The sequence below is a fragment of the Mastigoproctus giganteus genome, chromosome 2, assembly GCF_048544385.1.
Source record: "Mastigoproctus giganteus isolate SK-2022 chromosome 2, ASM4854438v1, whole genome shotgun sequence".
Classification (NCBI taxonomy): Eukaryota; Metazoa; Arthropoda; class Arachnida; order Uropygi; family Thelyphonidae; genus Mastigoproctus; species Mastigoproctus giganteus.
The window spans coordinates 223,837,710-223,950,236 of NC_143576.1; the positions used below are offsets into that span (position 1 = coordinate 223,837,710).

Sequence of the window (112,527 nt, forward strand, 5' to 3'; positions counted from 1 at the left end):
AGTTACAATTTAGCATTAGCATTAGCATTAGCATTAGTAGAGGCTTATGATGCAAGAAAGCAAGCTTATTCAGCATCAGCCAAAAAAAAAAAAAACACACACACCACTCCCATTTCACCCCTCCGTTCGTTCGAAATACCTGTCCAGTTCAGCCTTAAATTTGTTTAGGCTATCAACTTCAACAACAAGTGATGGAAGTCGGTTCCACCAACCAACCACCCTCTGGCCAAAGGCAAATTTCCGCACATCTATCCAACATCCGTCCTTCCTCAATTTGAATTTATGCCCTCAAGGCACGTTATTAATCATGATATTGCAAAGGCTAGAACTAATAAGTGATCGTATCGTATAATTTTCACATTTCAATTTTTTTTTTTCAATTTTTTGTATTTCTAATAAACTCCTAAAAATATATAAGTAATTCTTCATTTCTTTGGAAATATAAGTGGAATTAACTAATCCTAATAAAAGATTAAATAACACTGGATTCCACGTAAATTTTAAAAGCAAAAAAAGCTCTTGCATATCGAAACAATTACAAGAAATAAAACTTGACAGAAAACATTCCAATAACTATTAGCGGTCAGTTTGAGAACGTTTCAAAATTCTTGTGGACATCAAAGCTAAATATCAAGTACGGAGTCGACCATTCGTTATCAGCGTCCACGTTGTACTTGGAACTGGCTGCTACAAATTGAAACAGTGTGGAATTAGGGGAAAGTTACTGCTTTGGATAAAGGATGGTTGAATGGTAAGAAACAGAGAAACGTTATTAATGGCCGCTGCTCTTCATGGACTACTATTATTAGTGGAGTTTCAGTGCTGTAATCCAATCCCAGTTCCGTAATCGCAGAATAATACACCAACTGAGTGGTACAAAAGCCACCTAAGAGTAATTTTACAGTCCGATATGAAGTTTTTTGACATTGATGCTATTATTCTGGTTGACTCTGACTGTCACATGCAATGAGCCAATTAAAATCTTTGTAGCACCAAAAGCCCATCGCTGTGACTTATTCTGCATGTTTATGATGTCTCTGGTATTAGCCGTTACACATTTTTAAACCTATTCTTGTAGTTAGTTTTATAGTTTTTCATTATAACACATGAATGGTATGTGCAACATTTCCCCCAGAACGTTTCTCCCACTTCGGTGATATTTATTTCCTAGAAAAGTCCTCCTGATTTGACACTGCTTTATTTGCTGTGGAACCAACTGAAAAGCAAAGATTATGCAAATCTTCCAAGGATATTGACAGCCAAACGCGACTCAGGCCGCCTTTTCCCCTCGGATGCCTCTTTTCTATAACTTACGACACTGACCAGCTTCCTACACAATGCCCAGGCCTAGGCACTGATCTATCTTCTCCTTTCCCTCTTAACATCCATTTTCACATATCACATATGATACCCTTCTGAATTCTTCTTTTGGAGGACCTAATTTAATAACAGTTCAATAGCGGTAAATTGGATCCAAAACATAGAATCCATAGAACTTGAAATTTGAGAATATTTAGGACTTCTTAAAATCGATAGCTTCCAAGTGAAATTTTGCTAGTAGTGACAAAGGAGGTTGTCATCCCATTGTACAAAGCAATGGTTAGGCTACATCTCGAGTACATACAGGCCTTGAAACTTCATTTTAAGAATGATGTGGATCTCTTGGAACTGATGCAGAAAAGAGCAACGAGTTTAGTTACAAACAGGAAGGGTTACTCTTAATAGGGCCGCATTTACACTTTTGGAGGCCCTAGACGCAACACAATTATGAGGCCCCAAAAGGTCAGGTCAAGTCAGTACAAAGTAAAAAAAAAAAATTGCTTCAAACGTTTATTTCAGTTAATCAAATTCATAAATATTTTTTTAATTGATTAAAAATAAAAATCGACATTTCTATAAAAACTCATTTTAATAAAATAAAAATAACGCAGCATTAGTATATATGTATTAAAAATAAAGTATTATACATACATATTATACATACATTATATATGTATTAAATTTTAAAAAATGTAACTAACAGTTTTTTTTTTTTTTTTTTTTTCTGGCTTTGGTCTTAGCAAATATATCTATATCATCATCATAAGTAATTGAGTCCATTGCATCTGATTCAATGAATAATAACGATAGGTCACTTGTTTTATTTTGGTGAAAGTTGCTTCTTAAATAATTTTTAATTCCTTTCAACACTGAAAATAAGCGTTCAGTACTTGTGTTTAAAATATGCATAGTCAAAAATATATTTTTAAATAGTTTCTACGTTAGGGACCTTAACCTGTCGTTTATAAATTGGTACATATTTTTAATTGAAAAATATTCTTTCATCATTATTAAAAATTGCTTAACTTCGTCAATAAAAACGAATCAATATCAGTCCTATAAGTTTGTAAAATTTTGTTAATAAATTTATTATAGTTGCACACAGAGCGTACAAATAAAGAAGAAATATATAAGCTTTCGGCTATATATTTCTATATATAGCCAAAATATATAGCCGAAAGCTTATATATTTCTTCTTTATTTGTACGCTCTGTGTGCAACTATAATAAATTTCTTAATGAATCCAGAGCGCGTAGGCCTGTTTCATTAAATTTTGTTAATACTAGTCATGTACTTGTCTTGATCTATATCTTTCTTTAAAAATATGTCAAACATATCTAATATGTCTAAATAGCTTTTCGTCCTTTCGTTAATTTCCAAAATTAGCTTATCGCAAATTACATTAAAAGTATTAACGATGAAATTTTCTTTTCGGATTGTGAAACTTCATCACACATTTTTTTTTAGTTTTTTGATTCTTTTCTTCCCATCTTTAAATTGTGTCTCATCTGTTAAAAAATTCGCTTCTTCATTTAAAGCAGAAAAACTATTTCTTATATCTAAAATAAAAACAACTAAAGACTGTAATAAATTATTAGCTAATAGCAAATCCATATCGGGATCTTGTAGAGATTTATTAGTCACATTTATTCATTGTAAAATTTGGTCCCATATAATTGTTAAAATAGCTGTTTCTAAATTGTAAAAATTTTCAGCCAGTGATGAGCTCTCTAACTTAGAAATAGGTTTTTCATAAAGAGAAATTGATAGTTTAAGTAATGCCTCCTTAATTTGTTTATATCCACGTTTCAATGCCAATATAGCGTCAGCTCTTGAAGACCACCTCGCTTCACTTAGTCTTTTAACTGTTAAAGATTTTTTTTGTAAATTTTTAAGGAGTATGTCCCATCTTCTTGTTGAAGATGAAAAGTAATTATATACATTTTGAACAAAACAAAAATATTGCACTGCTTTCGGACAAGATTCCGCGGCATAATTGCCAATTAAATTTAAGGAATGACTAGAGAATGGTATGTAATGGGCAGAGGGACTGTGTTTTTTCAGCCTAGCTTGTAAACCTGTATAGATATCTTTCATATTGGCAGCGTTATCATAGCTTTGCCCTCTGAACATTTTTATATCCAAAGATAATTCTTCTAATTTTTTTAATACTACCTCTTCTAAATATAATGAATTATGTTGTGTAATACTGATGAACCCAATAAATATTTCTCTAATGTCAGAATTTGCTGTAACGTATCTAATTATAATAGCTATTTGGTCAATATGGGAAATTTCTGGTGTTGAGTCGAATATTATTGCAAAATAAGCAGCTTCTTTAATTTCTGATATTAATATTTCTCTTGTTTTATTAGCTATTAACTCTATGAATTCATCACAAGTGTGGTAAGATAATTTGATCTGCCAGAACCACAGTTGGCAGATCAAAACATCACATTACATTTTAATGTGATGTATTAAAAAATCATCAAATTCACATAAATAATGTAGACACGATAAATAATTTCCGCAAAATCAGAAAAAATATCATTTGTATTGCCTCTAAAAAATAGTCCCAATTTACTCAGTAACTTAACTGTAGTTATTATTATTTTTAAAACCTCTCTCCAATAATTTTCTTCAGGTTGTATTTGTTTCATCAATTCAGAATCAATACGACTATTTGAAGAACTTCACTTTCTTTTGCGATATGTGCACATCTCTCGTATGTGCTCAGTAGAACTCTCGTGATCACATAAGGTTTGCATTATATTTCTCTGGTCATTATAATTCATTAAGTTATTATTTATTAAGTTCCTAAGTTATTATTTGAGTTATTATTTGACTTAAAAAACAATTTGCAAACAAAGCAGTAAATTGATTTTCTAGTTTCTGAAAAAATTAGCCACTTTCGTTTCTCCTTTGTACCATTCGTCTTTTTACAGTAAAAATGTGATTCATTTACATTTCTGATATATATTCCATTGCGTTTTGTGTATTTTTTTTTTAATTTCCGATTTTACATTCTGAGTCGTATTTATTAAAATATGCTCGATAAATTTTTCATCAATACTAATTGGCCACACAGCTATATCAGTAGGATAAGAGATAACTTGCTTTCTATATTGTGCACATTATTTTGATGTTCTTCATTTTCATCTCCTGATACTGATAACAATGTTTCACTTTCATTTCGAGTAATTTGAGGTACATCTTCAGTTCTATGAAATTCTTCATTTTCTTCATTTTCAGAAGGACGTAAGAAAGACAAAATTGCCCCTTTTGACTATTTAGCTGTTTTGCCTTTTCTCTGAGTCGTTTTCTTTTATTATCCCCGGATTCAAACTTTCTTGGCATCGTTACGTGTGTTATACTATTAAGAGCGAAATAAATATTTATTAAATCCAAAATATTAAAAATAATTTTTATAATGAGTACTAAATTCTTGAGTTTTAGATCTATATTTATTTCTTTATATGATACATATAATTACTTTTATATACTATAGTACTGTTACATGCAATTATAAAGAAATAAGTATAGATCTAAAAACTCAAGTATTTAGTACTCACTATAAAAATTACACGAAAAGATCAAGAAACCAATACAAATTCAAAAAAGCCGTGAATTAGGGTTGAAATTGAAAGTGTCTGCAATTCTGCCCAGACACGATAGGAGGGAGTATATGATGAGAGCCCTGTCAATCAATTCGGCCCTGGAAAGATTGTGCAGGGCTCAAGGGGTAGAATTTTTTTCAGCCTGGTCTGTACTTGTTAACAGGAGAGACTGCTTCTACAGGGATGGGATACACTTAAATAGAAAGGGTGCAAGAATGTTTGCTGATGCTATCGAGGCAATGTTAGGTGGGTCGGAAAACTGCTAGATTGGGGGGGATACGAGGACTAATAGATTAACAGTAGCCACTGGCAGAGGTGAAAGTGATTCTTGCACTGCTTCTATTGGAATGAGCCGCAGCCTGGAAAATAAGATGCAGGATATTTCAGAGACTGCTGGGAATCATTGGGGTACAAGTAAACACATGGGTTGTGTTAGGGTAGCTAAGAAAAAGAACAGGTGCATGTATACTTGTGTGTACACCAATGCTAGGAGTTTAGTAAATAAATTTGATGAATTTGAGGTATTGCTCAAAACATCAAAGGCAGATATTGTGGGGATTTCAGAGACGTGGTGTCACACAGATATAAGAAATGCAGAACTGGAATTTGGGGAGTACAATGTCTACAGAAAGGATAGACAGGATAGGAAGGGAGGAGGGGTTATGCTATTAGTTAAAAAACACATAAAATCCAAGGAAGTGAAGCCAGTCGACATCGCTGGACAGTGCAGTGTCGAGTCAGTTTGGTGTGACATAAGCATTGGGAGATCAAAATTGAGAGTAGGAGTGTGCTACAGGCCTAATGACTCTGATGAGTATAATAAGAAACTGTTCGGAGAAATAGAGTGGGCCAGTAAATCAGAGAGTCTTATAATGGGGGATTTTAATTTCCCAGATATTGACTGGAATTTGGGGGCTCGTCACTCACACAGTAGCAAGGCTTTTGTGGATTTATTGGATGATTGTTTTCTACATCAGCATGTTCGGGAGGCAACTAGAGGGAGTAATACTCTTGATTTGATTATCAGTAGTGATTCTTCATGCATTAAGAATCTGCAGATAAATGAACCACTTGGTGGCAGTGATCACAGTGTGCTGAAGTGGGAGTTACTCAAAGAGGTAACTACCATTAGGGGTAAAGGGAAGGGGTATTGCTTTCGTAAAGGCGACTACAATGGACTGAGACAGTATCTAAATTCTATACAGTGGGACCAACTGATGATGTTACCAACAGCAAATTCAAAATGGGAAGCATTCAAAGAACTTATCTTGGAAGCTACTAGGCTTTACATACCAACTAAGAAATATTGTTCAAGGTTTAGGCCTAAATGGTTGTCAGATGAACTAATGAGGCATATGGCAGAGAAGAAAAATGCATGGGATACATACAAATTAACACGTGACACGGACGCCTATGATAGATACAAGTTGATCTGTAACCAAGTTACAAAGGAGGTTAGGCAGGCGAAGGCAGATTACGAGAGATCCTTGGCAAGGGATGCGAAGAAAAACAGCAAAGAGTTCTTTACTTATGTAAACTCTAGAAGGAAGGGGATGAATCAGATTGGTCCACTTGAGATCGATGGGTCAACTGTTGATGACCCTGCTCGGGTAGCTAACAAACTAAATGAATATTTTGCATCGACATTCACACATGAGGAGTTATTCAGCGAGGGGAATGCCAGAGGTGTATTCAACTCTAGCAGTAAGCTAGAGAATCTTGTAATAACTGAGAGCAAAGTGGAGGAGAAATTGTTGAAGATAAACACAAGAAAGGCACCTGGGGTGGATGGGATCTATCCAGTTATATTAAAGGAGGCAGCAAAGGAGGTAAGCAAACCCTTAGCCATAATTATGAGAGCTTCCTTGGACTCAGGGGAGGTACCCATTGACTGGAGATGTGCAAATGTGACCCCAATTCACAAAGGGGGATCAAAGGCTGACACAAGTAATTATAGACCTGTGAGTTTAACTTCTGTTCCCGGAAAATTAATGGAGGCACTGGTGAAAGAAGCACTGCAGGATCATCTAGACAAGACTTCAGTTATAGCTAGGACACAGCATGGTTTTGTTAAGGGGAAGTCTTGCCTGACCAATTTGATTGGATACTATGATGCAGTCACAAAAGAACTGGATGCAGGGAATAACTTTGATATTATATACTTGGATCTTAGAAAGGCTTTTGATACTGTTGCACATGGAAGACTGCTGCACAAATTGGAGCAGTGTGGCATTGGAGGCAAATTGCTGCTATGGATAAAGGGGTGATTGAGGGGGAGAAGACAGAGAGTGGTAATCAATGGACACTGCTCATCGTGGACTAATGTTATTAGTGGAGTCCCTCAGGGTTCAGTATTGGGGCCTTTATTGTTTTCTGTATTTATAAATGATATTGATGATGGTATATCAGGCTTAATGTCCAAGTTTGCAGACGATACGAAGGTTGGCAGGGTTGTCAAGGACACTACTGACACTATGCTGCTGCAACAGGATTTGGAAAGGTTGAGCAGATGGGCTTCGAGGTGGCAAATGAAGTTTAACATTGACAAATGTAAAGTACTACATATGGGAAACAGCAACCCCAGAGCAACGTATCAACTCTGTGGTACTACACTGACAGTGGTAGAGAATGAAAGGGACCTGGGGGTGGTGGTGCAGGAAGATATGAAGTTCTCTGAGCAGTGCAGACGAGCTGCAAGAGTAGCTCATGGCGTATTGTCAATGATATATAGGAATTTTTCTAGCAGGGATAAGGAGGTGATTATTCCCTTGTATAAGGCAATGGTCAGGCCACACCTAGATTACTGTATACAGGCCTGGAGGCCTCATTTCAGGAAGGATGTAGAGCTGCTGGAACGAGTACAGAGAAGGGCAACTAGATTGGTGAATGGGACAAAGGGGTTCTCTTACGAAGAAAGGCTTAAGTTTTGCAAATTACAGTGTCTGGAAACTAGGCACCAGCGGGGTGATCTGATAGAGGTGTACAAAGCCTTGAATGGTTTGAGCATGCTCAATGCTGATGGGATTCTTCCTCTAGCTCAGAAAAATCACCTGAGAGGGCATAAATTCAAATTGAGGAAAGACAGATGTAGGATAGATGTGCGGAAGTTTGCCTTTAGCCAGCGGGTGGTTGGTGGGTGGAACAGACTTCCATCCCTTGTCGTGGAAGTTGATAGCCTAAATAAGTTTAAGGCTCAGCTGGACAGGTATTTCGAACGAACAGAGGGGTGAAGTGGAAGTGGTTATTTTTATTTATTTATTTTTTTTTTTTGGCTGATGCTGCATAAGCTTGCTTTCTTGCATCAAATGCCTCTACTAATGCTAATGCTAATGCTAAATTAAAAATAATTACGGTAAAAGCATAACACTACACACACTTCTGGCCTTTTACAGAATTCTGTATCCATAACAGTGTACCAAAGTGGAGATGGAATGACGTTCAGGTGCCGTCCTACACAAGAAAATATACATGTCTACATGCCTGTATTTATAAACACTGTATTTATATACTCTTCGAAATGTCACAAAAAATTTGATTTAAACTTTTGTTTAAAAACATTCCAATAGATGGCGCTGATTTAACTTCGAAAATTAGTAAAAAAAAATTATAAATCATTAGGTGTTTAGCCAGTAAAATAATATCTTTAATACACATAGATACTGAATATCTTTAATTACAAATAGATACTGTAGCTTTCGAGACAAATCGTTGGTAATGCTTGCTTCTACTCCCACAGCGAGTTGTGTCATCGGTGGCTTCGACGGCACGACGGCGAACTTCATACAGGCGGTCAAGACGTTGAGCTGTTCGATGGTTAGTTGTTATGGGAGTAGAAGCAAGCATTACCAACCTCCCTGAAGAACTGCTAATGAAATCCGTTTCAAAACTGCCTCCATCCTCCGAAGCACACGGCCCACCTGCTCAAACCTTAATCACCGTCAACACGGCGCTCTTTCCTCTATAAGAAAGGACAGTACCATCGTCGTGCTTTGCGCTGGCAAGGGACGTCGCACTGTCGTATTAGACCGATCAGCCTACCGAGAGAAAGCCCTGGTCCTCCTACAAGACCCCAGCGTATATGAACCTGTGACAGATCCGCCCATCAAAGTCTTAGGACGTCTGGAGTCATGCGTTAATAAACTTGCCTATGCATGGTTTAAAGCAAAGAAAATTTCTGCTCCGACTCGGCGGCTTCTTCATGCCACAGGCTGCCAACTACCACAGTTTTATGGGTACCAAAAATCTATATCCCAGGTGTTCCTCTCCGGCCCATAGTGTCCTGCTGCAATGCACCTACATATGAAATGTCTAAAAATATTGCACGACTCCTCACACCTCTTGTAGGAAATACTACCCACACTATCACTAACAGCGGCGAATTCATTCGCCTTATTAAAGAGCTCTCAATTTCTGACAACGCTGTTATGGCATCATTTGATGTAGTGTCGCTATTTACATCAATCCCTGTCCAACAGGCCGTACACTGCACCAAGAGGCTCCTTGAGAATGACTCAAACCTTCCAAACAGAACATCACTGTCTACTACGGACATGTGTACCGCCCTCAACCTGTGGTTGTCAAGCAGCATCTTTACCTTTGAGGATTCCATATACCAGCAGGTACATGGCACTGCCAAGGGCGCCCCCTGTTAGTTCCGTAGTGGCCAACATCGCCATGGAAGAATTGGAAGAATAGATATTCCTGAACCCACCAGTACCCATTACAACATGGTGCAGATACATTGATGACATCTTCACCGTCATCCCACGTGGCTCTGAAACAACATTGCTAGAATATCTCAGTTCCCTGTCTGTGTTCATCCAGATCACTCTAGAGTTAGAAATAGACGGATCTTTCCCATTACTGGACGTCCTAGTAAAATGCGTGGGCCCACATCAAGAAACCTCAGTATATCGTAAGCCTATGTGGTGCGGACAGTTCACAAACTACAGATCCGGCCATGCTCCTAGTCATCTCAACAGCACTGCCCGCACTCTATTCTCCAGGGCTTGGAGCCATTCCAGCACAGATGAAGCTAGGCACAACGAGATTTCTAGAGTGAGGACAGACTTGATCAATTGTGGCTACCCAACACACATATTAGACAAGTGCTTATTGCAAGCACAGGAGCTCACAGTCCACCTGAGACCACCATCAACTCAGGACAATGTACCTACCACCTACATTTCATACTATCCAGGCATGTCGGGCCGGATCTCAAAAATCCTCAGAGAATACCGCAATGCAGTTGCCTGGTAGAAACTTGCGTTCTCTAGTTTCCAATGTAAAGACTCCGGTCATCCCTCTCTTATGCAGCAGTGTAATATACCGCATAGTGAAAAGTGTGTTTAGGGTAAAACGGCACCAGGGGTTTCCCCCATCTCCGCGTAGTTTACATTGTGGTGTGATACAGTTCACTGTAAAGGCCAGAGATTTAAAAGTATATGGATCTTGAGGTGTGTGATGTCGTGTATCGATGTTCTTCTGACCATTTAGCCGCCAGACCCCTGCTGAGGCCCGACGTTGCCCACACTTCACCCCGTGGTGGCAGACCAGGTATCCAGTAGTTGTAGTTTACTCTGGCAGGTCCTGCCACCTAGTTTCCTGAGATTTCAGTGGCTAGGACCTTAAAAAAAATTACGTTTGCGTGGGTTGATCGCTAGATTGAAAGACCGAAATGTGAGCGAACTTAATTTGGAACTATTAAATTTCGACCTGTGGGGTATACGCTGGCGAGCAGATAGAGAGGGAGAGGAGACTGAAGACTGGGAGAAGCAAGACAGAAGAAATGGGGTCAATAGAGAAGACGACCCCATTATAAGTCAGTGGGGCATACCCATGCCCCACCAGGAGGAAATCTGGGTTGGCGAGTAGGGGAGGAGGCAGGAGGGACAGCCTCCTGCCTCCTCCCCTACCGCCGAGGGAGGGGAAAAGAAAGATGGGAAAGAAATATACCGCATAGCCTGCAAAGACTGTGACAGCTGCTACATAGGAGAGACTTCGAAACGTCTTCAAGACCGCCTTGCAGAACACGACAGAGCGATTCACTTTGCTGAGACCGACCAGTCCGCAATCGCGGAACACTTCTGGTCCACCCACCACGACCTCAATCCCAAGCGGGACTATGAAATAATTGACCACTCCCGACACTTTCGCCACCGCCTGTGGTTAGATTCACTCAATATATTGTGTAATTCGAGAGCCATGAACCGCTGCAAAGGCATGAGACTACACCCTATCTTAGAGCCAACCGTTTTACTACGCACGTCCATGCAGCAACAATAAACACCAGTTTAATGATTGAATGACCTCGTGCCCTCGCACGCCTCACTGCACGCACAACTGTGTCCGTTAGAATAATTTTATCTCTAAAGTTCCATTTTCTGTTGAAGAAGAGACACGATTTGTCTCGAAAGCTACAGTATCTATTTGTAATTAAAGATATTCAGTATCTATTTGTATTAAAGATATTATTTTACTGGCTAAACACCTAATCATTTATCATCCTATGGATTTCAGTACAACAGGTCCATTTATCCTCAAAAAAATTTTTCGAAACAAACTTGAGCATGAATGTTATAAAAAAAAAATTAGTTGCCGTGAGCCGTTGCAATTGCATCTTGTATGAGACTGTCCAAAACGTTTTTAAGCTATCGAAATTTTAATTTTTATGGGATAAAATTTTAAACAAGAATTTACAAGATGAGCAATAAAAAAAAAGCTATCTGGATGGGACAGAATATAGTTAAATGAACAGGAAAAAATTGAAAAATAAGCGGCTAAATGTCAGCGCTTAGACACCTTCTTTCGTCCTATTAAAGTCACGGAAGAAGATATCAATAGGCATGAAGAGGAGAAAGATATACAAATTGCAGATGACGCCAATCGCATTGATGAAAGTATTTCAACAGATTCTATTGGTAAAAATGACAGTAACAGTGTCGACACTCAGGATTATACTCGTAAGAAGTGATGAAAAAATTAAACATATCTACCGCTATCAATAGCCGACATTGATATTTCTCATGCTGAGCATCAAGCAAAAACTTCAGTCTTTTCTGAACTTATTAATATTGAAGTAGATTATCCGACAGACCCTCAATTGTTTTTTGATAAACCAATCACACCATCTCTTGTGCGAGTATTTTAAATGCAGGTCCTTGCCAGCCAGGTCTCAAGGACAATTTTCAAAATTTTCCAAAGGATGCAGCTGGTCGCCATTTCGTACCGCGGTGGTATCAAAAAAAGCATGAGAAAAGTGGTCGTGAAAGTGCCAGGCAGTGGCTTATCTATTCATCAAGAGCCAATGCTGTTTTGCTTTTATTGCTGGTTGTTTACAAACTCCTCAAATAAGTTGGATCCTTGGGGTAACCCAAAAGTTGGTTGTAAAAATTTTTCCAAGGATGTACGCAAAATTGAAAAACATGAACGAAGTGATACACAGAGAAAAGCAGAAAACGATTTCTTTCTAACAAAATTTCGCTTATTCCGTGACAGCAAAGAAGAAAGAAATAAAAAAGAATAGACTGATTTGAACAAGTATCATTGATGCAGTTCTGTTTTTGGCAAAACAAGGCTTAGAATTTCGGGGTCATCGCGAATATTATTATTATTATTATTATTAGAATACAGAGGCTTAGGTTGCCCAAGTGCAAACGAAGGGAATTTCTTACAGCTCATCAAGCTACTAGCTAAACATGGCATGGGTATATATGTGTCAGTATATGTTACAAAGTGAACGAAACGCAATATATTTGAGCCCAGGTATTCAAAATGATTTGATACGCAACATATCATATTTGAGCCCAAATATTCAAAATGATTTGATACTCGCTCTGGCAACTGAGCTCACAAAACTGATAGTGAATGAATTCCAAGTTGCCAAATACTACTATGTTATAGTTGACTCAACCATTCATGTAAGCTGGACTGATCACTTTTCCTTATCATTTCGATATGTGACAGAAACAGGTGATATTGTGGAGCGCTTTGTTCGATTTCTTGAACTGCCTGGGGCAAGTGCTCAAGATTCATTTAATGTTCTTCTTGCTGCTTTAAATCAGCTAGGGCTATCAATCACAATGTGTTATGGCCAGGCGTATGATGAAGCCAGCACTATTGCTGGTCAAATATTAGGTCTTCAAATAAGAGTAAAAGAAATTGCCCCTCATGCACTTTATACGCATTACTGCGCTCATAATTTAAATCTCATCTTAGGTGACTCAGTAAATTGCAATGTTCACAGTCGATTGTACTTTGGAACTCTAGAAAGCTTGTACACTTATTTTTCTGGAAGTTTGCCTCGTCGATCTGTGCTTCGGGAGGAGCAACGTAGCCAGTTAGAGTCTTTTGCATTAACGTTAAAGAAACTATTTGATACTAGATAGGCATCCAAGAAATCTGCGGCAGAGGCAGTTATGCAAAGCTGACCAGCTATTGTTGTTGTTGCCCTGCAACTAATATTAGATGGGGATATTAACAGTACCCCAAAGCAGCTTTGTGAGGCAAAGGGCATTCTTACAACAATTAAAGCATACGAATTTGCGATTTTTCTTATGGTATGGAAAGAACTCTTAAACAAAGAGCTTACTTTATCCAACTATTTGCAGAAAGCAAACATACACATCCTGACAGCCTCTCACCTAATTAAGGTGTTTTACATTTGACAATGATTTAAAAGCCATGCGAAATAATGACGAAAGTCATTTTAAGGAAATTGAGCAGGAAGCCAGTGAACTCATTTGAAAGTGTGAGTGGCTTCCACATACAAATTCCAAAGACGACGAAAGAGAAAGAGATTCCATTATGAAATTGCAGATGAAAACAGAATATCTGATAGTAGAAAACTTTTTATAGTAGAATTTTACTTGATGTCTTTGGATACGATAATCAGCAGTACACAGGAGAGTGTTCAAAAATTTCCTTGATGTGGCTTCAAACTTTAGTGTACTGGATCCCAAGCATTTTGATGATGAGGGTAATGTCAGCAGGTTAGAATTTCTAGCAAAGGAATATGCCAATGTCCTTGATGACCAAAGTGAAATTATTCAGGAATACTTTTCCTTTAGAACCCTGATGAAAGAGATGATGAGTAGTGAAACAAATTTTGGAGAACTTACCATCACAACAATAAATTTTCTGTTAATACTCCGGGACGACCAAACGGTCAGAGGAGTTCACAAGATAGACAGAATAGAAGAAACAGCACCATATTCAGCAGTCACGGGCTTGAACACCGGTCACTCAAGGCACATGTACTTATGCACCAGCGCGCCTATCCACTAGGCTACGGCGGCCCTATGATGTTAAAATTTATGACTATCAGTGATTTGCTCTCAAGTCATCCAAATGTAACCACACTATATCAAATATTTTACTCCATACCTGTAAGCACCGCTCCTGCAGAAAGATCTTTTAGCTGTCTAAAACTGATTAAGCTCTACTATGACAGAAGACAGACTCTCAGGACTAGCGATCCATTCCATTGAAAAGGAATTAGCAAGCAAGGTTGACTACAGTGATAGATCATTTCGCGACAATGAAAAACCAAGACGCAAGAAATTTCTCTAAGACTCAAGACTGTAACTTTTAACTGTCGATTTGTTCAACTGTATAACATATGTATATGGGCCATACTAAGGCCACCCCGCGGAATATCAATTCAAATGCCGCAAGTTTATGTTCGTGAATTTCGTGTATTCTCTGGTCGATTTGCCTATTTGGCTGGACGGAAAACCTGAGCTTTTGAGAGAAAAAAAACCATGCTATCTACGCCTGACGATGCCACTGTGCTACTGCGCAGACTCTCTGCACTTGGATATAAAAATTCCAAATTTAGATTCATCCGTCCACAGTCCATTTTTCCACTCTTCAACTGTCCAATGTTGATAGCTCTTAGCCTAAGCCAACTGTTTCTTTAGATTTTCCGGTTTTAACAAGGTTTTCGGAACACTGCACGACTATGAAGTCCTGCTTGCTTAAGACGAAGTTTTACAGTGGATGCAGACACCGGAGTTTCTCTGCTCCAGTTGAACTCAGCTCTGATTTCAGATGCAGTAAGTCGTCCACTGCGTTTAGAAATCAGCGTTATGAACTTATGGTCTTCTCTTGTAATTCCGTTGTTACGCGCGGTCGTCTTGATCGTGGTTTGTCGTTTAAACTGTCAGTCTCCTTGAATTAGTAATAGTGCTCTCCATATATACAAGTATAGTGCAAGGAAGCCACAAGCTTTTGCTTTACTGGTCAGAAAAAAAAAATAAGTCAAATGGTAGTTTACTCCTTTAAATGAAACACCTAGTTTTTTTTTCCAATACTTCTCACGGAATAACTTTTTTTTATACAGAGTTATAACAGCACTTCTTTTTCGAACTCATTTCCTTATTTCATGTAATGCTCCATGTTTACCACAAAACACTCTTTCTGAATGACTGGTATTCGATATTATAAGTTACAGCTCAATTCATATTATCACAAATTCATATTTGCGATAATATGTCTTCTACAATATTGTAGAAGACTGTAGACTGTGACTCTCACTTTCTAGATTATTCTAGAATTATCTACAACGTTCAGCAATCTTTTACAATGTTCTACCACATTCCGGAGTCTTCTACACCTTTCTGGCATACTCTCGAATAGTCTAGAAATTTCTTAAATATTAGTTAAGTTTATTGATTTTTATACATAATAGAAAATATTTTAATAAAAATTGGTAAACAAGTTAGTCCTACTTTTATAAAACTTTGAAAATTAAGAAAAATGAAACGTGATTCCAAACGTTTAGGCGGGAGTGTATCATTATCATTTGTTCCATTTCCCGTTAAACATCGTACTAAAATTTCATGCATTCAAAAAGTAATATTAGGCTTATATATTCTTCATTTATTTTATTTTGAAAGTAATATTAGGCTTATATATTCTTCATTTATTTTATTTTGACATTTCTTTCTCAATTATCTTCTTGTCTTCAACTAATCTTGAATTATTCTATTTTGTCGCCATGATTCCCATCATAACAAAAAGTGATATGATTCATATTGTATGGTAGAAGTGAGAGAAGCTATGCTTTTCTGTGGAGGAAAAATACGATTTTGGCCACTTCAAACCTCGATTTAGAAGAGTGGTGATATTTCATTGGATGATGAAAGTCATCAACTACTTGCTATTGTCAGCGTCACAGTAGCTTGGCTCTTTCTTTTTGCTATGTGGATCCTTCACCTCTACCTGCTTTTGTAGGTAGAGGTGAAGGATGCCTTGGAGTTGTTGAATTTTAGGCGAATCAGCAAGTATGCGGTATACATTATGTCTGTAAATTGTGTGTTTGTAGTTGATTTTCCAGCAGAAAAAACCATGCAGCTCTCGCTCAAGGACTGACCAACTCAGCCAAGCTGTAAATAAATCTCACAAAAATTCTTCGTGTCGTTGATATTATTCGAACGTAGGTCTTTTCCAGCTGGTGTGAGGACGGTGGTGCTTATATCAACTATACTACCACGAGGATCTCGGAATTACCTCAAGTATTCTAAATATTCAATAGTAATATATTAAATCATGTTATTAAATTAACAGAGTCATCGATTAAAGAGGTAAACAGAGGATATTGGCCAAAATCCACTCCACTTGGCGAGACCCAAAACACATGAATGTTTTCATCAGAACCGACAGCTCGAAGAATTTTAACAACAAACAAGACTAGTATTAATCAATTCTGTTTCAATAGACGCATGAATGGTATATGTACATTGCTTCAAGTTCAACCCTGTCAGGACATTTAAATTATTTTCGCTTAATGGACGCTAAAAATGTAATATCCTAGGCAAAATTACGACTTTTAGCAACCATTTCTCTTATTTTATTCATTTGCATAGGAAACAAATGCTTCGATTACGTCACCTCTCAGGAACGCATCCTCAACATAAATCAGATTACGCTTGTAGTCGCTCTGTTATTTGTAAAAATTCAGTATACTGTATTTAATTTCGACCTATTCTTCCGTTGGAAGGCCTTTGTTTCTCTAAAGAAGTAAAAGTAAAAAAAGGATATCTTACAGTGAGTACGTTACATCGTGCGACCTTCGCTGTTTCCGTACCCTCTAGTCAAAAGTGACTTGATTTTAGTGGGAGGGTGGGATGACCTACAAACACAAGCGTGATAACGGACATCCTTTATCATTTTTTTACCTTTCTTAAGAGAAGATACGTTAGAATTTCTCACGATTATTTTTCCATCTCCTACTCTAGATCACGAAATAATGCTCAAACCGGTATTTACAAAAAAAAAAAAACCAAAAAAAGCATCATTAAATCCATAAGGAAAGTAATAATATGATGATGCCCGTGAATACTCACGGGCATCATCATTACTCACACAACTTGTTCAACAAATGTGTTATTATTGCTATGTAACTCAACTATCATGCGTACACGTTTAGGCAATACAACAAGTGAAAGTATTAGAAATAAATAACAACCAAAAAGCCCTATATAAAACCATGTTATTATTGCGCGGTCTTAATTTTTAGGCTCTTAGGTCATTGAATATTTCCGTATTACAAACTTTTATTCCATATTATTGACGTTATAAACGTTTTTACTGGAGTTATTCCAAAAATTTTGGAGCGACAAAATTTTTGAAAAAGCTTCATGTGAAAAGCGTTACGAAAATTTATTCCAGTTAAATCTATCTTCTACTGGACCAAATTTAATGAAATTTTGCACGGAGTTTCATCTTAGCTCTATACTAGAGGAAAACCTTTCAAATCTCTTAAAACTGCAGTAGTTTTTCTAGGATAGTGGAAAATATGAACATGTGATCAAGGAAATTTTCTCACGTAATAAACGGGATAATGTGGATGTATAGCATATCGAAGCTAAGGAATGTAGAAACAGAAATATTAAGGTTTTGAGATACAAAAAACTTTCGGAAACTGGGAAATGCGTTAATTCGAAACGCATCTGGTTTCAATGGCGTTTTCAGATTGAATGTAATTTTTTTCTTTACAATTAAACTCTGAGGCTGGAAAAGAGTTCTGCACATTTATGAAAACATTCGTCAACTTGGACATGTCATCAGATCTTTCGATGAATACTACACGTAATGGAACAACTATAGATGGTGTATTTAGTCGTGAACCAAAATCCCTTCAATTTAAAAATTATATATCCTACTTTAATCATCACAGACCAATAATTTCAGTAACCGATATGTAATTATTATTAATAAAATAAAAACATTGTTATATTATTATCCATGAATTAAAACATTAAAACATCTGAAAATTAAAACATTTTTAACGCCTTCCGAAGACTCTTAAATGTAAAACACGTTAAATATCCTAGCGGCAGGACACATTATGTACCAGGTACAGAATATATATTTTTTTTCCTTTTAAATGCATTCTAGGTTTTGGAAAGCATCGCAAAAATCACCGTAGTATGAAATTGTACGATTTCATTTTGGATGAAGAAGAATCTAATTTTCATTCAAAATATATTTCTAAAAAGTTTTGCTGACCAAAAATAAGTTATGCGAGTTTGAAATTCTAAACCACTAACTAAGCATTCTTTAGTTTACTGCCCTTCCACTTAATTCACCTCAAGAACCTTATTAAAGCCGAGCCATGGCCCCGAGTGCCAAGCGATAGTGACCAAGCGATTTTTCCCAAACGATATATAGTGATTTTCATAGTGATTTTGTTCTGTTTAATTTCTAGTGCCTTTATTATTATCAGTTCATTGTACTTAACATATTTTGAGTGAGAACCAAGAAAGGAAATCCACCTTTCTTTTCGTTGTATATTTATTAGCTTTATCACTAATCAACTAACTTCTCTAGCCGCTTGGTCACTAGGTGCCACGGCTCCTGCTTCCACGTGGCGAGGCTGGTAACCTGGGGAAAAAGTTATCCTCCAGGGCAAAAAGGAGCAACCATGGATATAAATGAGTATCCACCTCTAGAGGCTTTAAACTCAAGGCCAGACACATCAACTGATAAAGACTTGAACCAACCGAAAAGACTTCGGAGGGAAGAACAGTGCCATGACTTGCCAAACTTTTTGGTAATACACTCCTTATCCACCCAGCCTGTAGGCAAGTTATCACCATTTCTAATTCAAAGATATTTGGAATCCATTGCCGGATTACCAAAAATGGTGAAACGACTGCAATCGGGAGACCTCCTGATCGATACAGCTTCCTCTAAACATTCTGAATGGCTGCTAAAAACAAAGACGTTTGGCGGGCTGCCAATATCTGTCACTCCCCACAACACCTTAAATTCATCTAAAGGTGTTATCACAGAGTGGGACCTACTTACAGTCTCTGAGAAAGAATTAGTTCAAGAACTTAGCAGTCAAAAAGTGATCAGTGCCAAACGAATAATGAAAAAAAGATGGAAAGCTTATTCCTACTAGATCCATCATCTTAACATTTAGCACTCCAGAATTGCCATCCACAGTAAAAACTGGCTATTTAAATTGCCGAATTCGCTCTTACATCCCAAACCCGATTCGTTGCTTTAAATTCCAGACTTTTTAATATGGGCACTCTCAGCAGGCAATGCAGAGCGGACACCATCTGTCCAATTTGTGGATCAAAAGACCATACACAAACAGATTGTTCAGCCCCAACTGCAAAGAAAACCACCCTGCTTTTTCCAAATCATGTGAAACGTGGAAAACTTAAAAAAATCTCAAAATACAAAATTTAACATAAAATCACATATTCTGAGGCACGCAAACAGATTATTTTGACCGTGCCTAGTCGATCATATGCGTATCACACCCGGAGCTATTCGTCAACTGCAGTTCAAACAGATGTGTCAATTCCGCCCAGCACTTTTCTTGTTAACTGGGTTAAAGCAACCCTATCAACATCTGGAAAAGACACTCCTAAAACTAAAACCAGTGAAGCCACTAACACTCCAATCAGTATTATAACTGATACTCTAACGAACTCGAGTGACATAGAAAAATTGAAAACTGCTAAAGACTAAGGAAACCGAAGCACCCACTAACAGTATGGAAGTGGATGAACACCAAGATTATGAGGAATCCGTCTTGGAACTTCATGCCAAGTTCCAAGAACTGGAAGCCCCATACCCCCAAAAATAGATCGTAAGAAATGCTCCGTACTAAAAAAAAACAGTCAGATGAATCTTCCTCAACTAAACCGAAATAATGCAAAATATCATACAATGGAAAACTGCAGAGGACTAAAAAGCCATTCAGATGACTTGAAGGATTTACTCACCCAATTTAATCCCATAGGCGTATAGACGGGAATGTTTCCTACAGGAAACATTCCCGTCACCGTAGATCGCCAAAATTTTCAAATTATATCATGTACAGACGAGATAGATCAGAATCTCCTCCAAGTAGCTATTCTTATTAATTCAAATATTCCTTCGAGGCTCATCCAGTTACGAACCTCCCTAGAAGCTGTGGCAGCCCGTATTGAAGTTGGTAATTCAGTTGCCCTTGTTTCTATTTACATTCCACCATCTCTACCGTTTCCTCATTCAGAACTGGACAATCTCCTTACACAATTCCCAACATCAATTTGCCTTTTCGGTGATTTTAATGGCCACCATTCATTGTGAGGATCCACTACAATGGACGCAAGAGAAAATTGATTGAAGAGTTTTTGAATAACAATGATCTAAATTTACTAAACTCTGGATCTCCCACATACATCCACCTACCTACGGGATCTGCTTCTGTAACTGACTTGTCAATTTGCTCACCGTCCATTTTTCCAATCATGATATGGTCGGTGTCAACCAATCCCTTTAATAGCGATCATTTTCCGATTATATTTGCACATTACAAACAGGGGTAACTGTAAATCCCGATCAACTTGGAAGTTTAGAAAGGCGAACTGGATGGCTATTCTGCCCAAAAATATCTAGACAAACTTTATGTTCAAAAACAACCCATTAATGATGTAACTGCATACATAACCAATCAGATTCTGACAGCATCCGATGGATCTATTCCAAAATCCAAGGCATATCGTATTCACCGGAATCACTGGTGTAATATAGACTGTCTTCATGCCAAACAGGACAAAAACGGTGGATGGAATAATTTCCGAAAGTATCCTACCACAACTAACTTAATCACTTATAAGAGACTTAAAGCTAAAGCAAGGCAAATTAGACGGAAAGCAAAACGTAATTCGTGGATTGCCATTGCCTCAACCATCACCAATGACACCGACACCCGGCTCTTCTGGAGAAAGATACAGGCAATAAATGGAAAATTTGCCCGGCTGCCCTCTCCAATACTTCACTGGAAAGGGAAAGTTGTTGTTTTGGATTTTAGGAGCATTAGCAACTAAGGCCATATTGTTCCGAGCATATGCGGCGGGCATTTCCTGACCGGAAAGGGAAAGACTTGTCTACTCCTGAAGAAGTTGCTAAAGCATATGAACACACTTCGATCAGTCCCGTCCATGTCTTGGAGAGCGGATCGATATACTTTATTTCACCTTTACAGAAGTTTAATCCGTTCACACTTAGATTATGGTTGTCTAGTATATGACTTTGCCAGAAGCACTACTTTATAACGTCTAAATATCACCCAGCCTAGTGCTCTGAGGACTGCGTTGGGCGCTTTCAGGACTTCTCCAATCCAAAGTCTTTATATCGAAGCGCATGATCCTCCATTACATCTTCGTAGGAAAACATTACTGCTCCAATACGCTGCTAAACTCCAGAGTCTTCCATCGCACCCCAGTTGGGAGTATCTTTATAATACTCGGTGGGGTTTTTTTCTATGAGAGCAAAACAAATGAAAATAGACCTGCTTTACTCAGGATTAACGAGCTTGTTCAGAATTGGAATATTGATTTAAATGGTATTTTTCAGGACACAACTGCTCCTGTTCCACCTTGGACATACGTTTCTGCCTCTTACGATGTACATTTTCTTCAGTGGGGGAAAAATGTCATACCTCCTTGCAATCAGGCAGTTGCACTCAGCTCACACTACTCTGAACTCCTGTTTCTTGTAAAATCTATACTGATGGATCAAAAACTGCCAGTACGGTAGATGCTGCTGCAGTTTTTTCTTCATTTACTGCTACAGCCTCACTACCATTAGCCTGCAGTGTTTTCGCTGCTGAATTATATGCTATCAAGTTAGCACTTAATAAAATTGAGCTGTCCATCTCACCTGCCATAATTTACACAGACTCCCTCAGTGCTGTCTGCCATTAGGAAGAGTTTCTCATCTTCCCATCCTATCTCGAAATACATTAATTCCCAGTCAATCTCCTGCAGCGTGTCCAATTAGTCAATCAGTTTTTGCTGGATCCCTGGTCATTCTGGCATTCCAGGAAATGAAAGTGCTGACATTGCCGCTTAACATCCTCAAACCGCTCTCTCACAACAACCTCAGGTTCCTTACAGCGACTATAAGTCTATCATTCACAAAGCATGCTACGACAACCAGTCACAGATCTGGAAAAGTAACACCAACAATAAACTTTACCAGATAAAGCAAGAACCAAAGCTATGGCTCTCTGGCTTCCGACGAAACAGACGAGAGGAAGTGGTATTGGCAAGACAGAATTGGACACACTCATCATACACATCTCTTCTTACTATTGGGAGAAAACCAACCTCAGTGTTCATCCTGTCTGAAGCAACTTACGGTCCGTCATTTTCTGGTTGATTGTCCCTTACATTCAACCATCTGCTCTAATACTTTTCACTCTCTCTCTCCACATTGAACATCTTTCATTATTTATCTCACTTCATAGGAAATGAAGCAAACAGAGAAGAATTTTTGATGTACATAAAATGTATTGACCTGTAAAGGAGCATATAATTTAAAATCTACAGCTATATGTTGCCTGTAAATAAACAATGAACAGACATAATTTGGCCTCAATAGCCCTTGTGTCGTTAAGCCCAATACCAACCACAACAACTAAGCTACACCAGGTGATATTATTATTATTTTTTTTTCCAGAAGAAAAAAGAGAAAAATATATGAATTCACGGGTCTTGATGTTTTGTTGAAGAGTTTTAGCAAACAGGCCAATCAACTTGTTTGCTGGACGAAAATTTCGAGTTTCTGGGAGAAAAAAACCCGTGAAACTCTTGCCTGAGATCGACTAACTCAGCCGTTTTTGTTATAAAATACCATAAAAATTCCTAGCGTCATTGACAGGATTCGAACCCCGGACTTTTCCACCCGATGTGGGGAATAAAACGGTGATTACATCCACTGTGCACAAGTCTTGACTAAGGAACTACTGAAACACTATTCTGTGGGTGTATATTTAATGGTGTCTTTATATAGCTATTTATATATTTATTCTATTAATCTTTGCCTTTGTATTATTATGCTCTTCTTTAGTTTGTTCTATACCCTCTATTTGTATTAGCATCTCTCCATACATCCGTTACCTAGTATTTTTCGTTGAAAGACGTTCTCTGACTGAGATAGCAGCCTTACCCCACATCTCAAAGCACCAAGGCCCACAATTGAAGGCAGGTACAAGGACGTATTCGCGCTCTCCTTCCGTCGACCGTGGTAATTAATACTGTATAGTGTTTTATAGATAATTTAGCATTTATAAGAGAGAGAGAGAATCATTTATTGCTAGTTAAAATATGTACGAAATATATTATAAATATTAAATAAAGATATGTCAATTTTTTTGGTTTTCTGAAGCATTTTGGAGACATTTTGGTTTTCTGAAGCATTAAAAAATTTGTCAATTATTCCAGCTAAAAATATGATGTATTCAACATTTAAACAAGGAAGATATCAATTATTGCGTTTAAGATTATATAGAAACTTTGCTCTTTCATGTACATTATTTTGTACTGAAGGTGTGTGAACTCCTGTCCCTGCAGGACTTACCAGTAAACGCAACAACTAATGGATCGTTATCAAGTTATTTCCGGAAGGATCTATCAGACCATAACAGTGTCACGACTGAGATAACAACTGCACAATGCAAGAGGCGAACCGACTTCAATATAAATAGTGAGAAAACATTTTCACGTTGCATGCTTCTGTGCTAGGAAGTCGTTTACGTATAGAAATTGGCTGCACGTCCTAAACATCAAAGACCACAGGTTTCAATACCATACTAGCAATACTGGGGATGACCAAAAGAAAAAAATGAAATAAAGCAAAACATTGCTCTTGTGTGAGTATTTGTTGTTACACATCTATATAAAAACGAGTTGATGAAATGTTATAGGCCTACGTATGTTTGTAATCAATAGCTCTACTTATCTGTCTTTACTACCCGAAATGCAACAGTGCAGGGAAGAGTCATAGATAGTTGCAAGGTAAAAAGGAAGCAACTACAGCATCCTCAGCTGTTCTCCCCATCATCTGGAGCGTTTAATGCGTTTAAGTAGTCAGAAAAAGGTCTGTTTAAATTTATATATCAAATGAGATAATATTTTCTTGGAGTAAATTTTTTGACTCTAATATTTTACAAGAAACTTACAGAATCCAAATTGCTCACCACTTCACTTAACGCTTCTGAAATGAATAATTACGAGGGGTGGTCAATAAGTATTTATCTTCAACTAGAAATATTTCAGTAAGGGATTTGAAACTTGTCTGGCAATTTCATCCCTCGCTTGAATGTATTTATCTTCAAGAGTTACAATTTTTCTTATCTGCAGATAAGTTCTTTCAGGCCTCTTGAATAGAACTTCTCACTTTGAGCAGAAAGCTAGGCTTCTACTTCATTAATTACTTCCTCCTCAGTCTGTAATCTGCGGCACAGTAATGGTTTCTTTATTTTAGGGAAGAAGGAGTTTCAAGGTGGGTGCTGAAGAATAAGGTGGATGCTGCAGAATTTCAAAGCAACACCTGATTCTACAGTGGACTTTGCAATCAGGTGTTTCAAAGCAAACACCAGATTGCAAAGTCCACTGTAGAGAGCAGATTATTAGCTTGGAGGTGGACATCTTTGGATAGCTTCCCGCATCTATTCAACTTGATAGCCTCTCTTAGTTTCCCAGGAGGTTTCTGTAGCACTTCCCAGATTAATGTTTAATATCTCGAGAAATAAAGAATTTTGAGAATATGTTTATAGGAACTTTTTTTTTCTTATGGAATATGCTCCTATATTCATTCCGTACCATTTTGAAACACCCTCTATATAGCTAACTAAACTATTTAATATTTCTCTCATGGATCACAAGCTGTTTAAAACCATAGGCCAGCAGTCTTTTCTACTACAAGGTCACGAGTTCGACCTGTCACAATTTTTTTACAAGTGTACCTCCATTTTAAATAAAATGCGCTATTTACAGAATTATTATTATAATATTTGAATATTATAATAATTAAGCAAGTAAGTACATAAAAATGTGAAGTAAACTTACTAAACTAACTTCAAAGCTAACGGTTATTTCCAACTTGGACATTAACAAAGCAGGTCTAACACACACAGGTGAACGACTTCAAAAATGCCATTACTTCAGACAGTGTATCGTAATTTCATATACGATATGCACTATGTTATTAGGTCACCAAGAAATATTCATATAAATGACTAAAAAACACTTTTAATGTCGTTATATGCCCACCTTCAATACAGCAGATAACGTACAACGAAAACTTTCACCGATACTTGGCAAGTTTTCAGTAGAAATATTTTGTCATTCCTTGCGAAGAAAAATCTTTGAACGTAGCTTGTGAAGTTAGCCTTACCCTAGTCGATTTTGTACGCGGCTCCCTAATTTATCCCATACGTGATCAATACATTGCGATACAGCATGGTGGCTAGAACGGTGAACAGTATACTGTATTTACAATAACCGTCTTATTTATTAGCATATGATTATGATAATGTCATAAAGTACAAATATAAGAAATACGGTAATGACAATTTGATTTATATTTTACATATCAAACAAAATAAAAATCTACAATATGTATTTTAGTGAGCCCATGGAATAATATAAATACTGAGAATTGGAAAAACATACTCAAGATTAGCAACTGAAGGATTCGAACCAGATGTTTCCACACGGTGTGGGGAGAACAGTGAATAATCACTGTGATACCCGCGAGGACTGCATTTGGAGTTTGGCAACATATGTGATCATGGGTTTATAAACCACAGATCTTCAATGAAATCCATCCCCATGCAATGCCATGATTGCGGAAATTACGCTGACAAATCAAATTACTATATTAGGGTTACCCGTAAATGATTACATTAACCCGTATTCGTGTCTGTAAATTGCGTGTGTTCTCTGGTCGATTTGCCTGTTTTGCTGGACGAAAAAACCCCAGTTTCTGAGGGGAAAAAACCTTGCTATCTACGCCTGAGACCGACTAACTCAGCCACGGAGTGAAAAAAGCCCACTAAAGTTCCTCGCGTCATCGACGGGAAAATTACGCTGACAATCTCTCCAGGATGCTTCTGGACCTCTTGAAAGATGTTACTGCATCCGTAGAAATGCTCTTTGCTAAGGATGCAGTAAACCCCTCTGATAATATTAAACTATAAAATAGGTGTATGTGGCTTTAATAACAGAATAAAATAAAATAAAACTGTAACAAGTTCAACTAAACTGGAGATAGTCTGAAGAAGTTAAATGTTTGATATGAGTGAATCTTTACGAGAAATCCTTGGCAAGGGATGCAAAGAAAAACAGCAAAGAGTTCTTTACTTATGTAAACTCTAGAAGGAAGGGGATGAATCAGATTGGTCCACTTGATATTGATGGGTCAACTGTTGATGATCCTGCTCAGGTAGCTAACAAACTAAATGAATATTTTGCATCGACATTCACACATGAGGAGTTATTCAGCGAGGGGAATGCCAGAGGTGTATTCAACTCTAGCAGTAAGCTACAGAATCTTGAAATAACTGGGAGTAAAGTGGAGGAGAAACTGTTGAAGATAAACACAAGAAAGGCACCCGGGGTGGATGGGATCTATCCAGTTATATTAAAGGAGGCAGCAAAGGAAGTAAGCAAACCCTTAGCCATAATTATGAGAGCTTCCTTGGACTCAGGGGAGGTACCCATAGACTGGAAATGTGCAAATGTGACCCCAATTCACAAAGGAGGATCAAAGGCTGACACAAGTAATCATAGACCTGTGAGCTTAACTTCTGTTCCAGGAAAATTAATGGAGGCACTGGTTAAAGAAGCACTGCAGGATCATTTAGACAAGACTTCAGTTATAGCTGAGACACAGCATGGTTTTGTTAAGGGGAAGTCTTGCCTGACCAACCTGATTGGATACTGTGATGCAGTCACAAAAGAACTGGATGCAGGGAATAGCTTTGATATTATATACTTGGATCTTAGAAAGGCTTTTGATACTGTTGCACATGGAAGACTGCTACACAAATTGGAGCAGTGTGACATTGGAGGCAAATTGCTGCTATGGATAAAGGGGTGGTTCAGGGGGAGAAGACAGAGAGTGGTAATCAATGGACACTGCTCATCGTGGACTAATGTTATTAGTGGAGTCCCTCAGGGCTCGGTATTGGGTCCATTATTGTTTTCTGTATTTATAAATGATATTGATGATGGTATATCAAGCTTAATGTCCAAGTTCGCAGACTATACAAAGGTTGGCAGGGTTGGCAGGGTTGTCAAGGACACTACTGACACTATGCTGCTGCAACAGGATCTGGAAAGGTTGAGCAGATGGGCTGAGAGGTGGCAAATGAAGTTTAACATTGACAAATGTAAAGTACTACACATGGGAAACAGCAACCCCAGAGCAACGTATCAACTCTGTGGTACTACACTGACAGTGGTAGAGAATGAAAGGGACTTGGGGGTGGTTGTGCAGGCAGATATGAAGTTCTCTGAGCAGTGCAGACGGGCTGCAAGAGTAGCTCATGGAGTATTGTCAATGATATACAGGAATTTTTCCAGCAGGGATAAGGAAGTGATTATTCCCTTGTATAAGGCAATGGTCAGGCCACACCTAGAGTACTGTATACAGATCTGGAGGCCTCATTTCAAGAAGGATGTAGAGCTGCTGGAACGAGTACAGAGAAGGGCAACAAGATTAGTGAATGGAACAAAGGGGTGCTCTTACGAAGAAAGGCTTAAGTTTTGCAAATTACAGTGTCTGGAGACTAGGCACCAGCGAGTTGATCTGATAGAGGTGTATAAAACCTTGAATGGTTTAAGCATGCTCAATGCTGATGGAATTCTTCCTCTAGCTCAGAAAAATCACCTGAGAGGGCATAAATTCAAATTGAGGAAAGACAGATGTAGGATAGACGTGCGAAAATTTGCCTTTAGCCAGCGGGTGATTGGTTGGTGGAACAGACTTCCATCCCTTGTAGTGGAGGTTGATAGCCTAAATAAGTTTAAGGCTCAGCTGGACAGGTATTTTGAACGAACAGAGGGGTGAAGTGGAAGTGGGTTTTTTTTTTTTTTTGGCTGATGCTGCATAAGCTTGCTTTCTTGCATCAAATGCCTCTACTAATGCTAATGTTAATGCTAATCTAAAATAGTTTTTCTGTACACCTGGTCATGAATCCAGATATCAGGGTCAAATTTGAAGGAAGTGGCTACCTTGACGGAATTGTTGATGAATGAAGAACCAAATGTGTTTAATTTGGAGAGTTTACACTCAAGAAACTAAGTGGTTCTGGCAGTCGTGGGTCGAATTCTCCAGTGAAGATAATCCCAGATGTTAAGGAAATACCAGATAAGAGTTTTCTATGCAATCTCCTCTCACCAACTTAGGGCTCATTAGCCACTGATCAGAGTTACAAAACACTGAATCACTTTGTATTGTCAGCGAACAGTAACAGGCACTATTTCAATTTTTTGGCACAATTCATGTTGAGATGACATAATAGGATGTCCAAGTTTGGCAATTAACCATATGATGAGAAAATATTCGATCAACATGATATGCTGAAGAAATTTAGGGATGAAAGACCAGTTTACTGATGCATACAGGAAGTGAGGTAGGATGTACTATAGATAGTAAAATATTTCCGAATAGTATTCGAATTGTGAATGAGAGCAGGGTCACCTTTGTGCAGTGGATGAGAAGAGACGTGTAGAATCCAGATGTTCTCTTAAGAATTTAATCAAGTTTATAGGAGGAATTAATTTAGGCTGGTATCTAACTTGTCGGAAACGAGAGACTGTCTAAAGCGCAAACGGCTGATGCTTGGTCCTCAAGGGATTGATATGCAAACCAAAAATTTCAATATAATCCAGGAGGTCGTCGAGCCAGCCCTACACGATGAATTACAAAGGCGGCATTGCCGGAAGGGACTGAAAAGGTGAGGAATATATCATCAGCATAAGAGCTGAAGTGCGGGTAACTTGAAAGAAAAGGATAGGGTATGGCTGAGGGAGTTCCTCCTTGGAGCAGACCTAAGCTAATGTTCCGAATACAGTTTGCGGATTTGTTAGAGAAGATAAGAGTGCGATCGTAAAGTAACTGTTCAACCACTTTCAGTAGGGGGATCCTAAACTGCAGTAATAGTTCTAGAGCAGAGATATCAGAGAACCAACAGCAACTGAGTCAAAGGCAGAGGTGATATCAAGTAAAAAGCAGTTCAAAACATGGTGTCGGCCACCTCGCGATTCTACTTTCGCATCTCCTTTTGTCTTCCAAACTGTTCCACATACGTGAGAGCTTCATAGCCTTTGAAATCGATCTACCACGGATTTCGAAAGTTGTAACAGTGGCACTTCAGTCCTACAATGTAGCACCCAATACTTGTCCTCCGAATATGCTGAATTCTGTTCCACGACATTTCGCTTGAAACTGAACGAGATGCAGTTGAATTTACAAGTTTTTTTACTAAATCGTTCTGTACATCATTATCATAGTCCCTCTTTTACATGACATGATTATCCTATTATGTCCCAAAAGTTTTGCTAACATATTGTATTAAAGATAAGTGAGAGACTTGCAAACCACATAAGGAAATACCAGATAAGAGTTTTCTATGCAATCTCCTCTCACCAACTTAAGGCTCATTTTTCCAATCAGGACACAGATTCCCTCCAAAACAAGAGACGCCATTTGCCAATTGAACTGACAGCGTAGTCAGTTTAATCGAGCAAACAGGGTGACCTCATTTTCACAGAATAAGAAATTATAAAGGGGACATTAAGCCAAGAAAATTAGAAAAGAAGTAGCAACATTGGTGGGCCAAAGACTAAGAAATAGACTCGTGCTCTAAAAATTATAAAAGAAATAATAAAAACGTAGAAGAAAGTAAGGACCTCATTCTAGTAAGCAGTTAACTTGAAAGGGAAATCAAGGATAAATTTATTCAGAAACCAGTTTAAGAAACGTACACTACAGTTTTACTCCTTTCCAACCCACAGCAGGTCTTGACATAGAACCTCCACCACATCTAGCAGAAGGCAATCATTGTTACAAGACACCCACAACTTCCAATAGACCACCTCCTACAAGTTGACGTCAGAGTTCATCAGAAAAGCCTTTAGCACTTGCTCCAAAAGCCTTTCTGAGTTGTATTTGTACGACATTTATTCCAAGCTTACTGGGTTGTACTTCTGCGACGTTTACTCCAAGCTTTCTTAGTTACACTTTTTAGAAATTTACTCCGATGGAGAATTAAAAAGATAGTTCGAAAAGTCAATAGGAGGTATGTAGTTTATCGATTTAGTTTCTTTGCTGTGCTTCTTATATAAAATGCTAAACAATTTACTTTAATATTAAAGTTGTTCATATTTTAAACCAACTGTTTGCCATTTCATCTGTTCTACCCTTAAATTAAGATTTATTAATTCAATAGTGTCATTCGAGACAAGGTTATGGTGTCTCAAAAAAGTTAGAAACCATTCGTATCAACACATATATACTTTTGTATTTAGATTAAATTTAGTTGAAGACTGTGCTGTCTCTTTTTTCTTGTATTATCGTATTGGAGAAAACCTTTCTTTTCATTTGAAAATTTAATCTTCAGTATACAACGATTTTATGGAAGAATTACCATTAGAGGGCAAGTTTAAACGACTTTGCTGAAAAAAGGAAACGGAAATGCACTGTTGTAATTAGCAGTTTGGCTAGTATGTAAATAGAAGCTGTGATATTCAGTGAGCAGAAATATATCCGTGAGGCAAGGGTAATTGCCTTCTTATCTTAATTTTCTTATGCGAACAAGGGCTTACCTTGAAGCGTTTTTTTTTTTTTTAATTGCATTGAGATCAGCATTATTATGTAGCTCGTGCCACAATGCTCCTTTTTATTGACCTCAGTGATCATTTTAAATCAGTATGCTAGTAAATGGCTTCATTACTGGGAAAAATATCTATCATGGATGTTTCGAGTTGCTCTAAGGAACCAAACGTTTTGGTGACCTGAAAAGAGGCTTTTTAGTAGGCTGGTAAAGCAATGTTTATGATTAGCGGGTTCTTTATGGTAAGCAGCAATACCCAATTTCATTATGAATAAATGTAATGATGTTATACAGCACGATAATGATTACGTGAAATCATTTCTTCATAATTGCATTTTCTTTTAAATTCAGCGATTCTTCGAGAGGAACTGCAAATAACTTAAGCAGTCGTTTCCCAAGAATAACTTTGTTAAATGGTTTTTTAATTATACTTTAAGGGATCAGGCTAATTTTGCAAGATTTTACAAAAAGTTGTTTCCATCTCTATACTTTTTTCCCCTTTCCGAAAATTTCATCTAAAAAAAAATGTTCAGTATGTAAGTCGAGCATTTAAAACAGTTTTAACTTTATTTACTTTTTTTAGATCACGTTACTTAAGTCCATCTCACCTAAACAAAATCATGGAAATTAAGAGAGATATTTGACGGACAGTTTATTAGGGTGGATAGCCCGTATCTCGGAGAGGAAAAAATAGTAAAATGGCAGTTTAAAAACTTTGTGAAGATTCGATAACACAAGAAGGTTGGATTCCCCCCCCCCCTGACAAAAAGAAGATCGGATTGCGTCCTCCAATCTCATACGGAATTTTTTTTTTAAATATGAGGCTTCCAGACCTATATACAGGTCTGGAGGGCTCGTTTTAGGAAGAATGCAGACCTGCTGGAACGGGTTCAGAGAAGAGCAACAACAACAACATTGGTGATGTGAAAAAAAGGTTGCTGTTACCAAGAAAGGCTTCATTTCTGCAAAACGCAGCGTTTGAAGACTAGGTACCTGCGAGGAGATCTGTTAAAGGCTTGAATGGATTGAGTAAGCTCAATGTTGATGGCATTCTTCCTCTTGCTGAAACTACACACATGAAGGGGCATAAATGCCAACTGAGAAAGGATGTTTGCAGGATAGATGTGCTGAAGTTCGCTTTTAGCCAACGGGTGGTTGATTGCGAACAAACTTTCGTCCATTGTTGTAGAAGTAAGTAGTCTGAGTATTTTTTATTTTTTTATTTTTTTTAATTCAAGGAAAAACTAGACGAATCCTTGGTGGGGATAGACGGGTGAGGTGGGTAGAATTTTTATTTATTAATTTATTTATTTTATTTATTATTATTTTTTGGCTGATGCTCTATAAGCTGGCTTTCTTGCATCATTTGACACTACTAATACTAATGTGTTGTTGTGGCGGACCCCACTAATACTACTAATAATTTTCCAAATGAGAGTATTGTATTTAGTATGTTTATTAATATCAACCATACAGTGCAAGAAAGCCTAAGGTTTTTGCTGTGCCAAGCCGTCTCCCTCCCAAAAAATAAAATTAAAAAAAAAGACATTATTTAAATTACATTTAAAAATTTCCAGGCCGTTAGCCCCCAAATGCCCATGAAGACAACCTATCGCAATGATTAATAGCTAAAGGCAAACTTCCTACAACTACAACTCGGTCAATAATTCTTCCTCTTTGTTTGAACTTATGCCCCTCGAACGTCATTAAATACTCTGAAAATATCACCTTCACTCATTTTTTTTATCCTCTCCCAGAATCTCTTAGATGTCAATAAGATCTCCCTCATATTTCCAAGCTCTGCAGCCGTCGTATTTAAAGATTTGGTAGTATGTGCGCCCTTTTGTCAAACTTACTTGGTGCATTTTCCATCTTTGGACCTTTTTAAGAAACTCAATGTCCTTTTTTCAGGAGTGGCCGCAATACTTCGATACCTTTATATACCTATATGGATACCTTTATAAACAGCTCGGCACGGCCCTGACTTTATAAGACCTCTTGATAGACAATATTTTCGGTGTAGACTTTCCTTGATGGAAGCCTGAATCATGCCATGCCTTATCAGCGATGTTTACGTTGTGGATCGGAAAATGTCGTGGAAGTTGGTTATGAAGGTCAAAAATAAGGTTCGAGTTTAACGTTCAGTGATTAGTTTATTTAGCCAGCAAATTTTTCTTCCCGGCAGCACGCTTTTTATTTATATCTCTCGTTTATGTTATTTCGTTCAAACTTTCTGCCAAAAGAATCGTGGAATAGTTAGGAAGGAGGGGGAAAAAAAAAAACCTTCATCTGGATTTGATCCCTTACATCCAACGTAATGAAAACATGCACGAAATTCTTTTATTTATTACACTACTAGTTCAACTGGAATCGTCGTGTTTATAATATATGATAATTACAATGTCAGTCATTTTCTTAATTAGTGTAGTCAATTATTTAATTTCGTATTTAAAAAATGACTCATTAAACTCTGGTTAATATCATAAACTTGATTCCTGGTTGAGCCTTTTCGAATTATGATTTATTTTTTCAAATGCAAAACTCGAGGCCAGCATAGTGAATAAACATTTATTAAAAGATGGCTTTGATAATACATAATACATTGCACACTAATTAAATTTTTATCACCAAAATTACCAAGAAACTCGCCCATTTAATGCAATAGTACTCCGAAAACTGGTTTTTATGTTAAGTCACCTTGAATTTAAAAGAGTTAAAAAAAAAAAAAAAACGCAACTGCATCCTCCAGAATTTTATTTATCCATTTTTGATGCTGTAAGTTACTAAATATTGAATAGGATAATCACTCTATCTAATCACTTACGAGTAGTTTAGAAGCATGTAATGTTTATGTTATGGTAATACGAATCCCTTCGTTTAGTTCATTTTGTTCAAAGAGTGCACTTTAAAAACAAAGTAGAATCGAATTTTTGCAACATCCTCCGAAAATGCTATGCCGTTCAAGGCACTGGGTCACAATTCTCAAGGGTGTCACTCCGTACAATGAGTAAACCACTTCGGTAAAAGATTGAAAGGGAACTCAACATCGGAAAACGCCCTCCAAAAATGAAAGCCAAGAATAATAAGTACAACGTTTGGGAATAAACCTCTAGAAGAAAAAGAAAAGGAATAAAATAAGACGCTACAGGAGATAGGGAGAATATGACAAAATGTGTGACATGTAATATATGTGTAATGTGCGATGGTTATGTTCCTCAAAGCTCTTAAGTTTGTTTGGTCGTTACTAAGACTTTTCTGAAGTTTGGCCATCTGCATATCGAACGTAGAACAACCAGCATATAAGCAAATAAAATCTTTTAGCCTTCAAGGAAAGGCTCGTGTTTCATATAATGACAAAGAGATTTTGTCTACCTGCAAATGGCTAATCTTTGAAAAGTTGAAGCAACAAGGAAGTAACGATACTTTATCAATAGTATTATCAATAGTTCTTGGGAGTTCAACCATTACCAAAGCTTTACCATTAAATTGTTCCGAATGAAGAGATAATGAATGAGCAGAATGAATAGGTGGTGAAATTTTTGGAAATCCAGCTCACAATTTCACCCTCCTAAAGACTGATTATAGGGGTTGTGGGGGGTGGGAGATATACTGTATATTCAGAGAGTGAGAAAGAAAGATAGAATAGGAAAGACAACTATATTCATACCTTTGTGATGAAGAATGTTTCATATGTGGAAAGTCTACATATGCAGAAAACAGAGCAAGGAGTAGCGTAAAGCTAATGGTAATAGTAATTATATGACCGGTGTCATGGTGACGCCGGTAGAACCATCAGTATTCTGGAGTTCGGAGGCGGGTTTGACCTACATATTCTAGTTTATAAGCCTACGACTGCTCTAGTTTCTTTGTCCTTAAAACTTTCATTGTGCGTCCCCATCGCCACAGTGTTTCCTGGTATCAGTTCGGAACAGGTTTTTGAACGTTAAGAATGTAAGTGTTTTTTCCCCTGTTAAGACGTCAATATTGTGTGTGTATTACCGATACTTTCGGGCGGGTGCGTACTTTCGCTGTCAGCAGAGGCGCAAGTGGAATATGGAAAAATAAAATTATACTATGGATCCCTCCAGCGATATACCTCATTAGAGATGATTTGTTACCGTAAATCATTTATCATTTTGATTTTTTTTTTTTAATTAGGAATTAAATCGTTCAATGAACGTGCAAGAATAAATATTTAAAAACTCCTATGGCCTTTTTTCTGAGAGGTTTAATGCTTATGTCAAAGTTTCTCTCATTTCTTCTCCCAGTATTCTCAATTATGACTAGCAATAAACATATAATCATCCGAATGAAATGCGTTTTTATCTAAAACAGACTTGAATAAAAATAGAAGAGTAATTAAAAGTACTCACATAAATGTTATATATTTCCACTAAGCTTTCCTATTTTTCATTCGATTGTTATCAGAAAAGTATCGTTACTACCATGCCAATTTGATTAGTTTTATTTCAAACCTGAAACTTCTTTTAGTCTCAAAATACCTACGAATTAAAAATATATTTGTCATATATGAAAATTTAGACAATCATATTGCAACAAATGAAAAATTTGAATTTATTATATTTCATTGTTTTATTTAAACTGATAAATTCACAATACTATTTCCTACTTCAGGTGATGTAAGGATTTCGATTTCATACTGTAAGAAATGGTTTAGTGATCTTCCCTGAATAAAAAAGAAATAATATCTCCACACTGCATTCCAACCCGTTTCAGCACTATGTAGTTTCTCGTGAGAACGAAGGGTTAATGAATTGGAGTTAGGTTTCCTAAATTTTTCACCTAGTATCGAGTTATTCAGTCTCAGACGGAGATGTCCTCGTGGGTAGCATAATTAGTATAAACACTGTCCTTCCTACACTAGGTGGAAAACACCTGAGTTCGAATTCCATCAAGGATGCGAGATACCTTTATGGGTCTTGTTCACAACCTGCTTGAGTTAGTCTGTCTCGGGCGAGAGTAGCATGGTTTTTTCTCGCGGGAAATTCGGGTTTTTCTTCCAGCAAACAGCAAATCGACCACAAAAGACGTAATTTATAGACATATTATATACGGCGCAATATGGAGTAAGTTGCTGATGCGCTTAAAACCTTACAACAACCAACCAGCTGAGACGGAGATAACATGGTTTATCCAAATACAGACTCAATCGACAAACCTTTACAACACAAGGAGTTCTGCTCACACAAAGTATTAAAACACTAACATACACAAAACACATGAATACGGGAAAAAAAAAAAGTATTAAAAATAAGGGCGAACAGGATATTTCATGCAAGGCCTATCATGAAATTATTTTTCTTTGACGAAAACAGCTATTCCTTAACCTTTACAGTTAAATAGAGAAAATGTACAGATATGCATTTATCAGTCGAAAACAATTCAAAGATTTTGTTGCTCTAAATAATAACAAAGTTATGATTCTCTCGTATTTAATTTTATGCGCTCATATTTAAATTCATTAAGGAGGTTCCCGACATTTGGCAACATCATTTAGGAAGATTCTGAGAAAGATATTTCTGATGACGTTGTTACCAAACCACTTTGTCAATACGGGAAATCAATTTTGTTTATGCTTCGAAGATATCTGGAACTACGCAGTGGTACATTTGGATTCGAAAACAGGAGTCTGAAAGCTAAAGTTTAAAACACTTTTTAGATTGCAGTGCGGTTATTAATGTGAGTACATCATACATACTGATTTGTATTCCTTCTGATGTCTGCTTAACGCTCAAAGCTTACAATATTAAGAAAATATACTTAAGGTTGTAAGCTATATTTCTCTAAGCTTTTGTTTCTTTTTCTTTTATCAATGCATAACTTTTGTCTAGTTCATTTTACCATTTTGTTTTATAAATAATTATCAACCGGCGTTAGAATATAACTATTCCATCATATAGGTATATGTATATCTTATGCCTTAAGTTCTTCAGAAACTTAAATTTTTTGAGCTTTATATATATAAATAACAGAGGATCGAAAAGTAGATGATCATAAAAAAGTCAGTTTGGTTTTCTAAGTGGTGACTAATAGAATTACGGTTGTTGCGTTGAAAGATGTGATTTGTGGGTAGATTTAAAAAACTGTTATCTCTTTCCGGGTGCTCAGAAAACTTTTTTTACTGTAGCTTGTACAAGTTACAGCGCAATTAGTTGCGCTAAAATGAAATGTCATGATTTGGGTTGATCTTTAAGCTGGTGAGTATACACTTTGAGAGTTGTCTTTAGGGACAGCAACTAGCGGGTAACTATGCTCAATGTGTATTAGGCCTATAATTTGCAATGTAGAAGCCTTAAGTATAGACTCCAAAATACTGCGTAATTACTGTTTCGACTCCCTTTAAAATTGCAGTTCTTTTCAATACTAATTGTAAAAACAGTACTATTATCATTATTACTCTGCTATTCAGTTGGTTGGTTTTTGATCTAAATAATAACTAACCAATTCAAATTCAGCATCTAAAAGATTTAGGGATATGTAGTTACCGATGATGTCATTCAGTGATACAGTTTAATTTAGAATTAATTTCTGAAATTTTTAAATATATTAGTTGCTAGTGACGTATTTTAGCAATGTTTGATTTCAAATACTTTACTGCAATTACGTACCAATAAATTTCCTTTAGAGAGGACAAAAAATTATAATGCCAATTGATTTCACCCTCAAGTATTTGAAGTCTGATTTTTAATTCATTTTAAAAACATCACCTCATGAAAATAAATTATTTTTTAAAAATAACGTCTGCATTTTATTTATTTATTTTGGCACTTCGTACTAATAAACTTATATTGATAAAGAAATGCTTTAAAGTACTATGATTAAAAGAATCGAATACAAGTACTGTATTCTTTTAGTAGCATTGCTGAATGTTGTTAAGGGCCTACAAATTTCATGCTAAAAGAAGAGCATAAAAAGATATATTTTTAAATCTAAATGCGTATTACGTATAACAAATGCCAAGTAAATACAGTATGTCTGTCCATGCGCGCAAGAGATTTACAATGACTGCAAATATTCTATTCTACTAAGTAAAAATAAGAAACGTGTTTTTGTTAGGTCAGCTGTCAAATGAATCATTCACATGATAAATGATACAGACAAGTACCTTTTTTTCTCCCTTTTTCACTGAAACACTTATTGTAATAAATAATGCCCATTATAGATGTTTTTAACAATGGTATAAGTACAAATTCGCTGTTTATGATAATTCATATAAGAGCTTTCTGGTGCTGATAATCAGAAAAATTAATTTTTTTTTCTCTTTTAAACTATGATGGATAGGTCTTGAATATATTGTATTTCTTTGGGTTTATTGTAAAGGATATTATTAAATCTAATTTTAGAGAGAAACATCATTAATCTGTTATTAATAAAAATTATAATTTGACTCATTATGTATTTGATGCTTTAGCCAATAAATGGGTATACACTGTTTTATTTACGATTAGAATGTTAGTCGTAGTGGATACTAAACTTGCTCTGACACGACCCTAGTAGAACCAAGCTCCCACTTTTCAGAGTCTTACAACGATTGAACAACGTCTAAAATATGCTCCTAAAATATTATGGATCGACACTGTGATTATCTTTACTAACAATAACAAATGGAATATTAGTGAGAGAGGAGCTGATAGCTCCTCTCAATTGACCAGGAAGTGACCACATTGATTTAACTGATTGTGCCATGCACATTATATCAATACCTAAAAGGAACCCACTAAGAACGCAAGCCCAGGGTCCCAAGAACCCAGATCCGCCTTGGTCGCAATGTCTCCCCCCCCCACTTTTCATTTCCCAAGTTGATTTTTATGTCCTTCACTTGGAGGACATAAAAATAAGTAATCATAATACATTTATATTGACATACATAAGCTAATAGTTATCATTCTCCATATCCCCTGCCTTGATCTCGAAATTCATTTTGGCCCTCAGGCTTTGAAACTTCAGTACGACCATAGACCTTCACATTGTCACAATGTGAATAAACGTAAAGTGGGCAATTGAAATCGTTATTTGAATATCAAGTTTACTGGAGCGTTACAGCATAATAGAGAATTATTATCTACATTAACAGCAGCAGAAGTTCGCTATGTTAAAAAATTGGCGTACAGAGCTAGTTTTTCGGATGGAAAACTTTTGCCTGTCTTTAGGATATTATCGACGAAGCGTGTTGTAGGGCAAAGAAAATGTTGTTCTCGATGTCCATGACGTAACAGTGAGCGTTGGTACAGTGGCAATAATTGCAACATATCTGACATTTAAGTGCAGTTTTAAGAAACCTAAACCATACTTCAAATTCATAATTCTGAGTATGCTCTATTTTAAATTCATAAGCTACAAAGGATAAACAAAGAGATTAGTTATGGAAGTACCAGCTTTTTGAAACAACATAAACTTTTTCTTAATTTTTATAATAATTGTTTTCATAATGATACTATCTTTCCCTGAAACAGAATAGAACTGGGCCAAGAGTTCAGAAGCTAATCATTCAAGCCGGCACATGCGTAGCTATAATTTTTGGAAGCAGAGGTCTTTGCTGTTGGAAGGAATGCAGAAAGGGCTTAAATTTATTTCAGATATTTCCATTCTCCAAGCTGTGACGCATATAATGCGACAGGAGAACAGGTTTCTCGCAATTGTGATGCCATCCAACGTCCAACAGTTGGTTGCCGAGTTCATAAAATATATCGCTTACGCACACCTTATCCTAAACCTGACGTTCGCTAATCTGTGATAACTCCCTCCCTCACCTCCAACAGCATGCGAATCTTCACATATTTCTGCATTGCTGATTCTTCACTTAGCACGGTCTCACTCACTGAACTATACCTCAAGGGGATCTGTCGCTCGATAAAAAAGCTTATTATGATACGAGGGTAACCATATCCTTAGAAAACTTGCTTTAAAATGGTGTCGGCCTTGAATATGGCTAGCCGTCATGTTCATCATGTTTAAACGATAGAAACTATGTAAACCTTTGACGACAAGTTTCCTGTACATCATCCTAGTTAAGACACTGGTTTTACATATTTAAATCGGTGAGCTTTATAGCGCCAGTTTTTATGTCACAGATGATATACATTTCCATTGTCTTTAATCCTTGTTACTCATAATGTAAATACAGTAAGTTAATTTTCCCAAACGTTGAAAGCAGATTACTTGTTCTTGATATCTACAAAAATAAAACAAATTTAATTTTTTTTTTAAATTAAAAAATAGTTTTTAAAATTGTCTATAAATTTATTTCTTCGTGTATTTAAAACTTGCAAAGAGAACATATTACGAATGGCAGAGCTCAAAAGATATAGTTTTTATTGTTTTATTTTTATAGCGACTTAAAACAGGAAAGGTCCTTTTTTAAAGTGTAATACAGTATTTGATTTTGTAATTGTGTAGTTTTATGAAAACAAAGCTAGAAATTTCTGAAAAACTGTGGGTGGTAATGGAAAATTTTCTCCCATATTTGATGTCAGCACGAAACAAGTTTTATATTTCATTTTCATGAACTAAGGCCGCCGTAGCCTAGTGGTCAGGCGCGCGGGTGCATAAGTACACGTGCCTTGAGTGGCCGGGGTTCAAGCCCGTGACTACTGAATACGGTGCTGTTTCTTGTATTCTGTCTATCTTGTGAACTCCTCTGACCGTTTGGTCGTCCCGGAGTATAAACAGAAAATTTATTATTATTTTTTTTATTAAATATAAATTTTTCATAAAAATCTGTCCACTGGGGACCCAGTTGCTACATGCAGATGTGGAGACAGATTGACAGATATCATGAAGACAATGAACACATCATACATTTTGTTTTATTTATTTATTTTGTTTTATTATTATTATTATTTATTTATTTTTTTTTTTTTTGGCTGATGCTCTATAAGCTTGCTTTTCTTGCATCATATGCCTCAACTAATGCTAATGCATATGCTATTTCTCAAAGGAGAGTAACAATAACTCGGAATGTTTGTGATGAGAGAATACTTTACTCGTAATTTAATATTAATTTAATATTCCCCGTGCTACAAACATAGGTCTGCACGTGTAGCACAGTGGTATCGTCACCGTCCTCCCCACACCGGGTGGAAAAGGCCCGGTTTCGAATCCCATCGATGACGCGAGGAACTTTTATGGGCTTTTTTCACTGCTTGGTTGAGTTAGTCAGTCTCAAGCGTAGATAGCAGGGTTTTTCCCAGAAACTGGGGGGGTTTTCCCAGAAAAACAGGCAAATCGACCAGAGAACACCCGCAATTTACAGACACAATACATATGGGTATATGAATGACTTACCCTTGCCAGGTGGCCCTAATAAAGTTTGCCGTGAAAATGGTAGGTGACCCTACCATTTTCACGGCAAATTTTCCACGGCATTTCACGGCAGTTTCACGGCATTTTCACGTGAAAATGGTAGGTGACCCTACCATTTTCACGGCAAACACACACTGATCATAGTTGTTTTTTTTATGAAAACCCCAAACACGAGGTTTTTTTTTTTATTAGTTGTTGGCGCATCGGCTTCTGTGGCCATAATGCACCTCCAAAATGTTTCGCATTTTTACTCTGATCCAAGCCTGAGGCGGGATTCGAACCCCCGACCTTTGGGTTACCAGTCAGGCACTTTACCCACCCGCTAGCCCGGTCGGCCAAACACGAGAGGTATTACAATCTATAGCACTTAGTACCGTGCTTGGGTTGGAGGTTGAGAAGACGAAAGAAGATATTTGTTGACATTGGACTTTTACTTCTGTAGACTGTAATTTTCATGAAATACGTATGAAGGAAGGTTGTTCCAGAAAACAGCAGTTGAATGAATAAATGAGGAAGATGAAAAGTTGGTTCTGTGAGTTTGAAGTTGGACAGTAAATATATGTTGGCTGGTAGCGGCACGTGTTCGTACTGTTTTGAAAGAGAGAGTGGGAATTCAGAAGAACAGTGCCCCATGGAAGTATCTGTAGAAAACGCATGCAGCAGAAACAGAACGTCTATGAGACAGAGAGTGGAGAGACTCTGTTAGAGAGGAGTCATTAATTAATTAACCTAACTGCCCTCTTCTGAATGGAATCTAGAAGCCTTAGAGAGGTTTTGGGGGCACCACCCCAGATGTGGAAACAATATTCCATGGTAGGGTGGATTTGCTATTTGTACAGAGTGAACAGCTGTTTGGAAGAAAAGTAACGCCGAGAGCTAAAGAGAAAATATATAAAAGAGAAAATGAAGTGCCTAAAGACCTCTCACTTCGACTATGTACTTAGAAGGGTTTGTGAGAAAAAGTTCAAGCGTGTTGGCTGTATGGTTAGGATTGTCCGGTATTCTTGTAGGTAAATGAACAATCTGTGTAAGGTCATTTTAGTAATTGCAAAAGCCTTGGCATCTCGACCAGCTAGGTCGGGGTGACTAGAAAACGGAAGCCAGCTGGAGTTGTGAACATTAAAATCACAAGGAAAATTACCTCACTGTTAGGAAAGTTGGATTGGAGAAAGTCATGTTGCAAAGAGAGGATGTTTTTTTTTTTTTTTTTTTGATTTGGTAGTTGTTGGCGCATCGGCTTCTGTGGCCATATTGCACCTCCCAAGGTTTTTGCAGTACTTTGATCCAAGCCCGAGGCGGGAATCGAACCCGCGACCTTTGGGTTGCCGGGCAGGTACTTTACCCACTCGGCTAACCCGGTCGGCGAGAGAGAGAGAGGATGTCATAGAGCTCCAAGTGATTAGTGGAGTTGGGAGAACGGTAGAGACAACCGATGAATTTGACACAATGAGGTAGAGAGATTTTATGCCAGAGAAGATCAAAGAGAAGAGATTCCAAATTGCCAAGTCTCTGACAGGGAATATGGATCGGACATATGCACAAGTACCATCTTTGAGTCGAAACGAATCATACCGCCAATAGTTTGGGCAACTGAGATGAACACTAGTTGAATCAACCGATAACTGAGATTCTGTCAGAAAAAGTACATGGGGTTTGGCAGACTGCAAGTGGAAATGGAAATCGTTGAGATTAGAATTGAGACCACATATATTTGTGAAATGAATTAGGAAGTGTTTGGGAGGTTTAGATCTTTTCGCAGATAAGCTTACTCTATTAGTTTGACTATTCATGGTGTAGTCAATAGTAAGAAAAAGTGGTGGGGGACAATGTATGAAGTAATGAAATTTTTGGATATAGCGTACATATGGTAAGAATATACCCAGATCCTTGACATAACGTGGCCTCGACAATGCCCCCAACATACCTACTAGGACTCCCTCCAGTCACTATCTGGCAGAGTAGAGATAGCAAGATTATACACTAGCTGATACGGAAGCCTCCTAAAGAGTTACCAATAGGTTCGGTCTGGTGTACTAACTAACGGCCAGCCTGCAAACACCGTTTTAGAGCTGTATCCTCGAAATATAAGGAAGATTGGATCTCGCCATGATGTTCATCATAACCTAAAAATTATCAGTTATACTGCATGATGGAAGAAATGGGGAAGGGTTGACCGGAACTTAGCTCTGGAGACTAAACAAGGGTTCCACCACTTCAAGCCTCCAATAAGCAAAGAGGTGGTACTGCACCGGTTGATGAGAGTCATCTACCACCTAGTATTGCCTGGTAACACAGAGGGGTTGCATTCCTCCACGTGGTGTGGGCGCCACACCTCGACCCCTGCTTACGTTGGTTCACACCTTGGTGGTCACCCACAGTGTACTTGTGCATGGAGGTTATATACCCAGGATTACTAATAGTCCCACCATCGTGAAGGTGCAAGCAGAGGATTTGGCTGTCACAGACCGTTCGGATGTCGCCGAAATTGAGTCCGCTTGACTTGAATGTCACCCGAATATCAGTTCCATCAGCGTTTTAGACTCTTAGCAAGTACAGCTTATCTGGCATATCTGAGAGAATGGCTGTGAAACCTCAAGGACCTAACCTGTTTTTTCTAGTGACAGATATGGACACCAACTGTGAGATGCTGAACACGAATGAAAATTAATCCAACAAGGTCCTAAACGAGTACCAATTTTATGTCTGAAAAGGCTTATATGTAAAATAAATTTTAAATATTAACTTTATAATACTCCACAATTCTAGCGCTTAAAACAGTTTCAAATGTAAATTAATGACGTAAAAAATTTTCTGTAAATATATTACCTTCTAGTTTCCTGCGATGATCGAGAAAAAACTGATTGAAATAATAATAATTTCAAATCATTGCTATGTTGTGCAATTTACAGTTTTGGCATTTGATGTTGATTTGTGGTTTTTTTTTTTTTTTTGTGTTAGTTGTTAGCGCATTAGCTTCTATGGCCATATTGCACCTTCCAAAGTTTTTGCATTTTACTGTGATCCAAGCCCGAGGCGGGAATCGAACCCGCGACCTTTGGGTTGCCCGGCAGGCACTTTACCTACCTGGCTAGCCCGGTCGGGGATTTGTGGTTTATTTTTTTATTTATTTATTTTTTTTTTATGAAACCCCCAAACACGAAAGGTATCAAAACCTATAGTATTTAGTACCGTGCATGGGTTGAAGGAGAAGTATGGGGAAAGGGGGATACCGGAAACTTTGCTCTAGAGCAGGGGTGGGCAACAGCCGGCCCGCGGGCCACATCCAGCCCGCGACGATGCTGAATCCGGCCCCCTCGGTAAATGCATAAATATAGAAAATCCATACCTGACTACACTCGCCGTAAACGTTCGGCTTAATTCGGTTCAATCGGGAATCGCGGCCAGTACAACAGTAACCAAGTGATTCCACGCAGCGTCAAAGAGTTATTTCCTAATTATTATTGTAGCATCGATCGAACGAAGTTCCTTTGGGTTTGACTTCTTATTGAAAAAAATAATATTGGTGCGAGATATTTTGTTTTATGCCTTTTCTAATTATTACAATTTTTAATTTAATATAATTTATAGCCCATAAAATGAGCCAATTAAAAAAAAAGAAAAATTGATGCCGAATGCCGCATTTTCAATGATAATTGGACATTCAGATATTTTTTTTAAAAATACATTAATAATTTGGTAATTCAAGTAATATAACATTTTTTAGGTTCTGATTTTTTTTATTAAATCGTTCAATCTATTCCGGCCCGCATCATGATGCGAAAATTTCATTCGGCCCGCATCATGATGCGAAAATTTCATTCGGCCCGCATCATGATACGAAAATTTCATTCAGCCCGCTGACGAAAAAAAGTTGCCCACCCCTGCTCTAGAGGCTAAACATGGGTTTCACCACTTCAAGCCTCCAATAAGCAAGGTGGTGGTATTTCACCGGTTGATGAAAGTCATCTACCACCTGACATTTTTGAGACCCATTGCCAGTAGGTCTAACGCTTAATATGTTTAAGAGGTCAATTAACCCACTTTTATTTTTATTATGATCAAAATCTTTCTAACCCTCGCAATTAGTGGAATGAATGATATCAAACGAATGTTTTTTCCAGAGGCCTTTGCCTCTGGAAAAAACATTCTTGAACTCTCGCCCAGTCTTGAACTCTTGTAAAATAAATATCTATTAGGTTGGTTCCCATCCCTACAGTATGTACTGTGTCTGTATACTGTCCTTCACGGTCTGTATGTCAGTGTGTAAATGCAGAAATAAAATTTTAAAAAAAATCGGAAGTTTGCACTTTCACTGTTATTTGGTTTTTAGGAGCATTAGCAACTAAGGCCATATCGCTTCGGGAATATGCGGTGGTTATTCCTTGGACCTTTTCCTATTGGGTGGTCACGGGCTGGAACCCCGCTCTAATCAAGAAGCGTATGCCACGCACCGCTGCTCCTGCCCACCTGGCTATGGAAGCACCACGCTTTCACTGAATATAATATCTAGTATTGTGGCGATTGGACCCTGATCTTTCGTTTTACATACTATCGTGAGAATCCTAATAACAAAAAATTGGTTATGTCGATCTTCTGCCCATTATGTTAAATGTGCATCAGATATTGGAATATGAAATAAGCTGTTTAGTCACGGTAAATTCCATAATTTTAGCAAAAGTAGCCGTAAATTGTAGCCGTAAGATGAAAAATTTGAATGTTCTTTTTAGCTATCATTCCAAGTCGAAATAAGTGAATGGTAACTAAATGGTGTAGTGCAATCAGCGATAGCATACATCGCTACTAAAATAATAGCAGTATACCATCTGTACACGATCCATATTTATTCTCCAAACAGTAACTGGCTAATACGAAGCTCCAAGGCAATAAAAATAAAGCAAATTGGTCACCCTTCATAAAAATACAATCCTGGTTTTTGTTATTGTTGACTTTTGTATTTTTATCCAAAATGCAAAGTTAATTTTGGGTTGGCGTTTTTCAATAAGTTGCCCGATATCAGTGATCGTCTTTAAGGCTTAATATTCTTCCAGAAGAGAATAACCGACATGTTAATAGATTCAACCTGTATTAAATATAAATAGGAACAATTTTTGATGGTTCTTCATAATCAAAATTTTAATCTTAGCAGACATCTAAATTTCTCATTAAGTTAGGATTCTATCTTCTTTTTCCGTATTCAACATGGAAAATCTATTACTTTTTTTTTTTTTTCTAAAATTAGTTTAAGATGTGTTGACCTTATAGATTAAAACTTACGTTTCTTATATTGTCTGTTTTCCCAATTTCTACATACTAATCTCAATCGTGAAACGAAATAAGATGAAATTCAGGTTGCTTCTTTTTTTGAATGATAAAACTAAAATCACAAACGTGGAAAGCCAATCGTAACCACTATACTACCCACGAGGATGGGGCATAATTCATCCACATAATTACTTCCCATATTCAGTATATTACATCTTTGGGTCACGTGAAAAACTGAACTCATACAATACAAAGGATGCGCTGTATTTTTTTTTTTTTATCCTTTCAATGAGCGTTAAGCATCGAACAAATCCCCAGCTGTTGAAAATTTCAAAGTAAATTTACAAATTTGGCTTTAATGATAGCCACTGACCTGTGGCTATCATTACCATTATCATATGTCAAGTGGTTATCATTATAATGATAAACACTGAGCCACAGCAACTGACCTGTAACGGCGAGAGTGCAGATTAGACTTTTTCTCTTGTGTATTTTTTTAGTTCTTGTAAGGGAACTAAAGGTAAGGGACAACTTAGTTTTTTTCCTCCTTTTTTTTTTGTTTCTTGCCTACCGTGCTCACTTCTCGTGGTTTAAATTCCAATAATCACAGTTTTTATTCCTTGCCTACTATGCTCACTTCTCGTGGTTTAAATTCCAATAATTAGTTTTTATTCCTTTTTTGTGAAGAACTCCTGTGCCAGATACAATACTTGCTTGTTTAATCTATTTCCAGTAACTGGGATAAGTGTCTTAACTTTTAGTGAAGAGTAAATTATTCGTTAAAAAAAATTATTATAATTCTCATTTGATTTACCCTCTTAATAACCCGGCACTTCTTCAATTATCTGTACGTGACCCTAAGATGTGATATCGTGTCCTATTTTTGCTGTAAATTTTGCTAAGTGAATTTACGAAATGCCTTATACGCACGGCTATTAGAATTAACCAACGTTACCTTTCGTTCTAGTGTCTGCAGGAAGATTACCAGGAGAACCAGCATGTGGCTGACGGTACTACTTTTGGGTGAGTATGAAAAAATAAGACTAAATCTCTGTTTGAGTCCTATAAATGCCAAACTAAGTTTTTTTTTTTTCCCCCTTTTTATTAAGAAGAGAAACTTACGCTTACGAACACCCTAACTGAAACCACATATCAAGGTATGACCTTGACATAGCATAATCATTTACCCTTGTTGGGTGTGCGCTGTTATCCTGTCCTTAATCCAAGAGAAAAAAAAAAAAAAAAAAAAAAAAATGGAAGTCAGCTGCAATTAACTTAACCCAATTGACTAATTAATTAGCCCCAACAGATTTAACTTAACTACATATAACGAAGCGTGAAGTTCACAAGGCGTGACAAATGACCGCCAGATAAAAGGTACATTGGCCATTTTATTTCTCCACTTTTTATAGTATAAAATTAATGAGGGCAAAGTGAAGCAATCGGTTCAAATTATGCTCCAGTTATGTTGAAATAGTGTGTTTCCCCGCCATGGTGTACCTATTTATTTATCTTGAGTATTTAATTATTCGCTGCTTCCAGAATAGTTCTGTTGTCTTTTCTAGTTATATTAATAACTTAAATCTAACCAATACTGCTTATACATACTCAATTATTTTAGTCCTAAATTTTGTTTTACAAACTGAGATTATACAGATCCAGCTACCTCTTATTCGATTTGAATAAAAGTGGCTAGATACATTTTATGATTCCCAAGGTGTCCTCTTGAATAACTGATGAAAGTTATATATATATATCCATTATTTTAAATTAAATAAAACATAAGCCAGTAGTATGGCAAAAACTGTAGAGCGAAAATTAACATAAAAATAACCCAAATAAACAATCGAACGAAAAGAAAGAATAGATATAAATAGTACCCTAATATAATTTCGATCTTTAAATCCAATTAACAAAAACTATACAAATTTTAGGATAATGCCAATTAGTTATTAATTTAGCGGTACCCCCCACCCCCGAGAGGTACCAGTTCCGAAAGACGTGAAATATCACCCAAAGAGGGTTAAAGGAACTACCAAACGATAACAAAATCAAAATAAACTAAAATAAAATAGAATAGACTGACCATCATGCCCCATATCGACAGAGGACCACGAGGCCAATAATGGTCATGGAATCGCTGCATTTCAATCGTCATACAAAACATCGCAAAGGCGGAAATATCGAAGAACCAAACCACCCTTCCATTCTCCGATAGATCAACCAATGCAGAGGATTTGCATGGCGGTGGTCCTTATGCAGCGAAAATAAACTATAGAACAGACAGCACTCTAAAGCAGAGCCACACTACTGACATACTGTAAGCTGAATCAGCTTATATTGAAGAAAAAAAGAAAATAGATGGCGGCACAGGCGTTGCTAAATTAGCATATCGACCCATTACTATTGAATTATATTAAATGTTGACGAAAATTAAATTATAATAAAAAATTAAAATAATTAAGATAATTAAGCATTCATTAGAGGCAGCAACTTGCAATTCCTCCATATGAAGCCGAAATATATACTATCATTGAATTATATTAAATAAAGTTAAATTATAATAAAATGAATAAATTTCCGCCTTTGCGATGTTTTGTATGACGATTGAAATGCAGCGATTCCATGACCATTATTGGCCTCGTGGTCCTCTGTCGATATGGGGCATGATGGTCAGTCTATTCTATTTTATTTTAGTTTATTTTGATTTTGTTATCGTTTGGTAGTTCCTTTAACCCTCTTTGGGTGATATTTCACGTCTTTCGGAACTGGTACCTCTCGGGGGGGGTACCGCTAAATTAATAACTAATTGGCATTATCCTAAAATTTGTATAGTTTTTGTTAATTGGATTTAAAGATCGAAATTATATTAGGGTACTATTTATATCTATTCTTTCTTTTCGTTCGATTGTTTATTTGGGTTATTTTTATGTTAATTTTCGCTCTACAGTTTTTGCCATACTACTGGCTTATGTTTTATTTAATTTAAAATAATGGATGTATTTCAGCTTCATATGGAGGAATTGCATGTCGCTGCCTCTAATGAATGCTTAATTATTTATTCATTTTATTATAATTTAACTTTATTTAATATAATTCAATGATAGTATATATATATATATATATATATATATATAGAGAGAGAGAGAGAGAGAGAGAGAGAGAGAACAGAGTTAAAATGAAAACCTACGTTTTCATTTTAACTCTGCCATGTGCAGATTTAATTGTATGCTGAGGAAATTAGAAGAGTCAGCACAACTCAACTTCGCTTTCTGATTACTGCCTCCATCCCCAAAAAACAATCACCATAATTTACGAATAAACTATCTCTAATTCAATGTTAGCTAATTTTGAAAAGTCCGGAATTTATAATTTCCTTAGCCACGAAGAGGTTTGCCTTTATTTTCATGTGCCACAATAACCATATTTATTTATTTAATAGATTTTATTTAATTTTTTGTATGCTGTAAACTAAATTTTAAATAATAACCAAAATTTTACACGTTGAAGCCAACAATTTATGGCTGATCTGACAGAATAAAGAGTATGTAGCAAATTTTAACCTTAGTGTCTAACAATTTTCATTCTTGAAGCCAATATTTCCCCATGATTTTGAATTTAATTCAAAAGATGTACAAAGAAAAATAATTTATCTCGTGACGTTCTCATGTTCAAGCTCACCGACTTAGCATTCCCTTGTGACCTTCATTCCTTCTGTTTCTATTCTTATAAAATAAGAATTTTATAAGAATAGAAATAGAAAATAGAAACTCCGCCTTAAGGCCGTCTTGGCAGGGTCTGGCGCCTTAATCACCCCGGCCTTAAGGCGGTTAAAAGTTGATATAATCATACGGATGTTATATGATATAAAGTTTACTACTCATGTTATTTTATAATTTTGCTATTCTTATAAAGTATAAAATTTTGAAATGCGCGAATAAATCGCTGAAATAGAGTTCCCTTATACAAGTCGCTTAATTATTGTGTCGCCAGGTGAGCCACTGCAGAGGGGCCCCCTGTGGTTAAAACTATGATTATGATTGCTAGGGGCGGCTCGTTGATTGGCACTGCAGCACCCCCAGCTTTTTAAGTCTAAATATATAGTCAACAGAGTTATATAAAATTTTGTGAAGAACAATGCAACGCAATGAATATTTTTATTAACAGGTCCCGCATATAGTATACTCATCCTCTATTTCCAATAATCATTTTAATAATAAACGAATAAAAACACGAAATCGTTTTCAACATTGAAATTTAATAGGGAACAAAATGGGGAACTGTGCGCTACACAGTTCCACATTTTGGCCACAGTGGTTGAGTTAATGCTGGTTGGCAGGTTGCCAATACGCATTTTTTAGGTGATAAAACGAGTCAAAAGAACTGCAGAGCGAGCGGTGCCGATTTAAACAGTGCACCAAACTTGAATGAAAAAGTTAATATATTTTCAACAAATAAAAAACGAAGAATGGATTTTATTTTTAAATAAAATTTCAAGATTACCCAAGTCTGTTAGTGGTAAGTGTCCAGTTAATATATTGTAGTATTTTTAACGTGCTTATTATTACCATCTACACTGTGCTGCCAATTTATTAGGTACACCTACCTAGTAGTGTATTGAGCCTCCTTTAGCCTTCAAAACAGCCTGAATTCGTCTAGGCATGGATTGAACAAGATGCTGAAAACGTTGTGCAGGAATGGAGTACCATGCAGACATGAATGTCTGCATGGTACTCCACGCATGGTACTCACGCAGTTTCCTGAGATTCGACGGAGGTGTAGGCCTGCAGCGAACAGCCCTTTTTTTCCAGCTCATTCCAAAGATGTTCAATAGGATTGAAATCCGCGGACTGAGTGGACCACTGCAGCAAAAAAAAGGAAAAGTCACTGTCACCTTCCTGGAACCATTCTATAGTGATTCGGGCTTTGTGCACCGGCGCATTATCCTGCTGGAAGTAACCATCTGACTGAGGATAAACTGTCAACATGAAAGGATTCACTTGGTCAGCAACGATGTTTAGGTACGATGTGGCATTCAGACGTGAATCTATGGGTATCAATGGACCCAACGTGTGCCAAGAAAACATTCCCCACACCATAACACTGCCCCCACCACCTTGCACATTAGTCGTCAGACATGACGTGTCCATGGATTCATGTTGTTTTCGCCAAATTCTGAGCCTTCCATCAACATGATGCACCAGGAACTTCGACTCGTCAGACCAAGCAACTGTTTTCCAATCCTCGATAGTGCAGTGCTGGTGTTGCTGTGCCCACAGGAGGCGTGCTCTCTTGTTCTTCATTGAAAACAAATGTACGCGATGTGGCCGTCGGCTGTTGTAGCCCATTAGCGACAAAGTGCGACTAGTGGTCCGTTGCGATATTTTGTTCTGCGCACAAAGGTTGTATTCTGACGTGATGTGCAATATTGTGGCCCGTCTGTTTGCTTGCACAATTCTAGCCATCCTCCTCAGCGTCTTGGGCAGGCTCAGAATGGCACAGGTCCCAAGCAACCTATATAATAATATCAAAAGCTACCTCTCACACCGAAAACTAGAAGTGAAAGTACCATACCAACAGATCAGCAGGAACATCCACAGGGGATGCCCCCAGGGTTCCGTGCTCGGACCACTGCTGTGTAATATAGTATTTGATGATTTTCTGAACACCGGCCTTGGGGAGGTGGTAACCCAAGCATTTGCGGATGATTTAATTCTCACTGTGACGGCAGATAATAGGGCACAACTTGAGACTAGAGCAAATCAAGCTCTGTATATTCTACAGCGGTGGGCTACGGAGAACTTTCTACAGATCTCGCCTGCCAAAACGACTTCCATCTTGCTTAAGGGAACATTGGACATAAGGAGGCCACCGCAAATTAAAATAAATCGCGCTACAATCAAATTCGCCCAACAAATGAAATACCTCGGGATCATTTTTGACAGAAAGCTCACATTCCAACTACACCTCAGGCAACTCAGGACCAAGATTAGGAACTACTCGGGCCTGATTGCGCGAGTCTCACGCAGGGACTGGGGACTGAGTAAACAAACCATGTTGCTATACTACAAGACTATTTTTCTCCCGGCGATCACATACGGTGCACCAATATGGTACCATAGAACCAGACTGACCACCAACAAAAGAATACTGGACTCGACACAACGAACAATATTGCTCAAAACCACCCGAGCCTGCAATACTGTGAACACGGAGGCACTCCAGGTTCTTACTGGATCCTTACCACTGGATCTCGAAGTGGCCAGATGCGGACTAGCATATCAAAAAGAATCTCTGTGACCTAGTCGGGCTTTACGATTGAACCCACAAACAATATAAAAATGGAAAAGGCTCGGCTCTTGGCACACTTAAAACAGGAATGGCAAAACAGGTGGACAGACTCAACCAAAGGGGAGGTGACACGACGCTTCATACTTGATGTAGACAGGTTTTTCCCTAAACTACCTGTATGGTTCCACCTAGGCCTATATGCCACCTACTTATTGACGGGTCACGGCCTCTTCAACGAGAAACTAACATCTCTGGGCCTCCTTCAAGACCCCAATTGTTCATGTGGCAAACCGGAAAGCTGGACCCACCTCATGCACGAATGTACAAACTACGAGAACCTATGTGGAAATCTAATAACAAGATTGACCTACGTGCCGCGAGGCCAGGAGCATCATCTCTTGGACACAAGCGAAGAATATAAGAACCTCACCAGATTTGCACAGGAACGCTTTGCCAGAAGAAGAACCTGTTCTGCGATCAGGAACTAAGGGCACATATATGGCACATGTATGCCTTGTAGCAGACATTAAACTTCGACAAAACCGGACTATGAGCAAATACACCAGCACTGAAACCTAAATTGTCTGACCCTACAAACCTACTTGAATAGGACGCACACCACACAAACGATGGGCTCACTGGATGGAAAAGGCACTGGACCGCCCTCCCTGATGATGGAAACAGGATCAACGGACCAGACCCATCCAGGATGAAAAAGAGACACTCCACGAGACACTACCCTGGTCGGGTATATAACCCATAAACGTGACTGACCTCAACCTACCTGGATGGCCACATAACCCATGAATGACATCAGGGAACTGGTTCCCACTGCTTCGTTGGACCCATATCTTTTTCCCCACCTTGAACAGCAGAGTTGCTGCCAGTGCGCCAATTGGCAACCGAGCTGGGCACTCTTTCCTGGCTTTCTTTCCACTCCACTTCCCTGGTGGGGGGGGGGAGGTGCCTGCCCTCTTGTCTCTTCCCTTCCTCGCCACCCCCATTTTTCCTCCTGGTGGGGCATGGGCATGCCCCACTGACACCTATTGGGGTCGCCTTCCCTATTGACTCCATATTTCTGTCTCTCCCCCCCAGTCTTTAGTCTCCCTCCCCTACTCTATCTACACAAGCGATTGCCCTACACGTCCAAATTACTGTTTGCCAATAGTTTCGACCTTTCAAATCCTAGCGCTCTTACCCCTTCCCCCCCCCACGCGAAAGATCAAAATTTTTTTTTTTTAATTTATTTATTATTATTTTTTTTTTTTTGTTAGGTCCTAGCCACTGAAATCTCAGGAAATTAGGTGACAGGACCTGCCAGAGTAAATAATTATAATGCTGGTATACCTGGCCTGCCTCCACGGGGCTGAGTGTGGCCAACGTTGGGCCTCAGCAGGGGTCCAGCGGCTAAACGGCCAAATGAACAACAGAGCACAACACTACACATGTACAATATCCACACACTTTTAAATCTCTGGCCTTTCCAGTGAACTGGCACACTTACAATGAAAGCAACGCGGAGATGGGGGAAACCCCTGGTGCTGCCTGATACTAAATACACTCTATACTCTCATCAACAAGCGATTTTCTTCCACAGGAGTGCCGTTAACATGATGTTTTCTGTTCGTTGCACCATTCTAAATACACTCTTGAAACTGTGGTGCGTGAAAAGTTCAGGAGACCTGCCATTTCAGAGATGCTTTGTCCAGCACGTCTTGCACCTACTACCGCCGACAGGGCTAGCCGGGTGGGTAACGTACGTGCCTGGCAAACCAAAGGTCGCGGGTTCGAATCCCGCCTCGGGCTTGGATCAGAGTAGTGCAAAAACTTTGGAAGGTGCATTATGGCCACAGAATGCCGATGCGCCAACTAACAAAAAAAAGCACCTACTACCATGCCACGTTCGAAGTCCATCAGATCACTCCTTTTCCCCATTCTTGCTACGGTTTGTTAGCTTAACTTATACTAGAAAGGTTGTTCTGCTGCATTTATGTCCACAACTGTGGTCATGTGACTTGCAACATTGTGAGACAAACTATTTGTGTGCACAGCAGGGGTGTATCTAATAAAGTGGCAGCACAGTGTATGTCTACATGTATTATAACAACGGCAATTTAATGTAACTTTAAGAAGCAGCACCCCCATACATCAGAGTCACAAGCCGCCACTAATGATTGCTATTCTATCATATAGCGTTGGAGAGGGGGTGACAGGGGACTAAAATCCCGTTGGGATGTGAAGAATTTTTATGGGTATTTGCACATCGTGGCAATCTACGCGGAGGGTTTCACGTTTTGTTCCCGGAAACTGAAGTCTTTCATCCAGCAAAAAAACAAATAAACTGGCCCCAGGATACATACTACACTGTCTGGTTTCTGACACTTCACCTCTGGAAGTGTCAAAAGCCAGACGGTGAACAGCAATTTATGACAGATTTATGGAAATTAAACCTCGCGGTAGGCTCAGAATAACTCAGAATTTTGGGTTATATGGCATTATGCAAAAGATGTACTCTGTTACATCAGTTGAATGATTTAACAAGCACGTGAGAGCTTTAGTTATGACTATATTAGCCAATATGTTTTACATGTTGTCTAACATGTAAAATGTTTAATTTAAAATTTGCGAAACAATTCCTTTTTTTTTTTTTTTTTTTTTGTATTAATAATTTCAAATAGATATTTACAGTATACCCAGTTATAAAATATAAGTACAAATTCAGTAGCTTTCGGAACACGTGTCCCTTTATCAACTGACAAATTTGAAATTATTAAACTATGGACCCCAGTACTCCAGGCCCATTTGTCACTATTTTTTGTATTAATGATGATTTTTTTTAACCCATCAGTGGTTTTACCATCAGTTTTTAAACTTAAATCAGTGGTTTCAAAACTGGTAATTGTAAATGAAATTACCGTTTATAAAAAGTATTTTACAGTCGAGTACAGAGGGGGAGGTGAGAAACGCAGTTTTTCATACAATGAAGTAGTTGTTTGGATGTTTCTTGACGCATCAATTATTTTGGTTATGACTCTCCATTAGGTGTGGTACAAGATATAATCTTTATCGTGTATTATGTCTGTCCATAATAACCATGAGGCAATTACCAAAGAACTACTTCAAGAAAAAAACATACAAAATTAAAAACCAAATTAAACTGCTAAGTGTTAAAAGATGAATAAGTTCAACATGTTATAATGTAATGGTAACGCTATGGATGATTATCTACAGTACAACAAAAAAAAAGGTCCAAGAAAATAAAATTTTACTTTGTTGTTGGAAAAAAAAAACTTTACAACCTGTACCACAGTACTCGCAAGGGAAAGTAAATTCCACCCGTTTCACAGTTTACGTTGAACTAATGAACTAGACTCGTGGCAGAGAAGAAAAATGCATGGGATGCATTTAAATTATCAGGCGACACAGAAGCCTGTGGCAGAGAAAAAAAATGCATGGGATGCATTTAAATTATCAGGCGACACAGAAGCCTATGGCAGACATAAGCTAGTCTCTAATCAAGTCACAAAGGAAATTAGGCAAGCGAAGACAGATTACGAGAAATCTTTGAAAAGGATGCTAAGAAAAACAGCAAGGATTTCTTTACTTATATAAATTCTAAAAGAAAGGGATTTGAATCAGATTGGTCCACTTGATATCGATGGTTCGACCGTTGATGATCCTGCTCAGAGAGCAAACAAACTAATGAGTATTTTACATCTACATTCACACATGAGGAGTTATTAAGGAAGGAAAATGGCAGAAGGCAGAAGGTTATCAAATTGTAGCAGGGTGCTTAATGATTTTGTAATAACTGAGAGCAAAGTGGAGGAGGAATTGTTGAAGTTAAACATAAGAATGGCACCTGGAGCAGAAGGAATCTATCCAGTTATATTGAAAGAGGCAGCGAGGGAAGTAAGCAAACCCTTAGCCATAATTATGAGAGCATCCTTGGACTCAGGGGAGGTCCCCACAGACTGCAGATGTGCAAATGTATCCCCAATTCACAAAGGGGGGATCGAAGGGTGACACGAGTAATTACAGACTAGTTAGTTTAACTTCTGTTCCGGGTAAAATAATGGAGTCACTGGTTAAAGATGCATTGCAGGATCATCTAGACAAGCCTGCAGCAATAATTCAGACACAGCATGGGTTTGTTAAGGGGAAGTCTTTTGTGACAAATTTGATTGGATATTATGATGTGGTTACAAAGGAACGGGATGCAAAAAATAATTCTGATATCATATATTTGGATTTCAGGAAAGCTTTTGACACTGTTGCACATGGAAAACTACTGTACAAATTGGAGCAGAATGGTATTAAGGGTACGTTGCTACAATGGATAAAAGGGTGGTTCAGTGGAAGAAGACAGAGTGGTAATCAATGGACGCTGCTTGTCGTGAACTAATGTTATTAGTGGAGTTCCACAAGGTTCGGTGTTGGGCCCGCTGTTGTTTTGTATATTTATCAATGATATTGATGAAGGTATATCAAGCTTAGTGTCGAAGTTTGCAGATGATACAAAGGTTGGCAGGGTTGTTAATGGCAGTGTGGTAATGCAACAGGATCTAGAAAATTTGGGCTGAGAAGTGGCAACTGAAGTTTAACATTGACAAATGCAAAGTACTGCATATGGGTAGAAGTAACCCGAGAGGAACGTACCAACTGTGTGGTACTACACTTAGGGTGGTAGAAAATGAAAATGATCTCGGAGTAATTGTGCAGTCAGATATGAAGTTTTCTGAGCAATGCAGACCGGCTGCAAGAGCAGTTCATGGGGTTTTGTCAATGATATATACAGGAATTTTTCTAGCAGAGAAAAGGAGGTAATTATCCCTTTGTATAAAGCAATGGTCAGGCCACGCCTTGAGTACTGCGTACAGGTCTGGAGGCCTCATTTTAGGAAGGATGTAGATTTGCTTGAGCATGTACAGAGAAAGGCAACAAGATTGATGAGGGGAATGAAGGGATCCTCTTACCAAGAGAGGCTTAAGTACTACAAATTGCAGCGGCTGAAGACTACGCACCTGCGAGGTGATCTGATTGAGGTGTATAAGGCCTTGAATGGGTTGAGCACGCTGAATTCTGATGGGATTCTTCCCCTTGCTCAGATTACGAACCTAAGGGGTCATAAATTCAAATTGAGGAAAGACAGATGTAGAATAGATGTGCGGAAATTTGCCTTTAGCCAGCGGGTGGTTAATTGGTTGAACAAACTTCCATCTGTCGTTGTGGAAGTTGATAGGTTAAATAAATTCAAGGAAGAACTGGACAAACATTTAGAGGGAATCGTTGTGTGAATTTTTTTTTTTTGGCTGATGCTACATAAGCTCATACTCTTGCTTTCTTACAGCACATGCCTCTATTACTATTACTATTGTAAACTATGAAACGGATGTAATTTATTTTCACAGATCTTTGAGCAATGCATGCACCATTGCTCGACCATATCTCTGATATAAAAACTAAGACAAACGATAAATTTGAAGAATTACAATTAATCCACGTTGAAACTGATTTGGTCTGCCCTTCGATGAATTTCCGCCACCCTTACAGATTATTTGGCAATACTTGTCTCTTCAGCCCATTCACCCATCCTACCGTCTGAAGATACTAATCGCAAGGAATTGATTTGTCAATATGTTGCTCAACTGAACGTCTAAGTTTATGGATGATACAAAGGTTGGAAGGGGCAACAAATGGCAGTAATCAGAGAATGCTACTGCAAATACAGAAAAATTAGGCACATGGGTTGGGAAGTAGCAACTGAGGTTTAAGATCGAAAAATGCAAAGTACTGAACGTGGGTAGCAGCAATCCCAGAATAACATACCAACTGTGTGGTATCACCCTCAGGGTAGAGAATAAAAAAGACCTGAGGGTAATTGTGGAGCCAGATATGAAAGTTCTCTGAACAGTGCAGACAGACTGCTGGGACAGTTCATGGGGTTTTGTCAATGAAATACAGGAATTTTGGCAGCAGGGATAAGGAGGTGATTATCCCGTTGGCAGTGGTTGGGCCACATCTTGAGTAATAAACAGAGGCCTAGGGGCCTCATTTTAGGAAAGATGTGGATCTGTTGGAACGGTGCATAGAGGAAAAAAGGTCTCTCCAACCAGGAAGATTTCAGTTCTGGAAATTGCAGCGTCCGGAACCTAGGCACCTGCGAAAAGATCTGATTGAGATGTTTAAGACTAAGAATGAGGTGAGTGAGTGAGTAAACTGAACGTTGATGGCATCCTGCCTCTGAGCAAGAGGCAGGATGCCATCAATAAACATTTAAAGGCATTACTAGCGACACTCAAGAATGCAATTGTCCATCTCTTTCCTTTATGTTAATCAAATCTTAGTAATATTCCTAACACTTTAGAGTCATATAAACTGTTTTTCTGTTTGTAGAGTTAATCTCGTTTATCAGCTACAACAGTTGTAGCAGCAAACGCACAGAATTAACTATCATATCGAGGAAAGTATCAAAGTAATCATTTCATTTACTAATTGCTTTGATACTTTTCTAAAACCTGTTCCCTCTGACAAATTACAAAACAAATAATAAACAGAAGCATAACAAAGACTTATGGAACGATGGAATGATCTTATGGAACGATCTTAATTACTGTTAGTGATATTAACCTAAATAATTTTAATGACCTGTTTCGAAATATCCAAGATTATTGTCACATTTTAATGTTTTCAAGGATTTTCACACCGAATTTTGAAATAGAAGTTGAGTCTATTCGATACTGTGAAGAAGCTAGGCCTTTCACAATTTTTCTTGTACGTGCCCGAAGAGGGAATGACATGATTATTATTTAGACAATTATGGCAGGCAATTGAGAGAGACAGAAAGTATGGTAACATTAATTACGTCTTCGCTGTGATCACGCTTTTAAGTGAACACTCTGAACAAATCTGTAATTAGTGCAGATTTTTTAAAATCTGACTGGATGGAAGTGAAAGTTTTGATTTATTAATATTTACAATATTATAATTAATATATTCATTCTAATGCATAATTTTTCCCTTCCCAGGGGCGATACTGCAACATTTCCCGTTGTCTGAAGCTGTCCATTCTGAGTGGAAGGCAGGAGTTCAAGTAAGTCAAGAAACGTGACTGTGTGCACATTAAAATTCCACTTATGTAGTCTGTCTTATTGTGCTCTGCGTTCTACATTTCTCCGTGCTGCTTTCTAAAGGCAAATAATCTATGGATTAAAAAATACCGAAATAAATTATTTAAGTCTCTTAGTTGCTTAGAGAATACTGTATTTTTTAATATGCTCCAGTTTTCAAAATTTAACTATTATTTTTCCTTTGAAGTAAAGTAATCGCTAATTAATACAATACTGTACTCTGTTTTAAAATTATACAAAATTAAACCGGTAAGTTACGAAATTATACTTTCGAAGTACCACGACTATAGCCAACCCAGTCTCGAAGATGCAACTCATTTACATCTCTTTTTATAATTCCATCAGTGTATATATATCCTGTGTATTCTTGCTTCCTTGCATAGTTTGGTCACTACTAAATACTAATGCTTTTTATCATGTTTAACTCAAAACAGTAGTCATTTATTTTATCATTTCTGCTCAAGGACTATTGGTGTGGCGAAAAGGATAATTTCCCAAGTGCACAGGTAGAAAAAATTAATTTCCTCTTTGAAATAAAACTTGACAATAACCAACCTTCAAACGGGGTGGAGGGGTGGGGTGGAAGAACAGTTTCCAAACGTGGGCGTGCATATGGGCCCATAAATTCACAGTTGCACCAAGTTTCACAGTCCAACCAAGTTTGACAAGCTTGAATGTATCCAAAAGATATGATCAAATATCCACCAATGACATTATTTTTTGAAGTAATGAGAATAACTTTTCCGGTTAATATGATAAAAATAATAATAGCAAGGGCTGTGCTAACAGATAGATAATAACAGATAAAGACGTAATGGCCTTGCACTGATTATTAAGGACTGTGGTGTGGGGAAAGTGTCTTGCTTACCCTGGTATGAGCTAGTGATATCAAACCTTCGTTAGGCGGTCAAGCTTCTCAATTTTTACAAGTTAGCGGTGCTATACTTATACGAAAATATTAGTGGGTGATGGAACCAAAGGGAGATACCCCATTTTATAAAATTATATAAATTTTTGTTTCTTACTAGCGAGGTGAAGACTGCGTACTCTTATGCGAAAGTCATTTCCATAAAAAATAATTAATAGAACGGCCTGCATTTCTATCAAGGGACTTCGGGCTCTTCTGGTCTAACCTTTGTATTAAGTGCCTAGAAGTATAAACACGTATCTCTACCCGCGGTTTAATTTTCTTAGGTCATTTGACTCATAAAGTACAACTCCAATTTTCTTGGAGAAAATATCAAATGCCTACATTGCAGTTGTTGTTAATATAACTTTCAAAATTTATCTAATTGCCTAAAACGGTTTCTAATGGCACTCTCTGTTACTGTTAATCCTGATACAAAACTCGATATACATAGGTTACCCCCTAAACGATTGTCATCAAGAACAGGTAAATGCTTCCAAAACAAAGTGCACTTGTGCACTAAATACCGTTGCACAGTCTTGAACTGTGCAAGGCTTACTCTAAAAGATTTAGTTCAAATTACTGACAATGAAAATATATAATATCATAGACCGAATGGTAAGAAGAGCAATGAAAAGCGATCACGTTATCGTTACGTAAAATGAATGTATTATTAACCTTTTTTTTGTAGAAAGACTGATATTGGCAGGGAATCTTTAATAAACTTCGTGTCACCACTCGGAATAACTCACATGGAGAAACACTGAGATTTATAAACTGCAATGGTACTTCTGCATGTAACAGGCATGTAATAAAGGATTTAATAATAATAATAATATGGACAACACCGAATCAGAGGAGAAAGAGCAAGAAGAAATACAATACAGAGTAGAGGTAGTGGAAAGAGACGAGGCCGGGAAAGAAGCTTTCAGCAAAAGATAGAAGAATTACGAGTCAAGATAGGCCAATATCTACGGGGTAATAGGAGTAAGAAATTAATTGGAAAAGTGAAGAGTATCCTCAAGAGAGACAGCGTCCACAGCAAACACAAGGCCAAAATTCCGAGAATATGATAATATTTAGACACACTGAAGCACTCCTGGTACTCAGCAAGAGACTAAGCCGATACGAAGAGAACCCCCAGAGGAAAAAACAAACGAATCTTCGCTGAAACCAAAGGTGTATCGGACAAGACTGGAAAGACGGAAATGGACCATCCGAGCAGAAGGCGATCGAGGAGTTCTGGGCAACATATGTAGCAGTGAAGAAAGACATAACAGCCGAGCTCCCCTGAATAGTACTAGAACGGAAGAAAATCAAGGACGTACAAGAGATGAGAGAATGGGAGATTCGGAAGGAAGAAGTACAACAGTCGATCAGAAAGTTCCACAACTGGCGAACTCCAGGAATACATAACGTCGACAACTACAGGTAGAAGAAGCTCACTTAGCATTAGCATTAGTAGAGGCATATGATGCAAGAAAGCAAGCTTATTCAGCATCAGCCAAGAAAAAAAAAAAAAAAAGCACAACCACTACTCCCATTTCACCCCTCCGTTCGTTCGAAATACCTGTCCAGCTGAGCCTTAAATTTGTTTAGGCTATCAACTTCAACAACAAGTGATGGAAGTCTATTCCACAAACCAACTGCCCGCTGGCTAAAGACAAATTTCCGCACATCTATCCGACACCCGTCCTTCCTCAATTTGAATTTATGCCCTCTCAGGTGATTATTCTGAGCAAGAGGAAGAATCCCATCGGCATTGAGCATGCTCAAGCCATTCAAAGCCTTATACACCTCTATCAGATCACCTCGCCGATGCCTAGTCTCCAGACTCTGTAATTTGCAAAACTTAAGCCTTTCTTCGTAAGAGCAACCCTTTGTTCCATTCACTAATCTTGTTGCCCTTCTCTGTACTCGTTCCAGCAGCTCTACATCCTTCTTGAAATGAGGCCTCCAGACCTGTATACAGTACTCAAGGTGTGGCCTGACCAATGCCTTATACAAGGGAATAATCACATCCCTATCCCTGCTAGAAAAATTCCTGTATATCATTGACAAGACACCATGAGCTACTCTTGCAGCTCGTCTGAACTGCTCAGAGAACTTCATATCTGCCTGCACAATTACCCCCAGGTCCTTTTCATTCTCTACCACTGTCAGCGTAGTACCACAGAGTTGATACGTTGATCTGGGGTTACTGTTTCCCATATGTAGTACTTTACATTTGTCAATGTTAAACTTCATTTCCTACCTCTTAGCTTTGTGGATTCCAGTTCAAAATGGACATGTGAAGCAAAGTGTGAAAGAAGTACAATCTTCAAGAAGTATCTGAAATATATATATATATATATTTTTTTTTTTTTTTACTAAAATACAGTTTTTTTGGTGAGTCGGTTGGTTAGTTATTGTAGTATTAATATTAGTATTAGTATTAGCAATGGCCACATGGTGCAAGGAAGCCTATGGCTTATGCTGCACCAGCCAAAAAAAAAAATAATAATAAATAAATAGAATAAAATAAAAAAAATAAAAAAATAATAATAAAAAGAAGAACATTTTTAAAAAATAATAATAATAATTAATAAGAGAAAAGGAAATAGACAACCTATACGTTTCCCTCCTCCTGTAGGTAATTATCCGGCTGACCTTTGAATTTCCCCAAACTGTCAGCCTCTACCATCCAAGTAGGTAGTTACGTACTGTATTTTGTAATTTATAACTCGTTGGCTACAATAAAACTTCCTGTAATCCAGTCTAAACATCTCCCCCACCCCCCAAAAGTAACCACCTCATGTGCCTGCCAGGTATCGAACCTGGGACCTTCCGCGTGTTAGGCGGATGTGATAACCACTACACCACAGGCACACATATAATAGGTTTTAAAGCGCATCAGCAACTTAGCCATATTGCGCCACCCTATATAATATGCCTGTAAATTGTGTGTCCTGAGGTCGTTTTACTGTTTGATGGATGAAAAAGTCAAGTTTGAATCTATCCAAAAGATATTGATCAAACCAAAATGTATAATTTATCCAACAACGATATTATTTTTCGAAGTAATAAAGAATAGCTTTTCCAGTTAATATGATAAAAGTAATAATAGCAAAGGTTGTTATTAACAGATAGATAACAGATTGAGATATAATGGCCTTGGACTGATTATTATTAAAAGCTGAGTTTCCGGGAGAAAAATCCATGCTACCGTCGCCTGAAAACAACTGAGCCGGTTGAAAACGACCCATAAAAATTCTTCGCGTTATTGACGGGATTCGAACTCAGGTCTTTTCCACCAGATGTAGGGAGACGGTGATTATATCAATATGCTACCCACGAGGGAAGGTGCAATTCTTTTAGTATTGCATTTCGTATTTTATTTATTATTGCGTATATTTTTATTTATTTATTTATTTTTTTTTTATGAAATCCCAAACACGAAAGGTATTTAAACCTATAGTACTTGGTACCGTGCATGGGTTGAAGGAGAAGTATGGGGGGAGGGGGGCGCCGGAAACTTTGCTCTAGAGACTAAACACGGGTTTCACCACTTCAAACCTACAATAAGCAAAGTAGTGGTATTGCACCGGTTGATGAGAGTCATCTACCACCTCTAAATGTATACTATATAGGGAGGTGTGTTCATTTGTAAACAAAAGATCAGTTACAATTAAATCGAACTCTATTCTAAATGTTATTTTGGATTGTTCAAAAACATACAGCATTCTAAATGACAAAATAAAAAGACATATTTTGGTAAACGACCATCTTCTGAAGGTCGTTTATTGTGATCTTTTACACGCATGGATGGATGAGCAATCCATTTACAATGCTTCTATGTCTCTAACAACTAGGTTCTTCAACCCAAAAACAGTAAAAAGCGACCATAGAATTCATTAAATTACAGACAGGATGTATTGATTCCTCAAAGCCTTAGTTTGCCTCTGAGTATATTCTAAAACAATAACAACGGTAATTTTCACAACGATTAATTTTTATTTTCGTGTTGTGTTTATTTTATAGCATTATTTAAATGTAATTTCCATCTCTTTGTTTTTTTAATTTGTAATGTATTAAAAAACCTCTGGCGGTTGTCGTATGGGACTGATTCCCCAGGGAGTAATTGTAATTCATCTTGGTTTGAAAATTTCCTTGGCCATTTCCCTAATTTTCTTGGAATAGCGCCCTTATCAGAAATGGCCATATGTTCTATTGTCTATAGCAAATGACAATAGCCCTAAATAACCTTGGCTAAAATTATTCCTACTCTCTGAAACTAATAAATCTTTTCGGCAAGGTGTGTAGAACTTTCTCACTTGAACTTCTAATGGCTTGCTGGCAGTAGCTGGTTTCGCCCTTTAACAATACCTGAAGTAGAATTGCACGCTTTGGGAGAGTTGAAAAAAGATTGAACCACGCGATTAAATGACGCACTATTACACAGCCGTTGGTGTGGCCTTCCCCTTTCTTAGCCTATCAGTGCGTGCAAGAACGTGAAGGTTAATCACACTACACGTTGCTCTGCCGTGACCTGCCCTTCGAATTGTAGTAACCATTTCAGTAACGGAACCGGAAGTAACAACATACACACAAACTGGTGACCTTGAGGTACAGTAAGCAGACTCTACGTTATATTCTTTCGTAATATGCCGCTCGATTTCGTCTTGTTCTCCGGAATGTCGGGAGTGGTCACCTGTACTTGTTCGGTTCCTTCTTTTATAGCGAAACAGCTTCGAGACAGGGCGGAGTAAGGTAAAGACATGCTAAACGTGAAGTGCAGCCAAGTAGGACAAGTACTTGGGCTGTCCTGGCCGTATAGGCTTTTCGTCCACTACTGTTTCATTCACTGGCACTTGTTCCTTATCTGAACCATGTAAATATGAAAGTGGCATAATAACCTATATTCGGCGTATAAACAGGCAGGGCGGTTGCTGACAAAAAAAGAAAGTTTCACCTCCCTAATATCCCTTTCGTGTGACCCCTCTACAGCTTATGACGTCACCAATGTATGACTCGTTTTCAGCATAAAAATACACCACACCTTGGGTTTAAGCGAAAACGAAATCTTTTACAGTCGTTTGGCCTTGTGGTCAGTTCTTTTTTCCCACGGCACACCTTGGGATTCCATCAGCTAATTCTCCTTTGTATAATTTCTTACAACTTTTCTCCTTTTTTCCAGTCATCTAAATTTTTTTCCGAACATGGGATTATTGCTAATATTAAGCAAGGTCTCCTGTATTGCCTTTACCTTGAATATGTGTAACCGTGTTTACAAAATAGGTTTTTACAAATGTTAAACCACTAAGCTCCTTCCTGTACTTTCGAAAGCTGTGAATTTCCTCGGACATGATTTTCTTCGAATGGTGCATCGCTTCCTCTCTGGTTCAAAGTGTCTGCATTATGTCATTCCGACAAGCTTGCGGCACAACCCATTAGCAAACGTTTCTGCTTCATCATTGAGATACTTGGGAAATGACATCGCTCAGACTCTTCTGTCTTCTGTCTTCCTATGACACTTGGAACCACCTCGCACATAGCAAGGTCTTCTTGTGCAATTTATACGTCCCCTATGGCAGCTTAATCGACACGATACGGCAACGTCTGCCACTCCTTTGGAATGGTCTAGGTTTGATTCCCATGGTTGACTGGGGGAATTTCGATGTCCTCTTCAATCGACGGTGTAGTTGTAGTTAGCCGATCTCAGGCGGAAAGAGAAGGGTTCCTCCCTTCACGTTATTTACGAAGAAACACCTTTCTGACCGCCAATATGCAAAACGGCAAGCAAACATATACATCTACAAGCAAAATACACAAATACAGATGTACGTGATAAGCTCCAATGCTGTTAAAATAATATGTAATGTACTGCAATCTGTCTTAGATAACAGTGTAAGTAGACCCATGGCTGTTACCGAACGTACTAGGCACACAACTGTCATTCACCGACCTGCCCTGATGACGTTGCCTGCATTACGTTTTCTTCTGAGATAACTGTGGGCGATTGTCTGGGAAAAGTCATCCTTCAGAGTTTTTCTTCCTTCCCAGTTACGATTTATCCATTCGTACACTAGTAGGAGTAACGGTTTTCGACGAACACCCTTTCTAAACGCCGGTGAATTTCTTTAAAACTGGTCTTATATGAGTGCAAATGTGATGGGTTTCGTGCTATGTTTTAAGTACATTAACTTAAAAGAGTGGTATTCAATCTCTTGGGGGGGGGGGGCTGAGAGATTCAGTTCTGGGACTTGAGGTACTATTTCTTTTTCTATTGCGAAACAAATAATTGTAGGAAATATATGAAGTTTGAATGGGTGGTAAGAAAAAAAATTGCACTACCCAGGGTCATGGAGTTGGGAGTTAGACGTAATGATTGTGCTGTACTGGCAGTTTTATATGATAATCGAGCTGACTTGAGAAGTACGTGGGTGGGATAAAAAGTAATGCCTCTTATTGCATAACTGTTGAAAGAATACAGATAAATCGAAAAGATAAAAACATTCTTATAGATAAAAAAAGTTTTCATTCATTCGATACTCCATTTTTCTACATGCCCCTCGCCTATTCCGTCCAGCGCTTAACAAGGTTCTTTACGCCATTCAAGTAAAATTCTTTCGGCTGACAGGCGACTACCTCCTCACGGCTGCTTTAATTTCTTCATCGGAGTCATATCTGTTAGCTGGGAAATGTTCTTTTAAGCTTTGGAAACAAAAAAAGGTGTTGTTTTTAGTTCAAATCTGAACTATACAGAAAATGCAAAACAACTTCAAATCCCAGCAAAGAAATTCTTTTTAATGTTTCACAATTGTAGTGATTTCGCTCATTTTCACGATAAACAATATTGCTGTACTGCCAGGACTTCGTTTATTCTTTTTATTTTATTTATTTTTTTAAAAATTTGTTCTAGGGACCACACAGTTCAAGGGTTCAAGGATAAATTCGAACTAGAAACTATTAGCTACGTAGCGAACATAGTTGTAATCTTATGTTCCATCTAGCGTTATAAATTAAGAAATATCACTTCTCGGTCCGCCCTCTTAATATATTTTTAAGCTCCCAAACCAGGAGCTAGTAACCTATGACAATATAACAAAGGCGGCACTGAACGTATCTTAAATTACGTCACGAGATTAATTCATTAATCATCTCAACAAAGAATTGCCACGACAGTATCCATAAAGACACAGGAGTGCCCATGTTCCAATTAATTTTAGGGAGCAGCGGGTGAAGCCTCTCCCAAATGAATTTTAACGATACAATTTCGCCCTTTTTTTGTAAAACAACAGAAGGTGGTATATTGAAGCATAGTCTCTCTCTCTCTCTCTTAACGATACAATGCTTTCATTTGCTTTCAATGCTTTCAAATATTTTCATTTTCTCAGTAAAATTTCCTATAAAGCCCTCCCAGGCCTTTGTCCACCTTACCCCACTTCTTTACAATGAAGCAGGTGCACTGGTGTCACTGAAACTGTAACTACAATTCATCCTCCTGAATCCATAAATTCTAAAAAGTTCTTATAATTATTACAGCAGCTAGAGCGCAGAGAAAGATCGATGGAGGTACTGTAAAGAAGGCCAGCTGATATGGGATTGTACACAGATTAGACAGAGATATTGGTAAAAGAAGAGAAGAAAAGAAGAAGATATAAACGGAAGTCGTGGCAGAAGCTGAAGAAGGAGAGGAGTACAGGATAATTACGATAAAAGTGGCAGATAACACTGCTAACAACATGAAAAACTTGGATAACCGGAAAATAGCTAATGATAACTATGATTTATCTGATTTCAAAGATCATCTTCTCTGTTTGTATAACGATTAAGGCTCCAAGGCTTTTGAATCCTATTTAAAATGTTATGTGCTAGTTTTTAGTATAAAATTACTGTTAAAAAATTTCAGATTCTCTTCAGGTCATGGATGCTGCTTTGTTAATTAGGAGAAATAATTCCGCTTATTGTGTCCGTTTTGATTATTAATCTTTCAACGTCTTTCGTATCCCGGACGCTATCAATCACTAAAGGATAATTGGAGGTTAGGAATACTTATTACAGACCATTATAATTATGACTAAATATATAAATACAGAATGTTCTGTTTAGGATCTAAATGTTAATGTTAAATAGAGAAATGAGATCAGGCACCTTCATTATCGGAAGAAATGGTTCGCAGAATAATGCGACTGACACGAACATCTATGGTAGTAGGTGAAAATGTTCTTGCACTTTGCACTTGCATTCATACATAAGCATCAGTCAATTCGCTTTATCTCGTTTAGTACGTGCCAATTAGAAATGGTACGAATGACACTGCTTATTTGTTTCCGCTTTCTGAGCAATATCGCGGCACTACATATTGATAGCTTCAAGGAATGAACCACAAACAAGTTGACATCTCGTGACCTTGCACATTCAATGGGCTACTCAAAAATCTTTTAAATTATTCGTTAATAATTAATTCTATGAATCGCTAATCGTTTTTTGGAAATGGAGTTTTAATATTTCTTTTACCACAAGGGGAAAAAAAGGATGATGTGCAAAGTATTGTTCTTGATATTGTCATGGACATCCCAGGCAGAGGAGCCTCGAAGCTATAGATACGCGTCATATGGGGAGCGTGTGTGAAGTTCCAGAAGTTCCATCTGAAGTATGGCTCGTGCAGAATTTTGTGGATTGCAGTTACAGACGCTGTGATTACGTTCTGTTCCTTGATGAATAAGTTACTTTGAGAACATCGGTTCGAATCTGCAGATACTATTAACATGGCCATCATAGGATCATTATGTCAATGACTGATCGTCTGACTGATAGGAGAAAGTGTGCCGATTTTGGTGGTGTTTACTTTGAGTACGTGATCACATGCAGGTTGCCACAGCAACCCGCTCTGCAAACGTAAGCTATCTTAAGAAATTTCTGAAATGACCCTCGTACCCTGATGTTCTTAAAATGAACATAACATTTTCCAGTGAGAAACTACCGCCAGGTTGGCCACCGCGGAGAACTCCGAAGGTTCATGAAGATGCAGATGGTTGGTTTTCCATGATTGTTAAAGAACACTGGGGACAAATTTGTGAATTTTACGTGGAGGGAGCAGAATTTTTTGTTTCGCTACTGACATTGTCCATATTCTTTAAGAAACAGAACATCTAACCCATAAAATGATCAACCATAACTTAATGTTAACAGCGATACTAAAAAACCAATGGTTCGCCACGAATTACAATTCACAGGCGTTTTTTAGAAATAGTACTTTCTCTAAAATTGGGTGCTTCTTTGTTATCCTTTAGAATTGAGATTCGTCATTTGAGCTTTATAGTAGAGCTTCCAAGTTCTGCGGTCACCACTTCAAACGGGTTTGAGAAAAAGCCTGAATTTCTTTTTATTCTTTTTTTTTTAATCTCCAGTATTATTTGAGCACCTTTGTTTGTGTACTGAAAACAGGAAGAGAAGGCGAAATTTTATTGCTTAGCATGCAAAAAAAAAAAAAAAAAAACATTTAAAAAAATATTTAACAAAAAGATAATTTCCATCAGACTGCAATAGAAAGAATTTTGTAGTGTCTAAAGTGGGTTTCATGCTACCGGAAATTTGAACGAAGAAAAACCGGAAATTCGGTAGAAGAAAACTGGTATTTCCGGTTTTCCATCCAGCAGAACAGGCTTCCATTTGACTGGAAATTATATCAGGAATCCTAAAACCAATTTCTGTTTTCATTCAAAAAAAGATGTGAAAATCGGATGCTCCTATGTTTATAATACTCAGACTGAATGGAGATAACACATTTCACTAACATTCAGATCTCAGATTTTTAGCAAAATCTCTCTCTCTCTCTCTCTCTCTCTCTCTCTCTCTCTCTCTCTCTCTCTCTCTTCTTTTGGTCTTCCAACCTTCAACCCATTGAAGCATACTATAGGGGTCACCATAAAAAAAATGAATGTAATGTCTAATACACTGTATTACAATATCCCTTAAGATAGAGCTAAGGAATTCAATTTCGCTACGCAAGTGGAATAATTTCGTTAACATAATAGAAAAATTCAATTAGAAAATAATTTTAAAATATTAAGAAAATAAAATTTTAATAGAATTATAAAATAAAAAAAAATTAGATGTCAAAATTATGCATAAGCGTTAAACACGCGTATTTTGGACATCTAGAATTTGAGCGATGTCTAAGTTATAAAATTACTCAAATATCTTACAATAAAAAGAGGATTAGTTCTGGTAATTAAGACAGAACGACAAACAATTACTTATTTTATATATTAGAACGAATTTGAACATCCAGTTGCTGATTTTAACTTTGACGTTGTACTTAAAAAAATTTTGTTTTTGACATTCAATTAAGGTTCATTAAATCTTTAAAATGATGTTAAGATTTCAGCCCTCATTAGAAAATCGTGACCTATTCCTATTTATGCATGCCGATAACTTAAAAACAGGATCACTAATACAGCAACACAACGAATGTACAAACAAAAATGCAATAAGTAATTTCCATACATTAGTAATAATTCCTCTTATAGTCTTCGTTCACAGAACCCAACTAGATTTTAATTAGGAAGATATTTATTTATATATAACCAATATACGTTATATGTATATAATAACGAAGCTGCCATTCAATGATGATTAGGTATTTCAATTAATTTTTTCTTAATAATTAAAATTTTTTGTCTGTTGCGTTTCAGCATAATACTTTTATTTTAAAAAATAAGTCATTAAATTCTCTATCATTTTAGTCGGCTGAAGAAACAAAAATAAAACTTAATGATTGAAATTGCTAATCAGTTAATGATTATTTATTATTATTTTTTTTATGACTGAGATTTAAGCTGAATTGCACAGAAATGCATTTTAAATGTAGTAATGATTATTATCTTACTTTTTTGCTTCCATTAGTAAATTAAACTCCCTTCTCTGCATTACCAACAACGAATAACGACATTTATTATTTCCAAAAGACAAGTAGTGCGAATTGAGGTTGACAGCTCCTCAGTGACAAGCTGGTTTTGGCGTCGTAAAATGAATGCCAACGTAACATTAATAATATTAATAATAAAAATCGGTAATTAAATTCATTTTAATTTTCAGTAAGAGCTAATTATGAAATTTACTTTGGAAGATAATTAAATTATTTTAAAATAATTTAAATAATAATACAAATATCGTTTTCAAATTTTTGGAATTGTTAACACTATTAATTCTAAGCGTGTCACTATTCTTGATTAAGACCTAGAATATTTTTTTCTAGAAATGTTAATGAATTTGTGATACAAATAAGAAATAACACAAATGCAGCTGAGTATAACGAAAAAAATAAAAAATATATATTTATTTATTTTTAAATATCTGATTGTTACAAAAGATAAAGCTATATTCAGTAAGAAACGTTGATGGATGTTCTAGTGTGCCTGGCTGTCTACAAGCCTATAAACATGTTAAAATGTAAGAACCGACATACTTAAACAATGATACAGTAGGGAGCGACTGATGCGAATCACAGTCGTAGTTCTCGGTAAATGATCTTGTACACAAAGTAGGTTCCCGACAATTTGTTCTCTGCTATTATGCTATTTAAATTCCAACTCATGCTTGATATTGTAGTAATGGACATTCTCGAAGGGAGATCGATAGGAAGTTTTGTCAAAAACTATTTTAAACAATAGAGAAGAACCTTTTTATAAATATGAACACTCATATGGCTAATATTATTTGAATCTCAGCCTAACGTGTATGGTGTGTACCAGATAGAACTTGTCTCCAAAGGGCCACGCCTTTCTGTCTTTTACTCTTTGTTTTTAGATCAACGGAGTTCTTTTAGTTCAACACTGTATACACTCTGAACATTAATACGATTGCATGTTGTCCGGGGTTAATGAACAGGTTGCTGCAGCTGCCTTGGCACTGTTTGTAGTATCGAGTTTAATGTCTGTCATGTAACAGTTCTCTAATTTGTGAATTTATCGCTCATTTAGGGGGATTAGAGAGAGACAGAGGATGACTACAATTATAAATTCTGATCTTTGAGAAAAAAATAGCAGAATTACATACATTTTATATATTCAGTGTTGTGTGTTATAATATATTATTGATTTGTATATACTGTATATGTTATTTATGAAAATTTTCCGTATATGTGGTTTCTGTAATAGAATTCTGTAATTTCTGTAATAGAATATTACAGAAATATATCAGTAAAAATATATCAGTAACTTACATATATATATATATATGTAGAGGAAGAGACATATATATATATATATATATGTCTCTTCCTCTCTATATAATATGCATTTGTTATACCTGATTTACTAATCCTGAATTCACTGAAACCATTTCATCAACTGTATACCGCTTTTCATATGTAACTCTTTAAACATTACCTTTAAGGAGTTACATTGAATACCCATATGTATATATATATGGGTATCCAATGTAACCCCTTAAAGGTAATGATTGATAATGACTATGTTTGCTATATACTGTATTATTCTTTTTATCGAAATAACCATATTATATTTATAATCATTGGTTGTTAATCTAATTCTTCAAGAAAAGCAAGTTGTTGTTAATGAGCATTTAATTAATAAAAACAAAACTTAAACTTTTAAGTCATAGAAATTAGCTAGCGACTATTATTTGTTCCTATGTATAAAAATTTATTCCAAATCAGATACGTGAATTCCACATATATTCGCACAATGCTACCCAAATAAAGAATATAAGAATATTACAGCACTTTTATTGTTTTTAGGTTATTAATTCTCTCTCTCTCTCTCTTTTTCTTTTTTTTATAGCGGACCCGAAGACAGGCTCCTCCACATCTAAACGTACATACAATCCCTAAAACCGGCTTTTCGTGTGTCGACAAAACTCCTGGAGAATACTATGCTGATCCAGAGACGGGGTGTCAGGTGTATCACGTATGTGCACCAGGTGCGAACGGAAAAATGTCTCCAATGAGTTTTGTCTGTCCCAATGGTACCATATTTAGTCAGTCGACTCGTGGATGTAACTACTACGAGAAAGTGTACTGTCGCTTGGCACCGAAGTTCTACGATAGCGTCCACGGAAACATCGACGCTGGTAAAAATTCTTTTGAAGGTAGCGATATATTTAACGAAGAATATGATACTTATGCTCCACCTCCTCCACGTAGAGCACAGCCAGCTCCTCCACCATCTAGACCTTCACCTCCTCCTCCTCCTCCCGAAGTACCTACTGTTCCTACCGCACCTCCAAGACCTCGATTCCGATCTGGAACTCAATTCAGAAGTAATAACCCTCCTTCAAACAGACAAACTGCTCCACCACAACCACCACCACCATCTTCTTCTTCAGCTCCCAGGCTTAATCTTGCATCTAGACCTGCAGCATCTGCTGTAAGACCTGGTCCAGCAGTTAGTAGACAGAATACGAGACCCCCCACTACAACCACAAGACCGGTTCCCACTACAACGACCGCCGCCCCCCCTAGGACAACAAGCAATATACAGATATCCACAAGCACCAGCAGCTATCAATACGAATACGAGTACGATTACGAATATGACGACGGAAATAAAGAAGACAGTAAAAAAAGGTCAAGACGATCACCCTATTCGGAATATTACTTTCCTCGGGAGCTGGATGTTCATCGAATTCCAATAGAAACTTCCTTTACTTGCGAAGACAAAGTATCTGGAGGCGTTTATGCCGACATTGAAACCAATTGCGAAATGTTTCACGTTTGCGTTCCTGTTGGAAAACGAAAGATGATTGATTACAAAGTTTTCTGTGCAAGAGGAACAGCATTTAAACAACAAAACGGTTCCTGTGAAAAGAAAGGGTCTTTCGACTGCGCCCATTCCGAAATACATTACGTCTACGACAAATTACATCGCCACCTATCAGGAAAAAAACCTATTTATAAGAAAAATAAATATCCTAAAGCCAAAGATATATCATTATCATAAGCCACGAACTAAGCAGTTGATGCCATTTTCTATAAGTGTATTTCATCTTTCCTGCTTCGAACTACCATACGATCCATTTTTAAGCAACGTGAGTATCTCTTACGATTTATGCGTCACAAAGACTTGACCAATCAGTAAGTACGAGAGCTTAGTCTGGGATACCTGAGAAAGTTGGTAAGGAAAGGTATTCACTTTGGTTATTTGTCTTTTATCTGTTGATTGATTAGTTAACATTATCTTGGGAAGAGTGCCATAAATGCAAACATAGATTCTAGCAATACTTAATTAAAAATATGCTTCCCACAGGAAACATTTCCAATTATGCATTTCTGAATGAAAAAAGAGGATTTCCCCCAAAGGGTACAATGAAACATATCTGTTCTTTCACGTCACCATCACGGTATTCATGTATAAAGTGAAAATAAAACCTTAAAATGCAGGTTGAAAATATTTATTTAACTTGACTTGTTTTAATTTTAATGAACTATGGATTTTATATTTTTCTATACTGCCCAATCAAAGAATGGGAATTCAGTGTTTAATAGCAAGTTGGTCTTCCATTAGCGGCAATTACGACAGCACTTACCCTTGGCAGTGATTTTACAAGGTGTGTACAAGGATTTGTTCCTATTTGTGAACAGCTGTTGTCGCACTCCGATACATCTTTCAAGACGATTCGACACTGGTCGTTACCATCGCAAAATATGTCTGCTCAGTTTAGAACCAGAAGTCCTTGGGAACCTAAGTGGTGCGATACATCGCCATCTGCTACTCTCTGGGAGAGGTTTGGGTCCGAGCCCCGTTAGATACTGGTGAAATTTTTAATGCGCTTCTTAAATAGAGACTATGGTTAGCAGTCCTCAAGGGATTTCCTCCGGAGTTATTCCTTGCTTTTCAGCTATCTCAACATGCATATCGGTCCGTGAACACGCCTATACGGACAAAAGTCGTAGCCTAGTGGTCAGGCGCGCGGGTGCATAAGTACACGTGCCTTGAGTGACCGGGGTTCAAGCCCGTGACTACTGAATACGGTGCTGTTTCTTGTATTCTCTCTATCTTGTGAACTCCTCTGACCGTTTGGTCGTCCCGGAGTATAAACAGAAAATTTATTTATTTAAAATATAAAACACGGACATAAGCGACAAACTCCGGCGTCGCTATGTGAAAGAAGGAAAAAAGAAACCCCTAAAACCTAAGACAAATAGACAAATAATTATAGACATTTGATAACAGAGATTACAGGCTACTTGGAAAGCTAATTTAGGACTACTTTCAGGAGAGTGTTAACCTTTCTTTTCAATCTCAGATCAGGGAAAAAGACTGGGGGCCTTTTCACTTCCACCCCTCAACTGCAACCAACGAAAGCTTCAATAGTTGTGGAGCTTTCATAGACAAAATTTCGGCCGAACAACCCGGATAAAGTAAAATAGAAAATCGAATTTCTACGTTGCTGAACTGGTACTTTAACTTATTTTTTTATTTTATTTCTATTGCACAAATATTGCTACTGGAGGTGTTGACATATTTAGCAGATTTCTAATAGGCGCGTAATAAGCTTTTCATAGGTGTGGAGATAAATATACAGCCCGCTTTCACAATTGTAAGGCATGCTATAGTAAAAGTGAATTACAAATCTGATTGTAGATTATTAATTTCTAGGCAATTATTCTTGTCTAAATGGGAAAGCTGCTATAAAATCTTACATCATAAATCTTCGCCAAAATACGGAAATGTGCTTTCAGTGAATGCTATTACGGAAAAGCTGTAATAATCTGATTATCCTTCGACCTAATTTTTCAGGTTCCTTTTCAGGAAGGACCAAAACATAATCTAAATAATTCCGTATTTATGGACATAACAAGTTTTGATTAAAAAAAAAAAAATCCAATACTTTTATTTGGTTCAATCAGAAGTTTGTTTCAATACATATCCCTCGAGTTACCCTAGTTGGAAATACATTTTCTCATAAACCCGAATCGGAATCTTAAAAACATTTTCAGAATCTCAGAGCGCTTTTCCAGCTAAAGCAAATCTTTAATCGAAGGAATTGAAAGGCTTGAAGGAATTTTTAAAGTTCTCAAACGTATGTATTAAAATAAAAACTTTAAACGAGCAAATATTTTCAAAACTACATTCGTGCAGAATTGCGTGTTTAAAAAAAAAAAACAAAAAGTCCTGGAAGCCTCCATGCAGATTCCTTATGATTATTACATGAGCAACCTCATCCACAGGGTAGCCCACTTTTATTTTTCCATTTAGCCCATCACAACGAATTTGTTGTATGCTACAGGCCTATTTTGCACAAATATTGCTGCTTATGGAATAATTTTTCAAGATATAGTAAATCATCTAGAGCATGCTTTTTATTTGGTTCAAGATCATCAACGACTTAAACAAATGCTTTTTTTTTTTCTTCAGAACTTCTTATAAGTATACCATGCAGTAAGTAAGTAATATGCAAAAATACCCCAATTTTTACATTATTATGAAAGCTATGATCAAGGAGCTAAAAATACCCTTTCAGAAAAGGACTATTAAGGATGCTTTGAAGCAAAGCAACGACTTTGGCAATCGCACATACACTCGCAGGAAGATTACGCTGAAAGCATCAGCAAAAAAAAAAAAAAAAAAAAAGCCGTTAAATTTACAATTAAATATTATATTGATTTAATTCTGGAACTTTATTATCAGACCTCGAACACTGTTCAGAGACAAGAGAATTGTTAAACAGCGGGTGGTTTCAGAATTTCGCTTCAGAGAAATTAAAATAATTGTTACGTCTTCTTCAGTAGGTTTCCCAAAAAGGGTCTTTTTACTAAAATTAATAATTTTTTATTGAACCACTTTTAGGAAAAGTGATTGGTCAATTTTTCTGGCAGGGAGCATATTTTAGGAGTGTGTAAAATGATAATTATCAGAAACTTAGCGGGAGTATGAAATAGCGTCACGCAATCATAATCTAGTAGTAATTTTCGAAAGTGAGGCTTAAGATTTTTCCGCTGTACATAACAGAAGAACAGCTGAAAATAAGAGTCTCAGAGTCTCATTCTAGGAATGCCTTGGAATATTACATATCCCAGGACATCCCTGATACGGGATATATTATAGCCGATACGAACCTTGCTCGTCCATGGGTTTCTCCGTACTCTTCAGTGGCTCTCAATACCGCCCTTTTCTTCCTCAAGACATTGAACATTCAAGATATTGAACAGGTCAAGCATCAGCCCAGGACATGCCTCTTCGAACCTTTTAAGACCGACTGCCTCCAAAAAAAAAAACAAACTCATCGCCAGGAGCCTTGCCATTCTTAGTATTATGTAATGCATCAGCAGACTCGGTTGAAACGAAAGGAATGACACTACAGATCTGTTTGGTACGAACAGTTCATTTTAAATATTTCTAACTGATTGAGTCCAACCGAAGGACTCAATCTGATCACCATTCACAACAGAGGTCATTATATCATTGACGTACAGCTTATCAATAATCAGCCAATATACCAATGACCACGGATCGGCCGACCCTGAGTTTCCGCAAACTATTGCCAAGATCTTGTACCGGACAGTTGAAATTCATGTCCCTCCTAAAACTAAAAGTTCTGGATTAGAACTGACTAAAGGTCTAGACCTTTAGTCTTAGAGTATAGAAAAACCACGCCAGTTTTAGACCTAGTTTTCCTTAAAAGAAAATTTTTACACTCTGGCTGTATGGAATATTATTGTCCTGGAACATGGAGGCCCCATTTCCACAGAACTGCAGAGTGTGGACACCACAGAATTGTCAAAGATGTAAGTGCATGACTCGTCATTGATAGCGTTTGGCATTACAGCTAACGGTGTGAGTCTGAACTACAAGAAGCAGCCCAGCACTATGACCTTATCTCCTCCGAACTTCACTTTTGACACAATACACTGCAGAAGATGACGTTCCCCAGCTAACCTCTACACACCCAAAATAGACTGTCTGATCTGAAGACTGAGTAATGGATTCGTCACTCCATCAGGGTCAACAATGGTGGAGTATTAATTACCAAGAACGACACCTTTGTCACATTCAGCATTGTTTTCAACACGGTTTCGACAACTGCAACCATGTTATAGGTGCATTCATCAAGAACTATGCCGATTAGGTAATTCGGTCTTGACATACCAATTAAAAATAATTATTTTTAAAGTTGATTGCCGATTGCAAAAGCAGACACTTAACTGGAATCCCTGTCTTTGTACCAATGGTAAATTTTGTTATTCCTACAAAAAGCATGAGTTCGATTTGTGTTATATTATGTTTTTCTTCTGAAAAACTCGAATTTCTGGCAGCATCATGATTCTTATACTAAAACAAATTACTAACGAACCAAACCTAACTACCCAGAATGGAAAATTGGTAATGTCTGCTTATTCTGTTTGGCATAAGCTTTGAGGCAGCCAAGAGAAATGAAAGACTTAAACGTCAGCGCTTTTTTCCTTACAATTTGGGTCGCTATTCTTAAATAGAAGAAAAATATTTATCTTTTCTTTTCTGAAAATAGTAATTTTTCCATCAGATGGAGCATGACTATTGTTCTTATGCAGACAAAGTTACAATTCACATAATGTTGAGAATATAAATTACTTTGAAAAATCTATAGACAAAGAAATAGAGAGTTCTAACTTTTTGAATGTTTTAAGGAAACTCAAAGAGCACTTAAACTGCTTAAAGTAACGTTTGGTGTTTTTTCTTTTTTTTTTTTTTTTTTGTTTGTTTGTTATGCAGTTTAAAAAGAGCCGGTATTTTCAGCTTCTAACGATTTTTATTAACTTAATGTTCAATCTCTTCATGCATAAACGATTTTTGGGAATGTATAACTAATGGGTTATTTGGCAGTAGTTCCGAGTGAACTGTACTGAAAAGTGTAAGTGAGAGGGGTAGACACTACTCGAAGAACAGTAAGATGGAGAACCAATCTGCGCAATCTACACACGCACACACTGAGGAAAAATTGCTGGTGCACGTATTGCAAAGGCGTTTTCTCTGTGCAGGGAAAACTGTAGATCTAAGAGTGCAGGACCCACTTGCAAATGAAGGATTACCAGTTGTCAGCAACTGCACGTACTTTGTTTCAGATGATTCTCAGTAATCATCCATAACACGAGACAGTGGGATACCGTGATGTCTGCTGTTATCTGGGAGGCATTTATGGAGCTTGCAAATAGTCATAAATAGACAGTAATTAGGTGGTCTGAAATAATTCCATCCGAAAAGGGTGCAGAAATTTAGAATTTAAATGATTAATATGTAAATTATAATGGTTATTTTGGCATGCAACTGCCTTAGCATAATCAGCAAAATATTTAATGAACTTTTCTTGAAATTAACTAAAAGTATAAAAGAAAATTTTGGCCTTTTCTCTCAAATAATTTTTTTTTTGAACCGTCTTATCTGCGAGAAAAGTTAACAGTCCAGTTCTAAGAACCTGTTTTAACCCTTTACTCTGCCCTTAATTGATCAGAAAAGACTACCTTATTTATCCTCATGACAGATAAAAACTCTTCCGAATGCAGTAAATAAACTTCCTAGACTGAAGTTAATTGAGATGCATCACTTAATGAAGGAACTAGAGGTCAATGAAACTGTTTCTTCATCTCCCTGCTTTCTTAAACAGGAAGGTTAAGATAAAAGAGGGCTCTTTACTGTTATCTTCTGCAGTAACAACAGCTTCAGGTTTGTATCTGATAAATTAAGTACTCGTGAAAACTCGTATGCGTGTTCACCGTCGGCAGCTTATTTTTATGCCTTGTAATCTCGCCTTCGCTTTGCTTTACACACCCAGTAAGTTCAGTATTTTAATTACTTTTTCTACACTTTTAATCTTTTTGATTTCTTTTTCTATCTTCTTCCCGTTCGTAAAATGTAATACTGTACGAGAGTGATTCGAACGCTCCTACTATCCTTCATCCTATTGCCATTTTCGTCTTTATTTTACCACTCTTTCTCCCCTTCCCCATTCTATATATATATATATATATATATATATATATATATATATATATATATATTATTTTTTTCCTGCAAATTAAATTTTTACTATAAATTGTCTTGTTACAGTTTATGTTTTATACCCATACCACACTATAAACACTGTTTGTATTATTTTGTATTATATTTTTAACTTTAATTTACACTGCGTAGGGACTACCTTGTCCGATAGTATTAAGACAGGCGTTTACTTTCTTATTTTTCCCCTTTTCTTGTACTATTGACAAGTCTGGAAACGCAGTTCCTGATACATGATCAGGAGTAGTCCCCTGATGAAATGCCTGGCCATGTATCAATTTTTCTTTTTAACTGTCTTCAGATTTTGCATATTTGCCATCCCTATATTCGACTTTCTTTCTAAAATTGCCCACCCATATCTGAATACAGTTATACCCCTTTGTAATTTATTTTGTAAACCCCTTTGTAATTTTTGTATATCCCATTGTAATTTATTTTCTTTTTCCACAGTCCCATTTATTCTTATTGGCTTGTTAATTATGCCATTAATAATCTTAATTCATAATCGTATTAGGATTTTAAAATTCTTTCACCTATTTCATTACTACTTCATTTCTTTTTTTCTGCTATCCTTCACACCCTTTTAGTTCAGGCACATGTGTACTTCTTATATCCATCTTTTCAGACCCTGTATTAATGTTTCTTACTACACATTTTTATATTATTTTGCTTCCTTTACTTCTACCCTGCGTGTTTTGGAGCATTTGACAAAAGGATACGTTTCAAAAATTTCTGTATTTTTTCTTATCTGCTTAGTTTGCTTATAGAACTTATAATTTTACTACTATAGAGTAGTAAAACCATAGAGTTTTTATCAAATGTTCTATAAACGTATAATCTTAGTAATTAATTGATAAAGAGATACCTATGTTTACTTTTCACAGAAAGTGAAAAAATATTCAGTTAATTTAAGAAACAAAATCGAACGCGTCTGAAGCGTAATGCACTGCATACATTAACTAACTTATTTTTAAATTTAATCTGAAATGATTTAACCATTCATTTGTCGTAATAAATTATTCATTGTTCCTTTTACAACGTTTACTTTTTGTCTGCCATTCATTAAATTTTATTTTAAGATAAAATCAAATTTTATCTTAGTAGTTATATTAAGTTAAAATACGTTATTAGGAGTTATACAAAGCATGGAGTTATTTAGTAGCTAAATAACTACTAAATAATTCAAAGGTCAACTGGATAGTTAGTAATGTGAGGAGGGGAACACAATTTGTATTTGCTTATCTACTTTTTTTTTTTTTTTTTTTTTTTGAGCCAGTGCAGCAAAAGCCTGTGGCTTCCTTGCATTATATGACTATTACTACTACCAGTGGTGGCTCGTGACTCTGATGTTTGGGGGTACTGCGTCTTAAAGTCATTAAATTGCCTTGGTTATAAAATATACACAGTAATAATAATAATAAGCAAGTTAAAAATATTACAAAACACATTAACTAGTCATATACCATTAACAGACCTGAACTTTTATTTAAAACCAAAATCCATTCTTCGGTTTTTATTTGTTTAAAATAGATTAATAACTTTTTCATTCAAGTTTGGTGCGATGTTGACCAAGCTTTTCTCTATTGAAAGCATTGCTTGAGCATTTAGCCTTTCCTGATTCATAGTGCGTCTTAAAAATGTTTTTATTCTTTTTAATGTCGAATGGCAGCGTTCGGGCTGTAAAGTAGTCATCGGAATGGTCAAAATAACTTTTATGAGTTTTGTAAGTTCACCAAGAACTTCAGCTAGATTATTTTCTGAGATAAATTTCAGCAAGTCAGTTTAAACCCCAGGGGCTCACATCTGGTGAGTATGTTTGCAGATCGAAAGTCTGTAGGACTCAATAAGCTGTTTTTTAATATTTACGCTTCTAAAAACGATAGTGAAATCACATTATCAATATGTTTCTTAGAACTTTCATGTTTTATAGTTTTTTGTTTCATTCTGTTTATGTTTGTAAAAGCCACTTTTGTCCACGTTACTTCCGAACAGTAAACATGGAAAACAAAACAATGCAGTTTTAACTTCACAACCACAAAAACTAACTTTTTTCTTTGGTACCATTCAGTTTTAAAACTGCGAATATATTTCTTATTACTTATTCCTCGCTGAGAAATTTGAATCTTTGGTGTGAGGGGGCCTTCTTTTTTTAATCGCATTTCTTCTTGGAGAGATAATTGTGAAAAACTAAGTTGCTGAAGTTTATTCACTGTTACGCGATTTACTTCATGGGGAAGCATGGAGGCCATGATCGAATCAAATTTCACAAAATCGTGTGTCGTAGAAATAACGTTTTATTTAAAGTAGAAGTTATTTAAATATAACTTTAACTTACCAAGTTCAAGCTCAATTCGCAATTAAGCTGTAATCACATAATTACACTGGTGAATGATGAGAATTCGGGCGAATAACAAAAAGACAAGGACATTGTGGCTACATACCTATCATGGTCAACGATGACATCTGCACTGCGCGCTTTACAGTTACTGATTTGTTTCACCCATAAAAAATGTATATTGGCGAGTTGCCAATGACAACCAACTATCAGATATTCACTGGAAGGTAAAATGTATTATTGCCTGGCACACAGGGAGGTCTACGGTTAATTAAACTTCAAAGTTGGAAACGATTTCGTGTTGTTATTCGTTTATTATTGAAATGATTACTGGAAATAGAGGATGCGCATACTATATGCGGGCCCTATTAATAAAAATATTCATTACGTTGCATTATTCTTTACAGAATTTCATATAACTCCGTTCACTGTATACCTAGATTTATATAGTTGAGGGTGCTTCACGAGCCGCCCCTGACTATTACTATATCTGTAATGTTACTGAACAAATAAATCAGTATATCAGAACGGATATTTGATGAAATGAAATCTAGTAATTTTGCTACAAAAGTATTCATAGTACTATTCAAGTACCTTTTTTCGCCCTCTTTAACTTCAATGTCTGTATGAGAACAATTAAACATTGGTTGAAAAGTCATTCCCCAAAATAATCACCGACTTCGATTACATTAGAAAATTAAATTTCACTAAATACTAAATGACGTAGTCTTTTTGAATAAATGCTAATTAATTGTTTTAAGTATACATCCGTTCTTGTCGTGTAAAAAAACATGCTGTTGGAATGTAGTGCCTTTCTACACTCACCTGGCCAGAAAATTAGAAACTTTTGGCATCTGTTGTCAAAATAATGAAATGTACGATACGGAAATGTTATCATTTTCATGTATCCAATATATTGGGTATTTTCCATATATTTCCATACAATTCATTTCCATGTATATCAAGTATCACTGAATCCTTGGTATCAGAAAAATACTTCATGCTTTTCTGAATGGAAGAAATGCAGCAGAAAGTCTGTGCTCTAAGAACAAGGCTGCAGGAATTTAAAGCGAATTGGGAGTCAGAATAAAAGGTCCAGTGTACAGAAATGGCTGAAAACTTCGATTGAGGCAAATAAAAACCCGTTTCCAACCAAACTGTGCAGTAGGAGTTGAAGAATGTGGGATTTTTCAGTCGTGTGTGCCTACGATGAAAAAAAAAATTAAAAAAAATAATAATAAATAAAATACTAGACATGAAACGGTGAAAAAAATAATGTGGTCTGACGAGTCTCGGTTTACACTTTTTTGCCCCAGGGGTGAGGTGAAAGTGTGGTGTGAATCTAATGAAGCCATGCCTTCCGCCTGTCTTGTGTCCATTACTCAAGGGGCGGATGGTGATATAATGGTTTGGGGTATGTTCTATTGGTACGGACTGGGTTCGCTCACACAGTTAAAAGGTCCTGTTTCCTCAAATGAATATCGTTCTGTTATATGGGACCAATTTCTCTCTGCAATGCTTCTTTTTGGCCTTCATTACGATACGAAGGATTTTTCAAGACGACGACGCCTGTCGCGTATAAAATTAGTACCTGAATAGTTGGAGTAAAATTCCCAAGATTTCTAACAACTCTACTGACCGCCAAATTCTGCAGATCTGAATCCAGTTAAGAAGGTCTGGGGTATATTTGGGTATATTTTTCTGGAGTATGTCTGGGGTATAACGGTGGAAAGAACAGTTCAGCTTCGCAGTTCTCTATCGACCACAATGCAGAAGTTAATGGAAGAATGGTCAAATCTGAAGATAGACTCCCTCAGACAACTAGTGGAATCCACTAGTCCACTAGTTGTATGAGGGAGCCTAGCTTCAGATGACTAGTGAAATCCATTTCAGGACATGTGTGAGCCGTAATTCTGGCAAAAGCTGACCGTAATAGATATTGAATAAAGGTTTCTAATTTTTTGGCCAGTGACTGTACAAGATGTAATATAAATAGTTAGCAAAAGTACTGCATTTGCCACAATAACTAAAAGTTTGTTATTGTGTAACTAACGAAATTCTTGTAGTATCGCATACAAATTAATTACATAATCCTTCCAATGATCAAACTCAAATTACATATCCGATTATAAAATCCAAATAAACTTTGTGCACAGATTACATAGGCCGTGCCCTACTTAAAATATTCATATTCTAGAAATGAGCTAACTCTCCCATAACGATTTTTTTTTTATCAATTTTTCGTATAGATTTCTTTTTCTTAATAAAAAAAAAAATGCAAGGTGGCATTTATGAACTAACTTAACATGAAATCTGTTACTTTGGCAAATTTTTTTCAATTTATTAAAATTACTTAGTGGGTTAAAAAAAGTAACGAATTAAGTAAAAGTTACAACTAATGATAAGTGCTTCTAACTTAACTTTTAATTTTGTAATTCATTACTATAAAAGTCCGGAATCAGTGCTTCGACTGTGCAGAGTAACAGCGATTGAACAACCACTTAAGTATTTATTATACGAATTCTAACGTTGAGTAAGTCTTGGAAGCATAAATTATGAAATAATCAGAATGGTTATAATCATTCTAAAGCTTGATTATTTATTTAATCTAATTTATTATCCAATCAATTTATTATTTAATTCATTACCTTTAATAGTTAAGTCTAATGGAATTAATTCACAAAACTTACTGCCATCTATCGATAGCAGACGACATCTTTGCTACGTAATTCTCAAAGGAAAAAAAATTTAACGGAAATGGTAAATAGGTAAAGTAAATGCACTTGTAAAAAGTGTTCATTATAAAATTAATTTATTAAAAACGTTAATTAATATTTTATGCTTTATTAATATAATTTTGTTTTGCATATCGCTCTAAAATTTGGAGATGGTTGGAATGCTATATATTTATTTTCGTAAAGCTCATTATCGAATGACTAATGCGACAATAACACTTGTCACTGATAGTGGCAGGAATATTTTATTTATTTTTGTGGGCCAAATTTTAAATTCAACATTTCGACGCAATTTGCTGCTTTCTGTCATTCTATAGTTTACGCTATTGGTCGCCATATTGAAACGAAACATCAGATAAAATGACATTCCTTCAGATAGCAAAACCGACCCCATTCGTTATCGTATTCCATTCACACTACTAACGGTCACCTGACTTGCATTATGGCTGAACTATGATGATGAATGAGGTCAAAATTCCTGTCTTATGGAATGCAGTTTTCTCATGGAAGTGTACAGCACTCACGATTTCGTTGTTTGATCTAAAGTGATGTAATAAATTAAATAAAACAGTGTCGAATATACTGACACATTCTGAATATCCCTTCTTTTATTTACACAAATTGCCTTCATCTTGGTGGCTGGGGGTCAGATAACGTGAAAAGATTCTTTTAAAACTACAGCAGCAGTAAGAAAAATTGATTTAAAGATATTTTTCTGCTAAGAAAAAAAAAATAATAATGAAAACATAACTATTGTTTTTTATATACTATGCTGTCATATCAGAACAAATCAAAAGATAAATATTGCTGCAAAACCAACACTTATCAAGTATACATTTCCGTCCAGCAGACAGCGAGAGACAAAAGTAGTAATTTATATAAATAACAAAAAAATAATAATAATAATGATAATAATTGAATTATGAAAGTATTATATAAATTCTCTGCTACAAAAGTTTCTGCAGACATCATTAACGATGTGTAGAATGCATGTTCTATATATCGTAAAGGTTTAGCCTTAACAAGGAAGTTGTTGTGGTAGTAGGGTTTTTATGAGCATCGGCGACTAAAGTCATATTGCTTAGTGTATACTGTCTGTAAATTGCGTGTTCAGAGATCAATTTTTCTGTCTGCTGGACGAAAAACCTGAGTTTCCGAGAGAGAAACCATGCTTCCCTCGCCTGAATCTGACTAACTCGGATTCGATAGCGAGATAGCGAGAACGAGAGTAGTCTTGTGCAGGCGAAGTTTTTACTACTCCTGAAATAGAGAAGTTTTTTCTGTTTTATTAGCTTAAATTGGCATATTAACTTATTTTCTAGAGTAGCTTTATATTCCTAGTTACGATACTTAGTTTAAAGTTTAACTTAGATAGAGATTTTGTAGTTATTACTTAATATCTACAAGTTGCAGCTCCGCTGAACGAGAAGTTTTTTAGCCATATTTAGCCGCTTTATTGACCAATTATATCAAATTATTTTCTATTAAGTAGCTTATAGACCTAGTCAGGATCCTTAGTTTATTCTGAATTGAGACAGCGAGAATTTGGAAGTTAATTAATACTTAAGTGTCCGTAGATTTACTGTTCGTAACTTTCCGCCATTGTTATACTATACAACGTTATATCCCGAACTAAATAGCGTTAGTAAGTATAGTATATAATATAATATTGTCAATTAATCAGTAAAATCTATTAATCTTGTTAAACTTCATTGTCAATTAAATTGCACTTTTAACTAAATACATATAATGACTTAGATTTTACAACCGTAACATAATTAATTAATACATAACTTGATACGGAAGTTATATAAACTCGTAGATAATATTTGATACTGAAAAATATATATAGCGTTATAACTATGTTGGGATACAAGTTTAGGGTTATAATTTTGTACTGAAACTGAAATTTTATTGAAATTAAATCGAAATCATGACTCAGACCAGAGCAGCAAAGCAAAAGGCTCAAGCTAATGGGAGTGCTGTGGCTCAGGCTCAGGGGAGAACTGCTTGGGGCAGTTGCCCTCTGAATCATAGCCTTTTAAAATGCACTGCTTGCTTGATGTTTGTGGAGCAACTGGGTACAGGACATGATATTGCCATGGGGGGGATGTCTTTGTGTGTGCGCGATGTAAGGAGTGTAAGGAAATCAGGAGACAACTCAGCGTTGTTATGGGCCTATATGAGAGCTTGAAGGACAGGGTGGATGCCCTCGAAGGATCTAAATTGAGGGCCCATCAAGCTCTCAGCTGCCCACATCAACGCCAGAGCTTGTACTTGGTCATCGCGCAACACAGCGGCAACCCCCAAGGCAGAATGCGTTGGTCCCACAGGAACTAGTAGTTGTTGGTGACTCTATTGTCAGGGAAACAGGGAACATGCTTTGTAAAAAGGATAGGTGGAACAGGACTAGGGTATGTCTGCCAGGGGCAAAGGTTGATGACGTTGTAGAGCGGATATCATCTTTTAAGGGCACAAAAGGAGATATAGTGGTACACGTTGGCACAAATGATATTAAGAGTAGGAGACTGGCAGAATTACTTAACAAGTACAGGTCACTGTTGAAAAAAAGCCGGGAATTAGGGTTGAATTTGAAAGTGTCTGCAATTCTGCCCAGACATGATAGCAGGGAGTATACGATGAGAGCCTTGTCGATTAATTCGGCCCTGGAAAGATTGTGCAAGGCTCAAGGGGTAGAATTTTTTTCAGCCTGGTCTGTACTTGTTAACAGGAGAGATTGCTTCTACAGGGATTGGATACACTTAAATAGAAAGGGTGCAAGAATATTTGCTGATGCTATCGAGGCAGGGTTAGGTGGGTCGGAAAACTGATAGCTTGAGGGGATACAAGGACTAATAGATTAACAGTAGTCACTGGCAGAGGTGAAAGTGATTCTTGTACTGCTTCTATTTGGAATGAGCAGCAGCCTGGAAAACAAGATGCAGGATATTTCAGAGACTGCTGGGAGTCATTGCGGTACAAGTAAACACATGGGTTGTGTTAGGGTAGCTAAGAATAGGAACAGGTCATGTATATTTGCGTGTACACCAATGCTAGGAGTTTGGTAAATAAATTTGATGAATTTGAGGTATTGCTCAAAGCTTCAAAGGCGGATATTGTTGAAATATCAGAGACATGGTGTCACACAGATATAAGGAATGCAGAGCTGGAATTTGGGGAGTATAATGTGTACAGAAAGGATAGACAGGATAGGAAGGGAGGAGGGGTTATGCTATTAGTTAAGAAACACATAAAATCCAAGGAAGTGAAGCCAGTCGACATCGCCAGACAGTGCAGTGTCGAGTCAGTTTGGTGTGACATAAGCATTGGGAGATCAAAATTGAGAGTAGGAGTGTGCTATAGGCCTAACGACTCTGATGAGTATAATAAGAAACTGTACAGGGAAATAGAGTGGGCCAGTAAATCAGAGAGTCTTATAATGGGGGATTTTAATTTCCTAGATATTGACTGGAATTTGTGGGATGGTCACTCACACACTAGTCAGACTTTTGTGGATTTATTGGATGATTGTTTTCTACCTTAGCGTGTTCAGGAGGCAACGGGAGGGAGTAATACTCTTGATCTGATTATCAGTAATGATTCTTCATGCATTAAGAAGCTGCAGATAAAGGAACCACTAGGTGGCAGTGACACAGTGTGCTGAAGCGGGATTTACTCAAAGAGGTAACTCTTTGAGTAAATCCCGCTTTACCCCTGATGGTTACTCAAAGAGGAAACTCTTTGAGTAACCATCAGGGGTAAAGGGAAGAGATTTTGCTTTCGTAAAGGCGACTACGATGGTCTGAGACAGTATTTAAATTCTGTACAGTGGGACCAACTGATGATGTTACCAACAGCAAATTCAAAATGGAAAGCATTCAAAGAACTTATCTTGGAAGCTACTAGGCTTTACATACCAACTAAGAAATATTGTTCAGTGTTTAGGCCTAAATCGATGTCAGATGAACTAATGAGACATATGGCAGAGAAGAAAAATGCATGGGATACATATAAATTAACACGTGACACAGAAGCCTATGATAGATACAATTGATCTGTAACCAAGTTACAAAGGAGATTAAGCAGGCAAAGGCAGATTATGAGAAATCCTTGGCAAAGGATGCAAAGAAAAACTGAAAAGAGTTCTTTACCTATGTAAACTCTAGAAGGAAAGGGATGAATCAGATTGGTTCACTGGATATTGATGGTTTAACAGTTGTGGGTCCTGCTCAGGTGGCTAACAAACTAAACGAGTATTTTGCACCTACATTCACAAATGAGTATTCAGAAAGGGAAATGCCAAAGGTGAAGTAAACTCTGGCAGTGAGCTAGATGATTTTGTAATAACTGAGAGGAAAGTGGAGGAGAGATTGTTGAGGATAAACATAAAAAAGGCACCTGGGGTGGATGGGATCTATCCAGTTATATTAAAGGAGGCAGCAAAGGAAGTAAGCCAACCCTTAGCCATAATTATGAGAGCTTCTTTGGACTCAGGGGAGGTACCCATAGACTGGAGTTGTGTCAAATGTGACCCCATTTCACAAATTAGGATCAAAGGCTGACACAAGTAATTATAGACCAGTGAGTTTAGCTTCTGTTCCAGGAAAATTAATGGAGGCACTGGTTAAAGAAGCACTGCAGGATCATATAGACAAGACTTCAGTTATAGCTCGGACACAGCATGGTTTTGTTAAGGGGAAGTCTTGCCTGACCAATTTGATTGGATATTATGATGCAGTCACAAAAGAACTGGATGCAGGGAATAACTTTTATATTATATATTTGGATCTTAGAAAGGCTTTTGATACTGTTACGCATGGAAGACTGCTGAACAAATTCAAGCAATGTGGCATTGGAGGCAAATTGCTGCTATGGATAAAGGGATGGTTGAGGGGAGAAGACAGAGTTGTAATCAATGGACACTGCTCATCGTGGACTAGTGTTATTAGTGGAGTCCCTCAGGGTTCAGTGTTGGGTCCATTATTGTTTTCTGTATTTATAAATGATATTGATGGTGGTATATCAAGCTTAATGTCCAAGTTTGCAGACGATACAAAGGTTGGCAGGGTTGTGAAGGACACTACTGACGCTATGCTGCTGAAACAGGATCTAAAATGGTTGAGCAGATGGGCTGAGAGGTGGCAAATGAAGTTTAACATTGACAAATGTAAAGTACTACATATGGAAAACAGTAACCCCAGAGCAACGTATCAACTCTGTGGTACTACACTGACAGTGGTAGAGAATGAAAAGGACCTGGGAGTAATTGTGCAGGCAGATATGAAGTTTTCTTGGCAGTGCAGACGGGCTGCAAGAGTAGCTCATGGTGTCTTGTCAATGATATACAGGAATTTTTCTAGCAGGGATAAGGTGGTGATTATTCCCTTCTATAAGGCAATGATCAGGCCACACCTAGAGTACTGTATACAGGTCTGGAAGCCTCGTTTCAAGAAGGATATAGAGTTGCTGGAACGAGTACAGAGAAGGGCAACAAGATTAGTGAATGGAACAAAGGGTTGTTATTACGAAGAAAGGCTAAGTTTTGCAAATTACAGTGTCTGGAGACTAGGCACTGGCGAGGTGATCTGATAGAGGTGTATAAATCCTTGAATGGTTTGAGCATGCTCAATGCCGATGGGATTCTTCCTCTTGCTCAGAATAATCACCTGAGAGGACATAAATTCAAATTGAGGAAAGACAGATGTAGGATAGATGTGCGGAAAAAATTTGCCTTTAGCCAGCGGGTAGTTGGTTGGTGGAACAGACTTCCATCGCTTGTTGTGGAAGTTGATAGCCTAAGTAAATTTAAAGCTCAGCTGGACAGGTATTTCGACGAACGGAGGGGTGAAATGGGAGTGTTTCTTTTTTTTTTTTTTTTTTTTTTGGCTGATGCTGCATAAGCTTGCTTTCTTGCATCAAATGCCTCTACTAATGCTAATGCTAACTCAGCCACGCTGTGAAAAACACCCATAAAAATTTCTCCCTTCATCGACGGGACTCGAACTTGGGCCTTTTCCACCCGGCGTGTGGAGGACGGCGATCCTTCCAACTGCTACCCACGAGGGCTTAATGAGGAAGTTTAAGACTTTCATGCACAATGAAAGGCTTAATCCTTCCTTCCAACTCTTTGCAACTTACATTCGTCTTTTAATTTCATATAAGACGATAAATAAAGAAGCAAAATGTGTTTGGAAGCGAAATCATTTTATTAAAAATTAATACCCAAGATCAAAACTCTGAGAATTGATTAAATTATCAAGTAAGAATATAAAAGTCAACAGACGCGTATAATCAGTGAACACCTCTAGGTAAGAGCCAATATTCTTGTTTCACATTGGCTTTACTAAGGCAATGAAGACTATATTAAACTTTTAATTTGGATATTACGAATGCCCCCATTTTTCTTCGAATCCAATTATGTAAAATCGGCATTGGTGAGATTTTCCTTAATAATGACGGTTTCACATACTAAGAGAAACAAATTCTTCTATTGAAAACAAATACGTAGCCCGGTATTACCTAAAGGGGTATTTGTAGATTGATATTGACTTTGGTACAAAAAAAAAGTCAGTATCAAAATTTCTGATCTATTCATGATCGAAAACAGACTAAAGCGAATTTCATGGCTTAGTTATTGATTTCATCTACTGATGACTCTAAACAGGTACGACAGATACAAATCCCACATAATGAAAGCATTGGAAATGAGTTTTTAGGTTTAAAATAAAACATACCAGACAGCCTCATCGGTTAGTCTTTAATACAAGGCTCTTCCCCATGGATCTTTTCCGACAATGAGTGATGGACATCCCACTGCTTTGCAGTGATTGGCTGCTTATCACGACGATTTTGGTCAGAGTGAATGCCGTTTTGCAAGGGAGTTGTTGTTGTTTTAGCCTGTGGAATCCCACTCCTGGGAAAAGGCCTCCCCCGATTTTCTCCATTCATCTCGCAAGCGGCAGAAATGTTATGTACAAGCTTGGAAACCTAACGTTTGTAGGAGACACTTTTCTGCCTCTTGGCACTGGATTATTCAAGCGAAATACGTAGTTTTTTCTTTTAATCGATTTTCATTTTGAACTAGTTAAAAAAGGTTAGATTAGTTTACGCCATCAATTCGGGACGGATTCATGCGTAAAACCGTTTTCGTAATCTGGGAGAAAGATATACAAGATTATGGACACACCGTTTTTCGCTTGAATCCTTCCCGAATTGGTGGCGCAACATAATCTAACCAATGATAAATTATCACACGACTACTTCTTCCAATCAACGAAAAGCAGTTGTTGGAGCTTGACTCCCTCACTCATTGTCGCAAAGATCCATGGACACACTGGACACGAACCGCCTCGTCCATTAGCCATTTTCACGTTTGTTACACTTGAAGCCGACCTTGTTTCAAGATGAAAACGTATTCCTATATTTTATTAATTTATTTTTTGCTAATCACCGGCCCCCCCTTACAGCTGTCTTGCACATCCCTCCAACGTCTGGAGACTAGGCACCTGCGAGATGACCTGATTGAGGTGTATAAGGCCTTGAATGGTTTGAGAAAGCTCAATGAAGAAGAAGAAGAAGAAGAAGAAGAAGAAATCTTTATTGTATACAAAATGCATATGCCGTACACAATACCCTTCACGGCTAGAAGCCAGGGGTTTACAGTAAAGGTTAACACAAGGTAAAAGTCTAATATAAAGGTTACAAAGGCTAATACACTGCAATAAACAAGGAACGTAAATACACAACAGCATGTTATCATGCTAATTTATCCTCCAGGGAGCAGTCCTCTTACAGTGTTGGAGTCATCTGAGCAGGCGCAGAAAGTTGGAGCAATGTAGTGAGGGATCCATGGGAATGATGGACAGGTCCTTGGGAGCAGGTTCTAATGCCCTGTGACATGGTCCTGAGAAGGAAGTCGATGGAGTAAGTTCTGCCTGTATTTTTTATCCACTGCGAACTTGTAGAGGTCGCCATCCAAGGAGTATACGTACTGCAGCATTTGCACGGGTATGAAGCGATCGGATAACTTTAACCGGTTTGGGGTGGCCTGGAGGACTGGATTGGCCCGAAGGCTTGGGACCGGGATCCTCCAACCGCAGTTGGCCCAGAAGTCTGGGTGCGAAATAATGCCAACCATCATTTTTACAGAAAAGACGAGCCTTCTCTCATAGATAATGGCAGGAAGACGTCTGATGTTTAGAGATGCTGCCATCTGGGTGGTCCTTCGTGCAGAGGGAAGTCGGAATTCCATATGGCCCACTTCAATAGCCAAAATTCGCCCGCAAAAATCCGTCTTAGATGCGTTGCGGCAGTTGAGGTCCAGACTTCTGCTCCATAAAGAATGACCGGATAGACACACGTCTTAATATACCTGCACCCAACGGCCTGGTCATGGACATGCATAAGTTGTTGCTTAAGCATCCACCGGAGTCGACAGAATTTTTTTTGCAGGTGGTCTATGTGTGGTATAAAGGAGAGCTTCTGGTCAAAAATAACGCCCAGGTCGGTGTGTTGCTGCACAGCAGAAATCGCGGATCCTCTTATATTGGGTTGCACCATCGTTGGGTTCCGTTTGAGCGAGAAAGTGAGCTGTTTCGACTTCTCAGGATTGATGTGAAGGCCGAAACCGGAGAGGAAGGCCTCGAGGTTCTGGATTTTATGTTCGATTACTACATTTGTGTAGTCAGCAGTGTCTCCGGGGTTGATAACAGTGAACAGCTTTATATCATCGGCGAAAGTGATAATATCAGTTCGGCCCGTCACGAAAGGCAGAAGAACGGCTGAGAACAAAATACCAGAGAGGACCCCACCTTGTGGGACTCCAGTTGTAATATTTCTGGTGTAGCGTCGATTGGCATCGCGAACAATAATCGTCCTATTCTCAAGCATTGACTGAATGAACCAGAGCACGTCTCCGCCAATGAAGTAATACTCACGTAATAGCCTTATCAACGCGTGAACGGATACGGAATCAAATGCTGCCTGGACGTCGATATAAGTAACGGTGATTTCCGAACCGTGCTCAAATGCTTCGAGGATCGTGGTAGTGGTACTGACTAGATTTGTAGCGGTGGATCTTGACCGGGTGGCATAGTGGATCTGCGGTGGCTGATGTGGCATTATTTGTTTGGTTAACGTTTTCAGAAGAGATTTCTCAAATACCTTTAGTAGGCTTGATGCAGAAGAAATAGGACGGAAGTGACTGGGCTGAGAAGCAGAACGTATTTTTGGCAGCGGTCTTACTAGATAGACATGCCACATAGGAGGGAAGAATTTTTGATGAAGGATTTTGTTGAATAATGACAGAATGGGATCAACAATAAATGTACTCAGGCATTTCAACATAAACTGAGGAATCCCGTCTGCGCCGGATGCGGCCGTAGGTGCTAAGCTGTTTATTGCATCAATCAGTTGATATTTGGTAAGTTGAACTGAATTTAAGAGGTCGGTTGAAATCGGATTGATTGGTAATTCCATTGGTGTGATGGATTCTGGCTGAGCCGCAAACCTAGTTATGTGGTCAAGCCAACTGCTCAGATTGAGTGAGTGAATGGCGTCCTCTGATTTGCTTCTATGGAAGGGCTTCCCTTTATTTATGGTAGCCTCTAGGTGAAGTTTTATTGCCTCCCTCTTATTCCTAATGAAAAGAGCCCTGGCTCGGGAGAATGCAGTTCTGTCCGAGGGTGAGCCGGAGTTTTTCCACCGCTTGTGCATGTTCTGTTTGACGTGGAAGCTTTCAGAGACTTTTCGACTCCACCAGGCCTTTGAATGCTTTGTAATGGTTAGCTTCTTTGTTGCAGCATAGAGAGAGACAGTGGCTATCCATCTTGTCATTAGGTCAATTCCGAATTCAGGGTCGCATTCCTCAAGGACATCCCATGGAATTGCCTGGGCTGCATAAACACACCTTTCAGGATCAAGGTATTTGGGCGCTGTAATAGTTTTGGCTGTGATTTTTCTCCTGCCAGAAGTGATGGGTATTTCTGTTTGCACAGAGAGAATGATGGGGTTATGATCAGACTGTAGGTTGCTTGTCGGGTTTTGATTAGCCACACAATTTGCTGACGCGAACGCGAGGTCCAATGTGCTTTCACCCCTCGTGGGTGGTGTGCTCACCTGTTTAAGACCTAATATGTCTAAATGCTGACTCAGTCTTCTCTTGAGGCTCCCCAGGGTATTTGGGAGATTGAAATCCCCACACACGATATGCTTCAGTGATGAATGGAGAATGCTGATGGGATTCCTCCTCTTGCTCAAAATAATCACCTGAGAGGGCATAAATTCAAATTGAGGAAAGACAATTGCAGAACAGATGTGCGGAAATTTGCCATTAGCCATCGGGTGGTTGATAGTTGGAACAAATTTCCATCTGTCGTAGTGGAGGTCGCCAACTTAAATAAGTTTATGGCAGAACTAAACAAGCATTTGGAGTGAATGGATGGATGAAATGGGATTTTTTTTTTTTTAATTTGGCTGATAAGCTTGCTTTCTTGCATATGCTGCTGCTAATGCTGACAGAAGTATTTTATATTTGGTTATATTCCAGATTAATATATATATATATATACTATGAACCAAAAGTCAGTATCAATGTGGCCACAATTAACATAATTCTAATTACGAATACCCCTCTAGGCAATTCGTTATCAAAAATTATCTGTTAGATATATAATATTAGCTACATTCACAAAACGTTACATGTATATGCATCATTAATCATATTTGTCTTAATTACCTAAATGTAATACCCTGGCCATATCATAGTGATAGTAGTGTACCTTGGTTGGCAACAATAAAGATGCTTAATTAATAATAAATCGCGAATCTTCCCTTTCTCTAAGTTACGTAATTTGCAAATTCCTCCTAAGACTATAAAGTTTTGCATTGCTCTGTAAATAGCATCCACTCCGTTGTTGGTTGATTATTTTGCTTGAATGTAAATCTAAGTTTCCATAAGGAAAAATCATGGTACGCAACTCTCACCCGAGACCAACAAAAATATTTCAGAAATCACTGGGCGATGGAAAGGGACTCAGGCCTTTATTATACTCCTTGTGGGATGACGCCATTCTCTGACATTCAGATTATTCAAAACTCTACCGCGAGACTCGAGAAGTCTATTGTGGCGGTGGGGAAGGTGATCTTAATAACGAGAAAGCTCTAATGGGCATGGGTTTTTCAACGCTTCCTTGTTAAGATATAGCTTCATGAAATTCGTTGGCATTGCTGACAATCACCATTCATTGTCCTCCAAATTCATTAAAGGATCCAGCATTCAAATATTCCCGCACCTCAGGACGTAAGAAAATGGAATAATTGGTTAAGTGCTGTCACGTGGTATGACAGACTTATAAAAGGGGTGTAGTCCTCGGTGAATTTTTTTTTGTTAAAGGTGTACCATGAGAAAGGCAGGTGACTTTTGTAGAAGCATACTAATAAGTGCTCATGCAGTGGATCATCGTTAAGGTAGCAACGAGTTCACAGTATGATGCAGACATGACCTAGATCGAAAACCTTGCTATCATCACCTGATACCGACTAATCCAGCCACAGAGTTAAAAAAAACCATAAACGTTCTTCCAGTTATTGAAACTCGGTGTTTTCTACCTGGTGGAAGGAAGAAGGACGGTGATTATAACGACTGTGCTACCGCGAAGCAGATGTCTGACCAGCCACATGCACAAAAATCGCAAGGCAACGTTGCAGACAGCCATAAAACCTTCGGCAGGAATTGACTTCTCTCACTGTGCTAACAATGGGAGAGGGGGGCTCAGGACATGAGGTTTACTGCATATGGAAATCTGCAAACCTCTTATGTGTGTGAGCGGAACACAAGAATCCGTTTGCAAATATATCAGGAATGATTGCAATAGCGGTGAAGCACTCGCAACATGTAATGGAGTCAAATAAATCGCAATTGACAATGTTTAGCACCGACGGATGCATGGTGGCATGAAGAAAGCGGGAAAAAGCATAGAATCCTGAATATTCTCCTTTCTGTGCAGGCTACTGGTTCGTAGTATGACATGTGTCTTCAATTGTCCTGGGTGACACTGTCACCTGGAGGAGTTAATTTAGCATTCATACAGTACTACCATGCTCTTATCACGTGATCAGCAGCTGTTGCCTCGTTCTACATCACGTGATAAGTTGTCGCCTCAAATGCATTTTCAACTCTGTTGCAGTAATCCTCGACTATAGCTAGGTACTGGGTGATTTGTTCTCTGTGGGATTCCTACTTTTTGCGCAGTATTTGTGTTGTGTTAGATTAATATGCCCCATAATTGTGTGAACAGTCCGGATGACTTCGGTTACGTAAGTGGTGAAGTCACGTTAGCTTCAAGAAAGCGTCCCTTAACTCGAACCATAAAAAAGGCCCGCTTCTTGTACTTTGGGTATAAAGTGGGCGACGAGGAAAACAATTGGGCTCCATACATATGCAGCACTACCTGTTCATCAAAACTCAACGCGTGGATGAATCGAAAGGGACGTTTTATGCCTTTCGCAGTGCCCATTATATGGGGGAGCCAATAAATCTCGTTACAGATTTCATCTGTATGGTGCCTCCTATTAGAAAAGGGATGACAATGAAGAAAAAGTGGACAGTGACGTACCCAAATATACCATCTGCAATTCATCCGGTGCCTCACGTTGAAGTATTACCTATTCCTGAACCACCCGACCGTTTTTCTGTACACTCTGATGAAGATGAAGATACTGATGAACATCAACTTGATATACACGAAGAAGTACAGCAGCTGTCTACGTCAAGGGATCCACCATTTTATTCAAACCTTTATCCTTCTGAACCATATAAGATCACAGAAAGTGAGCTTAATGACCTCATCGGGGATCTCGGACTGCCGAAGGATAAAGCAGAGCTTTTGGCCTCGAGGCTACAACAATGCAATCTTCTAGATCATTCTGTGAAAGTGATACCATTTCGTACTCGAAATATAGACTGATAAATTCTATCAAACAGTAGGTGAACTCGCGGTTTGTAAGAATGTTGATTAGACCATCAATATCCTCAATGTTTGTAAGGATGTTGATGGTCTAATGGCAGCAATGAACATAAGGCACGTTGCCGAAAAATGGCGACTATTTGGTCCACAAATAAGGCAACTTTTCAAAGACGAACAGTTCGAATGTGTCCTTAGTGACAGAGTAATCAGCGTGCGAGCCTTTCAATATGTTTCGACTGGTTTTCTAGGAAATGTTAAAGCTGGCAGCTACAGAAAGCTTGTGGAAGATCTCATTACTTCTTACGAAAAACTGGAGTGCAACATGTCATTGAAGATACATTTCTTGCACTCACACCTGGATTTCTTCCTGCCAAACCGTGGTGCCTTCAGCGACGAACATGGTGAGTGCTTTCATCAAAACGTCGCAGCGATGGAACAAAGACAAAAGCAAATGGAGTGCCGCCATGCTAGGCGATTATTGTTGGATGATGAAAATGGATGCTCCCGAAGCTGAATACAAGCGAAAGGCGAAAAGGTCCCATGTTTGATACAAGTACGTTCGTAGCTACATCTTACTTCAATATATAATAATAAAAAAAATCTTGTATAAATAACAAAAAAACTAATTTTTTTCAAAAACAAGAACGAATCTGTCATTTTAAGCACTATGTCCGCGTTTAGCATCCCAAAATCTATAAGTAAACTTACTTTCATGCCTGTAACAAGATATGACCCAAAATTTGTTGTTCTAATCCTTCCTTAAATTTATTCAGACTATCCACTTCCACAACATCAGATGCAACTGTCTTGCAACGATCAATATACTGGATGAAAGTAAATTTATTAACTCGTAGCGGTGATAATTTTACCCAAGAAGCCACTTAATAGTAACTTGTTAAGTGGCGCCATCTTTCGTAGGTGGCTAACAATTAATAGATTTAAAAAAATTAAAAATTGCATTGACATTCCGCTTAAGCGTGAATACACTTCTGTATGCAAATACTCGTACGAATATTACCGTAAAGCTCAGGTGCCGTTAAATAATAATATATTTTTTTTCTTTTAAGGCGTAGTGCAATAAGCTCAAATATTTTTGGGCTTATTGCGTAAACGGATTCGAAGAGTGCATTGTCTCAAACAGAAGTGCGGACATTTTAGGAAATAAATCAAATTAATTACAAACTGCAGAAACTATTATTATTGGGTGTGTGCAGAAGCTCAATTTACAGACATAATACATATAATCCATATATGTATTATGTCTGTAAATTGAGTCTGTTCTCGGGTCGATTTGCTGTATTGCTGGACAAAAAAAGCGCAGTTTTTCTGGGAGGAAAAACCTTGCTATCTAACTCAGCCACGGAGTGAAAAAAAGCCCACTAAAGTTCCTTGCGTCATCTACGAGATTCGAATCCGAGCCTTTTCCATCCGGTGTGGGGAGGACATGTCCAGCAATGTTTAACGATTATCATGATTATCAAGGTTAAGCATTGTCTGCTCCAATCTTTTCCGAAAATCTTGCTCCTCGTCCATTTTCACTTTATACCATTCAAAAACTCGACTCGGATCCAAATCATCTTCATTCACATAGTGCAGCGATATTGGCATATAAGATTTCTACTTAGCTCTTTTGAGAATGCAGTGTGCACAAAAGGCCCTGGTTCTAAACCGGTCGATGACGCGAGGAACTTTAATGAGACCTTTTCACTTCGTGGTTGAGTTAGTCGGTCTCAGGTGTACTTCAAGGTTTTCTACCCCAGAAAAACTGGGGTTTTTTTGTCCAGCAAAATAGGCAAATCGACCTGAGAACAGACTCAATTTACATACATAAGACATATATGGGTTATATGTAAGAAATTACGGGTGGCTCTAATATAATAGTTTAAGTTTGAGTTTTTTCTCTGTCTCACAAACCTCACAAACCTCACCAGTTTCACAAACCACTAGTCTTAGATTTTCATGAGGATCATGTAAATCTCTGAAACAATATATAAGAATTTTCCTCATCTGCATGAACGGTGTCTAATATCTTTGTTTGCGCAAACATTGAACAGTACCAAACGTCTCAAATTTATCACTAATTCTTGAAGTTGTTCTTTGTGTTTGTGGTTTTGTGACAAATTCACGACTCTGCTGTCTTTGAACTTCACAGTCATTTCGAATGTCTAGTACCACTTTGAAATTGCTTTGCGTTGTTCGAACGTCAAACGTCCGTCCTCCTCCATGCTATTTATGCTCTGTGGTATCATTTCGCTTTTTTTTAAAAAAAACTAACGTCATATTTTATCAGCAAAACATATAATCAAAGGCTAAAAAAATTTAAGTTCAGGTATGAATACGTAATTAAATATTTACGATGAAAATGTGTGTATATATTTTCTTCTGTATTCTGATACCAGTCTCACAAAATTTGAAATCCGAAGTCATCGTAATCTTAAACTGTTATCTTGGCGCCTATCAAATTCAGTAAATCTCATTCATCATCGGTTCTTGAAAACAATTCGTGTTTCATCTGATAGAACCAAAGCGTTATCTTTGACGTTTAACATCCTATCCCTTTAAATGCGTATTTACCACGATTCTTATCCATATTCGTTACTCCTTTATGTTAATTGTGGTAAAGTGTAATAAAAATATTAATGCTTTTCGTAGTTTTCTTCTGCAACAATCATTTACTCGCGCTCGCAGAAACCTGGTTGTATTCCTGTATACTTGCAGTGAATTTTACTTCCTTCCACCAAACATATTCAGCCTATCGTTAAGATTGAGACTCCAAAGGTATTAGACACCTATCCACTTGCTGAAGGTCTGTCGTTGTTAGCAACAATTATTGAAATAACTATATTCCAGTTCTATAACCATTCGAACAACTCCTTGCACTTCTTCATGTTTTTTCATCTTGCTCTTTCGGTCTCTTTATCAACCATTCATCCTTTACAAAATATTAAAGAAGAAGCAACCGTTTCTATCCCACCAGAAGCTACATAGACGATCCTAATATCACGACTGCCTTTGAGCCATATAGCAAGAGAAGTTTAGAAACTGAATAACGAAATCTATGACAAACCATTTTCATAGATTTGTTTAAATTTCTTTAATTTCTAAACTTTCTCTGACTTAAATTTAAGTTACACTGACTAGACTTCATTAAATCTGCTTCTGGCCAAATTCGACTAGATTTCCATCTAAAAATCTAAATCAATTTTGATCACTAGACATTCTCACTTTCCTCATTAATGTCAAACAAACCAGGGTATCGAATAAAGTTGCAAAATTCATCTTTACAAAAAAACTATCTGAAATTCAAAACTTCGTTCAGTAGATTCTGAAATTACTCAGATTCTATCGAACTTCCATTGCAAGCTTTCTGGAACTATCTGAAACGTCTAAAGAGATTTCCCAGAATTCCCGAGTTAATGGGTGAATTGACTGTCTCGATTCACTTAGCATAGCTAATCTTTTTGCTAACCATTTTTCGAAACTTTAATCTCTTCAACAGCAAAATTCTGTCCCTACTTATTAGGACCTCCACTGCTTCTGGTGTTGACACCTTTCCAACATTTTTTTTCAAGCTCTTCTAACATAGCTAAAATTCTCTTCTCCATCTTCTCTTCTAGCTCTTCTCCATCACTGTTTTAAAAATCTGTTCAGTAGCTTTCATCACGGTTGTTACCCATATATTTAAAGAGACTACTTAATCTCCATATATTATAAACAAGGTGATAAACCTAAACCCAGAAAATGTAGACCCATCACTGTATTTAGCACTATTTGCTAAAAAAATTTTCGAAACGCCTCTTTATCTTAATTCGTACTTATACTCTTTTATCAATAATCACCAATCTGATTTCTTTCCAAGAAAGTCTGTTCTTTCAAATGTAGCCTTCTTCTGTCATTTCTTAAGAACTAATTTTGAGACAAAGAAAATCCAGTACATTCCCTATTCCCCGATATTTTACATGCAGTTGACACTATTCGTGCTGATCTTTTTCTTCACCTCAAGTTTTCATTCTCTGATCTACGTTCCCCTTTACTGAATCTGTTTGAATCACTACTAATCGCCAGCCATTTGGTGCAACAGAAAGTACTATATCAACTTCATTTACTGATTCACAAGGTGTTCCTCAAGGCTTACCCTTAGATCCACTTCCATATATTATTTTACTTAACGATCTGTCAACTGCATTTCAATCTGTTAATATTGAGTGACTACTCCACGCAGAAGATGGTAAACTTTTCAAAGTCACCAATTCTCCGACTGACAGTGACGAACTGCAAAACTCTATGTTGCTTCCATTTCAGTTGTGCAGTTCGACCTTTATTCTAGACTGATTCTATTGGAAATTCTCTTATTAAATACCCAAAAATATATCGATCCCTTCTATCACAGCAATCTCATCCTATCTCAGAGTTCCAAAACTGCTTCTCAGTTTAATTAAGCATCCCTCTGCGTCTTTCAAGAGTGGCAAAGTTATAATTTCCGTTTGTCGAATACTGTATTGTGATTTTTTGAGAACAGATTTTCATCTGGTCTCCAAAGCAGAAATACCTTTGTTAATTACCAGAAAAAATTAAAATCGAATTCATCAAGCTCTTATGCTTTCGAAATCTTTTTGAACTCATTCTTTTCAGTAAATCCCGCCTTGAATTTTCGTCATCAAAGCTATTTCTAAGTACAAGAAAATTATTTTCTCTTTGTTTCCTTAAGCATATCAAATATCTACGAATTCCAACGTATTTTCTTAATTTCTAACATGTATTTTTTGGACCTTATTTAAAAAACTCTGTGCATATCACTTACCGAAATAATAAAAATAAAACGGAATTGTATGCAACTTAAAGGAAAATAATCAGTTGTCTGAGTTAAGTTTTATGAGAGAAGAATAAAACAAAAAGAATGAGACAGAACGTCTGCATCGTGAAGAAAATTCATTGCTTATTCATAAGGATGATTTACTTTCGCTGAAACCTTGATGAGCTATACTGCCCATTATCATGGACATATCGCACCAGACGGTAATAAATTGCCACTTACCGCAAGGACACCTCAACCTCAATATCACTATTCGAGTTCAAAACTGGAACATTAATGATACAAAGTAGTCTGGATCTGATGTGAAGTTCATTATGAAAACTTATCCTTAAGCCCAGCATTTCTCGTATAATTTAATGGGGACATTTTTAAAGGCTTGTTCAGAATTAAGATAACGCATACTCCATCTCTTAATAAATTGGCATTATCGAAGATTGCAGTGTCTGCATTTTAACTTTTCTCTGACATATTGTAAGGTCATTTCATTATTGGTATGTAAGGAACTGTGATGTTTAGTTGGGGTTCTAAATTAGCTCCAGGGCTATTCAGCCCAGGAGGAGTGGCAGATGTCAGTTTCTCGTGTTATTAGTTCTCTGTTTGCGGAAAATATCTATGGATCAAAAGGCTATGAGAAGAAATAGTGCTGTATTAGTCTATAAGCATACTTAGGTAAATTAACTAATTAGAATTATTTGCTTTTATGTTATTTTAATGTAGATGACATACTCAGATGAATTAGTCGATGATAGTTTTTCCCAACCATGATATACCGATGCCTTATGGCTTTGGTTGTTTCGGCGAAAATTCTAACAACATAACTCGACATATTTTCCCCACTGGACAAATGAATTATTCAACCATAAAAGCCGACTACGAACTAGTACCGAACAGGCCATAAATCGGAAGTGTTCTAGTTTATTTGTAAGTGTTGAGACTGTTTGAACTGTTCTAGTTTTCAGCTAAGGGAAGACTCGGGTTGTCTTAGCTGAAAACTGGGTTTGCATGTGGTTTATTTCTATCATAATTTATTCATTTTGTTTTATTTATTTCTTGGGCTGAAGCTGGAATTCCAAACGCTGAACCGCTGATCGCCTTTTTAGGCTAAAATATTTGCATGTACGCAGCAGCACACAATTTTCTGCAATCAGAGGGTATATTCCAAGGTTAATTAACTCACTAAAAACAAGATACTTCTTTTATGTTTTATGAAAGTGTGTATATAATTGTGTATTTTTATGTCATGCTCTGAAAGCTATTCGCCTTTAGGGTTCCCAAAGTACTAAATCCACTAACTGATTATTTTTCTTCCAGATGGAAGTCTCCAAATGTTGTTCTGTCCGTACGACTCAATGCACCTTTTCCACCAAATACCAATTCGAAGGTGTCTTTGGAAATTCACTTAAAAAAACTACCTCATTTGCAAGTTTTGAATAAGGCCTAGATGAGATCTCATATACATTGATGAAATGTTTCTTAGCCTTAATTCTTGGTATCTGATAATAAAAATGCGAGCGCCATTTTAATGTAAAAAACAGATACCTCCTACATTTTGTCAGTACTTGAAGCAAAAACTGTTCTAATAGTCTATGGACTGCGATCAGAAACCATCTTCTTTATTTAACTGCTTGGCATCAGATATCAGCTGATACCAAAGGCGCAAGGGTTTTGTCCTTTTCACGGTCACAGGTGTACCAAGCAGAGCGAATAACTACGTTCTTATTGTTCTTTAAAGCAGAAATTATAGCCGAACAAGTATCAGCAGGAGATTTATTAAACTGGTTTCACCGTTGGGTCGTTCAGTGCAGAGATAACGTTTTCTATTGCAGAACTTCTGTTACTTTATTGTACAGGAAAAAAGAAAAGAGCTGAAATAAAAGTAATCACATCATCATTACAAATAAAATTAGTGCCTAACAAATCACAAAATGATTGTGTTCGAATATTAACATGGAACATTATAGGGCGATTGAATGATAAACTTAACCATTTGTATTTTAATATTTTAATAAGCAAATAAGTGTAATAATAAGCAAAAGTACATTTTAATACTTTTTAGGCCCTCGTGGGTAGCACGAAGTGAAATCACACTCCTTCCCCCACCGGGTGGAAAAGACCAGTTCGAATCCCGTCAATGACGCTTTATGGACTTTTTTTCACAACGTAACCGAGTTAGTCGGTCTCAGGAGAAAGAGAGGGAGAGAGTATCATGGTTTTTTCTCCCTGAAACTCGGGTTTTTCATCCAGCCAATAGAAAATCAACCACAGAACACACGCAATTCACAGAAATAATATATACATGCATATATGATCTAAGCCGCAGATGCGCCTAAAACCTTACAACAACTAACCAATACTTTTTAGTGTCAGAAGAGAAGAGAAGAGTTATTGTTGACAGTAACTATTGGCCTTCATATCCGAATGCCAGTCACATTTGCGACATTTATGAAACCAGACCAGAAATCCGACTATTTCCGGAACTAGTTCACAGCAACTTTTTTCACGTGGCTCAGCTAGCTGGGATAGCGTTGATTAGTTTCTTCCATCGTAAACTCTGATTTTTTTTATCCTGAAAAATCAGACAACCCAACCAAAGAACCCCATCTGTTTGTGAATACCATATATTGATGCCTCATGGCTGTAGCAACCTATGCACTTAGTCTAAAATAACCCAACCCAACTGATATTATAATTTATTCACTTTGTTTTATATCTAGCGGACGAACTTGTTCACCCTGACTATCAAGGTCTTCCTCGGCTTACTAAATAAAAACAGTAGGTTGGTGGCTCACGAATCTGACCCATTGCATAAGTGTATAAATTTCCTACTTAAAGATGTTACGATTATTATTTTAAAAATTCCCTGTCCCGCCGCTTTGCACAGAATTAAAAAAGAATTCATCTCTGAAGAATTTTCAGTAAAGTTTTCTTGCTAAATCTAATAATGAAGAGGGATCTTTGAAAGAATCAATCTATAAAATATACCGTATAGTCCGTTATTTACTAAGCAGTTTTGAGTTTTGTGCTGACCATAGAGGCAACATTGTAGGCGATTGTTTTTTAAGTGCCAAAAGTAACTAAGGCTATAAGGATTCAGTATATCTTATCTGTAATAGAGTGTATTCGTCGGCCGGTTTTCCTGTTTGTTGAACGAAAAATGTGAGCTTCCTGGGATAAAACCATGCAACCTGTGATTCAACATTAGGGTAAAACTATCCCCAACTTAATACTGAAACCGTAGTAAGTCTCTTGTAATATCTGAGATTTCGTCGAGAACTGGAAATAGGTAAACATAAGAAAACAGTCTTACATTTGGTCATCCTATCTGCTTTTAGCAAATGTCAGAAATTTAACCCTCAGATATAACTTCATTTCAAAGCTCATTGGATCTCAAGATTTCGATGGTTCCTCTTGTATGCAATGATGCTGGCTCGTTGTGTACAGGTGGAAAAATACCTACCCATTATGAATTTCAATTTTATAAATGACATTCCCTTTTATCTCAAAGGAATGCAAAATACTGCGAAATCTGTAGAACAGTCTTCACAACCTCTTTTCACGTATTCGTTATGGCCACCTGCATTTTTAATTTTAAGCCTAATCGAGAAACAGAATTACTTGCAGAGTTATTAAAGTGGTCTGGATGAATCAAAACACCTTATAATTGCATGTTTTAATTATAATAAATTCGATTGGCTGTCAAGATTGGGTTTTGTGAACAAAGTCTCTTTCAATTAGTAACATTACCAAAAATCGCAGGGATTTAAAATTGCAGCTTCGCGAAGATTATTTAAATACCAAACTTCTGGTCAATGGCTGCATGAATTCTTGAGAATATCAGTTACACTTCGATGGAAATGAGATGACACTCATCTTGCTGGATGCATAGTCAAGGTCGTCTGGTTCAATTAATTCATCATTAATTCAGTTAAATTCATCATGGGAAGTTTATCTTCTTAAATGATACTGATAGGGGTAGCTGTCAAAGTTTGCTCAAAACTTAAAGGTTGGGAGGGGTGATTAAAGATCTAAACCAGGCTACACTGCTTCAAAAGGATCATACTTCCAATATGCCCAAATTGAAAGTATGATCTGTGAAAACTGTGAAGCATTAGCCCTATCTGGAACGGCTTAAATGTGGTCTGCAGAGTTCAGCAAGTAGACGTCTTAGAGGCGGGAAAGGGCTAATATGATTGAATGTAAGGCCCTGGGGGATTAATAAAATGAATGAGGGAGGGATATACTCATGGTGAGCGAGACAAGAACCAGAGGGCACAATTATAAAATCTTAAGGAACAATAGTAGACTAGATTTTATGAAATTCACACACGTGCTGACAAGGCGGAGAGTTTGCCATAATTCAAGGAAGCATTCGAAAAAAAAAAAAAAAACGAGAGTTTTTTTTTTTTTTTTTGAAGATAGAATAAGTTTCCTTTCTTGCATAATTATATAATTTTAATACTGTTCTACACTACATCATCATGCGCAACTGGTTGTCTCGCACTTGCGCACTCGCAGACCAGTAAAATGCAATCGAAATTTCCAGCAACTGGAGTCCTATTGCAAAATCAGCTTGCGAATGATTGAAAACCTGTTTAGTGAAGCATATCTCGTTCTTAACTGTTGACTGACACGTGTCTGCTGACTGAACATACAGCTCTACACTACCCTACTAATGAGTGACATGAGGTACCAATGACAGAATCAAGGTATGCTTACTGCAACATCTAGAAAAATAGGCAGATGAGATGAGAAGTGGCAATTAAAGTCTGACATTGACAAATGCAAAGTATCTTGTATGGGGGTTGTAATCCCAGATTAACATAATGAATGTGTGGTAGTACCACAACGAGGGTTGTTTAGAAGGAAAAACACCTGGGGGTAATTGTGCAGTCAGATTTGAAGTTCTCTGAGCAGTGCAAACACGCTGCCAGGAGAGATCATCGGGTTTTGTCAATGATATACAGAAATTTTTCCAGCAGGAATAAGGTGATTTCCCATTATATACTACCGCCTAAAAGTTTGGAATCACAGCGTATGACAACGGGATTTGTTAATTTTTTGAAATTAGCTATGATAATGTAAGGCTTAAAAGAGCACAGTGCATTACAAATTATTTTAAGCTTTTTTATTAATCACAGAAAAATTTACAGCAAAAAAAAAACACAAACAAACATATGATTAATATTAACAGCTGTACTGATTTTTTTATCAAAACGTCCTCCACAAGATTTTTTCACTGCCTTACACAAACGTGGCATTCTGGCGATTAATTTCACAATAGTATCTTCACTAAGGTTATTCCAAGCGATCTGCAAGGTTCCAATAAATGTTGTGAAGATGGGCAGACTTCACGGACTTCCCTGTCCAGATGAATCCCCAAAAGCTCTATTGGGTTAAAGTCAGGCAATTCGGGTGGTCACAACATAGTTTGCAATACCCCCTCCTGTTCTTTAGTTGCTAGAAAGCCCATGCACGGCTTAGAGCTGTATTCGGGTAAAATTTCTTCCACAAAGTCGAAGTCCACAGGATATTGCGTTATGTAAAATAATGTTTTTATAGCTTTCTTTTCTTCAAATCCCCTGAATTCTGGAGTGTTTTTTTGGAGGGGATGACATCTGACGATGTCATCCACTCCAAAAAAAAAAAAAAAAAAACAGAAGCAACGTCAGATCATCATGGAACCACCACCGTGCTTGACTGTAGGCACTAAACAATTTGGCACCATTTTTTTGTTCAGTTGATTGTCTCACAAACTCTACGCTTGGATCCAAAAATTTCAAATTTGGGTTCATCCGTCCAGAGTACGTTTTTTCACTCTTCAAATGTTCAATGTCGATGGCTCTTAGCCCAAGCCCACCATTTCTTTTGATTTTCCAGTTTTAATAAGGGTTTTTGGACTGCTACACGACCATGGAGTCCTGCTTGTTTAAGACGATATTTTACAGTGGATGTAGATAAAGGAGTTTCTCTGTTCATATTGAACTCAGCTCGGTTTCAGGCGCAGTAAGTCGTCTATAGTGTTTAGAAACCAATGTTATGATCTTATCTAGTGCTTCCCTTGTTAGGCGTCCTGATCGTGGTTTGTCCTTTCAACAGCCAGTCTCCTTGAATCGTCGAATGGTAGTTTGTACTGCTTTAAATAAAACACCTAGTTTTTTTTGCCAATGCTTCTCATGGAATAACTTTCTTTTTACAGAGCTATAATAGCATTTCTGTTTTCAGCACTCAATTCGTTATGTCTTATCACGAAACACAGAAAACTTACAACAAACACTCTCTGAATGATAGGTGTTCAATTTTACAAGTTACAGCTTTTACTTATCCATTTACATTATTGCAAAACGCTCTGGAATCATCTACAATCTTCTGTAATATCTGTAATATTGAAACAGTACTCCCACTTTCTAGAATATTTTAGGATTATCTATCGTTCTACGACATTCAGGAATCTTCTGCAATGTTCTACCACATTTAGGAGTCTTCTACACCTCTATGGAATATTATCGAATATTATAGAAATTTCTTAAATATTATTTAAGTTTTTTGATTTTTATACATAATAGAAAATATTGTAATAAAAATTGGTAAACAAGTTGGTCCTATTTTAATAAAAAAATTTGAAAATGAAATGTGATTCCAAACTTTTAGGCGGGAGTTTATAAGGCAATGGTTAGGCAACATCTTGAGTACTGTATATGGGTATGGAAGCCTCATTTTAGGAGAGATGAGGATCTGTTGGAACGGGTGCAGAGAAGAGCAACGAGATTAGCGAGAGGAATGCAAAATTTCTGAGTCTGGCGACTAAGCACCTGCGAGGTGATCTGATTGAAATGTTTAAGGCTCTGAACGGATTGAATAAGATCAATGTGGATGGGATCCTTGCTTAGACAACATATATAAGGAGGCATAAATTCAAATTGAGGAAGAATGATTACAAAATAGATGTGCAGAAAATTGTCTTCAGCCAACGGGTAGTTGACCGTTGGAACAAAGTTCCATCTGTTGTGGCAGTGGGTAGTTTGAATAAATTCATGGAAGAACTAGACAAATTATTATAGGGATGGATAAGCTTACTTTCTTGCAATCTTCTTTTGCCAATGCTGACACTAATACTAAAACTAAACTACAAGCTTCGATGTTGTCATTAATGCTCTACTATAGGAAAGAAAGCGACACCAGCAAGTTCGAAAATTCCTTTAAGAATTCCCCCGCTCTCCGGGGAGGGTTATTATGAAGACCTCTCCAAACGGATGACAAGTGACAAAACCAAGATGCTCTCATGGAAGTTGCAAGAATTGTAGAGGGATAGCTTACAGGTGTATTCTGTGAGCTGTTCTCCTCTGCATGTGTAGCATATTTATTAAAACACCAGAAACTAACGAACAGGAGATTGAATTCGCCAATAGTTGCATTATTTAATATTTTGATAGAACAGTATATATTATGTGGGTGCAATAGCATTTTTAAATTACTTTGTGCGCAAATATAAATACCAATGGTGGGTGTACAATGACTTTAAACTGCGCAATTGGAAGTGATTAATAGAAAGGTCTGGAATGTTCATGAATAGGTAGCAAATAACAGTTTATTTTAGACCTCCAGGGGATTTTACGTTGTAGTGAATGTATGGCATATTTATTAAAATCTCCAGAAATTAACTTTTTAGGTCTGTACAGAGTGTATGTTAGACTCACACAAGCACAATATTCAGCTTTATGGACATAACTTTTTTTGTGGGCTGCATCTTTGATGGATAATGCTGTTGGTTAATGCTAATGATGGACAAGCTTTGATGGATAATGCTGTATTCTAATATTTTTATAGTGCCAATTCCCCCCGGTGACTATTATGCGAAGTATATTTTGCTTTCTTAACTAAACTCTCTCTAAGTTCGCAACACAGACCAAATATCGTTGCTTTCTGCATATTGTTCATTAAAGAACTTCTATCTGAATTTTGGGCTTTAGTATTTTATTTTAATAATTTTAAAAGGTTATTATTTATACTCATGGCCACTCACTGTTATACACTGCTCGACAAAATTAACAGAACACGTAGAAAACGTGGTCTGACTCGTGCAGCTTCCGATAAAGCTGGACAAAATTTGGTGTGGTGGTGTACCATAGAATAACGATGAAATGAGGAGACAGCGAGGAACTTCGGACAGGTATAAGGAACATTTATAGGGATTTTATTAGAATTACCAAAAAAGGTCACATTACAGAAGTCGATCCAAGACTCGAAAATATGGTCACATGTCATCAGTACGACGTATGATCCCCTCCAACGGCTAAACGGGCCTAACAGTGGTGAACCATGCTCGATATAAGGGCGTCTATAAGATTCTGCGCAACAAATCTTTTTCTTTCACTAGCGCAGACCTTAGCTTACCAAGTGACCGAGGAATTGGCTGTCGGCGTGCAATGCGACGCCGAAAGGCGTCCCACACATGATCGATAGGATTTAAATCTTGTTCGTGTTGGCCACGGCGGTCGTTAAATGTCTTCAGTTTCAAGATATTCCTCCACCACTTGAGCTCGATGTGCAGTGGCGTTGTCGTGCATGATAAAAAAAGCTGGGCCAACCGCACCTCAGAAAGTCGCACATAGGGTTTGAAGATCTGTTTTCGGAACCTCTGCGCAAGTTACGGTACCCCCATCAAAAACATCAAGAGGGGTGCGGCCGTTTATCATTATTCCACTCCACACGAAAA

General features: G+C 37.4%; 2 protein-coding genes and 1 non-coding gene across 4 annotated transcripts; 2 read left to right on the forward strand and 1 right to left on the reverse strand.

Annotated features, from left to right (window-relative positions):
* The first annotated feature begins 12,634 nt into the window (after positions 1-12,634).
* LOC150090169 (52 kDa repressor of the inhibitor of the protein kinase-like) lies at positions 12,635-13,324 on the forward strand. The gene has a single exon (XM_090390188.1). It carries the CDS (start codon positions 12,635-12,637, stop codon positions 13,322-13,324), a length of 690 nt encoding a protein of 229 aa, XP_090246314.1.
* A 21,618-nt stretch (positions 13,325-34,942) lies between these two features.
* On the forward strand, positions 34,943-75,372 carry LOC150090170 (uncharacterized). 2 transcript variants are annotated; one of them, XM_090389763.1, is made up of 4 exons: positions 34,943-35,025; positions 47,627-47,682; positions 59,979-60,043; positions 73,776-75,372. In XM_090389763.1, the coding sequence occupies exons 2-4, from the start codon at positions 47,658-47,660 to the stop codon at positions 74,931-74,933; spliced, it is 1,248 nt and encodes a 415-aa protein (XP_090245889.1). In that variant the 5' UTR covers positions 34,943-35,025; positions 47,627-47,657; the 3' UTR covers positions 74,934-75,372. The 2 variants fall into 2 exon arrangements, with proteins under 2 accessions (XP_090245889.1, XP_090245888.1); XM_090389762.1 differs by lacking the exon at positions 34,943-35,025 and adding an exon at positions 36,680-36,774.
* Positions 63,783-63,855, reverse strand: TRNAV-AAC (transfer RNA valine (anticodon AAC)). The gene has a single exon. It is a non-coding gene; the product is annotated as a tRNA-Val (tRNA).
* Positions 75,373-112,527: the final 37,155 nt, after the last annotated feature.

Coding starts and splice junctions, on each gene's coding strand:
- LOC150090169 (XM_090390188.1), top strand. CDS start 12,635: ATGGCATGGGTATATATGTGTCAGTATATGTTACAAAGTGAACGAAAC.
- LOC150090170 (XM_090389763.1), top strand. CDS start 47,658: ATGTGGCTGACGGTACTACTTTTGG. Junction 47,683..59,978: donor GCTGACGGTACTACTTTTGG/GTGAGTATGAAA, acceptor TTCCCTTCCCAG/GGGCGATACTGCAACATTTC. Junction 60,044..73,775: donor AGTGGAAGGCAGGAGTTCAA/GTAAGTCAAGAA, acceptor TTTTTTTTATAG/CGGACCCGAAGACAGGCTCC.